At 42.3% G+C, this 144,179-nt stretch overlaps 4 protein-coding genes across 11 annotated transcripts in view; 2 read left to right on the plus strand and 2 right to left on the minus strand.

Moving 5' to 3' along the window:
• Positions 1-19,999: 19,999 nt before the first annotated feature.
• ABRACL (ABRA C-terminal like) lies at positions 20,000-32,459 on the minus strand. 2 transcript variants are annotated; one of them, XM_074988732.1, is made up of 3 exons: positions 32,335-32,459; positions 23,300-23,366; positions 20,000-20,518 (listed from the first exon to the last, which is right to left on the minus strand). In XM_074988732.1, the coding sequence occupies exons 2-3, from the start codon at positions 23,358-23,360 to the stop codon at positions 20,334-20,336; spliced, it is 246 nt and encodes an 81-aa protein (XP_074844833.1). In that variant the 5' UTR covers positions 23,361-23,366; positions 32,335-32,459; the 3' UTR covers positions 20,000-20,333. The 2 variants fall into 2 exon arrangements, with proteins under 2 accessions (XP_074844833.1, XP_074844832.1); XM_074988731.1 differs by lacking the exon at positions 32,335-32,459 and adding an exon at positions 31,594-31,675.
• A 6,265-nt stretch (positions 32,460-38,724) lies between these two features.
• REPS1 (RALBP1 associated Eps domain containing 1) lies at positions 38,725-117,978 on the plus strand. Of its 7 annotated transcripts, none has more exons than XM_074990470.1 (20): positions 38,725-38,984; positions 54,404-54,527; positions 60,775-60,971; positions 64,068-64,221; positions 66,706-66,770; positions 67,361-67,523; positions 67,846-67,909; positions 68,752-68,906; positions 77,680-77,819; positions 86,078-86,158; positions 89,620-89,707; positions 91,653-91,751; positions 95,591-95,663; positions 100,970-101,088; positions 102,943-103,004; positions 111,886-112,071; positions 112,768-112,863; positions 113,288-113,436; positions 114,152-114,257; positions 116,219-117,978. In XM_074990470.1, the coding sequence occupies exons 1-20, from the start codon at positions 38,832-38,834 to the stop codon at positions 116,285-116,287; spliced, it is 2,343 nt and encodes a 780-aa protein (XP_074846571.1). In that variant the 5' UTR covers positions 38,725-38,831; the 3' UTR covers positions 116,288-117,978. The 7 variants fall into 7 exon arrangements, with proteins under 7 accessions (XP_074846571.1, XP_074846570.1, XP_074846568.1 ...); XM_074990469.1 differs by having other exon boundaries at positions 66,706-66,833; positions 77,698-77,819; positions 95,594-95,663; positions 116,219-117,977; XM_074990467.1 differs by having other exon boundaries at positions 66,706-66,833; positions 95,594-95,663; positions 116,219-117,976.
• LOC142010114 (uncharacterized) lies at positions 95,777-100,344 on the plus strand. The gene is made up of 3 exons (XM_074988379.1): positions 95,777-95,801; positions 96,467-96,700; positions 96,838-100,344. The coding sequence occupies exons 1-3, from the start codon at positions 95,777-95,779 to the stop codon at positions 97,545-97,547; spliced, it is 969 nt and encodes a 322-aa protein (XP_074844480.1). The 3' UTR covers positions 97,548-100,344.
• A 2,777-nt stretch (positions 117,979-120,755) lies between the features above and the next one.
• Positions 120,756-144,179, minus strand: part of ECT2L (epithelial cell transforming 2 like) — a 42,858-nt gene continuing 19,434 nt past the window's right edge. The window contains exons 13-23 of the mRNA XM_074990473.1: positions 143,842-144,024; positions 142,496-142,599; positions 140,640-140,732; positions 138,168-138,382; positions 135,429-135,576; positions 134,146-134,219; positions 133,287-133,443; positions 132,373-132,438; positions 126,439-126,527; positions 124,915-125,087; positions 120,756-122,426 (exon numbers count right to left, since the gene is read on the minus strand). Coding sequence (XP_074846574.1) covers positions 122,296-122,426; positions 124,915-125,087; positions 126,439-126,527; positions 132,373-132,438; positions 133,287-133,443; positions 134,146-134,219; positions 135,429-135,576; positions 138,168-138,382; positions 140,640-140,732; positions 142,496-142,599; positions 143,842-144,024 — 1,433 coding nt within the window. The 3' untranslated portion in view covers positions 120,756-122,295. The remainder of the gene's footprint in view (positions 122,427-124,914; positions 125,088-126,438; positions 126,528-132,372; positions 132,439-133,286; positions 133,444-134,145; positions 134,220-135,428; positions 135,577-138,167; positions 138,383-140,639; positions 140,733-142,495; positions 142,600-143,841; positions 144,025-144,179) is intronic.

Raw genomic sequence — 144,179 nt, forward strand, 5'->3', positions numbered from 1 at the left:
GACACCCAAGGGATAGGATTAGTTGTTACATTTCTCATTGAATATACAGTAAAAGAGGGCATGACTCACAGGGCATTCGTAGGAACTTGCAAGTTTCCATTTCAAAAGGCTTGCACACTTGTGCAATCCCACATGTCTTCAAAACTCTTGGCAGTTTTCTTTACATGCAAAATGTTAAAACAAGGGCATGGTTCCTTCTAAAATAACATTTTCTTAATTCTAACTAATGACTAATTCATATTAAATTATTTCTAAAGTTGGTTTAAAGAGGCCAAAAAAAGTACTTTTTTTTTTTTTACTGTACATAAATTTACCCACCCCCCAGCAAACTCATTCTTGAAGATTACAGTCATCACACATCCATATGTGCAGGACAGGTAGGAGCACTCTACTCTTACATGAGCTATTTAAAAGCTCCTTATTTAAAATAAAAAGTTAAAGTATCTGCAAAAATTTTGAAGTCAGTTGAAAGCCCGTCTGCCACAAGATTCTGCCCATTTCTGCATACTTTCGATGACACAATTTTTAATAAAAAATGGACATGTTTACATTATTGATTTCCTGCTTTGATACTTCAAAGGGGAAGAGGTTAGTAAAACAGTTGATCACGTGCAGCCAGATTTACTTATTCCCCTGCTGCAAATGCTGATCAATCCTATCAATATTGTCTACAACTTGGATTTTACTGCACCTGATATAGAATTTATTTTTGTTCGCATTTTATTTTTGCCCAAACAATTCATTCCTACTCTGAATCTTTGCAAGTTTTAGCCTGAAATGTGAAGTGGATGTTTTAGAAAACCATTAACTGATAGCTGTATTGACCTAAAATATTGGTATGTGTACGTGCTTGAAAGAGTCAGTAGACCTAGAGAAGATCTTCTAACATGGGTTTTTAAAGAGAAGAAAGAGTCACATAAGAAATGTAGTCTGTATTTAAACATATTGGCTCAAATTCATCCAGCTTGTTACATTATGTAATTTATTTAAATAAACTTCAAAACAAACAGTGTAATGTCTCACTAACAAGCAGTCAGATGGGATAGGAATTTGGGATACACAGTGCTAGCTTACTATACGGAGACCAGAAAACCAATGCAGAGAGGATGTTCTGAAAAGTTCTCTGTCTTTAATAAATTTTATTTAGAACTCACGAGCACAGAAAGAAAGGTGTATCCTACCCTCAAAGCAATATTGCTTGCTACAGGAAGTAAGGAAATGCCAAGGAGAGAGCTTGTAAAGTATTTTAGGATCTTCCTGGTTGAAAGACTTTCTATGAATATAAGGTATTATAATTACTCAATTGAGGTACTTTTCTAGCCTTCTCTATCATACCTGAGGACCGTGCTGGCTGGCAGTGGGTTTTCAGTAGCACTTCTTCAGTGGGACAAAAACGGGAGGAGGAGAGAATTCAGGATTACAATAAAGTGTGAAGTACAACCTAAAATGAAAAATTCCCCAAACCCTACAGTTTTACTGGACCTGTTGAAAGGCCAACTTCAATTAATTAAATAAATGTATCTATATATAACAAGTAAAATAAATTATTTTTCTTCAATTTAATTTGAAAATTCTGTTTACTTTAATTAAGTTTGCTTCGCAAGCCGCACAGCTAAACACAGGGAAGAGTGTAAAATGACATCTTGTTCTATAAATGTCAAATATATGCATCTAAGGCATTAGACTAAATTAGTACTGAACTCTAGTAACTATTTCTATTTTTATATACTCTTCTCTATATGGTATCATGTAAGTGCCGTGAGGGGTCCCCAGAATCAAGCCTTCAGCCCAAGTACAAGCATCCCCCCTGTAATTAAACAATGCTTGAGCCCCACTAGGCTTCATCACTAGAACCCTGTGTGGATACCATCCATGGATGCAGATATTTGTGGCTATAAAGCAAATATCAGTGGATTCACAGGGCTTTACTAGGCTGCTGAAAGCCATGTTGTTTAACTGTAGTGTAGACATGCTGCTAGTAAACAATTCCATTGCTCATGCACACAATGGCTACGTCTACACATGCACACTACATCAAAATAGCTTATTTCAATGTAGCGACATCAAAATAGTCTATTTCGATGAATAACGTCTACACGTCCTTCAGGGCTGGCAACATCGACGTTCAACTTCGACGTTGGGCAGCACCACATCAAAATAGGCGCTGCGAGGGAACGTCTACACGCCAAAGTAGCACACATCGAAATAAGGGTGCCCGGAACAGCTGCAGACAGGGTCACAGGGCAGACTCAACAGCAAGCTGCTCCCTTAAAGGTCCCCTCCCAGACACAGTTGCACTAAACAACACGAGATCCACAGAGTCGACAACTGGTTGAAGACCCTGTGCATGCAGCATGGATCCCCAGCTGCAGCAGCAGCAGCCAGAAGCCCTGGGCTAAGGGCTGCTGCACACGGTGACCATAGAGCCCCGCAGGGGCTGGAGAGAGAGCGTCTCTCAACCCCTCAGCTGATGGCCGCCATGGCAGACCCCGCTATTTCGATGTTGCGGGATGCGGATCGTCTACACGTGCCCTACTTCAACATTCAACTTCGAAGTAGGGCGCTATTCCCATCCCCTCATGGGGTTAGCGACTTCGACGTCTTGCCGCCTAACGTCGATTTCAACTTCGAAATAGTGCCCAACACGTGTAGCCGTGACGGGCGCTATTTCGAAGTTGGCGCCGCTACTTCAAAGTAGCGTGCACGTGTAGATGCGGCCAATGGGTTAGAATAGACTCTGTAGCTCATTCCCTCTTAACTGTGCTGGTTCTGCAGGGCTGACACAATCACTTCTAAAAGTATTTTTATATCATTTCCTTCCAAAAGTCAAGAAAATAAAATGTTTCCTACAGTATCCTTAACTGTCCCATCTGTATGTCTTTTGCAATAGGATGTTTTGTTTCATGATACCACAAAACATGGACCACAGTGTAGCCTGTCATTCTTGTCTACAGGAGATGGGGGGATATAAGGCAATGCCTTAATTCCTGACATTTGCTAGCTATACTTTGGGCAGCACATGCTGAAGGGTGAGTAGCTTCCATGGGTTTGCTAAATGCCTCACTGTTCATGTGGATAGGCAAGGGCAGGAAATGAGTCAAACCTCTGTCCCATGTCAGGAAATGTATAGAATATTGTGCCAGATATAGGGATAGCAAAGGGTACATCATTGTCTGCTGCCTCCTACCAAACCCCACCCCTTCAGACTGGGGTAGGAACCAGAGCATAGATTACAAATACGAGTAACAATCTGCTTTCTGCTCTACTTCCAGAGCAGCACAGCTATATACAGGGTAGACTGCAAAATGGCAATCTTGCTCTCAATGTGCAAAATATGTGTATTCTAAGGTGTTAAATTAATTAAATTGGGCGTTATGTTTTCTGAGGCCCAGGACTGAATCCTGCCCCCATCGCCCAGGAACGAAGTCTGAGCACAAGGGTTTCAGCCCTGAGTGTCAGGGCTCAGGATACAGTGCTCCCCTCCACTCCCCTCGGAGCTGAAATTCTTGGACTCTCCTCATCCTCTGCCAGGCCACAGGGCTGGGCAATTTGAAAGGGCCCAGGATTCCTGGCTGATACTAACTGCAGCAGTGGCAGCAGCTGGAGCCCCAGGCCCTTTGAATTGCTGCTGGAGAGCCAGACAGTGTGCTCCGGGCAGCTCTTTGGACTGGCTGGGGCGGGGTAGGACGGGCCATGCTCTGGGAAGCATGGAGGACTAGCTTCCCCCAGGCCTTTCCCTGTTCCATCTGAGACCTCGCCACTTCTGAGAGTGCAGAGCCAGCCCCCCAGGTGGCCTACAGGCCCAACAAGTCTGTCAGCACCCCGGGCCTCCCACCTTACCTGTCTTGGGCCTTGTAGCTCGGGGAGACTTGGCCTTTGATACTGCCTCCTGGGATCCTGTAGTATTTTTTTTTAACCAAGGGGAGCCGTAGGGCAGTAAAGTTTGGGACTCTCAGCTCTAGATAATCTTCCCATTTTGTGCTTTCTCTCTACACACATTTTCTCAATACATTTCCTTTCGATAAAACTGCTTTCCATGCAAGTATCTGGCAATAATTAATGCAATGGTTTATTTCTATTAGTAAGGCCTATCAGATCAGTTCACTCTATTTGCTTGTGTTATGCGTAGAGTTTGAGATAATTCCACCTGTATTTTTATGACATTCAAATTACTTCTGGCAGTTTTGGACAATATTATTGTCTGTGTAGATACCATGCACCGTAAAAAAATTAACACTGGTTAACGAAGTTCAAAATGAAGATGTAGAGAGGGATACCTTTGCATTAAACAAGAAGTAGTTAGCAATTCTATTGTGTTGTCTAAAAAATAAGAAAAAAGAAACTTGTTAATCCATCAGTTACCACTAATCCTTGAGTCCTTTTTTTTTTATAAACAATTACAGAATTTTCAATTAATTATATTTTTACAAAAGCCCAAACAGCTATCTTAACAACTCTGCTCACAGCCGGTAAGGTCTTTTCTTTCTTTATGTTCCCACATCCTTAGGCGTACAGGGTGTCTACCAGTTTCCACCTTTTATTTCAGTCTTGCGCTGTTCTGTTCAGGCTTCTGAGTGGCATATTGCTGCACTAGCTTCCGCCTCTATATTTTTTGCATAATAGTTCTCTAGGTCAGGGTGCAGAGCTCTAGCATGCTGGCTGTATGTGGCTTGTTAGGGTTACCCACCGTTGGGCTTCCAGGTAGTTTGGTTACCTGAACATCCACAGGCACAACTTCCCCACAGCTGGTCTGCCATTCCTGGCCCATGGGAGCTGTGGGAAGCAGTATTGGCTGGGCCACCACTTCTTACAACTCCCATTGGCCAGAAACAGCAAACTGTGGCCAGTGGGAGCAGCAGGGTTTCATGCCTGTGGACACTCAGGTAAGCAAACCATCTAGCACCCCACCAGTGGCTAACTCTGATGAACCATATCTGGCCCATGGGCTAGAGGTTCCCCACACCTGCTCTACGTCACTCTCCTTTTCTCTTTCCAGGTGGTATCCAAACTGTGACTTGTCATGGTAGTTGTTTTGATGGGCCGTTTCTACACATGCCACTGTCTCCAAAAGTGACATGCTAATATACGGCCAGAAAAATTAAAAATGAGGCATGGATGTAAATTCCTGGTGCCTCATCAGCATATGGTCACATGATTTGGAGTCTAGAAGAAGCTCTTCCAGACTCCAAAACGGCGTGTAGAGGTGCGGCCCCTGCAGGATCTCCCAGAAGGAAAGGAAAGGAAAACTTTCAGGAAGACGGGACTTCCAAAAGGAGGATTTCCTTCCGGGAGATTCTCTCAGGGACTGCGCCACTACATGCTGTTTTGGAGTCCAGAGGAGCTTCTTCTCGACTCCAAATCATGTGACCGTATGCTAATGAGATGCCGGGAATTTATATCCATGCCTCATTAGCATTTTTCCAGCCGTTTATTAGTATGCCACTTTTGGAGAAAGTGGCATGTGTTGAAATGTCCATGGTGTCCTTAAAGCATGTCCTAAATACATCCATCATCCTCTCACTTTATTTGCTGCTTTAGATTGGTTTGCTCTACTTAGAAAATCTGATTTTGGAAGAAACTCTTTTCAACAGACTCAAAATTTTATACAGGCATTTACTTAGCAATTGAGTGATCTGTGGATGTACAATCATTGTTGCACAGAAAGCAATGACCTGGCCTTCCGATTACGTTTGGTGAGTTCACTTTTTTTAAAACTGGATTTAATTTTAAAAGTTCCATTGAAAAAGAACACTCTGCACTGAAATCCACTTCCTTCTGCTAGGTGATTTGTGTTCAGAGAATTATTCTGCTGTTATAAATAACTATTTGTAAACCTCTGATTTGATATATGTTTGTTCAATCTTTCATTTTCTTTTAACTGAGTTCTTTGGAGATGCAGAGGTTTTGCTATAGCCAATAGCTATTACTTAGGTCAAGAGTATTATCAGTTTACACTTCCCTTGCATTGGCTCCTTGTATCTTGAATAGCAGCTTTTACGGTGGTAAAAGGCCATTTAACAGTTTTGTTAACAAGAAAAAAACAGTCCAGCAAAACAGTTGTACATTATTAATGGTGCCCAGATGAGCTTGAGAAATGATGAGTATATGTGTATAATCATTCCAATTCACTAAATTATGGCTTAAATTTCAGCATGTGTTTAAGAGTTTCCTGAGTCAGGGCCTGTTTCCCCCCTTACCTGCCCCACCCCCCGCCCATTGTTAATAAGCTGTCTACAAATCCAGTAGCTTGAAGGTATCTATGATAAGCAAAATTTATTTTGCATAAGGTACAAGCTGCCATATTACAGTAAACTCTTTCATATCCAGCAGCTCTGGGACCAGGAGGTTGCAGGATACTCATATAATCTGGATAACAGAGAGGTATAACACTAAAGAAAAACAAGATTAGATGTTAAGAACAAATGAAAATGTATGCAGAGTCCTTTATTTACTGACAACAGTAGTGTTGTACAGTGTAAACTTATATTGTATTTGCTATATTTATTTGTATTTACTTTCACTATACTGTACTTATGGAAAACATAACTAAAATTTACTTATGGTTAGAATGCCAATTATTTGAGAGTTCTGGATAATAGAATGTGGGATATGAAAGAGTTTACTGCATGTAGTAAGGATAGCTTCACTCTCTGTCATCATTTGCTGTTCTTCAACCATCCATTCTTTTACATATAGATGGGCCTGGTGTGCAAATTAGGTTTCTGTTGCTTTTGTAGCTAGCAAAAGCGACCATCAAAATCACTGCTGCTGCAGTAACTACATGGATTAATGAGGATTAATGTCCATTGTGCTGGAATATTGATTTGCATTCTGTCATCAACTGTCCCCCACTTTTTGATTTATAAAAGCATCTTTTTTCATATCTTACCATAAGACAAGAGGACTAAAAAGTTCTTTGTTAATTGAAAAATTTGTCAGCTCAGATTATATTCTTTATTAATCCTTTATATTTATTTATTATACATTTTTACTACAATTTATGCCTTTTCAGAAAAAAATTGCCAGTCTTTGCTTGCCCTTTTTATAGTCAGACTGTGAGACCGCTGGCCAGGTGCAAGGACAATGGCTGTCTATTAATTTCTCTGCACCAGCTGTTACTCTCAGCATGCACAATGTCTGAGTCCTGCTGGTGAGAGCCCTGTGATGGCCGCTGCCATGTTGTGAATTTTATTTTAAGAGCTAATCCAGGCTGTTCATTCTGATTGTGAAGTGTGTATCAGAATGTATTATAAAAAACAAACAAACATAGACCAGGCTTTAAAAAAATCTGTCACAGAGTAGCTCATAAGTTTATTACTGCAACAGAAACAGGTCCATATAAAAACCCTAATACTTGGTAGTCCCCACTTTTTCTGCATAGGCAGACCCTCTGCCTGTGTGGAGCTCCATTTTGTTGGAGCTGCACAGGAGCACAGAGCTGCGTATAGGCCATAACTTGTCACGATTGACTGACTATCTGGGATCCAGACTGGAAGAGGGCAGAGTCTGTTAAGCCTCCTGTCTTAATCTTACACGTAGTCAGGTTCTTCCTCTGCCCCCACCACTGCATGTCTATCATTGGGAGTTTGTACCCTTAGCAAAAGCACATATAGATGAACAAGATGACCAGATTAACGGTTCTTACCAAGAAGTAAAATGGTAGAATAAACCAGACCTCCAACTAAACTAGGTAAAAAACCCAACACAAATAACATAAATGTCCAGATATGAAGATGTGGGTCTTACGCACAAAAGCTCCTTACCTAATGAATTAGCTTGTTAGTCTTTAAGGTGCTATAGGACTGCTTGTTTTGTGTGAACACAAATGACAGGTGAACACTTTGGCTGCTAATGTCCCTCAGGGGCCTGACACCCAGACACCAAGATGGCAAGGCAGGTATAATAGAGATGTTAAAGTCACAGTGGTACCATTCCTGCCAGCAGGTATGAAGCACCTCTCAGTCTCGGCCAGAAACGGACAAAATATGGCAGGTGAAGGGCTGCATCCTGGACTGAGGCCCTCTCAGGTTAGCTGTTCTGTGCCTTCTTCTCCTTCCCTGAATCATCCTGGCTGTGCATCTGAACGAGGAAGGATAGTCGCTGGTCTGCTATCCTATGACTGTGTGTGAGAAACCCCACCTTAACAGAGTACAAAACAGTAGGCTGGAGTGGCCAAAGCGCTGGCCACCCCTGCATAGGCAATGGAGAGATCAATAGTGCTCTTCTCGCTGTTGTCTCCAGGTACACACAGCTCCTCCTGCCTCCAGGAGAACCCTGAGTGACAAGAGAGGAGGCCTTAAATAGCTTCTCTGTTAGTGGGCAGATGAGATAGTCACATGGCCAAATCTGTTCCTATCACACGCGGACACCATTTCGGGAGGGGGCAGGACAGCAGCCATGCATACGCGGACACTGTTTGCTCTTCTTCCTGTTCCCCAGAGTATGAGGGAGGGGAAAGTACAAAGGGAGGGGAAAGTACAAAGATTGCATGAATTACTCCTCCGCCCTCTCTCCTTGCTGGCCAGGAGTGAAAGACGTTCACACAAACTGTGTGTTGTCCCCTGACTCCCTGATAGTCAGGGGACTGGGAAGAAGAGCAAGTCGTGTTCTGGTATGTACACTTGCTGCTCCCACTTCAGACTGTCCTACGTGACATAGCCCCACTTCACCAGTCAGTAAAGACGCAGGGGGTAGGGAGCACTCAGGGACGTGCCTGGTTGATCATTACTTTTCAGTCCACTCTAGTATAGCTGGACCGTTTTCTACCTTTTTATCAGCGATGCTGTCTGCTGGTTTGGCCCTTCTGTACAGTGTATGGAAGAAGACAGAGGAAGAGGGAAGAAAGGGTAGTGAAGACTGTATGGGAGGGCATGAAGTAATGGATATTTTGTCTCATTTTTAGCAAAATAAATGAATAAAATCTGCTAGTGTAAACAAGCAAAACCTATAACTGAACTGTACACTCACTGATTCCATTACTTCTTTCATTCTATGACAGTGAAACCAGTGAGAATACAGGAGAACCTCAGAGTTATGAACACCAGCATTATAAACTGACCAGTCAACCGCTCACCTCGTTTGGAACTAGAAATACATCAGTAAGCAACAGCACACACACACACACACCCTAAAAAGGGGGAAATGGCATTTTTTTAACTAAAAAAAAAAAAAGGAAAGCAGTATTTTTCTTCATCATAAAATTTGAAAGCTGCATTAAGTCAATGTTAGGCTATAAACTTTTGAATGAACAAGTATAACATTTTTCAGAAATACAGACAACCTCCATTCCTGAGGTGTTTGTAACTCAGAGTTTCAACTGTACCTTTGAATCTGAGTATACAAAATAAGATCAAACTGGATTTTGCATCTTCTGGATCTGCATGTGAATCTGTGTCAAACAGAGGAGTTTAATAGTAACAAAGAGGAAGCCGTGCTAGTCTATACACTATCAAAACAAAAAGCAGTCAAGTAGCACTTTAAAGACTAGCAAAATGGTTTAGTAGGTGAGCTTTTGTGGGTCTGTCCCATGAAAGCTCACCTAATAAACCATTTTGCTAGTCTTTAAAGTGCTACTTGACCGCTTTTTGTTTTGATAGAGGAGTTTAAGAGTGCTAATAGCCTGGCTCATTTTACACAAGGTAGAGTGATTTGACGTCATCAAGGAGCAATCATGTTTTTCAGAGGAGAGTTCTAGGTTGAGGCTGCAGTTTGGAGGGCTGCTAAAAAGATAGACCACTTCTACTAGAGCAGAAAGTAGCAATTTGAAAATGTCAAAGTTCGGAATGAATAAAACACATTTGAAAAATCTCAACCCACATGACTATATTTGGCCCACTGAGGCAACGCCCCTGTTGACTGTATTCAACAAACATTGATGGCAGTTTTGCCCAAGTACAGAGTGCAGGTTCGAGCCCTTTGTACTGGAAATCTTCCAGGAAAACTAATCCTCTTTGCATCTGCATATATTTGGAAACACTGAGCCAGACTCTCCACTGGGTTGTACCTCATGTGACTTGCACCTTTGCAATAAATCAGTGGTACAGTCTCTCTGTTTAGATCATGAGTTCACTGATAGCTGCTGAATCCAGTGTGCAGGTGACAAGCCCATCCCCAGTAGATTCTTTCCTCCTCTGACGCCTCACTCCATCTACAAGCTGACTCCGCCAACCAGAGCAGCATTCTGTACTCCTTTCACGGTCATCCACAGAGAGTCCAAAGGACACTAAGTCACCTTTGCAAGCATCCTGAAATCTGTGCAAAGGTCTGCCTCTCCTTTTAGACCCTCTCCAAGCTTCAAAGTACGGCATACTCTTCGCTGTGCACCTCTGCAAAGTGTGTATAAAACACTCCTGTTAGCATTTTACATCTATTTTGCAAAGGTCTTAGTGACATCCATTTTGTGTAGGAGAGAAGCAGTGGAGAGTCAGTACAGTTGTCTGCAGGGGAAGAGGAGTCTGAAGAGCAATTCACGTGTCCTTGAGCTTGCCACCCAGTTAGATATCAGATGCACACAGGTGGCAAACTGGTTGATTCCCACAAAGCACCGGACTTGGGACCAACTGGAAGTGAGAAAGGAGCCAGTACAGTTGCAGAAGAGTGGGGTGTGTGGAGGTGTCCTTTTTAAAGAAAACACCTAGGCTCTAGAGAAAGCCAACCTTTCTGGTAAAAAAGGCAGTTTAGCCCTTAAATATCACCAAAAAAAGGGCAATAAACAAAGCACCAACTATGAACGATCAAAAAATGAAACCTCACTCTGAGGCTGAGTCAACACTGATTTTTTCTTACCATATCTCACCCCTGCACTAAATTCATGAAGCTCCACCAATGGTGGCAACAGTGAAGACTTAGGGCAGACACAACATTGACAAGAGAAGACTTAGAGGGGACATTATAGAGGTTTTTGAGTACCTAAAAGAGGGTTACGAGAAGGGGGAAAAATTGTTCTCATTGGCCTCTGAGGATAGGACAAGGAGCAATGGGCTTAGACTGGAGCAAGGGAGGTTTAGGTTTGGCATTAGGAAAATGTTCCTAACTGTCAGGGTGGTTAAAAGCTGGACTAAATTGCCTAGGGAGACTGTGGAATCTCCGTCTCTGGAGATATGTAAGAGCAGGTTAGATGGTCTAGAGTCCTGCCGGTAGATCAGGGGACTGGACTTGATGACCTCTCGAGGGCCCTTCTGGGTCTAGTATTCTGTGATTCTATGATCTGTACTGATCCTGCTCAGAGTCTGTCTAGACAAGATGCTGCATGCACTTTAGCTTTGCTGTAGCTACCAATGGTAGTAAGTTACTGGCAGCAAATATTAAGAAAAAGCTTTCTGTAGAGACCAGGAGTTACCTTCCTCTGTCCCAAAAAATTCTACCCAGGTTTGGATGAAATATACATTTTTGAAAATTTCCCTTTGAAGCTCTGAATCTTCAGCACTGCTGTTGCTCAACTTCTGGACTAACTATATTATTTGGCAGTGCTGAAGATTCAGGGCTTCAAACCCTACTGATGATGCAACACGAAGGGTGAGGGGAGGTGGAAGTTCCATATAGTTTGTGAGATATCTGAGTCTTCTGAGAAAGTAGTTATCTCAATTTCTGTACTTAAAAAGAGAAAGGTATTTACCCAGGTTTTTCTTTCCATTGTGGAGGCAAATAATATTACCTCAATTTGGAGATGAGTCAAGCAATAGTAGCTTAGCTGTTGATTATCCAAAACAACATGAACACTTGCAATCATCTTTAATACAGGATTGCTATTATTATTTTTAAATGTACTGAAGTATTTGAAGGGAAAAGTTTCAAAAGAAAAATGGATTTGGAAAGCTACACAATTAGAACTTCTGCTTCTCTATCGATGTATATTTTAAAGTCTGTCAATGCTCCATTTGCTCAAGAATTCCTCTTAAGCTGTAAGAGCTCTGACCACAAAATTTGGTAGGCACCTTCCTCACACCCTAACTTAAACCAAAGTCGGGTTTGGATGTGGCTGGAAAGTGGGAAGTGCCTGAAACCCCCCGTTTTCCAGCACATGGAAAGGGAGGGGCATCAAAAGGAGGCATGACATACTTCAGACTCACTCCTCAGGTCAGCAAGTGCAGGGAGCAGCGATACTGCAGAGTGACCAACAGGGATAGCCACAGCAAGAAAAGTGGCCATGTGGGGACAGGGCTCTCCACCCTGCCTGCCTCTGGACAGGACAGTGCCCCCTGCTCCAAACCCCTGCTCCCCTCAGCTCAGGGCACAGCATTGCACAAGGCAAGCCCTTGCTCCACCTCCCCCTGTAATGACTCCCCCTGCAATTAGCCACTCCCGGACACTCCCCGCCCCCCAGCTCATGCTAGATCTGGAGAGAACAGCCTGGCTTCAGTCCCACCCCCGCAGCTCTTGTTGAGGCCATGGACAAGCAACAAATCCCTGGCCCCAGCTCTGCAGCTGTCCCAGCCCCCAACATACCATCTCTCACCAGAGCCAGGGAAAACTACCCAGGTCCTGGCTCCCAATTGCTGCTCTCTTTGGGACTGGCAAAAAGCACCACAGCTCCAGCCCCAGCCCACCTCCCCCACACCTCTTGGTAGGGCTGGGGAAAAACGACAAGGCCTCAGCCTCTGTACTTCTTCCTGGGACTTGGGAAAACCCCTGCAGCCCCAGCCCCTGGAGTTCTCACTGGATCCAGGAAAAAGTGCCACGGCACCCTGTCACACACTCATGCCCACCACTCTTGCTGGAGCTGGGAAAAACTGCTGCTGTTCTCTTTGGGGCAAAGCACCACCACCCCTGCAGCTGGGGCAAAGCCAGAGAAAGGTGCCTCCCCTGAGCAAGGAGCCTAGCCCCAGCTTCCCACTTACTTTATTTACCTACCCAAGCAAAGCTGGGTAAATTTGCTAGTTACTTAATATTTGTACTTACTACAAATGTGTTATCCTGAGTCACTGATCCTGGTTGGGGCACTGTGGAAGTAGGTGCGGCATACAAAAACCCTGGTTTTACTTACTTTTTAAAAATGCATATTGGGTGAAATCTTGGCTGCACTGAAGTCATTGGTATTGACATCCTTGTTAACAATTCTCTTTCTTAACTTACATATCACTACAACTTTAAAACTAAATTTAAGCAATGGTCTCAATAAAATCATACACAGATGTCTACTGACTATTGGCTAAACAAAGGTAAAAGGATTCTACTAGGGCACATGTCTGTTAAAGGGGGTCATAATAACTGTTTAAAAACTCTTTCATGATGATGCAGTGTATCCCCACAGTGTTTTACCAATACCCAAATGTTGTTTGCTGTTAAATGTATTTTGTATCTATAACAAAATATTTCTGAGAAGCCCACTGAGCGCCATTTCTGATTGTTTATCTAATTAGTACTGTGCAATTCTAAACAAGTGTTGCTTGCAGTTTTTGAAATGGGAGGTAGGGGCTATCAATAAAGAGCAGGGCACTGGGTAGTGGAACTCTGGGGTCCCATTCCCAGCTCTACCATATACAGGTTGTGCAAACTATTTAACATGTGTCTCGAGTTTCCCCTCTCTAATACAGGAATACTTACTCACCTACCACATGGAGGAGAAGAAGAGATATATTTGTTTCCATAGTGCTTTCTGTCAGTCTAATCATCTCTCTTAAGAACATCAAGTCCCGTAGTAGCTAGGCACTTTGGGTGGGATGAATGAAGGAACTGAAACAGCTAAGCCTGTCAGGCTGCAGAAGATAGGCTTCCACTCATGCAACTCCAAACAGAGATAGACACCTCCATACACCCTGGACTTAGGTGCCTACCTCTGTGAAAGGGATAGAGCTAACTGGACAGTCTCTACGTAAAAGAATAAATGCACACAAATCAGATATCAGAAATGGCAATATACAAAAACCCGTAAGAGAGCACTTCAATCTCCCAGGCCACACAGTAGCAGACTTAAAAGTAGTTATCCTACAGCAAAGAAATTTCAAGACCAGACTCCAAAGAGAAATTGCTGAGCTACAATTCATCTGCAAATTCGACACCCTCAGCTCAGGCTTAAACAAAGACTGCGACTGGCTGGCTAAATACAAAAGCAGCTTCCCCTCCCTTGGTGTTCACACCTCCAGATCAACTGCTGGTAGTAAGCCTCATCCTTCCTGACCGAGCTAACCTTGTTATCCCCAGCCTTGCTCTGGCTTATTTGTACCTGGCCCTGGAGATTTCCAAGACCAGCATCTGATGAAGTGAGTCTGTGCTCACGAAAGCTCATGCTCCAAACTTTTCTGTTAGTCTATAAGGTGCCACAGGACCCTTCGTTGCTGTTACAAATCCCTCTTGTCAACCTCACACATTGACTGGTTTAGGTGGCTTCCTGCCTACCCTGCGCAGTTTTGTGGATCAGATCCTTAGTGCCTATCACTCCCCATTCATTGTATAGGTTCCCTAGGCAGCTAAGTCAGGCTTTGAAGATTTCTGGGATATTCCTGTGCATTTTTAGGCACAGTACCTAAAAGTTAGGTTCTGTGAAACACTGAATTGCAACACTTAAGTCCCTTTGTGAATCCCAGCCATTGGTGGCGAACTCCTAAGAGATACTGAGTGCCCTCATCTCTCATTACCTTCAAAACACTGTCTTTTTCTGGACAAACCTACTTTCCAAGATAAGCTGATAGTGGGATCTAAAATAAAGATATCACATAAGAGTTAGTGCTGTGCCTCTCAGGAGGTGCCCCACAGAGGGAATAAAGAAGGCATGGGAGGGCAAATTTGGCTTTAATATTCCAAAATCTGGGCAGCTCTGGGTGCTAATGCACTCCCTTGAGTACAAGAGAACAATGCCAAATGGAGGAAGGTTAGGAACATGAGATGACTATATCGTGAAGATTCTATACTTGGAAGCATTTAAGTCTAATTTTAAGCCTTTCCCTGAAAGGAAGTTTGATCCAGATTTGATCTGACAAGATTTTAAGTGTGGGCTTATAGATTGAGCTCTCCCCTCTCCCCGGGTATAAGCCAGATATTTAAGCTCTCAGACTATCTCAGGTGCTTTAGTGGAGATAAGTACAATCTGTGATGACATCTAGGGTACGCTGTGAGAGAATACTCTCTGAGGAAGTATGCAAGCAAGTACCTGCCAGAAGACAAGATTCCAAGCCTTAAATATGCATTTACACTGTGGTAGGTGACTAAAATGATTTTCAAAGTGGGGAAACCAAACAGAACTCCCATCCTTGGGAATTTGTTAGAACAATTTTCTAAAGTCACTTTTAAATAACCAGATCTTAAAACTCACTGGATTAGTGCAAATGCTGTCTTCACAATTATTCAAGGCCAAATCATAGCTAGTTTTTAAACTAATTTTAGTAATAAAACAAAACAGCAGAAATGTAGCACTTTAAAGACTAACAAAACGATTTATTTGGTGATGAGCTTTTGTGGGACAGACCCACTTCATCAGATCAATCTCATTTCCAATACAGACTGACATTTATAAATACAGAGGGCCAAAAAACTGTAAAATAAAAGCTGACAAATCAAACACATAGGAGGGGGGTGAAGGGGGGGGGGGGGATGTTAATTGTCCTACCTGAGATAATTGCAAGCATCAAAGGAAGGGAAGCAGGCCTTGTAATGCATGAGGTAATTGATGTCTCTGTTCATACCACATGTTAATGTGTTGAATTTGAATATGAATTCCAACTCACAAATTTCTCACTCAAATCTATTTTTAAATTCTTTTTGCTCCAGGACACACATTCTCTGGTTTTTAACAGAATGGCCCACTCCATTGAAGTGTTCACTGACTGGCTTTATGTGTATTGAGTTTCTTGATGTCTGCTCTGTGTCCACTATTACTTGGCGAAGGTTTTGCCCAGTCTGTCCGATGTACATAGTGGCCATTGTTGGCACCTAATGACATATATAATGTTGCTGAAAATACATGAGAATCTGCCTTTGATCTTGTAACTAACATGGTTAGGTCCAGTGATGATATCCCCCAAATAAATATATGGACACTGGAGGCAGCAGGGTTTGTTATTTTGTTTTAGAAATATTCACTATAAAGATCCTTCAAAATCGCTACTGTAATGGTGCTGCTTTATAATTTGCCTTTATTTTGATTTTAAGGACATACTTAAATAAAATTTCTGGAGACCTCTAAAACAACCTTTAATAGGTCTAACCTTGAGGGCAGGGACATGGTTAGGTCTTGACAGAACTGGAATTGTAGTGCTTTCAAAATTATCTTTGTTAGCAGCAAGTTTGACCTCTGTGGTGGTGGCCCTTCTCATTAGTTGTTTTATCTACCTCCTTGATGCTAGATGTGATGTCTCTGAACAAACACCCAAAGGGACAGTGCACCATATGTTTAATGGACACATTTCTGATGGCAATGTTAGGCAGCAGGGAACCCAAGAGTTCCCTTGTCAGCCAGTGCCTCGCCTCAGCTGTTGACATTTAGCATCACAGTTTTGTGGGACACATGGGATGCAAGATACTTCCCTGGAACAAAAATGCCTTCACTACAGATTTCAAATGTATTCAGAGCTTAGAAGCACTTTGTCAGGATCATCAAATTCACATCCTTTGCCCCAGGCCATCCACCTACAAGTGTATTGCAAATGGCTGACAGAGTTCTGACAATAAGTTTTCCATTTCTAGATTGTCTTGTTTCAACATTATTTACATCTTGTGCAAAACCACCATGCTCCATATTTGCCTTTCACAAAAGGACATGGTGCACTATTCTGGACAAGGAAATGCACAGCTTATTTGTAATGTTTCTTATAGTGTCATTTTCAGCCACGAAGTTTTCACTTAGATCATACCTACACTGTAATCCAAGGTAACAGAGAGGAAGCTGTGCTAGTCTATACACTATCAAAACAAAAAGCAGTCAAGTAGCACTTTAAAGACTAGCAAAATGGTTTATTAGGTGAGCTTTCGTGGGACAGACCCACTGTCTGTCTGAAGAAGTGGGTCTGTCCCACAAAAGTTCACCTAATAAACCATTTTGCTAGTCTTTAAAGTGCTACTTGACTGCTTTTTGTAATCCAAGGTGAGATTGCAGTAGGAGTACACATACCCATGCTAACTTTATCCACACTAGCTGTTTCTCTGGCTTGTTTTCCTTCACTGCACCTGACACGGCTATAGCCAAATTGACTACCCAGGGCATTCATTCACAGCTCTGACGATAGTTTCTTGTAGTAAGATCCACAGAATCTGCTCTGACTTGTAAAATATTCTGCCAATATTTGAACCTTCATTCCATGGACATGGAAGAAAGATTGCTACAGTGGATTCAACATGGACTCTTCACAAACATTGACAGCAGAAATATTCAGGTATGTTCTGTGTTTTGCACTTAAAAGCAACATTTTTGGTTATATGGTGTTGTCATACCAAATATTCTAAGTTTTCAGGAACAGAGAAGTATATCTACTTAGGGGGGAAGCAAGGATTCATTATATTATATGCTTATAACACTGTCTCAACTGGTTGTTATAGATGTGGTTTTGATTTCTAGGGTGATATTTCTCGGTGTCCTAGGGTTAAGTGGACATTTCAAGCTTACTTCTCTGCCATACTACCACGTTGTCTTTTGTATGCTGAAATTGAGGCATCCCTGGATAAATATCACTTGAACTTTCTAGAATCCCCCTGAGATTTACTGGAATATGTTTTCCTTTTGTAACCACCTGGTACATACTATCAAAAGACTTGGATACTCTCATCAGTATTTGATAATGATTAATTCCATAATATGTTAAAATTAAAACAGCATACAAGGTATGTGCAATCTTGAAACCACTGCTTTAATTGTGAAAACCTGAGTGAACTTCATATTGCCCTGCGCAGGAAAGTATGCTACAAATCTCTAGGAAGAGAAGGCATCTGAGGAACACATCAGAAAATTTTCAGCATGTTCTAACTCTTTTAACACAAAAAATTGTTTTGGTGTCACACAGAACACAGCCATGGACATTTGCATCTATTAAGTAATCAGCAATGGAAGTTATGCTCATTTGAAGCTTTATAAAGATTTCCTAATGCCTTGTGAATTTTCTGTGCCTAAAACAAAGTAGCATTCTACTCTTCTGGCACTTTGCACATGTAACCTGGCTCAGTTTTACTTGTATCTTTTAGAATTTTCTGAAGATCTGTCTGCTGACAAGGTGTAGAGTAGTAGAATGCTTTCCAGACTGCCTGTTGCCTGTCACCCACCACCATCACTCCTAGGTATATTAATATCTTTAAGAATTATTTGTAAGATGGCTGTCTACCTAATAGACGCTCTCTATTTTTCTTTCCTGCTTGGTCTATAGTTATTGATTTGGGATAAGACAAAGGAATAGGGAGAAGCTAGTGACTTCGGTGTAAAAGTGTTAGTTTCAGCACAGTCTTGGAGTCCTTCCTTTGTCAGATACTGTAATTTTGAAAGAAGGTGTTTGGGGGGTTCAAAAAGATATTCCCTTTTAAATCTAAAAGTTAAATACACATTGCACAGATGGGGGTGGAAAAAGTGAACCTAACAGAACTAGAAGCTTTCTGTAAGGAATACATTCATTGAACAAACTATAGTTTTTAAAACTTTTCAGACATACTTGTAAACAGATATAAAATGTCTCTTCTCTTGAATCCCATCAGAGAAATCCAGACAAAAGTGCAAGTTACCACTAAAGCCAAAACCTGGGAAGAGAGTTTGGATAGTACCTCTAGGCCTGTGGGCCAGATTCATGCCTTTACCAGCACTAATGCTTGCCCAGGGATCTAGGGGAGGCTGTTCACAATTCCCCTATTTTACTGCTGAGAACCATGATGCAGGCTGTTAAAGGAAGATGGGGCTACCTTAAATTGTGCTCCCCACTGACAGAACACTTAGGGTGCGTCTACACTTGCATTCCTCTTTCGAAAGATGTATGCAAATGAGGTAAATCAAAAATGCAGATGAGGTAAAATGTGTATATTTGGCACCTCATTTGCATATTCTAATTTCGAAAGCACTTCTTTCGAAAGAAGAAAGCCAGTGTAGACGCTGCTCTTTCGAAAGTAAACCCTATCTTCGAAAGAATCCTTCTACCCATTAAACAAAGGGAAGAAGGATTCTTTCGAAGATGGGTTTACTTTCGAAAGAGCAACGTCTACACTGGGTTTCTTCTTTTGAAATTAGAATATGCAAATGAGGCAGCAAATACGCAAATTTATACCTCATTTGCATTTTCAATTTGCCTCATTTACATAACTATTTCGAAAGAGGAATGCAAGTGTAGACGCACCCTTAGGGAGCTAGAAGGTGGGCTGTAGGTCCACTTCAGTCATCTCTCTACCTACCCAGAGGAAGGTGGTAGGCTACAAAATGGCATAGTTTGGGGAGGGGTAGATCTGAGCTACTGGAAATCAGTATCTGGGGAGAGTTGAAATATTGTTGCTGCAACACAGGAGTGAATTATTCCCATCATGTGCTTTGCTGTTAATAGAGTAAGGACCCAATCCATTTACACGAACCTGTGCTGAAGCCTGCCTTCATACACCTCAGAATCTTTAGAACACTCTGCCCACCAAAAAAAAGTTTCTTTGCTGTATTTTTGCCAGTTCACGTTATTTTTACCTTTCACGCTTTTCAACATTTCCTGTTAAATTCATGGGCTATGTCTACACTAGCCAAAATCTTCGAAATGGCCATGCAAATGGCCATTTCGAAGTTTACTAATGAAACGCTGAAATACATATTCAGCACTGCATGAACAGTGCATGAAATTTATAGAAGAGGAAGATGAACAGGCTGCATTTCTCTAACACTCTATGCTGTTTATCTTTATGACCAGTAAAATCAAGCCCATTTCCTGATTTAAACAAAATCTGCCATTTGCCTCTCCTGCTCTCTTCTCCTCCCCAGGGAATTTTGAACTGAAAGGTATCATTATATTGCAAAACTATTTCCATTCACTTTCAAAGCAATCATTAGCCTCATTACTTAAAAAAATTATATTTGCTTTTTACAGATGAAAGTAAACAACAATAGTCTTATAAGTTTAGGCATATTTTATTTTATTCCTTCACAGCAGATTTTGGTTTGTAAACACAGATAAGTTACCAGTTCTGTCTCTTCTTTCATGGTGACAACTGAGAGATACATTTAAAAAATGCATTACCTGAGTTAAAAAGAGATTTTGCCATTTTTACCTTATAATCATTTACAGTAATGTTCACAGAAGGAATACAAAAGGGAATATTTTCCAAAATAAGAGAGTCTCCTTTTTACTATAAAGTTATAGAAAAATGCATGAAAACACGAGGATGATTTGCCTTGATCTCAAATATCTGCATATTGTTTACCTGAAACGAATTAATGTACAGAAGAAACACAAACTGCATTAGTCCTGCAGTAACAAAATATCAACATTGTCATGAACACCTTGTAAAAGTAGCTCCCCTGAGTATGCCACAATCTTCCTTCTTTTTGCAGCCTTAAGAGTGCCCACGAGTGCTTCAAAGAGGTTGGCACATTTCTCATCAGCAAAGAGAACACCAAACTTCACACTCAGCTTTCCATCAGCATCTAAATCAAAGATACAGTGTTACAACACATGATGATTGTCCTTCAGTTGGACGAACATCTGGAGAGAGATATTAAATACAGTCAAAACACTACAGGTGACCTAGGCTGTATTCCCAGCTCAATCTGTGATCGTTTGTGTGACTCTGCTCAAGCCAGTTCATGACTATAATATTTACAATTCATTGTAAAGTGGAGATCTCTGGATAAAAAGCACTACAAGAAGTTATTAAAGGAATGTAGATATTGATTTGTTTTAAAATAGTTTCTTGTGCTGGTTAACAGAAAGTCTACATTGAAAAGCTAATATCATTACCTCACAAAAAGAGCTCTCTTGGAGATATGCTGTGAAAATTAATTTCAAAACAATCAATCTGTAATCTCTCTAGCAAGCATATAAAGTTACATAATAACCAAAATTTAATTAACAGGGTTTCTTATTAAAATCAATTGAAATAAATAGTTACATTTTAATAAAACTGGAATAACAAATTAGAGAACCAGATCCCAGTTGCATGCATTTCTTATTTTATCATCATAGAGACTTTTCAAAACATTTAGGCCGTGTCTACACGTGCCCCAAACTTCGAAATGGCCATGCAAATGGCCATTTCGAAGTTTACTAATGAAGCGCTGAAATGCATATTCAGCGCTTCATTAGCATGCGGGCGGCAGCAGCGCTTTGAAATTGACGCGCCTTGCAGCCGCGCGGCGTGTCCAGATGGGGCTCCTTTTCGAAAGGGCCCCGCCTATTTCGAAGTCCCCTTATTCCCATGAGCTCATGGGAATAAGGGGACTTCGAAGTAGGTGGCTTCCTTTTGAAAAGGAGCCCCGTCTGGACGCGCCGCGTGGCTGCAAGGCGCGTCAATTTCGAAGAGCTGCTGCCGCCCGCATGCTAATGAAGCGCTGAATATGCATTTCAGCGCTTCATTAGTAAACTTCGAAATGGCCATTTGCATGGCCATTTCGAAGTTTGGGGCACGTGTAGATGTAGCCTTAGAGTTCTAAGAATGCTGAATGTGATATAGTACCATGAAAAGAAGAATCTTTGTTCTAAGCAAATTCATGGACTTTGCAACTAAGTTTCAATGTTGAACAATCACCTATAATAGCACTCATCCCTTGTACCACAGAATCATAGGACTTGAAGGGACCTCGAGATACCTAGTCCAATCCCCTGCTTTCGTAGCAGGACTAAGTATTACCTAGACCATCCTTGACAGATGTTTGTCTAACTTGCTCTTTAAAATCTCAAATGATGATGATTCCACAACCTCCCTAGGCAATTTATTCCAGTACTTAACCACTCTGACAGGAAGTGTTTCCTAGGCCATGTCTACACTTGCATGATCTGTCGACAGCAGTTACTGTCAGAAGATATCTTCCAAAAAATTTCTGTCAACAGATTGTGGCCAGACTGCCCTGCCACTCTATTGGCAAAATGGTCAACTGGAAGCACAGCAGACAGGGCTGCCCAGTGTCCCAGTAGCCCTGTCTGTTGACAGAGGGCCCCCTGGAATGTTCAGACCAGCTTTCTGTTGACAGATCTCCGTTGACAGAGGCATTCTGCCTCATGGTAGAGCGCCAGAACACCGTGGTTAAAAGTGCCACATTCTGTCATTTACTGTTGACAGAACACCTTGGGAATGTGGACACTCTGCAGTTTTTGTGAACAAAATACTAGTTTTGTCGACAAAACCCTCTTGTGTAGACATAGTCCTAATGTTCAACCTAAACTGCCCTTGCTGCAACTTAAGCCCACTGCTTCTTTTCCTATCATCAGAAGTTAACAAGAACAATTTTTCTCCGTCCTCCTTGTGACCTTTTCTGTATTGAAATCTGTTACGTCCCTCTCAGTCTTCTCTTTTCCAGACTAAATAAACCCATATTTTAAAAAAAATCTTCCACCATAAGTTATGTTTTCTAAACCTTTAATCATTTTATTGCTCTCCTCTGAACTTTCTGCAACATCTCCACATCTTTCCTGAAATATAGTACCTATAACTGGACATAATATTCCACCTGAGACATCATTAGGCCAGAGTATTGGGAAGAATTTCTTCTTATCTTGATTACAATAGTCCTGTTAATATATGCCGGAATGATGTCTGGGTTTTTTGCAATGGTGCCACACTGACTCATATTTAGCTTGGGATCCACCAAGATCTCCAAAGCCCTTTCGGTAGTACTTCTCCCTAAGCAGTCATTTCCCATTTTATATGCATACAACTGACGGTTCCTTCTTAAGTGGAGTAGCTTGTATTTGCCCTTATTGAATTTCATCCTATTTATGAAAAAACATTTCCCCAGTTTGTTCAGATCATTTTGAATTTTAATCCTGTCCATCGAAGCACTTGCAACTGCTCCCATCTTGGTATTGTCTACAAATGTTATGTGTACTCTCTATGCCATTATCATGCTGGATCACTATTTCAGTATTGATTTTAAAGGGAAGAGTGTTGCTTCCTATAAAATCTGGGTTGACGCTGGAAGACTTCCATACAGCGTATGACCCAGGGTAAAATCCCAGCCTCACTGAAGTCAAAGGGGGTTTTGCCATTGATTGTAATGGAACCATGATTTCATCCCAAGGTCTTCAACCTGCATTAACTTACGCATGCAGTCTACATATGCAATGTTGATAGTGCCACTGAAGTCAAAACTGAACATATATGTCAGCTTTTGCAGAACTGGGGCTCAAACCTGCTTGACTGAGTGGTATCAAGTTCACAAGCTGACACAGTAAGGCTAGACCTGTGTGATCAATGAGATTGCAATACTTACTTTTGGTTCCCAGCCGGCGAATCTCCTCAACCAAGAGGTTAATTTCATGTTCAACATTCATTGTTATCTACAAATAGAGTAAATGTGCATTTAGACTGATACAAGTTAAGACCAACCCCTGTAAGTTCTCTTAACTCATCTGATTATGATCCTTGTTTATATTTCTTTAGTGGTGTCAACTCTCATACATTTACCGTGAGTCTCACAATATTTGATTTTTCTCTCAAAGCCTCAGATCTTGGAGACAAGACACTGTGACAATCAGGTTTCAGTATTAAAAAGTGTAGGTTTCTAGACCCATGGTTTCAGAGGAAACCTTGAAAATGTGACACAGATGCACTCCAGGTTCAAAACTTAGAATACAATAAAAAAAGAACCCAGGGTATATTTTTTAAAAAAAAATCATTATTTTAAGAAAGTGACTTATGATTCTGGAGCATCTTGGCCTGAAAATATATTATGTCTTTGTAAGCTGGTGACTATTTCATCAGTCCGGGAAATAGCCAGTGTCACACAAGTCCAATTCAGGCCCTTGCCTCCACACACAATTCATTATTCAAACAGCAACCACAAACCAAAAAACCAAAGCAATTCATATGACCAGCTTCAGTCACCTCGAAGCTTTCCTTTGCCTCTCTCGGCCAGCTGCCCTTGAAAGAGAACACATCCTTTCCTTAAATCCCTGTTAGACAATGTGCCAAGAAGGTAGCCCTTAAAACTTTCCTGACTGTTGTACATGTTCAGTCTTCTCTGCATCCTGCCAACCTCTCAATTTTCTGTTTGCAATATGGCACGAGTGGCTGCAGTGAGCCTCAGCACCTTGCTTTGGGCCTACAGTCATGGATTTTGTAGCCTCTATGGTATTAGCATGATATTCTAATATGAAATGCATGGCAAAGCCGTAAGCCGTAACAGCTGTGGCTCACATGAGATGGGGTTTCCCCCCCATAATTTCCCATGTTTACTATATCTAGTGAAGTTTCACCAGCGAGAGCAACCTTGAGAACACTTTAGAAAAGACTGCAGGTAGCCATTGGTTCCTCAAGTGTTATAAATTCATGTTGTTCTATGAAGCCAGTGGAAGCCAATTTACTTGAGTTGAAGATGTGGCCTACACTGAACGAATCTTACTCGGAGCAGGTTTACAGAACACTGGGAGGCATGGGGGTTGAAAAGACAGTGATCACTGGTACTTCATCTACAAGGGTACTCCCCACAGTACTATTGCCAGTGAACTAAACTGGCTTTAACACCATTGGGAAATTTTTAACAAATGCCCTATTGTAGACAATGCCGCTATCTACTTTCATTCACAGTGATTCCCAAAGATATAAAAAGACAAAATTTGCCCCATGTATATATTGTAAGACTCTCTTAGGCTTCTGAAATGCAATTTCCATTACCACAAAATATGGCCATAATCAATGCTATACAATACTTGAAGGCAGGAAGTGAAGAATAACTGATTTGATAAAAAGACTGTAATTATCCTAATGGATATTTGGCTAAAATACCAGTGTTAATAACCCCGTGTTTTTGAAAAATGTCATGGGATATATAATGTTCACAAGTTTTCAGGGTCTCTTGACCTCATTGAAGAGGCAGTGGTAGTACCTCCCTGCCCTATGCTCATGCATTATTTGATGCTGATGGAGAGGGCAGAAGACCACCCACTAAACTGACATTTCTTGGGGCACCTCACGTTTTCTAGGCAGTCATCGCAGACAAATTGAGCAGGCCTAACCATGTTTAGTTTGTAAAATGTGAAAAGATCAAAATGCAGTGTATTTAGATGTACATCAACAAGCAAGTACAAAAGAAACATGAATGGGCAAGTGCAATAAGAGTTATTTTGAGTTGCAAACTGCACATATCATTAGAATTTGACCCCTTGACTGAGTCCAGTGGACAAGAACAGTTCCTGGAAGATGGATGGGGACCATTGCCTCTCTGCCAGTAATGGAACAGAAGTACTTTATATTCTAAAACCCCTGAATTTTTATGGGAAATACGTAGTCTCTGACTGAATCTTATCAAAACAGAGGACAGTGATGGTCAGAAGAGCTCCTTCTATTATCATTATTATTATTAATGATGATAAACAGATTTGTTCGTTGTGGCTATTAAGTGTGAGAAAAGCCCTCTTTTCACACGGCAACAGTAAGTTTGTACTACTTTTAAATGCCTATTAACCCAACAAAACAAATTCTACTATGGAAGCCTGGGCTCAGTTCTTCTCTCTCTCGTGCACCAAAACAATCTTTAGCTTGATCTCACCATTAGATCCTCTATTGCACATGCAAGGCAAAGCACAAAATTTAACTTTCAGATCCCAGCTTCAGTTTGCAAACTTGGCATCTAGGAAAAAATAATTTTTGTCCATGTAAAGGCTGCAAATGTGGCATGGAATCATTGAGTCAATAAATATGGGAGGCACCCCATTATGCTAGTTTTTCATTGTTTTCTAACTTCTTTCTCCTATGTTAGTTTATTTAAAAAGCCAGCTCCATCACCTTTTTGACGTTGTTGAAGGATTGGCTGCTCTTGTGTGCATGGGCTAAAGGGATTTGGCATACACAACCTCATCCAACCTACATTTCCTCCCTAAAGCACAATAATATGATTGATCATGAATATGCAAGTAGATATTAGCAAGTTATTCCAACAGCAAATGCTGCAGTTCTGCCACCTCTTCAAAACGTGTTTAAAATTAAATGGCAACATGATATCAAAGTTCTAATTATATTAGCCCTTGGAGCAAATGAATTCTTCAAACGTGATGTTCCATTTTTTTTTAATTTAAAAGAATGACGAAGTCCTTTGCATTATACAAGACGCTGAAGACAGCATGTTCCAAAGTTGCAAGGCGCTTACAGTCTAAGAGCTGATCCTTCAAACACAATCAAGTATAGTGCTTGCTACTGTGAGTAGTATCATTAACTTTTAATTGAAATTTTCTGTTGTAAAATTGATTTAGGATTCCCCCCTGCTGTCAGTTTAGAGAGAACACTGTGGAGCCTGAAGTAGTCCTTTATGAAAAACTACCGTTGAAAGTCAAAGGAGATTGTATATGATGTACACAACTGAAAAACCGGACACAAAGTTATTGCAAGCAGTACTTAGCTATTATTCACTTTGCACTGAAATAAATCCTCCCTGCCAAATATCAACTCTAACATTACTTATACTAGTGCTGTTTGTGGCCTCCAATGTGATTTTCACCAGGTATTAGAAAATGAGTATTTTACTTTGCATCTAGGAAATGTGTATAGCACAAAAGTGTAGCATTATTTTGCCTGCAAACCTGGAACTATGTTGTCATTGTCTTTCTGTGCCTCAGTTTACCCATCTGTAAAATAGGGATAATGACATTTCCTTTGAGATGTACTGATGAAAAATACTGTAGAAGAACTAGGTTTTATTACTGTAAATGATTTTCTCAAACAAGCCAAAGCTTGTCTTTCACCCATCCTCATTTTCCGGGCCTTCTAGAGCCACTGTACCACTCCCTGTGCCTATCCCATCATCCACTCTTCACTCAGCTTCCCTCGTCCGCACAAAAAAAAAATACTTCTGGTTCTGGCTTTTCCCAACTGATATAATAAAAAGTCTGGTTATGCTGGCCACTGCCTGGTTTGCTATGTTCACAGTAAACCTCCACATAAAATAAGATGACGTTATGGCTACATCTGCACAAGAAGCATCTGTCAACAGAAGTGACTGTCAGAAGAGACTTCCCAGCAAAACTTCAGTCAACAGATTACATCTACACTTAAAGGCAGATTGAAAGAGAAATCCACTCTGTCAAAAGAGAGCAGCCAGACTGCCTGTCCCTCCCTAGACAGAACGGCTGACCAGAAGTTCTACAAACAGGGCTGCTCAGTGAACTGGAAGCCCTGTCTGTCGACAAAAGGTCCCCAGAGCATCTACACGATTGTTTTGTTGACAGAAAACTGTCGAGAAAGGCATTATACCTGAATGCAAAGAGGTGTAACGCTGCTGGGTGGATGTACCAAGTTTTGTCGACAGATCGTCAACAAAGCACATTTTACATGTCAACACTCCATGAGTTTTTCTGACAAAAGCCCTGTTTGGCTGGAAAAACCCACTCATGTAGACATAGCCTATAAGACAGCTTGTAACAGGCAACATGAAGTATTAAATCCAACAGTATAGCTGAAATATTAAAATAAAGAGGAATACACACATATAAACAGGGCTTTTTTTCTGACGGAATGCTGCAGAACGGTGTTTTGACGCCTTTTTTGCTGGCACCAGTGCCAGCGCTGCCATTTTTAAACTGCTCACAGGGCCGGGACAAGGATGAGGCAACTGAGGCAGTCGCCTCAAGTACCACACCTCAAGGGCCACAGTTAGCCAGCTGAGCAGCTCCAAAAGAGCCACAGATGGCTCTTTAAGAGCCATTTGCAGCTTGTTAAGCTCCTTGATGACTCCTTCACTCTCTCTCTGCCTTGCTGGGCTGCTAACTAAATGAACTCAATTTAATTGGTAACAGAGAGAAAGCCGTGCTAGTCGATATAGTATCAAAACAAAAAAAGCAGTAACGTAGTACCTTAAAGACTAACAAAACAATTTATTAGGTGAGCTTTCGTGGTACAGACCCACTTCTTCAGACCATAGCCATACCAGAACAGACTCAATATTTAAGGCACAGAGAACCAAAAATATTAATCAAGATTGACAAATCAAAAAAAAAAAAATGATCAAGGTGAGCAAATCAGAGAGCAGAGGGGCGGGGGGCGGGCAGGGAGTCAAGAATTAGATTAAGCCAAGTTTGCAGAAGAGCCCCTATGATGATCTGGAAATTCGACACATTAATGTGTGGTTTGAACAGGGATGCAAATTTTCTGGATCATTATAGGGGTTCTTTTGCAAACTTGGCTTAATCTAATTCTTGACTCCCCCTCCCCCTGCCTCTCTACTCTCTGATTTGCTCACCTTGATAATTTTTTTTCTGATTTGTCAACCTTGATTACTATTTTTGGTTCACTGTGCATTAAATATTGAGTCTGTTCTGGTATGGCTCTGGTCTGAAGAAGTGGGTCTGTACCACGAAAGCTCACCTAATAAATTATTTTGTTAAGTCTTTAAAGTGCTACATTACTGCTTTTTTGTTTCAATTTAATTGGCTTAACTGCCAGCCGTTAAGCTAATTAAATTGAGTTAAATTAGTTAGCAGCACAGCAAGAGAGGGACTGTTTGTGTTGCAGGTGGGGGCTGGAAAGCCACATGGAGAAGGAAGCGGTGGCCTGGAGATTCAAGGAGCGGTGGCACTGGAGCTGTCCTGTGAGGTAGGGTAGACCAGGGAGGCTCTGTGGGGGGGAGGTGTAGGGGTTTGGGTTAGAGATGGGGCTGGAGGAGAGCTGGGTTCCAGGGTTGGAGAGGGGGCTGGGGTTAGAGTGGGGGGTGGGGGTGCCTGGCTCTGGTGGAGGGCATTGATTCAGAGCTCGAAGGGGGCTGGGGTTAGAGATGGGGTTGGGGGTGCCTGGTTCTGGGACAGGGCATTGATTTAAAACTGGGAGGGGGCCTGGAGGTACCTGGTTCTGGTGAAGGGCATTCATTTACAGCAGGGAGGGCTGGGTCTACAGGGAGGGGTGAAGCCTAGGGGCTATTTGGGGCTGTGGAAGGGTTAAGCCACGTGGGGGCAAGAGGAGGTGTGGACTGGGGCTGGGGAGGGCAGTTTGGGACTTGAGTACAAGCTAGGGGGAACTTGGAGCTTGAGTTCCGCCACCTTTTTTCCTAGAAAAAAAGTACAGCGTATAAAGGGTCAGACACTGCCTTGGGTAAAACTTGACAGGCTGAAATCCTTTTGACTTGCATCACACCAATAATTTGATCTGTAGCTCTGAGCAAAAACAAAAACAAAAAACAGCCATCTAGAAACTTTTTTTGAAAAATGGCTATTTTTTCCAGGTTTATATCTGTGCAACCAATAGCTCAAATGATTCTAAATTTTGGTCATACACTGTACCCTGCACAGGCATCACATTTCAAAAAAAAAAACAAACCAACTAAAATGGTCAGCTTTTAGAAAGGTCACTTGTTAAACTGAAGTCATGATGCAACCTCAATTATAGAGGGACTACTAGGGCACTATAACAACAGTGAAGTCACTGATCCACTCAACTTATAGTCAGTTGAACTGGTGGATATGTGAAGCGTTTGCACGTGTTGAAGTGTGCTGGTTGAACTGTGGGGTATAGGAGGATGGCATACATTGACAGAATTGCGGGGTGCAGGTTTGGTGTGCACTGTCATGCTGTGGGTACAGGGGCATTGGCAAAGGTGCAGGGAAGGGGTGTACAGGAAGAGCTCGGGGTGCCAAGATTCTATCACTTCTCTTCCCTCCCTTATCACAACATCCTCTTAAGCCCACTCCTTTTGCTGCAGCCCCAACCCCCCCTCCATAATTCTCCAGTCCTTCACTCCTAATTCCACTGCCCTCCTCATTTTCCTTCAAAATACAGAACTCTGATTTTACACACACACACACACACACCCCAAAGTTGCTACCCATGGCTGACAAATGTAGCAGCCACTCAGTGCAAAAATCCTTTTGCCTTATGTGGGGCTTGTCATTAATGTATGCTTAGTTATATTAATTGAAGAGTGAATTATTCACCACCATCAATCTCAATGAGGTGTATGATTCATCCAGTTGTTTGTAGCTCTGAGTTGAACAGTACAAGGCAGCAGAGGGAAACTGGGTTTTTGAGGGGGTGTGTAGGAAACTGTAACTAAGAAACCTCTCAATCAAATGAGTCTAAATTTGCATTGCTATTACCACCCAGCACCCCCTGAGGCACACCACGTTTCCAAGCAAACTGCTTAGCCAGTTGGATTTTAGAGCACTTTTAAGTGTTGAGCTTTAAAGCATATAAAACAGGGGGTATGGAAACTGGTCTTTCATTTTTTCTTATTGGTGCAGGCCTATTGTAAAAAGATACATGAAATAATATTCTCAGTTTAGATTTAAATCGAACGATTTACTGAGGCCACATTGACCCACATCACCTGTTTGTTCTCTAGTACTGTGCAAAACAAACAATCAAACCAAACTAAACTGAAAACACACACACCAGAAACTTTTTGAAACATTGTTATTTATTTCAACCTTTATTCCTCTGGGACCCCTGGCTCAAATGACCCCAAATTTGAATAATCAATCCCTGCCCTGCACCTTCTTGAGGTACAACAAAATTAAAAAGGAATCTGACAACATTTCAGTTATAGAGTACTTAGAAAGGTAGATTGTTAAACTGAAACAATTGTGCAATATTAACTATAGTGAACTGCTGCACCATGATAATGCCAGTTGTCCCAGTGCTGCATGAACATCTTCTAGCATTACCTGCACTTACCGCATTCTGCTGAAGTCAACAGAACTCTACATGTCTGCAAGGGACCTTGCTAGAAGAGTATGTTACAGGACCAGAGTATGAGATGTCCATCTCAAGTGACTATCCTTTTGAGCAAAATTATTAAACACGACAATTAAAAAAGTATATGGAGTGAGAATGCAGTAAAACTGTGTATTTCTGACCCACTTTTTTGCTGACTGTTAAACTCCAGACTGCCAAGATCTGACAACTCCCATGGAGCAGAGATATGTTTTGAGTGACGTTGTAAAGGGTGACTAGTCAAAGAAAGGTAGCTGTGTTAGTCTGTATTCTAACAAAACAAAACAAGCAGTCATGTAGCACTTTAAAGACTAACAAAATGATTTATTAGGTGATGAGCTTTCTGGGACAGACACTTTCACCACAATTTTCCAGACCTGAAGAAGTGGGTCTGCCCCCCACGAAAGCTCATCCCTAATAAATCATTTTGTTAGTCTTTAAAGGGCTACAGGACTGCTATTTTGTTAGTCACAGAGAGGTAGCCCTCTTCGTCTGTTTCTCCACAAAACAAAAACACAGTCCTGTAGCCCTTTAAAGACTGAAGTGGGTCTGCCCCACCAAAGCTCGTCACCTAATAAATTATTCTTTTAGTCTTTAAAGTGGTACAGCACTGTTGGTTTGTGTTGTAAATGGCAGAAAAGCGCTTCCTCAAACGAGATGCTTGTAAAACTGCTGAAGATCTCTCTCCAAAAGAGCGAGATTTGGCAGGTCAGAGAAAGGGAACTCTCCCAGGGTCCTGCAAATCTATCTAGTCCGCTTTACACAAACTTCCCTTGGTCTGGACTGAAGGGCCCTAAGCACATTCCTTTGCATTAGCTTAGTAAAGAATAGGTCTGCATGGGGGGAATGACTAACTTCCTTCCTGATACGTACACGCCCTATTTGTTCATGGTGTCTCCCGGAGTAGCACAGGGCACGTCGAGTTTTCATAGGCTCTAGCCGGCATTCACCCGCGCGTCTCGCCCTCCTGCTGACTCCCTCCGCGTCCAGGAGCCCAACCGGGCTCATCTTCCGCCTCGCAAAGCAGCCGAGGAGCCTGCACCAGGTCCGGGGGGGGTGGCGCGGGAACCGGTGAGGGCGAGGGCAGCCCCCTACGGCTGCAGAGCCCTCGCAGCACACACGGGGGGAGGAGCTCCTCACCCGGCGCACGCGGAACAGTCCTGGGCGCGCTTTGCGGCCTCGCTGGCCGGCCTGGGGCTGCCCGGAGCTCCGCGCGCTGCCCCCGCCCCCGAACAGCCACTGCGCGAGGTTGGCACCGAGCGGGCGGGCGGCGCTTTCCAGCGCGGCGCCCCCCCCACCCCACTCCCACTTCGCCCGCCGACCCCCCTACTGCAGGGCGGCGTCACGTGGGTCCCGGCGCGGGGGCGCTGCCCGCAGGGTGCAGCCGGTGCCTTCCTGAGGCGCGCGGGTCCAGCCCCGGGGGAGGGGGCAGAGACAACAGCGCGCGGTGCTCCAGCCACACGGAGCCCGGCCCGCCTCGCTCAGCCCCTGCTCTGCCCCGCCAGCGGCTGCCCGGCTCCCTCGCTGCGGCTCTACCTGCGGTCCTGCCGCGGCCGCCTGCCCCCCGCCAGGGCTGGGGGCCTCCGAGGCTTGGTGAGCCGGGCAAGTACTCACCGCCTCCGGCGGCTGCTCTCGGCGGGATCAGCAGGAACCGGGCTGAGAGCCGTGCAGGAGGAAGTGGGGGCCGGCGGCGAAGGCGCTGCAACAAGTACATTGCACGTGCGGGGGGGAAAGGGCCGCCCACGGCAAGGGGGGAGAAGCCTATGAGAATGGCGCGCGGGAGGGGAAGCGGTGGTGGCGCGGGGTGGAAATCAACAGGAGCTGCACAGCACAACCGGAGGACATGCAGGGGCTACTGCAGCCTCTCCCTCATCTGTTTGTGGTCTGCCGCAGAAATGTGCCCCCCCCGCCCCGAAAAAGGGTAACTCCTAGGACAGGGGCGAGCAAACTTTTTACATCAGGCCCCACTTTGCCTTCCTGCAGTTAGCAACCCCGTCCCCGCCATCTGTCCAGTGTAATTCAAACCGTGGGAAATAGCCGTTCTGTTCATATGGAAAAGAAACCTTTCACCATGTGTAAGAAGATAGGTCTGTAGGATGTAAGATCTTTATTAATCGGTGTGTAAATGTGAATACACATACAGAAAATCAGTAACAGACTTCAGCATTCTTAAGGAGATGTCTGAGCCTGAGATGCAGCCTCCAATCGTGGGGCTGTGTCCCTCCCCCTTTATGCTATCTCTAACCCACCCCACTTTGCACACCCCTGTTCTAGGAGGTTTAAGCACGGTGCTGCGCAGAGACCAAGGGAGGGACTCAGAACAAATTAAACCATCCATCCCCATGCCTGTTTAACATCAGACTTTCAAGGCTTGCTCTAGGTACGAATTCAAGTGGAAGGAGAGGTCAGGATACAACACACAAAAGGGATAGGATGACTTAAATTACTTTCATTTTCTTTTTGGAGGTCCATTCGGTAATATATTTATCTATGCCCTCTTGGTTCAAGATTTCATTTATTTCACCATTATACTTGCACCCTCTGGCTCCTAAATTGCGGGGCTGGGGGTTGTGAGGGAGTTTCCAGGCTGGTGTGAGGCCATGGGAAAAAAATCAATTTATTTAGCTGCATTTAATCATCTCTTCTGTAAACACCATCATAACTGTTAATCCATTCCAAATATTAAAAAATTAGTGTCTAGCTTTCAACATTTGTCAACATTATTCATCCCCAAATAGAGAGCACTGTGCAGCATCCCTGCATGTCCCTAAAACAAGCAGCTTAGTTTGTGTTTTTGTTTATTTGATAGGTAATCTTTGATCTGTTTGCAATACTTCATTATCAGTTAAAACCTAACTTTCATCATTCCTAAACTTAAATGTATGCTTATTTAAAATTCATAACCCAGAGAGAGAACTGTTTTGCATATTCCTCTCCACATTGAACGGGAGGGGGGCAAAATGAATGCGCTTACTCTGTAGTCCCTTATGCAGTACAAGACAGTATAATTTTGTGTTTAACTCCAAATGGAGGGGTTGTGCCTTAGGTATTGGGAGGCATCTTAGATGGGAACGTCCCATGCAGAGGCTGATTAAAGTGTCTGCTTGCAATTAGTGCAGCTGGGTGTGTGTCTTCCAACGTATGTGTGCTGGTGAAAGTGCAGGCTGGATGGGCTCAGCAGCTTCTCACAGCAGTATAATGTGCCCAGGCTGGTGGGTCAGGAGGCTCAGTGGTACCCCACTTCCAGGTGGCAAGCTGATGGGGGAGGAGCCCATCACATTGTTTTTGGGGAATTCGTCCTCCCTTCTCCCTACATTTAGCATTATATTTCTTTCACAGATGGATGAGAAAAGGTGAAGGAGTCTTCCATAGGGCCCATTAATATTTGAGTTGTAGATTACCAAAGCAGCTTGGCTTTAGTCTAACCTGGTGGCTCCCAGCCTGGGGTCTGTCGATCCCTGGAGGTCCATGGGGGTATTGTAAATTGTCCATGGAAAAAAAGATAAAAATGATCATAGAAAATAATTTTTAAATAAATTGTAAAATTACAAATCAATTATTTTTAAATTAATTGTCATCCAATAATGATGTTAATTGCTGTCTGAAAAATCTACATTGTGGTTTTCTTTTTCATTTAATGAAGTGTACCATAGCGGCTATAATAATCTCTGATGGGAGTCCTTGAACAGTTTGGGAGGGGTGATTGGGGGTCTTTAGTAGAGAAAACGTTGGGACCACTGGTATAACCCAAGTATAAATCTCTCTCAGGAATAAAGGAAGTGTTCCACCTGAGTACAAACTGCAAGACTTGCCCATATGTTTAGTAATACAGTAGAGAGCTAAAAGAGCTTCAGGATAACCCTGTAGGGATACTTGGTGGACATCACCTGAAATGTATAAAACTGAAGATGATGCCAGTCTAATTGTGCATGAAGACAGCATGCTAGGGGATGCCTTTTATTTGTAGTAGGGTATGGTGTCCATGTGTTGTTCAAGATATGTCGGTATTATGGGTGCAGCCTGAGGTATAATGTTTGGGCACAAGTGTGTACAAAGGAAGGGAGTGGCAAGACGATGTTCCAATTACTGTCTATTTCTAAGTGTACGCATAGCGTCTCACATGCCTTTATGTTATGCATCCTCACATCACATCTATGGGATAGAAAAGTGCGATCATCTCTATTTATAGATGGGACCTGAGGCACAGAGAGACCCAGCTGGCTCCCTCAATATCATATCACAAGTCTGCAGTTGATCAGGGAAGTGAAGCGTACTCTCTTGAATCGCCAGCTAGTACCATAACCGCTGCCTGAGAGTTTTTCTCTACCTCATGAACACAGCCCTCTGTGTTAAGAAGTGCCTCCTCCGCCCTAGATATCACTTGTACTTTTTCAGAAAATTGGCAAGCTGGATCCACATTCAGTTGTCAAGTAATGGTAATAGTGATGACAGTTCCTTTACTATTATTATTTCACTTCAAATTCTGCTCTGAATTTAATATTTGTATTTATTATTTTGACATAAAATTGCTTTCTTAGTGCTCAAGCACTAATTATGACTCATGACAAAAATGCTTCAAATCTCTGTCTGAAGAAATGTTAATGAAGTACAACAGAACTATATCTGGGTGTTTGTCAGGACTGATTTGACAGGTGAACCTCGTTATGGCAAAAATTGTTACATTCTGTTGTGGTCACAAAATGTCAAGCCCAGCTACTCTGCATAGAAGCATGTTTCACATTCCTCCGGCAGACCTATGAGTGGAAGGTGACATAAGTCGATTTCTGTCACTGGATTTATTGAAGTTTGTTGCCATCAGGCACTGATTTTGAGAAGTGCTAAAGTCTCACAACTCCCGCTGAAGTTTTGATACTGAGCACCTCCAGAACTGAGCCTTAATTCAACAAATGTGTTTATAACTGCTGTCTTAACATTCACACCACTGCATCATCTCAATCAAACATATCTCTGTGATTCTCTGTGTCCGATGTCAAAGGAAGGAGGTAATTTTTTCAATTCCAATTCTAGGGAAATATGTTTAGGGTCAACTTTTATCTACTGGACTTTGTGTATCAGGAATTCTCTTCTTGTGCTAAGTCAAAATGTAGTGTCAATTTTGAAATCTAAACTAGAACTAAAATGTCTTGAGGTCATAACTTTTGTCAATGTCACTGGAGTTACAGTAGCTCAGTATTGGTCCCAGTTTGTATGGCTTTATATTGTTTGATAAAATGCAATGGTCAGAACCAGATATAACATCCCACAGAGCTCTCCTAGTGCTCAACAGTATTGACCTAGTAGTCTAGCAGATACCTCTAATGAAGACCCAAAAGCCCAAACTTGGAGGTTGATGGAGAAAGAGTGAATACTAGAAAATATCTACTGTGGAGCATGAAGAACACCGAATTAATTTTCACTTGTGACCAAATAAATTATTTAAACCTAAGTGAAAAGCCAATTAATTTGTCACCTTTCTCAAGTTGCATATTTTTTCATCTTTAAAATTATTGGATATTGGGTATCTGTAGTGAGGGAGAGTGGCCTCCTTCCAAACTGGAGAGTGAGGGACCACTACACTCCCCCTCCTAGGTGGAGCAGAATTTTCCTTGCTCCCCAACTCCACCACCAGAATTCCTGGGACAGAATAGGAAGTACAAAAGGAGAGCCATGGAGCTCAGTTGGGCCTGATCTACCAGAGGGAGCAGGCATCTCTTCCAGGGTGTGAAGAGTCTTGCAGGATCCCACACTAGTCCCATGTGGGACTGTGCCTTGCAGTCAGAGGAGATGGATGAGTATCCTGAGAAGCTGCCAGGACCACCATCAGATTAATGCCCTGAGGAATGGGGACTGCCAGTTTATTCTGCACATAGATGGGAAAAAATCCACACATGGATGGAAGAGAGGGAACATTGCTCCTCTTTTGCTCCCATTTTGTTTCACAGACTGGCAGCCACAGCAATCAAGTGGGAAAGACATATCTGGATTTCAGTTGAAAAGATAAGCAGAACTAGGGGCATCAGGTTTGCAAAAAAATGTGGTGGTGACCAGAATGCTCAGAGCTCTTCCCCACCCAAGTTGCCCCTGCCCACACACACACTTAAGGCTCTGCAAGGGGAATTTGTGTGGGTGAGTGGTGTTGGCTCTTGGATGGAGTTTGGGTGTTGGTGCAGGCTCCGGACTGGAGCAGAGGATTGAGGTGCAGGAGAGGGTGGCAGGCTGTGGGAGGGAGTTTGGGTGCAGGGGGAGGGGGTCGCAGGATAGAATTTCAGGGTGAAAACTGGAGAAAGTGAGCGTTCAGGCTCTGAAAAAGAGCTCTGAAAAAGAGGGGTGTGTGGGAAGAAGTGTGGGGGAAAATGGTGGTTGGTCAGGACTTAGGTGGAACACCCCCTCTAGCAGTGGCTCCTAGGTAGGGGAGGGCAGGGGGTGTCTGCTAATTTTTTACAGGGTTCCCTGTAATTTTTCCATTCATGGGTGGAATAAATTTTGTAACGTGCACCAAGGCATGTGTGGCTGTTCACCACCAATAGAAACACATGCTGCCTATTGTAGGTGCTGTGGGCCCTCTGCAGATCAGCTGAGTGGCACCTGAATCTCTCGTGGGTGGCCACCCAAGCTCTCATTTTACAGGAAACACTGGTCTCTGCTTATGCTGCCTGCAGGCACTGCCCCTGCAGCTCCTATTGGCTGCAGGGGTGCTCAGGATGGGGACAGCACACAGAGATACATGCCCTCCTCCCTGCAGCCACAGAGATGCAAACTTCTGCAAAGTGACAGGATTTTACCTGACACTTTTATTTTACACAAATGCATTTGACAAGAGTGCAGATTATTTGAAAATGAGGAAAAGGTTCCTTTGATCCAGAAAACTTGAGAGCTTGATCACAATGCTTTTGCATCTGTGAGTAAACTTTTCCACCATCTACAGTTTCTTCTTTTTGGAAGCATCAGTAGTAGCAAAAGTTCAGCTCTTCAGGATTACTGATATTTTTCTAACTCTTACCTGCTCATCTCTATGAAAGTCCACAACAAACGACATTTTTGTAGCCCTGATGAGTTACAAGAGACAGGTGCAGTTGGCAGAGTTTGTAAAATCTGTTTCACGGCTTTATATATGCAAAAGGAATTTAGCAAATTAATTATAAATAACTTTTTAGTATATGGTATGCCAAATATATATTTTAGAAGTAAGCCTCAGCATATACAATTGGCTATTTGAAACCTCTTCACAGCTCTGGCAACCAACTTGAGACTGTACAAAGTTTAGTCAACCTTTTTAAATGAATAAAACATTACAACATACTTGTTCTATTTGGCATCAGTGGACAAATGCATTTCCCATTAAGTTGCTCAGTCCACCTTTCCCAAGGAAAATGTTTTATAGATGAATCATTTGTCTATAGGTTAAATCAAAGAGGAATAATGTGTATCGTGGGTGTGCTGTGAGCCATTCAACCAAACTGTAAAACTCCATGCTGTATAATGGGAACCACCGCAAGCCAGGGGGAGCTCCAGCCCCCACGATCGACCTTGCTTAGGGCTGTTGTGCAAAGGCTGGAATCAGCCGCCTACGCCCTTGGTTTGGGGTACAAGTCACTGGAATAAATATCGGAGCCAGGGTCCAGGGATCGGACCTTAAATTCGCGAGCGGCCGGGAGGGCTTCTGCAGCGCGGGTGCCCAAACTTGGGCGCCACCCCGCACGGCGCAGCCCGAGCCACCGCTGCACACTGGAGGGGCCGGACCTGGAGACAAAACAGACAGGAGAACACCTGTACCGCTCGCCCGGCCGCCGCAGCGGCAGGGGGCGCTGCCGGTGCTTCTGTGCGGCCGCCTCCGGCACGCGACCGGCGCAGGGCGAGCTTCACATCCGGGTCCGGAGGGGGCGGGGCACGTTTCGCTCGTCGGCTCCCTCCCCTCCGGAGCCCAGCAAATGGCGGCGGCTTCGCTGGGGAGAGAGAGGCGGGGCCGAGGCCGAGAAACTTTGTAGCTCCGCCCACCGCGCGGGCCCCGCGCTTCCGGTGCGGCGGCCCCACAGCGCGAGCGCAGCGGCCGGGCCTCGCAGGGACAGCGGCGCGCGCGCGGGACCCTCCCCCCGGCCGGGCGGCGCGGCGCCATGGAGGGCCTGACGCTGAGCGAGGCGGAGCAGCGCTATTACTGCGACCTCTTCGCCTACTGCGACACCGAGAGCACCAAGAAGGTGGCGCCCAACGGGCGGGTGCTGGAGCTGTTCCGCGCCGCGCAGCTGCCTAGCGAGGTGGTCCTGCAGGTACCGGCCGCGCTCTGCCCCGCCGCGCTCCGGGCGTGGCACCGCCGCTCTCTGCCCCCTCTGCTGGGGGAGGGTATCTTCCCTGCCCCCTCCCGCCTCCATGTGCCGAGCAGCCCCTGGGTGCAGCTGGGATTCCCGCCCCCTTCCCCGCACCGCCTTGTCATTCCTCCTGGGGCAGCCTGGTCCCGGCCCGTGGTTGCCACAGGTGCTGGGACAAGAGGTGCGGAGTGGGGTTATCGTGGCACCCCATGGCTTGAAGTGGTTTCCATTATAGGTCGGGTTTGCACTTTGTTTTCGTGGCTCTCGGCACCCCCCGGTACACATTCTTCCGGCGGCCTGGTCATTGCTGCTGTGTGTGTACTGGGGTGTCTTCACTCGGGGGTTGTCTCTGGCTCCGCTGCCAGGCTGCCCCAAGCCTGTTCCACTCCTGCAGCTGAGCCTTTGCTGAGGGCACGTACTGGGCTTACCAGTTAGGGGTTGTGGCTGTGACCTGCCTGGAGGAGTACTACCAGCTCCTGTTGTGCTTGGTTTGTGTACCAGCTCTGCTGGGAATCTGGTAGTTTTTATGCTTGTTCAACTCAGAGTGGGGTGGAGGTCCAGCGTATGTTGTTGTTGTTAGGATTTTGCTAATGTTTCAGAGGTCTTAAATTACTGGGTTGGGGAGGTGATCTAGATGAGCTCCTGCAGTAACACTAGTCATCACTGTCAGAGAAGTATGTCACTTGCAAAAGCTACAGCAGAGTCCATCCAAAACATGGGAAGTTGAGCACTGCTGGGAAGTACTGATAGTATAATACAGGAAATCTGTATTTTTGTTCCTGATGGTGTTACTGGCTCAGTGACCTTGTTCAAACCAGTAAATAAATCTATACTCGTTTCCTAACTTTCAAAAGTAAAGTACTGCAGAGCCTGTAAATTGGCTTGGTATCTAACAGTGAAAAATGCAATTTTAAAACTAGATAATACAAGCTAGGTTGTGCTGAGGCAGTAGATTCCTACTAGTAATATCTGGAAGATAAGTTCCACCACTACTTCTGTCACCAGTAGGAACTGAGACTCTACCTGAGAGCTACTGGCTATGTGAGAGAGATGTTACACAGTTACAAATAGTGCTGGTGTAGCATAGTTTGCCTAGTATAGCTCCTAGAAAGGTATCTACAGGGGAATGGTAGTGGCAGTAGCTGTGTGTCATGACTTTTTGCTACAGTGCCTCCACCATAATATGTTCATTTCCTTAATGTTTGTGAAGCTGAGTTTCCTGAAAAATGCTGTAAGCAGAGTAAATTATTTTCAAAAAGCCATCCAAAACCATCAAGGATATGCATGTCAACTTTCTGCAATTCAGAAGTGGGTTTAATTTCAGGAGCTTCTGCACACATAATCAGGAAGCATTGGTGTTGCTATTCAGTCATTTAAAAGCCCGTGATTAGATTAAGTGAAAGGAGTTTAAAGTGATCAAATGTTCACCTAGAACAGAGTGGCAAATTGTGGGTGGTGTAAAAATGTGGCAAGGACTAAATGCCAAAATTAACTTACTAGGAAATCTGTGTATCTGATTGTTTGATGTCCTTATTATTCATTCATGATCTACACAACATATGGCCCACAGTCTGGCTTCACCTTGGGGCTTCCCTCCTCACCCCCTGCAGGGCAAGATGGCACTGCAGCACCAGTTCTGGTGGGAAGCCTCGTGTCTGATCAAGGCAAGCCAGGTCTGGATCTGGCCCATTGTCTCTACCTGGCCTGGAGTGGCAGGAGGTGGGGCAGGGGCAGAAGGTGGTGCATGCAGAGAGGGCCTCCTTGCAGCTCATAGGGCTGCATGGAGACACCTGTGTAGCCACCATCCTCCCTCCCCACCTGCCAGAACTGCGCCAGCTATATGCCCCAATCCCCTGACACCCTCCCATACCATGATGCCCCTCAGCTCAGTCTTGCACCCTGCCCAGACTCCACACCCCCATTCCTAATGCATTCTTGCACTCACCCTTCCTGCAGCCCCAGACTATTCATGTACCCTACCACCTGCCCAGATCCTGCACACGGATCCTCAGCCTGCTCCCTGACAGCTCCCTCCCTCAAACTGAAACCCTTGTTTTTGGGCCCACCCAAGATTTTAGTGCCCTCCCCAATCTGTTGCTATGGCCCTTAATCCAGCCCTGGGGGTAAACCTTTGAGCCTCTGTATCCTGTTCCCCACCATACAGACACATCTCATGGGGTAGGATTTTTTTTCCCTCTGCTTCCCAGTGGGTTTTTTTCATCTCACTTGTGGTCCAGGTCAATGAGGCTTTGGTTTGGTTTTGTTTGGTCGTCTTTTGCTTCTCACATGTGTGCCCCCACATTTTTCTGTGAGGTGGGGAGTCTTCCAATCTACTGTTTAAATCTCTAAGCTAAAGGAAGGCATTTGTCAATATTTTATGAATGAGATCTCCAGGTTCTCCCAGGGTGTTTGTGTTCTGCATTACTTAATTTTATCACATCAATACAATTAGGTATGTTTTAGTTTTAGTGTTCCAAGTACAACTGGAAGTGTTTTAAGTATAGTACAGTGTTGACAGTCTTTACTTGATGCAGTAGCTTAGTGGAGTAGTGTGATCTTGTCCTTTGTATTTAACTGATCACAAGTTCCAAGCCTACTGTCTGTCTTAAGGGAGGTGAATATTCTCTTTGAGTGATCATCTCTTGCAGAGTAATGTATATTTGGAGGGAAAAATGTACACGATGTTATTGAAAGTGAATAAGCTCAGTCAAAAAAGGGAAGCTGAGTTTTTTGTTGTAGACTGCTCAATGAAGATATCTTGTCAATTGGCCTCTGGAGTTAAAAACCAAAAGATGTTAGGGTGTGTAAGAAAAATTATGACGACTAATACAAAGGATATAAAGTACACTTATAAGTCAGTGTGTCTTCATCTAGAATGCCATGTGCAGTGCTGGTCATCATGTTACAAAAGTGTTGAAGAACTAGAGGAAGTTCAAAAAAGAGCAATGAATAGTCATGGGTAAAACTCTCATATCAACATTGAAAAGACCAAGGTGTAGTTTAGAAAAGTATATAAAATAAGTAGCGGGAATGTCTAGCCTTATTTCATAATCCAAGAAGAGACCATTCAAGACCAAAAGTAAATTTGTTCACACTGCTTTTAACTTTTAGCTTTTAACTAAATACCATAGGAACTCATTGAGGTAATGAACTTAATGAGATTTGTGTGGCTACCAAGAATAACCAGAGTTAACAATTTAACAGTGTATAAATTATTCTGTAACCATTGGCAATCAGGGTGAGGCCAAATGCCCATGGTGGATTGTCCCATATATGTCTGCTGTAGGGGTTCTTTTCTCTGAGACACTTGGTGGTAGATACAGAGGAAGGAAACAATATAATAGAGTAGGTGGATTTGTGGCCTGACTTAGTAGGGCAATTCCCATCTTCCTATAGAATATAACGTTTACTACTCTGCGACTAAAATGAGAGTACATTTTGTAGGTTTCCAGTGTGTTTAGCCTAGTCAGATAGTCCCAGCATTCTTTAATTGGGGCAATGTATTTATATGGATTTCCCTGATAACCTCTTCACTTCCCAGGTCCTTAATGAAGGGCACTAGAAATCTTAAGGCATCTTTTCTTGAAGTCAGCATAGGCTTGATCAAAAATCAGTCTGATTTTGTGGGAATTTTTGCATCTGTCCCCTTCCTCAGACCTACACGTTGTGCATTGTGCCACAAGCTGAATGAGTGGGAGCAAGACTAACAATCTTCTTGGAGGAGCTACCCATTTCTGTTAGATTTTATTCTACAGCAGAGAAGGCTAAAGCAAAGTTACTAATGCACCACTAGGGAAAAAAAATCTCATGTCTACTTCTGTGCTTCACTTCTCAATTAAGTATTAAACCAAGGAAATCAATATGCAAAGATCTTTTTAGTGAAGCAGTTAGAGGTGCTATATGTGCGTGCAAGGAAATGAAAAATAAGCCACCCTAAGGTGTAACCCTCTACTCCCGCACCCACACATACTTGCAGCTTATCATTACCACGACTGAGAGACCATGCACCACAACCTTACCTCTGCCAATGGCAGCCTTTCATTACTCTGCTTATGTGGTGTTCATGTAGGCCTCTACCAAATTAGCTTTAATACAAAGTAATCTGGTAAAAGGCTGAGCACAGCAAGGGAAAAGGTGTGATAGCATCAGTTGCGTCATAATGAACTCTTGTGTGTTTTTTAAATTAGGACTCAGAGTCAAGCAGTTGAGATGAATTGAGTAGTTGATACTTTTCCAGACCTAAGTGCATGTAAACACTATTCAGAATGCAGCAGCTCATGGTCTGGGGCACTTTGTGCAGAAGCTGCACGTGCTTTCCTTGTGCACAGTCAGTGTACTGTGAAGCACTAATCTTGTAACCAAAGATTGGTTTGAGGACAAACTAAACCTTAAAAGGAGGGCACAGAATGGATAACTACTTGAGCTGGGAAGCCTAAAGCCAGTCTGCCATTACTAGTGCACTGTAGTGACTACCAATTAGAGACTTATACCCCTTTTTTTTTTAAAGTGAACTCCTTGACTTTGTGGATGAAGACTGCCACCTCTATATCAATCTGCAATGTAAAACAATGCCATATTTGCTTGCATTTGCAAATCTACGATGGAAGCCATAAGAAGTAGAAATAATGTTCGAAATTGACAATTTAAACTTTGTATATGTTGAATGCCAAAAATTTATGGAGATTTTCTGCATCCACTGACTGTGCAGAAATGCTATAGATATCTAGTTTCCTTACTACTCAAACTTTCTCAATCACTACTGCCTTTTAAGAAACACTTTTTTTGGGGGGGGTGGGGCCAGATTAAGGGTTTCAATCTAACAAAACAGCAAAAAATCAAATGTGGAAGGAGAACCTATCCATTAGAATAAATATTTGCAGTTTCACTTAATTTGAGTAAATAAAGCTGTCTTTTAAAATCCTGTTAGGGCAGCTTTTCCTGAACTAATGTGGCCACGGAACACTTTTGGGTTTGGACTATGTTGATGGAACACATACATACTGGTCCGGGGACAGGGAGGGTTTCGTACCGAAAAATTGCTGCACATAATACTCAAAAGTTGATTTAAGAATTTTTTTAGATGTCTTTTATTTTGTAAAGAACAAAACAGAAGGAAATCATCTGAATGAGCCTTGAAACAACCTTGAAAGCATAAAAATTAAGTACAACCCCAAAATAAAACATCACGATAACAGCCAAAAGAAGGATGGTTAGTGTCATTCTTTTGTACAAAAATAGAAAGGACAATATTAAAAAAAAACAACAAAGGACTTTTGTTCCTTAAAGTTTAAAGTGGTGAATCTCATTAGTATTGAAATTATTCAGTAGATTAAGAGTCCGTGATTTTCTGTTTTCCTCTGCTTTCAGTCTTATCCATTACTATTGCATTGATTTTAGGGTTTATATTTGAGGGCAAATATATTTTTCAGGCAAAGTATCTCACGGACATGGAAGTAAATGTTTTGAAGACATTCGTAATGGATTTCTATAACTCTTGCTAAACTTGCATAGTCACAGAATGGTGTTAGCAGCAACGAAGGGTCCTCTGGCACCTTATAGACAAACAGAAAAGTTTTGAGCATGAGCTTTCGTGAGCACAGACTCACTTCATCAGATGCTATGCTCTTGTGCTCTATTTTGTTCTTTCTTGTATGAGCCCAAAATTTTTTTGTAACAACTTACTTAACTGCTCTGTGAAATTTTTTCTGTGCTAGACGTTCTCCTGAAATTACTATGCCATGAAGGCAGGATCCTGTGTTGCGAAATTATCTTTGGATGAGGGGAGAGAGAGAACAGGTCGCATTTTCCTTGCTTACTGCCCTCTCCAGAACACTTGTCATTTAGTAAAAGTCTGGTGTTCCCGACTGAATGAAATTAAGTGGCTTTTACTTTGACATTACAGGAGTTCTGAAAAATGAGAACATTATACAAATATTGGAGGTTCTGCTTCTGACAAATACAGTTGCACTGGAAAACCTTTAAGCAAGTTATTAAAATTCTATCTTATCTTCTTTTGTTAAGGCTGTCTCTTGGTGCCCAGTAGGGGGAACCTTTTTATTTGTCCAGAGAGTCTCATTTTGATGTTTTATCTTGATATAAGTGATGGTACTCTTAGTCTTTTATTCAACTAATATTGTTAGAAGTGTTTCCAGTCTATTAAACTAAGCATCTCTAGTCTTTTCATGTTCAAAAATGTGGTCTGCCTCTTTGTTTTCTATACTTATTTGCTGTTGACCATTGTATTTATGGAACAGTTTTCGTGATTAAATTACCTTGAAATTAATAAATTGGGGGGTTACCGTGCTCCATATGCAAAACGCTTCCATTGAATTTCCATAGCACTAAATCAATTTAAAGATGCAAATCAGTTTCAGAGTATAGATTGGATATGAGAGGCTGGAGAAAGAGTGAAAGGTGGAGGAGGTAACAACAGAGAGGAGGAGTGAGTAGATGAATAATAGATAAGTAGCATTAGACTGAACAAGGTTTGAATTGGACAGAATTGGGCGGGCTGTTGGCAGCGTGGCTTGTGGTACCTTATTTTCAAGCTGCCATGCTGAGCTGCTGAAGCTAAGCCAAGCTTTCTTACTTTTTTTTTCCCTTTAATTATAAAAGGATCTAGCATTTATGATCCTAAGGACAACCTTCAAAATATGACTAAATCAGTGAAGGGGTAATCTTTTCCCTCTCCTAAAATAGCAATTGACTTCCTGCATCCTATTATAGCTGCTCCTCCTTATCCCTCACAGAATGTAGATAGGTTTTGAACTGTTCTTCACATATACTCACAACAGATAAAACTACCCTCTGTTACTTGCCTGTTGAGTGATATGATGAGCCAGTAGAGATTTGTCAGATTGGGATTTAGCAGGTGAGGATGTTATCTGAACAGCCAGACTAGGAGCTTTGCTCTTGCGACATCTTGAGGCACAAATTTCTCTTCTCCCTACCATCAGCCAACATTGCCGTGATGGGAGAAGGGTACTTGTCTCTGAAGCTGTCTGACATTGTATCTACACTGCAGTTAGACTCCCATGGATGACTTGTGCTGTGCTTGAGCTAACTGGCTGCTCACCTGCAGTTTAGACATTTGGGCTTGGACTGCGGCCTGAGCTTTGAGAACATCTCACCTACTGCACCCCCCACCACAGTCCTAAAGTTCTAAGCCTGAATGTCTGCTACACAGTTAAACAGATCTCTAGCCCAAGTCCCACAATCCTATCATCTGGCACAGACCAACTGTGTGTTTTTTAGTTGCAGTGAAGACATAAGCTGAGGTGCCAGACTCCCACACTGGCTTCTCAGTAGCTCCACCTGCCAGTTTGGTCTGGCAAGTTCTATTCTAATGAAGTAAGGCAGTTTTCAAACCAGCAGAGCTGGTTGTCCTAACATGCCTTAATCATCTAAGACGTGACATTAATATCCCTGCTGCACATTAAAATTTAAAACCTCTGACCCTGAAACTGGTATCTGAGGAGCTGTTGTAAGTAAAAATGAAGTTATCAACAAGTCAGTTAAGCTGTTAACAGATTTTTTTGTTACTCTTAACAAAATTCCAATAGAGAACAGATGCAAAGACTTTCAAGTCTTCAAAATATTTGACAGAAGAAGAAAAGAAATACACAGCCAGGTCAGTGACATCATTTAATTAATCTTCATTTTGAGACTGAGAGGAAAATAAGTTAGGTCACCACCTCAGAGCACCAGATTTAGGGTTTTCACCCATGCCTTTGTCATCTGCTTTCATATCTGGTGTTCAGACTGGTCACAATTTTTGGACTAAGCAGTAGCCACACTTCTTATAAATGCAGCCAGTGTGCTGTCTCTAATTTTTTCACCTCTTGTTTTCCCACTTACTTCATTACTTCCTTCTGTAATTTCTGTAAGGTAGTATTACATTATTTCTTAGCTGCTGTCTGGACTTGTTATACAAAAATGAATTGGTCAAACAGGAAACAAAATGTTGTAGTTTAAAAAAAAATGACAGTCTCATGGCTTTCAGTTAGTTGTATTTGTATATAAATATGTCCCAATACATATTTTAAAGTCGGGGGGCAGGAACTAATCATGCAAGCACTGGACATTTATGCTGCTTTATGGCCATAGACTTCCTGGAATGTAATCCACCAAATTTTGGCTCTACTGCTAATAAGTAGATAGTACAAGGATAAAACTTAAGAAGAAAGTCAGTTCCTATTGCAATCAACAGAGAGAACCCTGAATTTTGAACAGATATTTTTAAACAAGATTCATTTTTTGGTTTGACTTATTTCTTCAGGTTGGAAGGCCCAGCACTTCAAAATTAGGAAAAGCCAAATGTACAACCTTGTACATCCAGCATGTGCACTGAACAATATAAGAAGCCTGCAGAGGAGAGTGGTTAGTAGGTGATCTTGTAATTGGACTGTCATGCGTATGCACTGGAGGGCATGTGCATGGGGAATGGGATGATGGAACAACATGTACCATCCAGCTGAGGCTGGGGAGCCAAACCTCCCCTTTCCCACTGCCTCTCTGTCAACCTAAGTGCTTCAGTAGCTCCCAGAGACTTCCTGTGCAGTGTTTGTTGCTGCTGCCTTAGCAGCAATGCAATCATAAATCTTTAGAATGTTCATGCTGAGTTATTTTGACAGGCTGATATAATTTTTCAGAGCAGTTGAGAGAAAGGATATGTTTATTTTTAATAGTTTGCAACTCTGCTCAGCAAATTGAATTTCATGGGGCAAAGCCTCAAGGCTATGGAAGTGTATTTTCCCTCTTAAACTCTGTGGCTACAGTTGCGTTATAGCCCTCTGTCAACAGAATTCACTATCGGGAGAGATTTCTTGACAAACCTTCCGTTGACAGAGTGCAGCCACATGCTAAAAGTGGATCAAAAGAGTGCTCCAATCTGTCGACAGAGTGGCCAGACTGCCCCATCCGTGCTCTCGACAAAACAGGCACATGGAAGCACAACAGACAGGGCTGCCCTTTGTTCTGGATTCCCTGTTTGTCGAGAGAAGGCCCCCCAGGGCGTTGATAGCAGTGTTATGCCTTTTGGCTGAGAGGCAGAACACTGCCAGCAAAAGTGCTGAGTTCTATTGACAAAGCATATTTTGTGTGGACATGCCACGAGTTTTCTCGACAGAACTGGGTTTTTTGGCAAACTCACTAGTATAACCATAGCCTAAAGGTTTGATGTAAATAATGGAAGTGTTAAAGCCTCTCAGAAAGATGCAAAGAATCTTTTAATATGGGAAATTATTAAGCAACTAACTTAGGGATCACTACAGTGTTCCCTGTAAGCTGAGTGTTTGGGTAGCCACTCAGCAGAGCATCAGATGTTGCCCCACTGATTAGTGGAGTGCCCACAGGCATTGGCATGCATTTCAAGGGGTGGTGTGCATCTACACATGCCTCAGTGAATGTAAGAAAACTTATGCTGCCCGCACATGGAAAAATGAGAGGGAGCATATTGAGCACTGCCAGCTCCCTCTGTAATTGTTTGATAGGGCCAAAGAATGTCTGTTGCAGATGACTAGCCCTGCTCCAGCATCTCAGCCCTTAACTCTCAGCATTACCCTCCATCCAACCACTGGAGTGGCATGATCCTAGGGTACTGATGGCTTTTGATGAGTGAGTTTTAATCTTTAATTCCTAAAGAAAAAGAAAGCTGTTGGTGTCACCATTGTAGGAGTGCATCCATGTATGCATTCTGAGCATGAGTAGGTAGGGAACACTTTGGAAAGCAGTGCCTTAGGGCTGCCTGCGCATGCCCCTTTGAACTGAATTTTCAGGCTTGGGGTTGCATAGAGCCATAGTCCTGATCTGGTTCCAGTTTTATTGACGTTTGTGCAGAAAGAACTTTGAGCTTCAAATCTTCCTTTCCACGAGGCTGCTTTCTGCCTTTCAAGCATTAGTGGTATGTGTAGTTAGCTTTTTGTCTGTCTGTCCAGTTACGAGAGAATTTATTTGAAGAAATTTAGCTGCCAGTAATTTATAAGAGCTGAGCTTTTAAACAGAATAGGTGTGTTATTGAAACTTTCATGACCATTTGCCATACAAAACTGATCAATTTTGGCTATGAAAAATCATCAGGACAACTTTCAAGCCCTATGACCAGACGTCCGGGAATCATCTCTGATCTTTCATCTTCTTGGCAAGGGCAATTTGTGGATTTGTAAGTCAGATACATGTAATTAATAAAGCTGGGTCATGATCAGATTAATTTGCTGACTTTTTATCCCTGTCCCCAGCCTTTGTCTCTGTCTAGTTCTTTTTTTGAACCCTGGTAATGGTTTTAGCCTTCACAAGTTCCACATGTGGGCAAAGAGTTCCAAAGGTTGGCGCTGCATTTTGTGAAGAAATATTCCTTTTGTTTTAAACCTGCTGCCTATTAGTTTCTGGCAGGGCTCTGCCCTCACTCTAGCGGCCTGCAAAAAATTAAAAACACCTTGCCTACGAAAGTTTTACTTTAAGAACTCCCCAAGGTCACAGATTCCCTGGACTCTGGAGGGTGGGGCTGCCACCACCCAGGTAAAACAAAAACCCCTTAGTCCAGGAAAATACACCTTGGAATATTTCCCTGTGGGAGTACCCCAAGTTCTTAACCCTCCCTCAGGAGAGCTTAGAACAAAGAACTGTAATTTACTAGTTGACCTTTTAGTCTAAGGCGGGAACATACACAGACTCTTCTCAGGACAGAGGTATCATATCAATTGCTTAAAACAGTAATTTGTTCACAAAACAAGAGAAGATAAATCATGTCAATTATAGCACAGAAAATATTTCCCTGGGATTCTGCTTAAAAGTTATAGGGGGGGAAAATCAAGTCATTAATCAAAGCAACAAAAAACCAGATAGCCGCGGTCACACCAAATTCAAAATAACCATAACTTGACTGCATCTAAATATACATTTCCCTTCTATTTACACCACTATGGCTGATTTTGAGATGGTCAGGATATTTATGGGATTCATTTCAATTTCTTGGGAGATATCCTTCTATGTCTTTTCTCTGCCTCCCCAGCAGACAAAAAGCCCCTTAAACTGCAATTATTTTCAGCTCAAAAGAGTCTCTTTGCTCCCATTGGCTCACCTGGGCTTAAGTTACCTCAGGAAGAGATTAAGCCCTTCCCTGCACTCATTCATGACGGTGTCATTTGGTGGCTTTTAGTCCTTGTTATGAGAAGTAAATAACACTTCGTTTTTTTCTCCAAACCAGTCGTGATTTTGTAGACCTCAGTCATATCTTCCTAAACTGTCTCTTTTCCAAGATGAAAAGTCTCAGTTTTACTAATCTCTCATATGGAAGCTGTTCCATACCCCAATCATTTTTGTTCTTTTATGAGCTTTTTTCAATTCCAATATATCTTTTTCTGATGAGGCAACCACATCTGCATGAAATATTCAAGATGTGAGTATACCACGGATTTGTATAGAGGCGATATATTTTGTCTTATATTTTTCTGTCTTAATGAATTGAAACATTGTTAGCTTTTTTTGACTGCTGCTGCACATTGAGTGGATGTTTTCAGAGAGTGGTCCACAGTGATGCCAAAATCCTTCTTGAGCAGTCAAGGCTAGTTTAGCCCCCATCATTTTATGTGTAGTTGGGATTATGATTTCCAGTATGCATTACTTTGCATTTATCAGCAATGAATTTAATCTGTCGCTTTGTTACCCTCTGTTCTTCATGGTTTCCTTGTGCCTTAACTATCTTGAGTAGTTTTGTATTGTCTGCTGATTTTGCCGCCTCACTGCTTATTCCTTTCTCCAGATCACTTATTATGTTGACTAGTACTGAGTGCAGCACAAACTCCTGGGGGACACCACTGTTTGTTTCTCCAGTCTGAAAACTATTATTCCTACCCCTTGTTTCCTATTTTTTTAAACAGTTACCAATCCATGAGAGGACCTTTCCTCTTATCTCATGACACCTTATTTTGCTGAGGAGCCTTTGATGAGGGTTCTTCTCACAGACTTCCTAAAAATCTGAGTACAGTACATCCACTGTAAGTTTGTCCAGGTCTGTGCAGGATTTCTCCAAATAATTTAATTGTACAAGACAAAGTAGCAACCTAGAGTAACTTGTAAATTTAAGATTCCATCATGGGGCTTTTAAGTAAGTCATGGACTCACTGCAGGCAATAGACAGAAAAAAAATCATGGGAACCTGCAACTTGTCCTGACTTCTACCAGAAATACTTGGGGGCGGTGGAAGGGATGTGTGAGGAGACTAGGAGCTGGAGTGCAGCCAGAGGCTGACCCTAGCATGTGCTCTTCTACTGCACTAAGCATTTAATTCATTGACAAATTTCTTAATGCTTCTTTCACGATTACTTGGAGTACAGTTATCCAGTCTGTGGCTCTTGAGGGAGATGATTAAGAAGAAGATATATATTTCATTATAAACTGAACATCTGTTTCCTGAATCACAGCTTGTAACTTTGTTGGAACCACACTTTTCTATGGGGAGATACTTTGGGCATTACCTCCCAAACCTTCTGTTAAAGCTTTGTGAACAGTACTGACTTGATCTAGAAGTGCTGTTCCTGCTTTCCTAAAGGTGCTCCCCTGAAATGTAGCAGTCCAGTCCAGTTCTAACTGTCTGAGCTGCAGGAAGAACAGGATGGCAATTTAACAGACCTTTCCCAAACTTAGAGAGCCTAACAAAGGATGGTCCCCCGCACTCTCTCACCAGTCTAGAGAAGCAAGTAGGGGTAGGTGGGATGACAGAAGCTGAAAACTAACAGTGCGTTACAACTTTCTGATTCTCCACCTCTGCCCCAGAGTAGGCCACAGTAGTTAATATAGCTGGAGCTGTGCATATTCTTCCTCAATAATATCTTGGGATGCTCTTTTCCAACATGTACTCATAGAAATTTCATTACCTATGTTTTGACTGGACACGTATTGGTAGCTTAAATGGGAGATCAGAAATGTGCATTTGCTGTGTTTAACAATTTATAAGGGGATCCGACAGCGATCGTCTGTTAAGGTTGTCTAACACTTTCTTTTACAAAATACTTGTCTTTTTTAAAAGCTCTTACCTGGGGTAGGCAATAATTGTTGATGCGGGGAGAGGTGGGCACTCCAAGACTTTTCTAAGTGGTCAAGGTCTGTACTTTTCTATAGAGAGGCTGTGGGGTCTGGGATGGAGGCTGGGTGCAGAAGGGAGTGCATGGTAAGGGACGGGGGCGTGTTAGGAGAGGTTGGATTTGAGGGAGCTTGGGTGGAGGGGGGAATTGTGACATTCGGGCAGGGGACTGGGGTTGCAGGGTCCTGGAGGGGGTATGGGTATAGGATAGCACTCTGGACTGTGGGGAGGGATGGAAGAGGGGTACAGGGTCTGGGCAGGAGTTGGGGTGAAGGAGGAGGACTAAGTAACTCCTATCCATCAGCACCCTCAGGCAGGCTTGCCCTTCTGCCGGCAGCTGCAGACCACCTGGCATTCTGTGCTATGGAAGAGGCTTCTGGTGTTGCCCCACCTCCAGAAAAATTTCTCCCCTTCTATTGGCCAGTGTCCAGCCAGTGGGAGCTGTGCAACATTGCTGCAGTACCCCATCACACACTCCACAGACTATCTCAGCTCTCATTGACTGGTTTCTGGCTAATGGGACCAGGGAGATTTTGCTGGTTGTGGGAGCTATGCACAAAGCTTTCCCCCACTTGGGGGTCAGATTAAAAGTCTTGGCAGGCTGGATCTGACCCCCAGGCTGTCTTGCCTGCCCCTGCTCTAACCTCTCACTTGAAATTTGAGAGAACAGCCAGAGATGTGATTCAAGATTGTCCCATGGAATTTTGTTTCAACTTGGCCGAGTTACTAGGTTTTGAAAAGCATAATTTTTCCATTTCTGGTTTTTATTCTGCAAAACTGGGAGGATTTGATCATCCTGGAACTATTTTATGGCTGGGGTCCTAGCTGTTACTCCTGGAGGTATGCTGTTGAGGTATACTGCTCAGCTGGTGATGGAAGAGCTGTAGCAGGTGGCTGAACGGCTCTGTGATTATTCCCTGGATCCAGAATACGTTCTTAACTGCCAGACTCACTCTGGAGGTACCACGTGCAATAGGATGGGAACTCCTGAAGAAAATTCAAACACAGATTATGAATGGGAATCAGGAATACCTGAGTTTCAGGGTGCTTCTTCCACTGGCTAATAACAATTCTATACCCTTCACAACTCTTCTTATGAAACAGTGCCAGGGTATTTTTTGGATTTTTCAAAGCTGAAATTTCTGAAATATACAGATGTTATGAAAAATACACTTGTAGAGGTAAGCAGTATGTAATTTTTTTACAGCATAAAAATGTTGGGCATTGAGAACTAGAGCCAGGCCAGCTGTGAGCTAGGGTGGGAGAGGGTAGGAGGCAGCTCTGCACATGGGAGAGGCGCTGTGGACACTGCCAATACCAGGTGTATGCGCCATCATCTGCAACATGGTGATGGAGCCAATGCCCTGCTCTTCTAGTGGACACTCCTTGGTGACTGCGTGAGGGAGAAATTAGCAGCAAGTCTCAACATCAGCCAATGCAGTAATAGCAACAATTTCCAGAAAACAACAGCCCTGCTCCTGACTGTGCACTACCAAATTCATGGTCCATTGTGGTCAATTTCACAGTAATAGGATTTCAAAAATTGAAAACTTCATCATTTTAGCTAAATAAATCTCCAGCTACACAGTGTAGTAAATACAGGGGTCCTGGCCCAAAAAGGAGTACTTTTGAGGGGGGAGAGGCGATCACAAGGTTATTGGGAGAGAGGAAGCAATTGTGATATTGCTACCCTTAGTTTGTGCTGCTGCTAGTGACACTGTCTTCGGAACTGGGCAGCTAGAGATTGGTGACCACTGGCAGGGGGGTCCCAAATCTAAAGGCAGAGCCATTTTAGCGCCAGCAGCGTAGACGTATAATATGATACAGTATAGCCACCTTTACCATCTGCATTTGTTCCAGCAAAGCTGAGCGCTCAGCAGCTTCCATTCTCTGGCTGTCCAGCTCCAAAGACCATGGAAAAATGAGGATGGCAATATCCTAACCCTCCTTAAACACTGCAGCTCCTCTCTACATTTTCCATTTGGGTTGGGACCCCAATTCAATAAACGCTGGCCTCCCCATGAAATCTTTGTAGAGCATAAATGCACACAAAAGACCAGATATTGTGATACATGACACACATTTCATAGCAGTGATATTGTTAGGGCCCTGCTCATGACCCTCCTAATTGCCAAAGAAAACATACAAAAAATTAAAACAAGATTAGTTCATGCCAACTATTGCCATTGACAAATGTACCAACTTAAGACTGCTGTTACGTCTGTGCTTAAAGATGGCTGCCACTTCTTGTGGAATAGCTGACGTTTTGATCGCCTCATAAATACTGTTTTTTCTCCTGCAGATTATGGAACTTTGTGGTGCAACAAGACTTGGATATTTTGGAAGAAGTCAGTTCTATATTGCTTTGAAACTTGTTGCTGTGGCCCAGTCTGGTCTCCCTCTAAGAGTGGAAAGCTTAAATACAGGTAAATCTGGAAATAAATGCTTAAACACTACTAAGCAGGTTAGTGAAATGATTGCAGTTGGCTCACAGATTGTAATAAATTAATTTTCTGGATTATTGTGGTATGGTCTCACTTTCTCTGTCATATTGCTCAATTATACATACTGAATAAAATGCAGGGGAGTTTGGGCCAAACCAAAATTTAAAGTGCCTATATGTAGGTACAATCGTATCTTGATTAGTAAAGGGATAAAGTTAATCTTGGAATATAAAGTCCTCAAAACAGTTCAATGTTAAAGTATTAAACTAACTTAGTGTTGTTGCAAGTCTGGAGAGTGAAAGGAAACCTATTTGTAAATGCCAGTTCCCATGCTGGTCGAGGAGATCTAGCTTGCTCAGTTTTTGAGGGGTAAGTGGTGAAAGTAGCAGATGATAATGTAGTGAAATTGAAGTTAAATTTATTAGCATTGACACAGCCAACTATCTGTAGTGGCACTTACTGGGGATAGCACCTTCAACTTCCTACTCCAAGTAGGTAGCTACAGAATTCATTTCCATCAGGTCTCCAGACTCTTCATCTGAATTTAGAAACCATCCAGCAAGAATTCAGCAACTACCCCCAAAGGAATCAGTCTTGGATATTTCATAAAGTAAAACCACAGCATGATTCTTCAGGATTCATCTCCACTTGCAGAAGGAGAGATTCTTTGAAAGCAGAGAGAACATCTCCCTTCCTGATACATGAGAGACTGGACAGAAACAAAGACTCTGAATTGATAGTCGCATCCAGTTCCTGGTGCTGTCTCTAAATAAAATGAAACATGACTGACTAGATGAAACAGCAGTTTGAATCAAGTAGGTGAGAGTGCCAATTTAATTAATCTGCAGAACAAAATCAAGCATTGAGGACCAGGAGCAAGATGTAATCCTAAAAATGGCTATGGAGCCTTAAAAAGAAGGAGCCTTAAGAATGGAGTCCATGAGAGCTTGAAGAAAGGTAATCTTGTAGAATATCACTTAGATTATTTTTTTCTAGGGCTGTTTCCCCCGCCCACCCCCAAATTTAAAGTAAGTCTCCATTTTTGAACAACTTTTGGGACAATGCCATATTCCATAGCCACAGAATCATTGAATTCCTGGAGCCCTGATTGAGAGGAATGAGAGATGTCATCTACTTCAGACCCATTGCATGCTCAGCTGGTGTCCATCAGTTATATTTGACTCATGTTTGAGGGTTTTCTCAACCAGGGGGACTGGAGCAGACTTTCTTACGATGTCTTAAGATAAGATTCTGTGGTGAAAATCTGAAGGGATAAAAAGGAAGAAGTGGTGTAAAATGGCTCCACAAAGTGCTGTTTGTAGCCAGCCTGGACTTTGTATCATCAGGCATTGTAATTGATGGTCGTCAGGCTGCCTTCTGAGTATCCTTGGAAACCCTAATGTAGGTAATGGGCTGTGAAAAGCCTGTTAGGGGTGGGGCAGAGGCAATACTAGTCCAATATGGGTCAGCCTGGCATACTGGCAAGAAGCAGCCCACAATACTACTCCCTATATGGCTACTATTAAAGCCCTGCCATGGAATGACTTCTTTCACCATCCACCAGTCCTTTTCTGATTTTTGTCTGCTGGCGAGTCTCTCCTCTGGGAGCTCTGGTTGCCTCTGTCCCTGTCTGTCCACTCTCATATGGAGCTATCAAGCAATTAAAAACCAAACAATAATGGAATATAATTTATTTAAGTACTTCATTTTCTACGTTTTCAAATATATTGATTTCTGTTACAATGCAGAATCCAAAATATGTACTTCAGATTTTTATTACAAATATTTACACAGCAAAAACCAAAACAAATAGTATTTGGCAGTTCTGCATTACAAGCACTGCAGGGCAATCTCATATAGAACTATGTAGAAAAGATAGTTGCATTCAAAAATAAAACACGGTAGAACTTCAGTACCTACAAGTACTTTTAGTCCTACTTCTTGTTCAGCCAATCTCAGACAAACAAATTTGTTTACATTTGGAGGAGATAATGCTTCCTGCTTCTTGTTCACATATCATCTGAAAATGAGAGAGGGTCTTTGCATGACATTGCACAACATAGCAGATGCACCAAAGATTCATGTGTCTCTTCATGCACCCTTCCAGAGGGGACGTGTTGATGATGTTGACGGGCAGGGCCAGATTAACTCTTCTGGGGGCCTGCGGCTACCAGATTTTTGTGGGGCCAAAAAGTAAGAGATTGGGGTATGGGAGGGAGCCACAGGTTAAGGCAGGAGTGGGTGATGGTTCTGAATGAGGGTGCGGGTTCTTGGGTGGAGCTGAGGATGAGGTGTTTGTGCTGCAGGGTGCTTCAGGCGGCAGTTAAGAGGTTTGGAGTGTGGGGGAGAGGTCTGGGCAGGAGTTTGGGTGAGTGGGGGCTCCGGGTTGGGGTATGGGATATGGGGTCTGGGAGGGAGTTGGGAAAGGGATCCTTACCTTGGGTAACTCCTGTTTAGTGGTTGGGGGGGGGGGTGTGAACAGGTGGCCTATGCTCGCTCTCAGGCCTCAAACTCACAGCTCCCGTTGGCCAAGAATGCTGTATTTGGCAGCATGTGGGTAAAGCAGAGCAAGAAGCATATAGTTCTCCCCCAGGAAGTTCAATAACAAATTTAATGTTGTTTTTTTAACAAGTGTCATCAGCATGGAAGCGTGTCAACTTGGTTAGTGGCTAATGCTTGAAGGATGTAAGAATGTTTAACACATCTGGCATGTAAATCCTTGCAATGCTTGCTACAGAAGTACTGGGTGAATGCCTGTTCTCACATTTTGGTGACACTATAAACAGAAGCAAAGTTATCTCATACATATGTAAACTGGTTTATTTGAGCTATTGGCTGATCGAGGAGTGATTGGACTTGTAGGTTCTTAAATTTTACTGTTTGAGTGCAGTTATGTAACCAAAAAAAATCTACATTTTTAAATTTCACTTTCATGATAGCGTGTTTGCATACTGTTGCTTTTTAACTGTGCAAATATTTATAATAAAAGCATAAAATGAGCACTGTGTGCTGTATAGTGTTTTGTAATTGAAGTCAATGTATGAGAAAAGTAAAATGAGCAGATATGAATTCACAGTGACTGTCACTTGTTTGTTGTGCTATCTTGTGGGAAGCTGTCTCCTGTACAAATAAAGGCTAGTACTACTCTCACCTGTAGTACCAGCAGCTTGATGCAAAGGAGCAGTCTCAAATGAAAACGGCCACTTGTTTGCGTATTTGAGTGGCTAATTTGCATATTCTCAGCAGAAAACAGTGTAGATGGGGGTCTGCCTGCAAAAACCCCCTCTGTCCGCAGCCTCTTTTGCCTGGAAAAACAGGGATAAAGGGCTGCTGACAATGGTTTTATTTGCCGGCAGAGCATGAACTACACCGTTTTTATAACCTGAATATGCTAATTGGCCACTCAAATATGCAAATAAGTGGCCATTTTGCATTTTTGAGACTGCTCATTTGCATCAAGCTGCCAGCACTGTGGGTGAGTGTAGCACTACCCAGAAACTGAGTAGTCAGGGAGTGACAGGAAAAAAAAGTTGTAGGTATTATAAGGTTTCTGAATGAGCATGCTAACACTAGGTGTTCCAGTATCAAAGTGTGGTGGGTGCAGTCACAGAAGATCCCTTGGGTTACTCTCCTGTATGATGATCAGGCTACTGACATTTGCCGCCTTGTTGTCTGGGGCTGCCCACCACCCTGTCCTGCTGACTCGGCTCCTCCGGTCTCCCCCAGCCAAGGCACAGAGGTTACTGTCCCTCTGCATAGCAGTGCAGATGCTGATTAAGCACAGCTTTGAACAGGTGCATTTCTACAGCACATGGGAAATCAACCCGGGAAGGGATCATAACCTCAGATAAATCAGTCTCTTTGCAAAAAATTAGCATGTGGATGGCTCGTTAGGTAAGCCCTATTTATCAATGAAGTGGACGTATGTGTGGTAGTTACCCTCCTCAAGTAGTAATTTACACTGGGTTTGATTAGAAACAAAGTTTTTTATTAAGCGAAACAATAAAATGTAAGTGGTTATAAGAAAGCAAGCAGATCAGAGTTACTAATCAAACAAAAGATAAAGTTCGTAGCTAATTTTATTCTTGTGAGTTCTTACCCTGAACAGCTGCCTTTGTATCAGGTGAAAGCTTCAAGTCAGGAATGATCATACCCTGACTTGGGTCTCCAGTAAACTGCAAAGTGCTTTGGTTTCTCCCTCAAGTGTTACAGGCAATTTGCAAGGCAGGGTAAAGATAAAAGATGGACAAACTCCAGGGCCCTCTTAATATCTTCCCCGGAGGAGGGAATTCCACTCTTCTCTTTGTGTAATAGTATACTCCAAGATGGAGACTGTCACATGAGTGAAATTATCTGTCCCTGTCCTTTTTAGGCAATCAGCCATTGCCTACTTACTGGTTTTAATGTAAGCAACAAAGTTCTTTAGATGTGAATTGACACGTAAGACCTTTTGTCAGCTAAGTATTGCTAGCCTCTGACAAGCCATACTCTCACAATGGCATCTCCAGTTGAGGTCTTCACGGAGACACATTTGGAACACAAATAGGTAAACAGTGTTTATAACTTCAACTACAAAAATGATACATGCATAAAAATATCATTTACAGATCTAGCAGGTTATACCATTAAAAACAATGAGTTACAAGATGCATTTTGACCAAAGCATCTATGAGTTACGCATATTTATATTCATAGCATTCTCCATAAAACATGGGGGGGGGGGCACTTTCACAAAGAACAAAGTCATCTTACACTGAATTTTCTTTACTCTTGTGAATGAAGGCAAAGCAGGGTGGGTGCAAACATGAAAAGGATTTAACACTTAAAATATATTTCAGTTTTGGGCACGCCCTGCGTTAACACTGTGATTAGCATGCAGTGGGTCTTGCCCACAAAAGCTTATTAACAAATTTATTTATTGGTAGCCTTTAAGATGCTACAGGACTGCTTTTTGGGGGTTTTTTTGGTATGCTGAGGCCATGCTTAGGGGAAAATGTGAAAGGTCTTGCTTGAACTCTGTCTGTTACTTTATTATGCTACTTACTAAACAGTTGAGTTAATCCTAGGTTATATTTTAATTAAATTATGTATTCAAAGGGGATATTCAAATATAGTTTACTCGAATCCTTAATGTTCAAAATTTAGGAAAACAAATTAATCTATGTAACAATTTAATTGTACAAAGAATTTCACTACACCATCAATAGGACGTGTATATTTAATTTTTATGTAATAAAAACAAGAACCAAAACTAATCCCCACAAAATTACCTCATAAATGAGCTGTGATTAGAAGTGTTTGTTCTTAAATATTTTATAAGTAATTTAGACAGCACATTGCACTTCAGTCAGTGCACTAGGTGTGCCATTGCATGTCAGGATTCAGAGGGAGGGGAGCACTATTTGAGAAAAAAGATTTTTTTACATGCTGGCTAGTTTTAAAAAATTTTTAACAGGGAGACACAGGAAAGCACTGTGTACTACTTCGCTTGGTAAGTCTTCATGTGTAAACTTAAAGGGTTTATAATGAAATTACTGCCAAGTCTGACTGTAACTAAACATCCCTTGATAGTATCCTAGTACAGTACCTTATTAGCTGTTTATGTAGAAAAGATGAAGCAAGATTAAAGTGGATGAGTAATAAATGGGTTTAAGCAGTACTTAAGTTTTGAGAAATGTAGAATTATGGTCTCTGTTGTGAAGATAAAAAGAAACCACTTCAGTTAAAGTATGCATTATTATATCTAACTGCTTTAGTGAAGTTTTTAACATCTAAATCCCTAGCTGAAGCACTGTACGTGCAAGGACTTCTAAAGTATTCCTGGAATTTCTGGTGGATCAAATTTATAGACTAAGCAAAATTGTGTAACAAAATATAATTAAGTATATATAACTGTGCAAGAATGAGCTGAATTCCTTCTTGAAGATCAGTAGAATATGTCACCATTGAAGAACCAAACTGTCATTTTGCAAACATGAAACTCTGTAGAAAATTGTGTGGTTATACTGGTTTAAGAAACAGAGTTTTACAGTGGTGTTTGAAAGAGTCAGAAGAAAAAAAATCTCTGGATGCATTTGCTTGTAATTTGCACCAATATGGAGACAAAACAGATAAGATATTCCATAGAATGTCTTAGAATAGAACTGCATTTTAAACTAGTCAATGTTAGCATTATACTCTTGTATAATAAAAAAAATTCTTTATTAAGATTTATTGTTGTTTTTAACAGTAAAGGACCTTCCTCTACCCAGATTTGTTGGTCCAAAGAATGAACAGGAATTAAGACACACAGCCTTGTATTCTTCAGATGCTGATAACTCAACTTCATATTCAAGTGTAATTCCTCCCCCTCCTGGACGGGTTCAAGTAAAAAAAGGCTCTGTGAGCCACGATGCAGTCCAGCAACGTACATCAACAGATCAACAGGTAACTAAAATTTAAGTGTGACTTTTATTTGAAGTAAGGTGCCATGATAGTGCTGTGAGTCCCACTAGTGTTGCTACATTCTGTTCTAACTGCAGTAAACTTTGATATCCAACATTCACAGAGACCTTGGAGGTTGCCGGATGATTGAATATTCTGCATAATAGAGAGTACTCACGCTGGGTGGGAGAGCATAGGAGCCTGCTGGCTGCACTCGCATGCAGCATGGAGGGATGCAGGGTAGCAGAGGAAATCAGTGCTGAGTGCTGGCCTGTGTCTTTCTGAGCTGCGTGAGTGCAGCCAGCAGGCTCCTCTGCTCTGTCTGCGCTCCTGCCTGGTGTCCACTGACTGGAGCTACCTACCTGTGAGTTATGCTGGTTATTCAAGTGTTCCAGTTAATCAAATAATGGTGCAGGAAGCATCAGGACTGTTTTTTTAGAACAGAATGGAAACTGAATGCCTGATTGAGGCAAAGAGGAAAGCCTTTAGGGCCTGGCAAAGCAGCATAAACTGCACAATGAAGGGTAAGTCTATACCAGGGAAATAAGTCGATTTCAGATGTCAATTTTAACTAGGCAAATGCCGTAGTTAAAATTATGTATCAGAATAGACTTATTTCCCTAGTGAAGTTCGAGCCTCTATAGTCTTGCATTGACGTCCCTTACCAAACACAATAGCTTGGAGTACAGGGGTTGGTGGCCAAATGCAAAGGGTTTGATTTTTGCCATGTCTTCACCAGACTCTCTGGATGTTTGACCACCAGCATGTTGATCTGCTGGTAAGTATAGACAAGCACAAAGAAAGAAGTACATGCCAAGGCAGAAGGCCATTTTAAAACAAGTACTTGGAAAAACCAACAGTGGACTGTGAAGGCACAAGAACTGTGGAATCTCTCAGACACTAACAATATAAAAAGTTTCTTCAATGCCACCAAAGCTGTTTATGGACTGAGAAAGCAGGGAATCAATCCCCTGAGATCAAAGGATGGTACCCAGCTTTTAAAAGACTATGAAGACACTGCTTCTCACTGGAGGGAGCACTATAACAAGCTCTTGAACCACCCATCCACTGTGGACCTAGTATCCCTGGACCAAATCCCTCAGCAGCTGTCTAGGGACAATCTTGTAACACTTCCTACCCGAAGTGAGGTCCAAGCTGCCGTCAAAGCAATGCAGTGCAGCAAGGCAACCAAACTAGATGGAATCCATGCTGAAGTCGTCAAAGAAGGCTGGTCAGACTGCCCCAGAAAAATCCACCTCCTGATTCTCAAGATTTGGGATAGGTAGAAGATGCTGCAAGAGTTCAGAGAGAACTTGATCATCAGTATCTTTTAAGAAGGATGACATGTCAGACTGTGGAAACGATCATGGCATCTATTTCCTGGCAATGTCAAGGAAAATCTTGTTTCCTTGCAAGCTGACTCCTTCCACTCTCAGAAGAAATTCTCCCAGAATCCTAGTGTTGCTTCTGACCATTCCAAGGAACAGTGGACATAATCTACACTTCCTGGCAACTGCAAGAAAAATATCATAAACAATATCAAGCCTTTTATATGAGTTTATCAGCCTGACCAAAGCATTCAACCTAGTACCCTGAGTAGTACCCTTTGGATCCACCCTCTCAAAAATTGGCTGCCCCACAAAGTTCATTAGCATCTTGAGGCCGCTTCACAACAACATGACTGCAACAGTATTGAGCAACAGCAAATCCAAAAGCAACCCTTTTGAGCCCAAAATGGGAATCAAACAAGGCTGCATCATTGACCCATCACTGTTCTGCATTTTCATCGCTGTGACCCTTACCTCTTTGATGGCAAGCTTCCAGATGGCATGAAGATTATCTGTAGAATGAACAGGAAGCTTTTCAATCTCAGGAGACTGAGGGCTAAAAGCAAGACCTCCTTGACCTCAATCATGGTGCTCCAGTATGTAGATGACAATGTGGCTGCTGCTCTTTCTCCCACAGCCCTTCAGACCATCTAAAGTGCCTTTGCCAAAACATGCAGGAATCTGGGCCTCATGCAGAACATCAAAAAAACAGGGTGCTCCACCAGTCCTCGCTGATGGGTCAATCTCTTAAACCTTCTATTGAAGTCAACAGAGAATTGTTGGAAAATGTGGAATGTTTCCCATACTTTAGAAGTCGTTTTTCCGCTGAAGTTGACATTGATGCAGGCACATGAACACTAGCTCCTGGGAGAGTCTAACATGACCATAATTGAAGCCATTATCATTCGCTAACAACTTCATTGAACTGGTCATGTGGTCCAGAAGTCTGATTTGGCACCTCCTAAAACAGATACTGTTTTCAGAGTTGAAGGAAGGAAGGAGGAGCAGTGGAGGGCAGCGGAAGCTATTTAAGTACATGCTGAAGGCACATGTGAAAAAGTGCAGCATTGGTGTCAATGCTGGGAGGACCTTGTCCAAAACCATGCCCAGTGGAAAGCAGTAATCTGTGAGGGGATGGCGTAATTTGAGAGGTCCCACTGCGGTGCTGATGGGGAGAGGCAGAGAAGGAGAAAAGAACAGCAAAAACTGTCCCATACGCCTCTAACAGCTACCAACACCTGCCTTTTCTGCGGCTCAAGAAACGAGCTTGTTGGCCATCAGTGGACACACACGTTGGAGGGTGACATGAAGACGTCCTCTTATCGAGTGACTGCCAAGAAGAGAGAGGGGAGGAGGCGGTTGATTTCTTCTTTTCTTGAATGGCAGCTGCTGAAAATGCTTCTCCTAATGCACTCCAATATGCCTTCAGCCTTCTTGGTTGTAAGGGTACACTGTTGACTGACTTATATTCAGCCTCTCATCCACTGTAATCTCCAGGTCCTTTTCTGCTGCACTGCACAGACTGAGCCTACAGATCTACACATTCTTGCTTGTTCAGCCAATCGCTAGGTCAAACGATTGTTTACTTTTATCGAAGGTAATGCTGCCCACATTCTTTATGGCACCAGAAGGTGAGAACGGGTATGTTCGCACATGACTTGTGTAGTAAGCGTTGCAACTTATCTATGTGCCTGATAAAGCAAACTTTTTAGATACATTTTTATGATTTTTAGTGAAGCAAGAATTTTAAAAAGTTCCTTTGTTTTATTAGGAATCCACATCTCCAGTTGTTTCACCACAGCAATCCCCACCAACCTCTCCACATACATGGAGGAAGCACAATCGCCATCCTAGCGGAGGGAATAATGAACGACCTCTAGCTGGACCTGGGCCTTTTTGGGCTCCGTTTAGTGAAGCACAACCAGGTATAACTGTCTTGTGTTCTACTTAGTGTTGCCTGATGTGGAATTGAAAAATAAAATAAATTTAAAAAAGCTTTAAGTTTAGGTCAGCTTAGATTTACGTTTTCAGTATGGACAGAATACATTGCCAAAAAAGATGCTCAGTATTTGTTTACACACTTTTATTGAGGGCAGTTCAGTTGCAGTTCATACTGTTAAATTGTTGCCTGTCAGAACTGTACAATCTGCAACGTGGCGGTGGCAGACATATCACATAAATGTAATGTAGAAAATGCCAAAAATGTGGTGGGAAGCAGAGGATGGACGGTATACACATGTCCCTGAAGGAAATGTATGGCGATATAAAACTGACTTGCTCTTACTCCTGGGGAAATTCTTGTTTTGTGCACCTCTCAGAAGCAGTGCAAAGGCTTGTGGAGAGTCAGGTAATGCAGGAGAGGGAAGAGGCGGGAAGTGAACTTGGAGAATTGTTGGATGAGGGAGGGAGAAGTATGAAACAAGGAGTATGGTTAAGAAGTTCAGGAGCCTTTCCAGTGCAGACTCTGGCTGGCTCTGGAATCTCCCGTTCAGTCAGGCACATCCAATCCTCATGTGACCGTGCCCCACATGCTAGTCACACTATGTCCCTGCAGCCCCTTTTGCATTCAGCCTATATCCGTGCAGTTACTGAGTCCACACCCCATCTGTCCTCTCCAGCCCTTCTGAATCCCTTCTCTCCCCAGCACACTCATGTGACCACCTCTGTCCCAGGCCTCTTCAACCTAGTGCCCTTTGTGAGGGACACAGCCTCTTATCTTCCCCCTCATTCAGCTGGTTGTCCTCACTTCCGGTGCCACAGCCACTCCAACAGAACTATTTTCTGCAGAGGGGAAAAAAATCTGGGAATGAAGGCATGGATTCTGCATGTTTGCTGTGGCACAGAATTCCCCCTGGGTAATGTTGCTGAAACTAGCTGTAATCTTCCCTATTACTGTGTAGAAGTGCAGCTTGTGGGTAAAGAGACTACCGTAATGTAGGTTTGAACTTCATTTTTCTTAGACTAGGTTAAATTAACTCAGCATTTTTTTCCAGAACTGAGGCGCTTTTTAATACTTGGAATTTGTACTTTCTCTCGCACTTACAGTTGATAGTTAATTCACATTCTTAGGGTCTAGTGGCTTTAGTTATTTTGACTCTTGGTTTGTTACTTCTAGTTTTGTGTGTCTACACTACGGAATTAGGTCGAATTGGAGGTCTGCTTTTATCATTCAATTTTATAAAGTCAAAGGTGCATGTCCTCACTAAGCATGTGGTCAGTGGAGTGTGTCCCCACTACCACAGCCAATATAGATTCAATAGCAGTGCACTGTGGGTAGCCATCCCACAGCTCCTGCTACTCATTTGAATTTTGGGCAAGGGTCCCAATGCCATATGCGAAGGTTCTAAGTACATGTCATTAGTCTCCATGATGAGCCTATCTCTTCCCTCCCTCTCTACTTGAAAGCAATGCGAAACGATTGTTTTGCACCCTTTTTTCCCCAGTTAGCTGTGCAGATACTATAGCACAGCAAGCATGGACCCTGCTCAGCTGCAAACTGCTGTGGCATGCACCGCAAACACCTTGTGCGTTATCCTGGTTATCCTATTCTGTCCAAAGTCTTTCTCAATTTTTTTCATCTAATCACAACTTTTGGAGGCACTTCAGACTTTTGTAACACAGGCACTGGGTGACTCAAATGAAAAGGAAAAAGAAAATTGCCATAAATATTTAAAAAATACGTTAAAGCACTGAACATTCAAAACAGCATAATCAAAATAAGTTCACTGAAGAGAACACATTTATGAGAAACAAATGTGTAAGGGTTTTGGTAAGCCTCCCTGTTACATAATCTTATCCACTTGAGATTTAAGTATTTTTGAGTAAGTGCCACGCTGCCTTAGCAAAGATGAAAAATTATTGAACTATAGATGCCAAGAACACTGATGCACTCAAACTGAGCAGTTGGTGAAATTGCATATCAAAACATTACAGAAAAAGAGAGAGAGCAGAGTATCTGAATTGCAGGAATGTCATGTGACAATTTGAAATAACTGAATTAATTTCTTGGCTTTCCATACAATGTTTGGTTTCTTTTCACAGTTCTTTGAAAAGAAAAATATGCATAAGTTGCATTTTAATTATTTTTGTTATAGCACACATTCACAACCCAGGTCTTTTTTTAATACTTATATCAGTGACAGTAAGCAATCCCTTACTTTTTCACATTTTCTTAAAGGAGTATTGTTCAGTACAGAATACTACTACTATAGTAACATATTGAAGAATAACTTGGATGTTTTTAACCCTACTACTTTCTGCTTTGTGATTATTTTTCAGTAATCACAGAGTGCTTCTCCATGAAGCACATTTGTTTCACAATTTTCCGTGGACTTTGTCCAACTAAAGTTTTTCTTTAATTTTTCTCAGGTGGTTATATTTTGAAAGGGAACTGTTTCTTCTGCTTTCAGGCTCATCTACTACTGGTGATCCCATATGGTCTGGCCATTCCCCACCACCACATCAAGAAAATTGGGTCAGTTTTGCAGATACCCCACCAACCAGTACTCTTTTAGCCATGCATCCTGCTTCTGTCCAGGTGTGACATTTTATTGGTATTCATTTGATTTGCTTCATTCAGGTTAATGTTGCAATCATCTTTTTCATGCCTTTGCTTCAAATTCATACTGTGGACTCCAGTTTACTGTGTTGTGGAGGTCAGAAATCTGTTTATGCTTAGTTACCCTACAGATACTTTTATATAATTTGAGTTGTTAAATGTGACAGCTTTTTACCAAGGAAAGCTTTTCAAAATTGAAACTATGCTTAATTTTGAAGACACATTTAAACATAACTCAGAATATTTGTATTTGGCTTTCTCTGCATAGACTTCATGCCTTTTTGTTGCTTGCATAATTGCAGTCACTTCTACTCCATTTATTTTAACGTGCAGAAATATTTCCTGTAGCTTGGTAGTCCAAAATATGCAATCTGCTGACAGCTTCCTGCAACTCTTAAACTTCTACAAGAAATAACTAAGCATTCAAGGCAAGTAGTCTAGAAGCGTGGCAGTCTATATGATTGTTTTAGATAGATAATACTGAGGAAAAAAATGTTTCATTACAGGACCAGACAACAGTACGAACTGTTGCATCAGCTACAACTGCAAATGAAATTCGTAGGCAATCAAGTAGTTACGATGATCCCTGGAAAATAACTGATGAACAAAGGCAGTATTATGTAAATCAGTTTAAAACCATTCAACCTGATCTAAATGGATTTATTCCAGGTGAGTTCTTTAAACACTGAAGTTACTGTATGTAGAGCAATTTTATATTCCCAGAGGCCAAGCGCTGGTGAACATGGATTTTTATATCATATTTTAAGAAGTCCTACATTTACTAAATTATGATACAGTACAGTGCCAATGTGATTAAAAAGAAACTAAAGCTTTGAAACTAATTTGTCTATCAGCTTTGTCAGTTTTATGCTTCTAATTAGCATCATTCTCTTAGACCTGTTTCTAAATTGTTTAGTTTTTATGAGAAGCTAAGAGATTTAGGTTGGTAGTCTTGCGATAAGTATTAAGCATTATTGTTTTAATATTTCAGGGTCTGCAGCTAAAGAATTTTTTACCAAATCAAAACTACCTATTCTTGAGCTTTCTCACATTTGGTAAGTGTGAAGTGTCAAAATTTGGGCTAGCTGTTTCGTATTAGAGCTGTTTGACAATCAGTCAGCGCTTTTCATCTTCCTTCCTTGAAAATATCACCTGCACAAAATGCCAGTACCATTCTAATGTTAATCCTTTCCCATTTAAGCCAGTATTACATTTTCCTCTGACTTGAGTGGGATCAGGACTTGGCCCCTATTTGTCAGGGAACTAGAGTCCACACAGCAATGTCAGGTACTTCACATGACCAAAACGTGTTGAAATTGCGTGGAATAAGATACATTCATGTCATGCATGTTTCATTTAGTCACATGTGCTTTGGGGTAAATTTATTAAGACCCACAATGACTTATGCACAAAGCTCACTCCTAATTTCATTGTAGAATGAGTGCCGCAATGTCAGAATTTCTTGTTGAACAACTTGTCCACAAAACATTTGGCCTGCTTCATAGCTGTTCAGATGGCTTACATTTTCAATTCTAATTTAAAACTTCCTAACTCTCTGGTTAGTTAAGCACTGGAATAAATTACCTGGGAAAGTTGTGGAATGTCCAGCATTGGAGATTTTTAAGAGTAGGCTATACACGCACACCTGTCAGGAATGGCCTAATAGTATTTAGTCCTGTCATGAGTACTGAGGACTCAGCTAGGTGACACTCAGGGGTCCTTTCCAGTCCTATGATTCTCTTGTTAATTTTAGGATTAGTCGTTAGAGGTTTCTTCTCTGTCAAAGAACATTCAAAACGCATAGCACTGTAGGGCCTAATTACTAGCACGGAGAATGGAATTATATAAAATACACATCTAACAATCTGATTTTATTTACAGTAAGTTTTTCTTTTAGGGAGTTGTCTGATTTTGATAAAGATGGCGCTTTGACACTAGATGAATTCTGTGCTGCTTTTCATCTGGTAGTTGCTAGGAAGAATGGCTATGACTTACCTGAAAAACTACCTGAAAGTTTAATGCCAAAACTGATAGATTTGGAAGACACAACAGGTAAGATGTGTATTACTAAAGAACCTTCATTGTGTGTCCAAATGAAAATCCAATTAGGGTTACAATTAAATAGCTGGTATTTGCAGAATTGCAAATAAACTTAGAAGTTTAAATTTATTTTGTGATAAGGTATTAAACAATCCACTCTCTTGAGTCTAACACCTGAGGGTAAAACTTGCAAAAGTGCCTGCTTGACTTGAAACTTTTAATACTTAGTGTTTAAATACCAAAGTCACTTCTAAAAATGGGACAAAAACTCCTAAGTCAAAGAACGGGAGATCTGAATGCTATTCCTGGCTCTGCCACAGGTTTCAGTGCCTTTGCATAAGCCATTTTATCTTTTCTGTGCTTGTTTCCTTACCTGTAGAATGGACTGCTTACCTGACAAGGATGTAATGAGTCCTGGTCATTAATATTTGTAAACTACTTAGATTTTCTTGAACCAAAAAAATGCCAATGGCTACTTTCCGTAAATGGGATGTATAAAATTACTTTGTGCTCCCCTTTTATTTCCTTATCATGCATAAAGAAGTCCTGAATTTAATTTTAAAGTTTTACTTCTGAAATATCAGACTTGCTGTGAACCTTAAAGCTTTTCTCTCTTTGCTGGAGGACTTGGTTCGATGCTGGGTATTGTAACACAACACACGGAATGCCTATTTAAAATAAAAATGACATTTTATCTCTCAGTGCTTACCAGGGTGGAAAAATATTAGTTTCATTTTACTGATGAGGAAACGGATGTCTGCCTTCCATAGGCTTGCCAGAGAATGGAAACCAGGTCCACTGTCACACACTACATGACTTCTCCATTGGACCGTACTGTTTCCTACTGAAGAGAGGCCAGGAAAACTTAACTTAAAATGGGAACCTTTTAGTCCTTTATGTGACGATACTCAGTAACTGAAGGCTTAACAACTATTGCCTTACAGCTATCATAGCTATGACCAAAAAGTGAGTTATATTTTGAGGAAATGTGGTTTTTTTTTAGATGTTGCTTTCTTGCAACTTTTATCAGCCTAGTTTACCACTCATTCAGTCTTCTAGGAAAACAAAATTAGACAAGATTTAGAAATCAGGAAAAACCTGCTGGGCGATGACACAAGTCCTAGAGGTGGTGAAAGGACACATACATGATCTTATTTCCATTTTCTTTCACTTTCAAGGACCGTTGCAAATTACATTCTGACCACCTTTACTTTCCTATGTTTTAGTTAAATAAACAACTTCTTACAAAGTAGATGAAATATCTGTACTTCATATACCAAAGAAATTTTCTCCTCTTTTTGGAGCTTCATTATGTCACTTTGTTTTGTAATGAAAAATATTTACCAACACTTAAAATGGATGCTGTGACTAATATCAGCTTTAACAATTAGTTTTACATGGTAGTTTGGCCAAAAAACAAACTCACTCCTAGCCATTGTGTGTGTGACATTTGTAAATCAGGAGTACAGCATTTTTTCCTTCTGCTGTGGATATGCATGGTACTGTGGCAACTGCATAGATATATCTTATCTATTTTTAGTTGTCATTTTTCAGTGTTTTCCCCTCAGGAGCTGAATATTTTTTAAGTCTATGTTAAAATGACTTACATGTTTATTATAGATATCTAAATGTCATTCAGTCACCCTTCTTCCCTCTGTTTCCAAGGAAAATTTCTCTTCTAGCCTTCAGTTATGGGCCAAGTTTCTGCTTAAGTACATTAAAAGTATTTCCTTTTTACATAACTTCAGAATATTTAGAGGCATTCTTCCAAGCCTTAATTTATTGATGGCCATTTCTAAAGACAAAAGCTGTATTTGAGACTTCAAGTTTTAATTTTAAACTTGTTTAATTTTTTTCACACATGTAACAATTTAAAAGCATTGAACATTTATTTGTGTTGCCTAAACTAGACAGTTGTACTGCTTTAAGTGGAGCAGCTACCTAAGTGTGGACTCTGTATAAAGGTGCTTTTTATTGGTGTGACTGTTTTCATATGGGAAGAATGTACACCATCTTTATATGGGTGTAACTTCATGTGTACAAGGGCTTCAGTATGTATTGCTGTTTTAAGAATAATCAATTCTAACCAAAATGGTTACACTTTGAAGTGTAGACTAGGCCTTGAACCAGGAAACGTTGTAGCTGGCTGTATCTGCATCTAAAATATGAAAATTTCCTAGTCAAAAATGCTATAATGAACTCTGTGAGATTTGAAGCAGCCTTTCAACTCGGGGGAAAGCTTTTCCAATATAAAAATCGTGATGGCACCAATCTGTTAGGTAAAATTGTCTCCTGTGTTTTAAATACAGGTTTAACCTTTCATGTCTGGCAACATCTGTAATCTGGTATGATTTTAGTTAGACAACTGCTTATCATGGGTGGGACCGGGTTTTCTGCAGTCCCATGTTTGTTTCTAGCCACCAGTCCTGGCTCTCCGTGTTCTGTGTTATTTAGCTGCAATTTACCTCTAAATGTCTTCTAAGAGCTCAGTAAGCAGTGGAAATGTTAATAATGCTGCTAGACAATATTGACACCTCCCCCCCGCCCCCGCCATGGTCCAGCAAATTCTCTTTTTCAGCACTGGTCAGGTCCTGCGGGTGCTGGACTTAAAGAGGTTCAACCTGTTCAACACTCCTGTTAATGCACCCTGGAATAACAACTTTTTTCATAACTCCATCACATTTACTAACATTTGGTTGTTTTGAATTCTAATTCCTACCTTCTTCAGAGTGTTTGTGACTCCCCTTCCCTGGCATCAGCTCTGAAAACTTAGCATCATCCACAGATTTTTCTAAGGATACAGTCCACTACGTTGTCTAAGACATGGGTGTCCAACCTTTTGGCTTGCCTGGGCCGCATTGAGTGAAGATAGTCTTGGGTCGCGTACAAAATATATAATATAGTTAATGTATATAAATCACATAATAATGTTAAAAGTTTACGATCTTGTGGGGCCGCATTACTAGCTGTCCAGGGCCGCAGGTTGGACACACCTGGTCTAAGACCTGGAACTGATGTCCCCCCCCCACTCCCAGGTGTCCCTCTTTGACAGTTGTTGATAATGACTCTGATTATGATCATTCAACCAGTTGTAAGAGATCAATACAAATAGGAATCATGTGTTTGCACAGTAAGGAAGACTGAGAGGTTGGCCCCCAGGCCGAGGCAGGAGTTTCACCAGGGGCCAACTGTATGGGTCATGGTGATCAAAAGATAAGGAATGTGGTGAGCCTGGGGTACATAGCGACAGAAGGGAGCTTAGGGCAATTGGGAGGCAGTGAATGGGGGGGCCATAGGGATCTGTGCAGAGAGATTGTGAGGGCAGGGGCCAGAGGAGATGAGCGGGAGTCCAGAAGGGGCAGCAAGGGCTCCAAAATAAAATTGCACATTATTTAGTGAGTCTGAAAAATACTAATTAAAACATTTGGACACATGCATATTTATTTGTTTTCCTTGACTTAATTAAGTATTTTAGGAAAACTTGTCAGAATGGCCACCAAAGCAATTATTGTGTGAACCCCTGAATTCTGTCACTGACTTGTCAGGTATTAGAAGTTGGAGCTTTTAGCCATATCTTCTTCAGGACGTCGTAAATTATTCTGTCTTTCAGTGGCTATCTGGTTGTATTAAAATCTACTTGTAAAGAATAATCGTTTAGCATTCGTAACCCCCACCCTTTTGGAGTTGCAAAGTTACTTATAGTTGAAATCAAGTATTGTATTTACTTTGCCCCGATAATAACTTTTGTATATAAAACTTCTGAACACAAACCTTGTAATCATTTTTTCCATGAAATACTCTCTCAGGATAACATGTTGATGTTTCAGATTTCTGTATAGAAATCTTCAAGCAAAGTGGGGGAGGAAAAAAAAAATTGGTAATTCCTGTGAGTTTGTCTTGCTATAAATCTTGTGATGTTTAGAGTTTCTAAAGCGATAGCTCCTAGAATTGTGTGATTATATTTTAAATGAAAGCAGAGATTTGTGTATTTAGCCCACGTGAATCATATTATGAAGAAGGTACTCCTCTGATGTCTGTTAATTGGTTGGAGAATCACTCAGAAGGACAGTTGTGGGACTGGAAACGGTGGGGATCTTTATTTTCTGATTTTCAAGTGTGTATTGTGAGAGTGTACATGGCACTGCCAGTTAAACATCTCTGTTAAAGTTTTGGGTGGTGAATTTCCCTAATGATTTTGTGGAATTGGTCTTAGTGAAGCAGGGGGACAGTTTTGGTTGGGCAGCCTGTTAAGGACATGGAGAAACCTCAAAATACCCAGGGCTGTTCAGATACCAGTTTTGCCTTCCTCCTGCCCCTTCCACACCCACAACAGTGCTGCAGGGACTGGAAAGATGGTGGTAGGTGTTTACTGATGGTGTATAAAGAGTATATCAGCTGGATGATGTTAGCAAGGGAAATCAGAGGGACCTCCAGGACTGCATTCCACTTCAGAGGGTAATGAAGACAGCTGGGGCTTCACTCAGCTCTGAAGCATGGAATAATTTTGTGTCAGGCTGTGTCTACACTGGCAATTGAATGATACAACTTTTCATTCAGGGGTTTTTAAATGGTACCCCACGAAAGACAGAAGTTTCGCCGCCATCAAGTGCTAGTGTGAACAGCGTTTTGTTGTCAGGGATACTCAGCTGCTGATCAAACTAATGTTGCTCGTTGACAGTGGAAGTATTTTGTCAGCAAAGTAGCCAGTAGAGCAGCTGCAATGCCTGACTTTTAGCAACATGGCTGGGTTGCTAAAAGCTGCATAGTGTGGATAGAGCCTAAGCATGTACATGACAGTGTTCCTCCTATTGAGATACAGTGCTAAGGTTGATGTGGTTATGTCAGTTGATGCGTCCGTGTAGACACTGTGTTGCTTCTGTTGCCAGTTGTGAAAGCTGGAGTTACATCAGCACAGGGATTACAGCACAAACTGTCAATGCCCCACTTAAGTCACTCAAAGCACACTTGGTGAAGATGTACACTGCCAACAGAGTAACAGAGTGTAAACTCAGGCTGTTTAATTACTGCAGTAGCTGTAAAGCATCCTACTTCAAGTTGACTTAATTTTCTAGTGTAGATATGTCCTGAAATTACATTAGCCTGTTGTTGCCTTTTACTAGACTCTTATCTTCCCTTTTCAGTGCTAATTTTGTTGGCAGTACCACTGATCTGGATGTGTGTGCAGATTTTAGAGCACTTCAGAGTCTTGGCCTTTAAACCAAAGGGTTTGCTATCGGGGGATTTGAAATTTGTCTCAATGGTGTAATGTGTGTCCTCTTAACTATCAGATTGCTCATTAAGTTATACCACCAGGAACTCACTTTCCAGATCATCACCTTGTTGTGGTAAGTGAGCTTGTGTGTTCCAGTGAAGTTCGACTGAGTGACGCGGTAGAGTCTCATACTCCCTGTAGGACCACCCATGGCAGCACATTCAGGCAAGAGGGTCCAGATGAAGAAGGATCCTAAAAGTCCTAAACAGCAGAACAGGAGGAAGATAGCAAGGGTAATGCTATAATGGCAGTAAAGGCGAATGAAGGCTGCAGCCAACATGAGATTCCTAACACTTCCTACTCTGAATGAGATCCAAGTTGCCATCAAAGCAATGAAGTGTAACAAGGCAACAGACTAGATGGAATCCCCACTGAAATCTTCAGAGAAGATGGGCCAGAGCGCCACAAACATCTTCACCTCCTGATTCTCAAGATCTGGGACACGTAACAGATGCTGCAAGATTTCAGAGATACACGGATCATCAGTCTCTTCAAGAAGGGTGACAGGTCAGACTGTGGAAACTATTGTGGTATCATCTTCCTGGCAACGGCAGGGAAAATCGTATCTCAAATCCTTTCATGCTGATCCTGCCATATTCTGAAGAAATTCTCCAGAATCCCAGTGTGAAGAACAGCGAACATGATCTACGCTGCCCAGAAACTGCAAGAAAAATGTTGTGAACAAAACCAAGCCTTATACGTGAGTTTCATCGACCTGACCAAAGCAGTTGACTCAGTCAATCATAGCACCTTGTGGACCATCCTTTCAGAGATTGACTACCCCAAAAAATTCATTAGCATCTTGAGGCTGCTTCATGACAACATGACTGCCACAGTATTGAGCAACAACAGATCCCAAAGCAGCCACTTTGAAGTCAAAACGGGACTCAAACAAGACTGCATCATTGCCCCAGCACTGTTCTGCATCTTCATAGCTATGACCCTTTCCTCATAGATGACAATCTTCACGCCATTCTGGAAGCTTGCCTGTGGAATGAATAGGAAGCTTTTCAATCACAGAAGACTGAGAGCTAAAAGCAAGACCTCCACAGCCTCGATCATGGAACTCCAGTATGTGGATGACAGCATGGTTGCTGGTCTTTCTCTCGCAGCCCTTCAGACCATTTTAAGCACCTTCGTTGAAGCATATGAGACTCTCGGCCTCACAGTGAGCATCTAAAAACCCAAGGTGCTCCTCCAACCCTCGCAGTGAGACAATCTCATGCACCTTCTACTGAAGTTGGTGGAGAATTGCTGGAAAACATGAAGCAGAAAGATGACTACCAAGGCATGGGAAACACTCAAGTCAACATTAATGCAGAAATACAGCATTGTGTGAGCCGTGCCAGTGCTGCTTTCGCCCACTTGAGACAACAGGTCTTTGAGAACCGAGACATCTAAGCCAAAATGAAGCTTCTTGTATACTTTGCAGTGGTTGTTCCAATGCTACTGTGCACATGTGAAATTTGAACAGCATACAGGAGTCGTTTGAAGGCATTTGAACAATATCAGTGCTGCCCGAGGAGAATTCTAGATGTTGGGAGGATAGGCACATGAACACTAGCATCCTGGAAGAGTCCAACATGACCAGCATTGAAGCCATCATCATTCACCAGAAACTTTGTAGGACTGGTCATGTGGTCCAGATGTCTGATCAGTGCCTCCCAAAACAGATTCTGTTTTCAGAGTTGAAGGAAGGATGGAGGAGCATTGGGGGCTAGAGGAAGCGATTTTTTGGAACATGCTGAAGGTGCACATGGAAAAAGTGCAACATTAGAGTCAACACTTGGGAGAACTTTGCCCAACATTGTTCACAGTGGAGAAGGGTAATCTGTGAGTGAGTGGCACAATTTGAGAGGTCCCACTGTAGTGCAGATGAGGAGAGATGGAGGAGAAGAAAAGAGCAGCAAAAGCTGCCTCCATATCCATCCAACAGCTACCAACACCTGCTCCTTCTGTGATAAGACCTGTGGCTCCAGAATCAGGCTGATCAGCCATCGACATAATCACAGCTAGGAGGGTTAATATGAAGACGTCCCACTTGTTATGGAGTGACCACCACCAGGAAACAGAAATCCCTACTGACAAACTTCTGCCATCACTGTGTTAACATACTACCCAGAAATCCTGGCTCTGGAGACTAAATTTAAAGAGCTGACACCTGAAAGCTTAGAAAATGTTATGATGTTTTTAATTTACCAGAATTGTCCTTACTGTTCGGATTACTAGCAAGGGAATATGTAGAGCTTCTCCACTGGAGAGGCTGTTTCCTGACCCCACCTCGTCTGGCAGATGTCTTGCCTCTTCCCACCCAGGTCTGTCCCTGCTTTCTGCTCTTGGAGCCTCTATGGCCCCAGCCAGAGCAGGGGCATACTGAGAGCTCAGCCTCTCCCACCATGGAATCAGCTGTGATGGGGTCTGAGAATTCAGTTAGGCCTGTACAGTGTTGCTGAGTGCTTGACCCTGCCAGAATTAGGCACTCGTTCCTGGCTGGAACCACTGTGGAGCTCTGAGCCCTGGCCAGAGCTGTGAGCCTGACACCCTTACCCCATCCCCCCCATGGCCCTATCCTATTTAACCCCTTCCCTTGCAGCTACACCACCACTCGGTCTCTTCTGCTATGAAACTCTCCCCCTCTTGCTCCCTTCCCCTGCACCCACTGTAGCCCTGAGACTGTTGGGGGACAAGAGCTTCTCCAGCCCTTTTGTTTCCAACCTATTTTGGACAGAGGCCATTTCTGCACTTCGACCCCTCCCCCAGTGGTGCAACATTTGGGAAGGTTTAGCCTCAGTTATGTATCACTCATGGATAGTCCGCAGTAAGATGCTGAATAATGCTTTAAGTTCTACTTTTTCAGGAGGATCCTGGGAGAGGCAATATTACCTGATAGTTGGTGCATGGGAATTCAGAGTGGAAGCTGCCTGTCAGCAGTTGCTTGGGCAAATCACTTATTTGTAAAATGGGAGTATTACTTTACTTCCTCACGAATGTTGACATAGTACATGTCGAGCATTTTTAATATGTGTATCAAAGACAGCACTATTTTTAAAAGAACCAACTGAAAGTGCGGATGGAGATGGTTTCATCTAGGTGCCTAAAAGACACACACACAAAAAAAAAAGAAGAAGAAAAAAGACTGACGGCTGCAGAATGAAAGATAACTGAGGCGTCGTCTGCACTTGTACTTTTGTTGGCAAAACTTATGTCAGTCGGAAGTGTGACAAACACAGCCCTGACTGACATTAGTTTCACTGTCAGAAGCACCAGTGTGGACAGCACTATGCCTGGGGAGATGCTTTTTCACCAACAATGGTACCTCTTATTGGGTGTGGTTTAATTGTGTGTGCAGAATCACTCTCCCCAGTTGGTGTAGGGCAGTTACACAGGAGACGTATCGTGGTACAGCTGTGGTGTTTATGAGGTCTGCGGTGTAGGCATAGTCTACATTTTCCATGAAGTACTGGAAGTTTTTCAACAAATAGAGATTGATAAAACGTTTGTTTTGATTTATAGTGGTTCCTGTCGTTTCAGAAGTTGGGGATCAGTCTGGTGAGGTAGGTTATTCCAGCTCTCCAGCAGAAGCACCGCCAAGCAAATCTCCATCAATGCCATCACTAAACCAGACCTGGCCAGAACTGAATCAGAGCAGTGAGGTTAGTAAAAGACTAATTTACTTTTTAAAAGCATAAATTTCATTATTTCAGCTATTTAAATTGCAAATTTCAGTGTTTTCATAGTAGGGATCCTGACTCAAAAAGGAGACATGGGGAATTGTCCTAAAGTTCTTGTGAGGGGTTGGAGTACTGCCGCTATTTAATTATGCACTCTTGCTGGTGGCAGTGCTGCCTTTGGAGCTGGGCAGCTGGAGAGTTGTGGCTGATGTTTGAGAGTTGAGCTCTGAAGTCAAAGCTGCTGTCCACAGCAGCTCAGAAATAATGATGGTATTGCCACTCTTACTTCTGTGTGTCTGCCTGCATAGTTGGGGCCCTCAGGCAGTAGACACTACTCTTCGGCCACTTGACCCTGAGGGCAGAAGCACAGAAGTAAGGATGACATGCTGCTGCTGGCTCCTGGCCAACAGTGGGCACTTTCAGGTTGCCCACCTCTGAAGGCAGTGCAGGAGAAAGAGGGTCAATACCATGACACCCCTCAAATAACTATGTGCCCTCCGCATTGTCTTTTGGGTCATGCCCCTTTCCCCCCCCCCCCCCCCTCACCAATTGAGATACACTGTTTCTCTCCTCCCCACCCCCCCTGTGATAAGGATGATAAAAGACCAGATTTCACAATCATGGCCATGATTTGATAGGGCCATACTCATTAATGGTGGACTTAAGTTAAAACTTTAATTTAAGATTCTTAACAGCTGAATAAAGATCCATATTCATCCCCATATGTGGTGGGGGGTAGTAGTTCAGGATCACAAATTATATTTGAAATTAGAGCTACTGCTGCTAATGTTTGAGGTGTTTTTCCCTTTCTGAGTTCCATTTTTCTATTATGTACCCCTAGTACTTAACAGGATAACAAAGCAGCATCAAGAGAATTTCTGGTTAAGCCATGTGAGACAAGTCTTGCACAACTCTTTTGATTTCAGTTTTTGGTACGTCACCAGTGATAGCAATTTACCCTGTTCATGCGCTTCAGTATCGTCTTCATAATCTTTTATCAAGATGGGCTTGAAGAGTCAGCCTGCTTCTGCAGATCTGACAATCTGACCTAAGAGACAGGGTATAAAGCAACTAATTCTTAGAGCCATTTAATATTTTATACTACATCATAAATTCTTTGGTGCGAGGAAAGTTACTGGTTCAGCAGTGCCTCCCAGTGAGGTCCATACAATCCAAGACTGGTGTTCCTAGGTGATTTAGCAATAACAAAAAAATGATGTAGGCTTTTTTATATTCCTTCTGTATAGAAACACTAGAAAAAGTGTTGGCAATACTGATTATCACAGAAGAGTACAAAAATAATGGGACCTATAGTCTAATGCCGTGTTTCCCAAAGTGTGGTCCACGACTCAGTACCAGTCCTTGGCGGCGGGGGGGGGAGGGGAGAGAGTTACCGGTTCTTAGAAAATATACAGATTATTGCTATGTACTATTATTATTGTGAATAAATAATAAACAGTGAAAATGTATGTATTCTTCTTTCTTTTTTAATATATGTTTATATTTTTGGGCTGCAGAAAGGTACTGAAAAAAACTGGGTCCCTACTACATAAAGTTTGGGAAACCCTGGTCTAACATATAAAGAGATACTGAGGAATAGTACACTTGCAGTAGAGCCACAAAGCATTTCATTTGTCTCTTGTAGAGTAAGCTTTTCATCGGTGTTCCTTTCACTGTTCTTGAAAGTTGGATAAAAAAAGGAGAGGTAAAAGTTAAGGTCTACTGGAAGTTCCCTTCTCCTTTTGTCTTCCAGGATTAGAGGTATTAAGATAAAGGAGAAAAGCTGCCTTGCCTCCACTCATTGAAAGGAAGTTGAGTTTATAGTGGTTCATCAGTATGAAACCAACTGAAATGACGAAAAGCTGGGTTTTGGGTTGTTTGTGGGTGTTGGGTATGTTTTTGTTTTTGTTTTTGTTTTGTTTTGTTTTGTTTTAAAGCTGCTCCATTTGATAGTGTCTCTAGCTGTTAACAGATGAGATTCTGGGAATGAGGTTGGTGCTCAATTGTATATTCTGAAAGGGGAAGACGTTAGGAGCTAGAGATACAGTAAAGAGAAATAAACAGATATGCAGATGAATCAAGCTCATTCAGCTGGCCACATATTTTACTGAATGTAAGTTATTTGTCAGGGAGCTCTCCAGGATTGCTTCTATATATGCCCAAGGTTCTTGGGTGCTTAATTATCTGATTCTCTGCCCAAGATCTTCTATTTGCAGTGTCCATAAGGTGCCAACTGCAGGAAAACTGATTTCAGTAGGCAATAGTTTTTGCAAACAGAACAGGAAGAAGAGCGAGAGTTCAGTGTGAGTAGTACATTTTGAGACCAGAATTTGTTTATTGCCTTCACTTTCAAAATGTGAAGTATCACAAAGTTTGAGAGAGGTACCTTTAGTAAATTAGTTGTATAATGAACTGCAGACTATTCTATAGCAGAATTATTGTACCTGACACTTGAGAAATCATAAATATAGAGCCATTTTTAGTGCAGATATTTTATAATTCTGAAATGAGTAGCCAACCCAGAAAGATGTAATTCCCAAAAACATATGGTAGCACTAGTGAAAGACATTGCCTGAAAACTTTGCAAGACAATTCAAAGCAGTTATACATTAGGCAGTTGATTTCAATCAAGTGCACTAAAAATAACCAGTGTAAAATATTTATATGCATCAGGCTTTAACAGGGCATATGTTCTAACTGTTTGTATTTCAGCAACCCAAGTTCTTAAAAGTTTGCTTTCTGTGCAAACATTCCATCAGGTAAAAGAGTAGGATTTTATGTACGTTTCACTGTATCATTTTAGTTTGATTTTCTTTAAAAAATGAAGTTGCTCTTTAAAGTTATTTTCCATACTCCAATTTAGGCACCTAGTAAGTGGCTTGAATTTTTGTGAAGCTCCCATCTATTCCCCCACTCCCAATGACTTCAGCGATGTTCAACAGGAGGTCTATTTCTCTGGAATATTTCAGAAGTTCTGCAATGGGTGCTCAGTTCTTCTGAAAACTGTTGAAGTGGATATAAAAGTGAAGTTAGGAGCCTAACTTTAGGGTATGATTTCTTGCTAATAAGAATATTCTTGTTCCATGATTGTGCCCACAAGGGAAAATCATTACAAGGAAAGCTGCAAGAGCATCACTTTCTCTATCATATATCATATCAAACAAGAATATCTTAATTTAAATATAATCTTTTCCTATTTCAGACCAAGTAATGTTTGAACTCAGTGTTCCACATATGTGAAATTTTGGCTGAAGAAAACAAATGTTTTGTAGTGCCCTGAAATGTCAGCTTTTGGGACCCAGGGGGATGCTTAGGTTCATCTGAAAGAGGAAAAAATCAACTCCTACTTTGTAAATATATATTACTGGAAATAACGTTCACAAATAACGTTTCACTGTAAGGTAAATGTACCTGCATCTACATACAGTGCATCCAAAAGAGAGAATTCATGATTAAATGCTCTCTGGATTTCCTACCCTGTGTCCAGCAAATGCTAACTTATGCCTCTGTAGTGTAACTTGGTTTTTTGAAAGTTAATGGGCACAGGTGAATTATTTTGTTAGAATTAGGAAGGTCATAAGACTATGCCATTGTGTGTTGTAATGCTATATTCCCAAGATACAGTACCTGTAGTTACAATTTAAAAAAATGGTGTAATAGACTTCATGGCAATTTGGCAATCCAACAACTAGTTCAGGGAATTGGTATGTTATGATGTGGAGAACAAACAAGAAGAAATAACCTGTAACGGTTTCGTATACGCAACCTCGCAACTAATACAGTTGTTCCACAATCCAAAATTACTTCTGTTTTAGATAATAATTTTGTTCACCTGAAGTGGCCTGTGGATGGATCTCCCTACTGATGCAATGAAAATCTCAATTTACCACCTTACTAGGGTTTGGGAAAATACTCAGGTTAAAGGGTACAAGTAATTATACTAAACTTTCAGTTCCTTATTTCTTAGGCTGCATAGATAAAATAAATGAGATAATATCAATTAATTTTAAATATTTAACATCAAGGTAATTATACTTCTCGAAAGATACCATCTGCAAAATTTTCACTCCTAAATATTTCTTCTGTAGGAATTTGTGGTGAACTCCCAAGTCCTTTTAAAGTGTTTAGAATTGTAAAATATTTCCCTATTTCTTAAACCTTAACTCTAACTGTTGCTTCTTTGAAACTTTTTAGTTGGCTTTTCTTTGATCGTGCAGAAGGCAGGTCCCCCATTTCAGCTGCTGTTCCCAGTCTTCATTGCATTCAGCTGCCAACAGTATTTGTGTCCTTCAGGCTACATCTATCCTGAGATAAATTCAAATTTATTAAAATTGATTTCATAATGCTGGGTTTTATAAACTCAGATTTGAATATCCTCACCTTACCCCAGTCTCTCCACAAATTTGACCTACTGCTGCCACACTCAATCGCCGAACATCAAATGTTGCAATAGTGCATTGTGGAAACCTATCCCACGGTTCCCTCAGCCCCATGCATTCTGGGTATTTTTGCTGGTGCAGCATGGGGGGAAAAAGACCATTAGGGGTCTGGGGCAGCTAGATTTAAAAAAAAAAAAAATCAGGTCTTGCTGACAGGGCAGGGGACTGGACTCTCAAGGTCCCATCCAGTTCTTTGAGATACGTATTTATATAACAGGAGATATTTTCTAAAGCTGAGATCAAAGATGTTTGGGGACCTGTTAATATGTGGTTCTAGTTTAAACAATTGAATGCACAATTGTAGAAAGGCCATACTGGGTCACACTAGTGTTTCCTCTTGATCAGTATCCTTTTGTTCTGATAGTAACTGATGCTGGATGCTTCAGAGGCAATTAACAAACAGACCAATTTATCAGGTGTTTCATCTACTGTCTTCTAGTCCCATTTTTCTCCTCAAGATGTGTAGAGAAAATACTAGGTCATATTTTCTGGACCACTAAGGTGTGGATATGAGTGAGTTCTTCATAAGACATTCTGCATTGCCATGTAGCAAAGGAATGCTCTTATGGACTGATGGCAATCCTGGTAAATCCTCATTGAGTGGGTTCTGGATCAGGAAGTGGTACATCAGACTTTCTTTTAATGGAAAACACAGAAGGTTAAGTTCTTCCTTTCACATAAATAGGAAATTATTAAATTTCTTCTGTTTAGACTAGAAGAAATTTAATTACTAGACTAGACTAGCAGGTAATATATAAATATAAATATTTGGTTGGGGGTGATGGGAAGGTTCCTATATGCTCTTCAGTTAGTGCCTATGGAAGCAAGTGGCCTGGCAGAGTCAGAGTTCAGGATGTACAAAACTTTTATCTGAATAGCCCCGGACTGATGAGACAAGTGTGCTTCTTAACTCAACTGCATGGAGCCAAAGCCAGTTCTGTAAGACTGACGTTCTGCCAGCAGTTACCTCTCTAAGCTAGAATACCTCATCCTATACCACCATAGGCGCTCTTTCTTGGACAGGCTGGCCCCTGCCCAGTTTAGAGTTCATAGGTATGGTGTCTTAAAAGTAAAATCTAAAGGCCTTTCATGGTTTCAGAACCCATCTGCAGCAAGGAACAGTAGTAATGAGTGGGAAAATATTTTCAGTGTGATGCAAAAGGATTTGTCTGCACAGGGACACACTCTTAAAGGTTATTGAAAGTTACACAAAGGTGTGCATTAGTTAAACTGCATTAAACTCATGTGAGAAATCTTTCAGAATTAGTGGCCTTGATATGGTTTGGCTTTATTCAGAAACTGAACCAACCCAAATTAAGGCTACCTTGAATCTGAGTTTTAAAAAGAGTTTGAGGTTTAATCCACTTTAGATTCCCACCATTATTTAATTTGGATTAACTTTCTTGAGTGTCCCAATGTAGATAAGGCCTTAGTGTTCTAGCTACATTAATTTGGCTGCCCTTTTCAGTCTGTTTATAAATAAGTCTTAAATAGATCATTTAAAGATCTCTTTTGCAGTGTTTTGAGAAGCTGCTAGAATCAGGATCTTCATGTATCAGCTTTGTTATGAATATAAATTCTGTTTTTGAGCCACTTGGTACATGTGAACTCAGGTATTATATAAAGATGCATATTTTTGGTGATAGTGACTCTGACTTTCAGGTATTGGTAGCCTGCCTTCTACATGTTTCATAAGGTTGTGGACTCTTCCATCATCAAAACTTGGAGAGGGCTTTCCACCTTATTGTGTCTATTGTACTGCGAGTGTTTTTCCCATTACTACTGCATTCCCCTCCTTTTGAGGTCTTTTTCTGTACTCTAGATGAAAAGGTTCTTAGAGGTTCTATTTGGAATGCGTGCAATTTGAAATATCCAAAAGCTCTATATAGTGGTGGTGTTGCACATGGAATTTGTGCTTTGAACAAGTTGTATTAACTGAGCGTATTTCCACTTCTCATTGGAATAGGCATATTTTTCTCTTCTTAGGTATTAAAAATAAATTAATATCTTAAGGAGTTTCTGCCTGCCTGACATGCAGGAGCTGAGATCCAAGAATGTCATACGGTGTGTTTTTTCTAGAAGTATAATAAGATAAGCACTCTAACATATGACTTTTGTGATTCATCTTGCCAAATATTAGTGCTAATACAATACTTGCTTTGTACCTTAAGTGATGAAGAAGCAGCACTGCTTTAGGTTGTAACACACATTTTGAGTATTAGCTGCTTGTAAAATACTAGCTAACTGTCTCAAATGGATCATTCCTATAAATTGAAAGCTTGAAGTTTGGCATATAAGAGTCTATATGTGAAGTTATTCAGGAATGTCTGTTTAAAAAGAGCCATTTCTGAATCTATTAATGTTTATACATTTATTTCAGAATAAGGCTGGCTTGTTCCTGTTTTACTTGATGCACTTTTAAAGTGGGTTGTCTTACACAGGAACTTGGCACTCATATGCCACTGTAAATATTGTCCACGCTTCAAGTTGCAAGTAGCTCAGTGTGAAAATGCCTAGAATATGGCTTAGTGTTGGGCAATGCATGAGTAGGGATGGCTCAACTCCTTAAATATTATTTTCTTTTCTGTATGTTCTGTTAATGTTCCATTAGGAATTGGAAGGAATTTTGTAGGAATTGGAGAGTGGACTATGATTTCAGTACTGATAGTGAAACACAATTTTGTAAGAGAAATTTTTACTTTTTACTTTTATCCCCAAAAGCTTCTGATTCAATGTTTGTTTGACATTGTTTGACTAATATTTATTCACCATTCTACTAATTACAAGACTTGTAACACATTCAGAAATCTTGCAAAGAATAGTTCGACTTTGCTCTGATTGCAGCTGTATTTTTTTTTCCAAGCATGAGGACCTTGTTTGGCATTTATCTTTTGTAATTTAGCATGGCCCATCTCTTGTAGAGCTGATCAGAGGTTGACTTGATGTTGGTTAATAAGCCCAAGTGTGTTTTTAACCAGAGTTCCCTCTATTTTTTCCATCCGTGGGCAGAATGCATTTTATTATATGCGCCAAGGCATATGGGGATGTGCACACCAGTAGAAACATAGGCTCCTGGCTGTGGGTGTTCTGCTAATCAGCTGGGAGGCACCTGAATCTCTCCTGGGCAGCCACCCAAGTGCTTATCTTACAGGGAACACTGGTTTTAACTCAGTAATCCCTTGCATTGTTTCAGTTATAAGACTTACATACCTATGGGGGAAAAAAGGGGTCTCATTCAGAATAGAATCATTTCTCAAAACTTTCACTGGCAAGCCAAGCTGTATTGTTTTAATTACACTATTCCCATGCTCAGTGTAGAGTTTTATCTGACTTTTTTGTGAGTACCGTAAAAAGTAAAAGTTGTAAACATCGGCTTGACTTTGCCACTGTGTAAATAGGAGAAACCTCAGCATAGTATTTATACTTATGAATATGTACAAGATGTGGCACCACTTCTGTTTTTACAGAATCTGATTCTTAACCATTTCTCTGTTTTATGTATATCAACAGTGTCGATGTTTTTTACGTAAAACTTTAATATTGTGTGCATATCTACATTTTCAGTGCGGTGCACACAGTTCTGATCAGAACTTGAGAGAAGAAATATTTTCGGTTGCATAGTAATGCCATATTGAAGCTGTGAAATATTCTTACTGTATATTGTTTGTTCTACGTTAAGCCAGTATGATCCACAAAACGCCCTCCAGTGCAACCTCTGAACTACTGTGCTAAATTTCTTCTCTAGTGATCTTTTACTCATCTTTCTGATCATGCTGACTTGTCTCTCCTCTGTCTGTTTAGCAGTGGGAGACATTTAGTGAACGCTCTTCAAGCTCACAAACTCTGACCCAATTTGATTCTAACATTGCACCAGCTGATCCTGTAAGTCAATCACTTAGCTTGCTTGTTTGAAATTAATTTTATTAACACTGAATTTCCATATGTTGTGTTTTTTAGCTATGATGCATGATTCTCGCTTGGTTGGGACTTGGTGGCAGGTTCATTTAATTTTGTCTGCTTATGATGGGACAAGGAATTTCCCTTTTCCATTCACTCTTAAAATAACTGCGTACTGGGAATGTTTTCTTGATTTTGATGTAATACAAGTACTATCAAATCTGTGTAAGGAAAGTATTTGTGACACATTGATAGATGTGTACCTTTTAATTACACTTCATTTAAAACTTTTTGAGTGTATAGAAAATATAATACATAGAGCCGCAGTAAAGCAATAGTTTTAATAAATCCTTCAACTGTCACCCAGACTTTGGCTTCACCATTGATCACTTCTGTTAATGCTTCATTGGTTTTGTGCACATGAAGACTCATAACTAACTTATCTAAGTTTATCTGAACATCCATATCAAACTTCATGTTCTTGTTACATTCCAAAGTTGGTGATGTGCTTCATAGTTACACATAACGTCTAGGCATCTATCAAGGATGGTCTGGATGGATCTTAGTCCTGCCATGAGGGCAGGGAGCTGGACTTGATGACCTCTCAAGGTCCCTTCCAGTTCTAGTGTTCTATGATTCAATGATAATACTGCTCTCAGGTTACTCTAGCAGTAGTACAACTGCACTAATTACAGTATTAGAAACTGCAGAAATGCTGTGACTAGTGATTTGTAGCCACACCTCACTTAGGGGCCTATCATTAAATTTGTATAATTTCATACAATCTGAGAGAACCATACAACCGACAGTCAACGTGTGGAATTCTTTGCTAAAGGGATGTTTTGAAGGCCCTGAGTGTAAGAGGGTTCAAAAAAGAAGTTCTGGAAGGCAGCTCCCTTGGAGGGATATTAGCCAGGATAGGCAGGGATGCAAACCATACTCTGAAGTGTCCCTTGCCTCTGTTTGCCAGAAGCTGAGAATGGGTGACAGAGGATGGATTATTTGATTATCTGTTCTGTTCGTTCCCTCTGAAGCATCTGACATTGGCCACTTGGGAGGCAGGACGCTGGGCTAGATGGACCATTGTTCTGTCTAGTATGACCATCCTTATCTGTGTTCTTCAGTGCAATTATACATAAAGCTAATTACTCTTTCACAGAAGAATATAAAATCACTTTACAGCTATTAATAGGAAATGTTTGGCTAATCATGAACTGTAGCTATTGTATTACTTTTGTACAACTTGCACAGTCAGTAATTTTAGTTTAGCAGTAATTAGCAGAAAGGTCAAGGAATCAACGAAGATGAGAAATACTTTTTTTCTGTCCTGTGGAGGAGTTTAAGAACTGTTTTTCTAGAGCCAATATTTAATATACACAGTAAAGATTTTCTTAGTCTTGACATGTGCTTGACTTGAAAGATAACAATCAGTAACTCTGCTTGCAAAATGAGATTTGTTACAGATTATTAGGCAGCTGCCATGTTTGCTTTTATTGCTAATGTAACTACTTGACTCTTTAGACAAGATGAAACCGATTTAATCTTGATTTGTCATTATCTAGTTTTCTCATAGCAGAATATATGAAGAAAACTAGTGGCGGTGGGGTTTTCCACCTCTGATCTTGGGCAGTGAAACCTAGCACAGAGTTAAAAATGCTAAAACTTCACGTGGTTTGCTCCTGCCTTTTAGACCTAGGGAGTCAGTTATCTGGAACACCTTCTTAATGACTTACTGAAGAGAAATCAGAAATTAACTGGCTTTTCCCGTGTAGCTGTAGGAGAAAAGAGTTTGCTGGGGGGAGTGGAGAAAGCAAGTCAGGTAGGTTAGATGTGGAGAATAGTGAAGGAGTAATACTAAATTTATTATTTGGATTTTGGAAAGCTGAAATTCCATTTTCAAATGCACCAGTAAAAAAAAACAAAACTTGCCTTTTTGTCACTGACTTTCCCTTAATTATGTTGGGCAGCATTCTATCTAGCTATTCTAAACTTAAATTGCACACAATTTTTTTTAATATCCACACTTCAGAATACATATGGAACATTCAGAAGCAAAGGACCGTCAATAGCTACAATAAAAGATTGATTTCTGTATTAAAGCTTATGTAGAAAACATAATATCCTTTTAAAATGTTCATGCCTTGAGATTTTTAAATGTTCATGTCGATGTTTGAACTGTAGTAAAGAAATGCTGTGTTCATTTGCAGTGTACATTTAACTTTTTATCTTCCCAGTACAGCGTGGGTCATTTTTAATAGTGAAGAAATTACTCATGTATCTGACAGTGAACTCACAAAAATGTTTTTTCCCAAATAAATTTGTTAGTGTTTAGGTACCACAGGACTCCTCATTGGTTTTGCTGAAACAGATTAGCGCAGCTTCCCCTCCGAAGTTTAAAACACGTTGGCTACATCTACACTAAAGAGTTTTGTTGATATAACCCCAGCTTTGTCAACAAAACTTACAGAACATCCCCACAAAAATATGTTCTGTCGACATATTGTCATCAGAACTCAGCATTTTGTCAACAGCCTTTTCCCTCTCCCCGATGAGGCAGAATGCCTTTCCTAACAGAATCTGTCAACAAAAAGCGCTGTGGGGACACTCCAGGGGGCCCTCTGACAGACAAGGCTTCCAAGTTACTGCGCAGCCCTCTCTTCTGCGCTTCCTGTTGGCCGTTCTGTTGGGAGAGTGGCTGGACAGTTTGGCGCTGTCTGTCAATCCACTTTCATGTGTGGCCACAATCTGTTGACAGAAGTTTTGTCAGAAGATAACTTCTGGCAGTAAATTGTGCTGACATCTAGAGACATTGTTTTGTCAGGTATTTGCATTTAGCTGGCATGTTAGACGTTTCTCGAAGGTTATCTTAAAAGCTTCTATGGTGCTCTCATAAGACGTTAATGGGTTCCTTAAAATTTCCCATGGAATTCTAACTTTAAATTTTCAAAGCATCAAAAGTACATGGAGCATTCCGAAACATCTACATCTAGAGATCCTGATCTTAAGAGTAAAAAAGAAATTGAGTATTTCATAGTGGATATTGCGTATGATGTTTCATGGATATACAGCAAACCTGTTGCAGCCACACCTTTTGGTTAATGGAAGGTATTTAAGGTATTAGCTATCTTTTGATGTAGCTTAACAGCTACAAAGATAGCACAATGTGACTGGCAGACTTCCACAAACCAGGGACCCAAGTTTGGAGACCACTGTAGAGAAGTCTAAATACCTTTACATTTGTACTGAGTTTAAGAATATTTTTGTTACGGATGGCACTCTGTCTCAGGGTTTTATACGGCCACCAATCACCATAGTATTGAGTTCATAGGAACTCAGTAAAAGTGCTTGTTTATGATTATAAGCTTGGGAACTGCCATTAAATACAGATAAGAGCGTCTCTTAATGGAATAATTTAAAATAAAAAGTTTTTTCTCCCTTCTCTGCAGGATACTGCTATTGTTCACCCAGTTCCCATTCGAATGACTCCAAGCAAAATCCACATGCAGGAAATGGAACTTAAAAGAACTGGAAGTGGTAAGCTATTTTCTTGTTCTAATTATGAAAGCAGGTGCTGTGTTCAAATAACATTTTATTGAATGGTTTCTTATGACTTTTAGAGTTCAGTTTTCTTGTATAACAATTCTGCCTTGTGTCCTTGCATTAGTATCAGAGGATGCAACCAGTGTAACTACTTCACATGATGGAGGACCTCATGAGTTAAAGGAACATTCTGACACAATGATTTAGATCAGTGTTTCCCAAAGTGTGGTACATGTGCCACCAGTGGTATGCAGCAGCAAACAAATTATTAAAAATCAGGAGATCACCACAGGGAGAGGGGGTACATCAATAAGGCTGAAGTCCTGAAAGGGGTATGCAAATGTTTCACATTTGGGAAACGCTGATTTAGAGGGTTGGCTCTTGCTGTGAGGATTTCTCTACTTCTCAGATAAGACTGCTTGGAATAGATTGGAAGCATCAAGCTACAGCTCGAGGTCAGGAGTGGAAGAACTTTCCCAGCTTTACATGCTCAAGTTCTTGAGGTGCTTGGGAAAGCTTTGCACTACAACCTACTATTTAGGCTGCTCACTTCTGTTTGGTAGACTCTAAAGCGTGAGATTTAGTCTGCTACTGCTGGATACTTCATCTCCTCCACTTGAAATCTGCTAGCCTTCCACAAACAATTTCTAGACCCATTTGCCAATGTCTCTTGAGTCTCTCAATCTTGTACATTATTGCTCAGTGTCTGTCTTTTTTGTATTATTTGCTGCAGGGCTAGTATCTGCAGTAGCTGAGAGCATATTCCATTTGCATCTGTCAATGGAAATAAGTATGCAGGTTTTGACACCAGTACTCATACCTATTCATGCTGCAGTAAAATAATGTAGAAGCACTCTACACAGGGCTTCATTTGCATACCACTTGGAAAGTTCATTTAGTAGAGATAGCAGTTGCCGGATAGTTTACCAGTACTCTTCATTTGCAGTGCACTTCACCAGTGAATCATAAACAAATTGTCTCATTTGTTTCCAAATGCAATTCAGGTTATTAGGTTGTAATTGTAAAACCTTATTATTTTGGTCTTGTGCCAAAATCACTGCTTGTTGCTGTACTCTGGGGTTTGTGATCATGTGAGGTATTTGACATATTTGAGGATCCTTTTATTCTGGAATTTACGTGTCCTTTGGGTCCAACAGATGATGAATTTATTGACTTCCAGAGCATGTTGCAAAGCTGACAGTCTTATGATTTTAAGGGGAAGTAAAGTTAAGTTTATTTTTATATGCATCAAAACTTAGCATTATATAAACTGAAAATTGTTTAGAGAAAAACATTTTTGTTTGATGTCACGTCTTATACCAGTGCACATTATTATGGCAGTACCTAGAGAATATGGCCCTATTTTGCTAAGCACTGTACAGATACATAACAAATGACCCCTGCCTGGAAGAGTTTACAATCAAGGTAGGCGCTCTGTTTCAGGGTCTTGCTTATGTCATGTATGTATAGTGCCTAACACAATAGGACTTACATTTTTATTAATATATCCTAAAACTGAAGTATTTTATAAACTTGAGTATAATTTTGCCATATTATATAGAAGAACAAAACGAATGTCTTAAGACATACAAAGATGCGTGTATGTCAGGTATTTTGCCGTTAACACAAGAAATGTGTTTTGTAAGAGTGTATATTTGGATAAAGTGTTGTATATTATAATTGCACTGATTAATGCATATTAACCAGTGCAATTATACACCAATATTAAAATTATAAAGTTTCAAGGTTAACTTCTATGTATGAATTGAATGTTTTTTGTGTTATAATGGTGTAAATAGTACCATTTGAATCCTAGATAGGTAAACAGTAATCAAGAGCAAAATGTTGGTTTAGGGCTGAATCTTCTTTAATGAGTACTTGTTTTGTGTATCACTTACTGCTACTCTCTTTAGGTAATATTAATCTGTTTTTCACCTAGACCATACTAATCCCACTAGCCCTCTACTTGTGAAACCACCTGACCTTGCAGAAGAAACTAAAATTAATACATCAAAATTTGTAGCTGGAAATACAGTTGGTAAGTATCAAAGCATTTTTTAACCCAACCTACAGCCCATGGATTGTACAAGGCCCATGACCTACTTCAACACATTATACTAAAGGCTGATGCATTAGTGATTTGTCATTATGTTTCATGATTTTCACTTATTCAAGGAAGTATGTCAATCTTTTTGGCCCCAACAAGGTTGTGTTAGCCCTCCTGTCCAGTTAGGGTGGGCACCACTGTTTTAATCCCTTTACTACACTTTAAAGGAATGCCAGTCTAATTATTGCTCTAGGTGTCTCCATGCTAATGAGAGCACAAACTGCTCCTGAAAAGCAAGAAAATTCTTAAAACACATGTCTAACATATTTTAACGTCAGAAAAATTTTCCCATCTTTATAAAAAAGATTAAGGGCCAGATAATAGCAGATGAATATATATGAGCTTTTCTTACTTTACTGAAGCTATGCCAGTTATGCCATTTCAGGATCTCACCCTAAATCTATAAGATGTTAACTGTCATATTTTAAGGATAAAACTATTTTCTTGTTCTAAGCCATAATCCCATAAATCTAAATTGATTGCACCATTCTTTTTCTCCAGCAGAAATAGCTTTAAATAGTATACGATCCCACTCTTGTCTCAAATGAATAGCAATAGATATTTCAAAAATTAGAAAACTGTATGACAAAGTGAGAGATCTGTTGTCACAGTTTTTCTTTGAAAAACTGTGGAAGTACCACAATTCTTTGTGATTGACTTCTGAGATTTTTCTATATAAAGTTAACTTGTCAACTTTTTACCTTGGCTGCATTAATTTGATTTGTAGTAGTCTGTACACCAAATGTGTATACATATTGTCCTATACAGATTTAATTGACCCTTTTCCTAGTGTAATCACACAAACTAGTTGCAAATCACATCCGTCTGAATATCTCATCTCTTGTGGTTTTTTATTCCATTCACTTTGTTCATAATGTGTAATATCATTCAGTAGAAGTCAGTTTCTGACATTAGTCCTCTTGGATACTTTGTCATGAAGAATTTGGGTAGGAACAGAAACACTGCTCTAGAACACTGCTGTTTTTCCTTTCTCAGTAGGCTGTTGCCTACCTTAAAGGGGCGTTCTCCCTCTCCAGTTACACTCTTGCAGTACTTACCTTTTAGAAAATTTTACTTAGGCTAGTAGAAAACTGGCATTAATCTTAAGGGTATCTAAGAATTGACTTTTGCAGGGTTATGTTTCCCCATCCTTAGAGTTGCTCATGCTCCTCCAGTATCATCAAGGGAAGGGAAATATTGTTGCAGTTAATTTCATGATGCTGCAAATGCTGTGTCCAAACCTAGGCTATGTCTACACTAGAGCATAAAGGCGATTTTTTTTTAAGGCACTTACAGTGTGACTATCTTCACTGCAAATAACATTAGGTCAAATTTTCTTGCCCCTCTTCTCTAATGCGTTGTAATGCGAAGTTCAAATTTAAAGTGTCCAATTAGTGCTAGTATGCAAACAGCATTACTTTATATTCATTTTTACCAGCCCCCATAGATATCCCACAATGCTCTGAATGTGTCTGGCTGGCTGCTTTCACCTCTGCTGCTCTCCAGATGTGCAGGAAGTAAGAAACACGGAACCCAGCAATTTGAATTCATTTTCTTTCTGGCCAGCGTGGCGATTGCATCTTGCCATGGTTTCTCTGGGTCACAAAAGAGCCCCATCAGGAAAGCCAAAGCCAAGGTCCCATTTGGCTGGCAGGCTAGCCTGCACCCCACCACACCACATGGTAGCTGGGCTGTGGGAACTATGCTTGCAGACATGCTTGCATGCTTCTCTTCACATGGTGAAGGCTTCTTCCCTGCACAGGATTTAGCAGGAGAGGCCAAGAAACTTCTTTTCTGCACTTCACATTTTGTATGGGGCATTCCTTGCCTCCGTGTCACTGGTGGGCTAGCCCTAACACACCACGTGGCAGTTGTGCAGTGTGGACCATGCTTCCAGAGAGCAGCATGTCTTGCTCTGTGTGGGATGAAGACTTCTTCCCTGAGAGAAACTTACTTTCTCTGCTTCACACTTTTGGGGCTCATTCTTGAAAGCTTCAAACTCTGTCATTTACATCATGCATCATGCTGGCCCCTAACACAGAAATTTAGTGGGGCTGCCCACCCCACCCCTGGCACACAACTGATTGAGCCATGTCAAGAGATTGCTGAACAGTCTCTGGGGCTGTCACCCCCAGCCACTACCCCAAGACACCCCACACCAGGAGGCTCGCCCTGGGCTGCAGAAATTTTAGAGGGCTCCCCCTCTCCATATGCTAGTACTTTCCCTACCTGAATCTGTGGCTCTGGGGAAGGTTTCCTATGGCTGAATGGAGCTTGTGGGCACTCTCTCTTCACTAAAAGAGTCAAGGGAATCATTTGGTTCTTTCCTCAACTTTTTTATCTTCTAATGCTTCCCTAACTTTCCTTCTTTTCTCAAGCCACTACTACTTCTGACAAGGCTTCTTTCAGCAGCTACTAGACACGAAAGCCCTCTGGACTGTTTCCTTCTCTTCTGTTTAGTCTTGGTGATTCATAATGAGTGTGGAGCAAGTACTTCTAACAGTCTCCTCATCTCCATGTTGGAGATGACAGTGCAATGGCTTCCCTAGAGCATTCTTCACTTCTGTGTAGTGAGGACTCAGATTTCTCTCTCTCTCTCTCTCAACTTCAACCCTAGCTCCTTCAGCCAGACACATTACCACTTTTTCATTGTTTCTTCTTTCCTTGAGAGTAATACAAAGTCTTTCCATAGTCGCATGGAGCATTTGTTCCACCTAGGCTGGTGTTTATTCACTGGGATAAAACTAGTTGAGCAACCTGTTGACATGGTACAGTCAGCTGAGTGCTCCAAGACATTTGTTAAGGTAACTTTTTCTGTTTCTGGAACTGAAACTAAGCAACAGTGATGCCTGTGGCTGCCCCCTTACTCTGTGATAAGGGAGTCTAGTCCAACTGCATAGGGTCCAGGGACCTGTAATCTTTTTAAAAGAAAAGGGTGCGGGCAGGCAGGTGAGAACGTTCCTCAGTGTAAGGATACCATCTCTGTAGGATTCTCACCTCTGGGTCTCAGCGCACGAGTGAGACAGAAGGAAGTGCAAATTCAATTTTTGGGTCTTTAAGAGCATAAAGAGTAAATTAGAGTACAGATCTCATGCCCCATCCACTGCTCATGCACCTTCGCGAACTTTTGCCAGCCTTCAGTCTCCACTTGGGTGCTCACTTGACCTCAGTCACTGAAGGAGCTGCACCTACAACTTTTCATTCCACGCTGTGGAAGGTGATCCTTTTTTTCTTAGTTCTTTCAGCTCTGAAGTTCTCTCATGAGGCATCACTGCTTGATGGTTGAAAAAGGAACATTGCTTAATGGCTTCAAAAGAGCTGCATTCCTTCTGTGCTCTGCTTTGTAGACCATAGTCCTGCAGAAACTGCTCACAAAATAGAGGATCCTATCCTCATTTGTTGCTTCATTTTTGGTCTTCTGGTGTTAAAAATGTTCAAAAGTAATAAAAATGATGTTTAGGCCTTACTCTTCATCTTTTAAAAATAAACTTCACTAATTAATGTAGTAGCATGGTATTAGTTTATTCTGCCAGTGATTTTTTTTTTGTTTTATTGATACTTTCTTTGGTAACTGTCAGTTACTTAACTCAAGGGTTTAAAATCCTGTGCAGATGGTACATTACAGGAAAGTACAACAGTAAGATATGTATTTTTGAACGTATGTATGCAGTATAAAAGGTAATTTTTCCTGTTGCTAGTTTTAGCCTAGTTCAATTGTGATATTTTTTTTCATTTTTGCAGTATTAATTTTTGTACTTTCATTCTCCTAGCAGATGGTTACAGCAGTTCAGACTCCTATACTTCAGATCCAGAGCAAATTGGAAGTACTGTAACCCGGCAACGGTCAGTAGGGTAATAACAGAAGTATTATCAAAGGTGGTAAAATATCATACCTCTCCCCATTCCAGTGATCTTTTTGGCTGTTTAATAACTGGCATTAGAAAGGCTAAAGTTTTATGGTGACTGTTTTAACAAGCAAAAGTTGTGTAGGCAACCTGTTTCCTATTGTTATGTAGCAAATGTGCCAGTTTGCCCATAATAGCTACGTCTACACGTGAAGCCTACTTCCAAGTAGCCTATTTCGATGTGGCGACATCAAAATAGGCTATTTCGATGAATAACGTCTAAACATCCTCCACGGCTGGCAACGTTGACGTTCAACATCGACGTTGCGCAGCACCACATCGAAATAGGCGCCGCGAGGGAACGTCTACATGCCAGAGTAGCACACATTGAAATAGGGATGCCAGGCACAGCTGCAGACAGGGTCACAGGGTGGACTAGCACTTCCGGGGCAACAGCTAGCCGCTTCCTTAAAGGGCCCCTCCCAGACACACTCAGCCCACACAGCACACCGTCTGAAGAGCCATAGGCTTGCAGACCTCGGGCGACGCAGTCATGGACATGCAGCAGCAGCAGCCAGAGGTCCACCCAGTCCTCTCGGCAGGAGCAGGGCTCGCCCTGATCCATGCCATGCGGGAGGCAGCTGAGCACCTCCTTGCCACACCGGAGGAGGAGCGGCCCCCAGGGGAGCAAGGCTCAACCCCCAACCCTGCAGCACCCCGACCCGCTCCCCCGCCTCACGCCACTGCCTGTGGAGCTACCCCACCAGCACCGACTGGTGGGAGCGGCTGGTGCTTGAGGAGTGGGACAACGACCGCTGGCTCAGGAACTTCAGGATGAGCCGGCAGACATTTATGGAGCTGTGCCAGTGGCTCACCCCCGCACTCAGGCATCAGGACACTGCCATGCGGTGTGTCCTCCCAGTAGAGAAACGGGTCGGCATCGCTGTCTGGAAGCTGGCCACTCCAGACAGCTACCGATCCATGGGACAGCAGTTTGGCGTCGGCAAGGCCACCGTCGGGGCTGTCCTTATGGAGGTAAGAGAACCCACGGTGGGGGGAAGGGCAGGTGGGCCCTGGCAGGGCAGGGGAGGGGTGGGGAGGGCAGGGCAGGGCTGGGCCATGCACACCCTGCTCACCCCTCTTTGGTGCTCTCCCATGTGCTTTCCCTGCAGGTCGTGCATGCCATCAATGCCATGCTCCTCCACAGGCTCGTGAGGCTGGGGGACCCAGATGCCACCATCGCGGGCTTTGCTATGCTGGGCTTCCTCAATTGCTTCAGGGCTCTGGATGGGACTCACATCCCCATCCGCACACTGCAACACCGTGGAGGACGGTACATCAACCGCAAGGGCTACCACTCAGTGGTTCTCCAGGCCTTGGTGGACAGCCGGGGCCGTTTCCAGGACATTTATGTGGGCTGGCCTGGCAGCTCGAGGCGGGGACCTACATCCCCCAGCGGGAGATCCTTGTGGGGGACACCACCATGCCCCTCTGTGTCATCGCAGATGCGGCATACCCCCTCCGGCCCTGGCTCACGCACCCGTACACGGGCCATCTCTCTGCCAGCCAGGAGCGCTTCAACCAGCGCCTGAACCACGCGCGCCAGGTGGTGGAGCGCTCATTTGGCCGCCTCAAAGGGCGCTGGAGATGTCTCCTCACTTGCCTAGATGCGGGCCCCACCAACATCCCCCAGATTGTGGGTGCCTGCTGCGCCCTGCAGAATTTGGTGGAGAGCAAGGGGGAGGCCTTTTTTCAGGGCTGGGCTGTGGAAGCCGGCAGGGGCGACGTGCAGCCACCCACTGCACCCAGTCGCCAGGTGGACCCCGAAGGGACCTGGGTCCGGGAGGCCCTGTGGGCCCACTTCGAGGAGGCCGCGGGGTAAACTCTGCCAGGCCCCCCACTGCGCCCCCCCCCCCCCTTCCTCCACAACACTCTCTGCCCCTACGCCCACACCACGGAGCTCCCAACAGCACACACCCCCCCACGCTTCTCCTGGACAAATAAAAGCACGCACTCGTTGGTAAAATGAAACTGGTTTTGTTTTTTTAACTGGTTTTTGAACTAATAACGACAAAACTATGTACAAGACCTACTAACTAAACCATAACATGAGTGAATAATAAAAAAGTTTCCATATATTTACATGTAACAAAAAAGAGAAAACCAGGGATTGCAAGGATGGGGAGAACTATTTACATGGGGGGGACTGGGCAAACGGGGGGGCACAAATACATAAGTCCAACTATATACAAGGGGGAGGGCGGGGGCCATGTCCTGGGCCCCACGCCCCTATAGTCCGGCACTGGGGGTGGGCGGCCGGGAGCCCCGCCTCGGCCGCAGCCCTGTCCGGGGCTGGCTGGGGGCTGGGTGGACCGGAAGATATGTCCGGCAAGTCTCAGCTGGCCCCAGGTGTCCCTCGGTGGTCCAGCCCTCAGTGGCAGGTGGTGGGGCGACGGCGGACAGCGTGGCGACGAGCGGAGCAGCGGGTGGAGAGGGCAGGGCGGGCATTCCGGCGGCCGGCATGGCACGGGGGGCCAGGTAGTCCATGAGACAGTTGAATGTCTCCATGTAGGCCCCCCATGCCTCTTGGCGCCAGGCCAGCGCCCGCTCCTGCAGGTGGAGGCGGTGTTGCTCCACCCCAGATGCTGCTCCACGACCTCCAGCTGCCGGCGATAGATGGCGAGCAGCTGGGGGTCCGTTGCTGCCGTGTGGTGTTGCAGGGTCCGCTGTCTTGCCCACTGTGGGGCCGGTCGGTCCTCCACCGAGGGGCTGGCCTGGAGCGATGGCCCTGGAGGGGATTCCGGGACCACTGAAGCCTCGCCGGTGCTCTCCGGTCCTTCCGATGGTGCAGCTGCGGAACACAGGAGGTGGGGAAGAAGAATGGAGACAGGTGTTAGTGTGGGCCCCGAGCCGTGGCCCTTGTCCCCCTACCCCTGTGCTGCAGGTTCCCCATCCCCGTCCCCAGGAGATGCTGCTGTGATGGGGTTCAGGGGTCCCCCTGCGCTGCACCCCATCCCCTGGCGGGAGTGACTCTCACTTCACTCAGCAGGGCCTGACAGGAGAGGTTTCTTAGGCCACAGATGCCCAGTTTCTCCCAGGATTGACAGTACAGCAGTCAGAGACAGTCCTTCCAACCCGTCCTGGGGAGAAGACCCCAAGGGGGTGCCCCTCTGGGGTGTAGCTTTCTCCCTCCTCAGGCTGGCTGCCTTCTAGCTCTCCCTTCCCCTAGCCTCTACCTGCGGCCCCCGCCCCGATTCAAAGCCAGCTCGGCTCCTCCCTCTTTGTTCAGGGCAGAGGTGTCACCTGCTAGTTGTAGCCCCGTGATCATCCTTTGCCCCTGGGAGCTATTCAGCTTGTTGCTCATATCTAGCCTGAGTCTCCCTTTTGCACTCCCCCCACTCCATCACATGCTGCTGCTGTGGGGTGTCCCACCCCCTTCTCCCGGGGGACCCTAGAGGTTCCGCTCCCCCCTGCCCTGGGGATGGGGAATGGCACTGTCGTGCTCGGGGGGCGGGCAGGGGCTGATGCACTCCTGTGAGGGACATGGCCCTGCTGTCCTTGGGGCCATGGGCATGTGGGGGGCCCTGGGCACATATCTATTACCCCTGCCCCTCAACCCCGGGGGTGTACACCAGAGGGGGGTACATACCTGTTGGTCCACTCCCACGGTCCAAAGATCCCCGGGGGTCAGACGCCCGGCTGCTGCTCCAGGAGGGCCAGGAGCAGGATCTGCAGCCCGGACTCTGCAGAGGAGGAGCCCCCCTCCTCCTCCTCCTGCCATGATGGCCCGGGGGTGGGCTCCAGGGGGGGTCCCCGGGGTACAGGGCTTACCTCCGGGGCGGACTCCGTCTGCAGGGCCTGCTGGGGCTCGTCAGCCGAGGTATCAAGGGTGGCCGGAGGGGAGGAGGTGTGCTGGGGGCCCAGGATGTCCCTGAGCTCCCTGTAAAAGGGGCAAGTGACGGGGGCAGCCCCAGATCAGCTGGCTGCATCCCGGGCCCAGGCGTAACCCTGCCGCAGCTCCTTAACCTTACTCCTAACGTGGTCAGGAGTGCGGGCAGGGTGACCCTGGGCGGCCAGGCCCTCGGCCAGCCGAGCAAACGCATCCGCGTTCCGCCTCTTGCTCCCCATTACCTGGAGCACCTCCTCCTCGCTCCAGAGCCCCAGCAGGTCCCGCAGCTCGGCCTCCTTCCAGGAGGGGCCCCACTGCCGCTTCCCAGTCTGGCTGCCCGCCTGGCTGCTCTGGCTCCCCTTGGGGGGGGTCCCCTGGGGGGGCTGCTGGGCAGCCATGGCAGGTGCTGGCCCTGTTCTGGGTGGCTGAGGGATGTGTAGGCTGGCCGCGTGTCTGGGCTGCCGCCTGCATGTTCCCTCAGCTTCCTGCACAGGAAGGGAGGGGGAGAGGACCTTTAAGGGGCCGCTCCATGCAGCCACCATTGAGCTGAGGGGCTGGAGAGAGCGTCTCTCAACCCCTCAGCTGATGGCTGCCATGGAGGACCCTGCAATTTCGATGTTGCGGGACACGCAACGACTACACGGTCCCTACTTCGACGTTGAACGTCGAAGTAGGGCGCTATTCCCATCCCTTCATGGGGTTAGCGGCTTCGACGTCTCGCCGCCTAACGTCGATGTTAACTTCGAAATAGCGCCCGACACGTGTAGCCGTGACGGGTGCTATTTCGAAGTTAGTGCCGCTACTTCGAAGTAGCGTGCACGTGTAGACACGGCTAATGTGTGTTAAGTTAAAATTTCTGGTTCAGCAGAGCAGCACTGTTTGATTAAAGTGACAAGCCACGAATTACCTAGTCAGCTCTTAAACTCTTTTCAGTCATGGGAAACTTCTACTTGATATATCAAGTTCCCTTTAAAAACAAGAAAATTTTAACAAAACACTCAAAAATAAGGGCAGCATTTTTCAAGACCCAAATCATGTGAGCTAGATAACAAAAATTTCAGATGGAAAAGCTGAATTAATATTTGCAAAACTGCACTGAGACGTCTTTTCCTTGATTATGCTCATGGTGGACTTGCATATGAGTGCAGCAGAGCTACCAGAAATTCACTGTCTTTGACACCATCCCATTTAGGAGTAAGAAAACAATTCCTAGCCAAGCTGTTGACAGAAAGTTTTGTGGTTTTTTTGAAAAAGTTCCGATCATAGTGACTACCCATCTAGGCTGGATATTGGGGAAAAATGAGTTGGTGGTGGCTGATTTTGAAACAAGATTTCTTCCTTTGGGTTGCACTTTGCAATTGAATTTCTACTGTTCTGGCTATCTGAACCTCTACAGAGGTTTACTTGTTTTGCAGGTCACATTCAGGAACATCTCCAGACAACACTGCACCACCTCCACCCCCTCCTAGGCCTCATCCTTCACATTCTCGATCATCATCTTTAGATATGAATAGATCCTTTACAGTAACTCCAGGTAGGTACATTATACATCCACATACTCGCTGTTTTGTTTGGTATCCACTTATAGTCTGGAGAAAGTGTTGACTATTTTTAAATAGATGGTATTAGGCTTGAAGTGAAAGTGTTAAACCTACTAATTACTTTTATTAAACTGTAGATCCCTTTTTAAAGGAAAATAGAGGCTTAATCAACTTTATTTAAACAGTAAGTTTCTATCTAGAAAATGCTGGTACATGTGGGGCAATGTAGTAAAGTAGAAAAACATGAGCATGTAAGCCATAGGAGGTTTGCACATTCCAGTATCTCCAAATTAAAGCAGTACAAGTTCTTGACAAATGCAGATTAAGGAAATGGTGGTGTTCATAGATGTGTAGTCCTAGGGTATGTCTGTACTTGTGGGGAGGGTTGGCGTGCCGCGATCAATCTTCTGGGGATTGATTTTTGACACACGTGAAGATAAGCAAAATTGATCTTGGACATTGACCCTGGTACTCCCCGCTGATGCGTAGAGTAAGGGACATCAGTGCAAGCCCAAAGATCCCTGATCTGCACCAGGGAAGAAAGTCGATCCTGATATGTCAATTCTACCTATGCAAATAGCATGGCTATAATTGTGTATCTGGTATTGACTTTGATCCCTAATGTAGACCAGGCCTCAGAATTATTACAAGTACCTTTGGTTTGTTGCCAGAAGCTCTTTATTTCATCTTATGATCTTAAACCACTATGAAAAGTTGTTGTTTTTTTTTTCCCTGATGGGGGAAAAAAGCTGATTTGTAGAAAAGCTTTCTCAAAATATGAGGAGCAGGACCCAGGTTTGAGTCTCAATCTCTTGCTCTGTTCTTTTGACTATTATGTTTGACCAGAGCAGCAACAGTGCTGTGGATATGGGTTGCTTTAAACAGTTACCCACCCCAAGCTGTGGACTTACACCTACTTTAATCTGTGAGAGTCAGACCCACAAAATTAACTATAGCAGAGATGTTATCAACAGAAAGTATACCCTGAGGTATATAACAGAGACTATATCATTCTCTTTCTATAATCATTTCTTGTAATAGCTAGCCATACAGTACATCCTGCCATCTAGTAAAGGAGAGATACCAATTCAGAATGCATAATATTTGGTTTACTCTCACATCGTGCCATGGTGAAAAATCCCAAGTGTTAATCACCACCACCACAATTAGTCGTGGTCATAGTGATATATCCTTCCCTACCCCCTGCAAGGGCATAGCCTAGGATACAGCTCTTGTGATCTGTTACAGGGTTACGTGTATAGTTAGGGACAGGTTTTTTTTAACCCCTTGTTTAAATTTACACTCCCCAGTGCTTTTGGGGCCCTTTGTTTTGCACAGGCTAACTCATTTGTTCTGGTACTTACTATGGTGATAAGTAAAAAATGTTAACAGTGATGTTAAGGAAGCTTCCAACACTTCACCCTGCTATCAACAGTTATCTTGTGGTGTCAGAGTATTATCCAAACTCAGCAATTATTTTCAAGACATGATATCATCTCAGACACAGATTTGGCAGCCTTAACTTATTTATACTACCTCATCTTCATAATGTAGCTAACCTATCCTAAGGCTGATTTGGCTAAGCTGAGACCTGTAGGCCCTGCTTTATAACATTAATTCTTACAGTTTACCTAAATCTTAACTATAGCTAACACATTTTATCCTTGGCTACAGTACAATTCTGGCATGTCCGAGCTATGACAGCTTGTGCATGGATAATGCAGCTGATTTTCATGTTGGCAGAGTGGAAGGCTAAACATATGTTCATCATATTTACAATGAACTTGTCCTAGTGTATGGGAATAGCCCTGTCATCCAACTGTCATTCAGTAACTGTCTTTTCACAGGACAGCAACAAACTGGAGCTGCCTACCCCCCTGCAGTGCCTCCAAGACCACAGCCTTCACAGGTGAAGTTGTCTTACTCTGTTGTACTATCAATTTAATTTTATAGTTCTTTGCTCTTGTGCAGTCTTTGTGAGCTCAATTTTTAAATCTACTCTAAAATGTGGGTGGTGGGTCAGCACATCAGGCTAGTCTTTTGCAACATTGGAGGCATGAATGTGTACTAGTGCTTTCAAGCCTAAGCTTCTGCCAGCTTGCAGGCCTTTCACAAATATATTGCTCAGGGAAGTGAGTAACCCATATGTAAGTTGTACTAACTTAAGAACTGGCACAGACGTTCCTATATTGGTGGGTGAGCTTCTCCCAACATCATAGCTGCTGCTGCCTCTCATGGAGACAGGAGTTTAGCTCTGCCATGGAGTTTAGCTAAGGGATAGGGAATCTTTTTTTGAGTGGGGGGGGGGGCCACTGGCCCACAGAAAAATCAGCTGGCAGGCCACACACAAGTGAGAAGTAAAAACAAACAAACAAACAAAAAAACCCTCACTGACAAGGGGGCTGGGGGGGAAAAAGCTCCCAGACATGACCCCCAACGTAGATACAGAAAATAAAATGAGAGCAACACTTGCCTTCCTCCCATCTTACTCCATCCCCATGAGGAAAGTGCCAAGACCCAGGGCTTCCCCCAGTGACAAATTAACTTTTCTGAGGGCCAGGAGCTAGTATATTTTGTGAGGCCCTCTAGGGTGGGGCCAAAAATGAGGGTTCACTTTATGGGCAGGAGCTGCTGGGGAATGAGCTGAGGGTGAGGGGCTAGGTGGGAGGTAGGGTGCCAGAGTGGGGTTAGCCTTATGGGGTTGGGAGGCAGGAGATTGGGGCATCTACTTGTCACAGCTCTAAGGGCTAGTTGTGTCAGGGAGCTATCACCCAGTTACTGTAAGAATACTCCTCATTAGAGGCCAGGGTAACAAGGTGACTCATAATTCTGGGTGTCCTAAGAACAGTTATAGGTGACATGTAGTTTTAAGTGCCGTGAAATCTTTGCTCACATTCATGTTTCTAATACCTTCTTTGGGGAAATTACTAACCTTCCTCTTCCTGTTCAGGGAGTGCATGCATGTGTTTCTGCATCAATGCATGAGCCAGATGATAGTCCAGGTGTGAGGCTGTGTTGTGAAAAGCTCTGTCTATCAAGGAATCTTTTTTTGGATTATTTGTGCATTTCACAACATTGTGGAAAGTCACTTTCAGTTCCTGTTTAGTCATTCTCCTTTAGTAGCTTTGTGAGTACTTCACAAATTAATGGAGAGAAGAAAAACCATCAGCAAACCCATCAAAATGGCAAGTAGGGGAAGAGGAGATGGCACAATAGCTGATATTACCATTGATGTACTAAATTTCTGGTGAAGATGTCCCTTTTAATATTGCAAAGCTCCTCTGTTAACTTTTAACAATGAGCAACTGAAGTTAGATTAAAGGAATATAATTTTCCTCTTAATTAGAAAAAAAGTTTTAAATATTTGAAAACTTCTAAATTGCTAGACTTTGATCAGTTACTAGTCAGCTGATGAAACAAATTGAACAAGATATGAACTGCTCTTTCACTTTGAATTCAGGTTTGCCTGTGTGCGTGTTTACCTCATAAGATTGTGTAGCTTCATATTTGTCCCAAATAATCATTCATTATCTTTTAGTTTTTTTCTGATAGGAATTGAGTTGATATTGGCTGTTACAAAGTAATCCTAAAAGAATGCTTAACTTCTCAGAGCAAGTCCGCACTGCAGGAGAAGGTCAAATTAAGGTACGCAATTTCAGCTATGTTAATTACGTAGCTAAAGTTGATGTACCTTAATTCAGGCTTCTGTGCTGTTTCCACCAAGGGAGGTCAACGGGAGCTGGCACTCCTGCCAAGTTCCCTTATTCCTAACAGGGGGCAGGAACTGTGGTTGATGGGGGCTCCCTGTAAATTCAGTTTAGCACCTGCCTATTAAATTGAACTCTGAAAGATTGACTGCAGCAGGGTCCATCTTTCCTGTAATATAAATGCACCCTTAAAGATGACATAGAAAAGGGATCAAAAACACTTAGCACTTAGATGAGTTTTTGATAAATCTGTATAATCAAAATAATGAAAAATATAAAGATTGTATTTATATTTTTTCAGGGAAGAATGTCATATAATCCCCGAACTATTTAAAAACAAAAAGTTAAAATTTAATAAACTGAGCTATAAAGCTGCAAGCTACATTCATGGGCGCTGCATGTGATTGGTGTGCTATTTTGCACTTGAAGGCACGGCTTCCATTGTTCTCAATTCCCACAGTACTCCCAAGCATTGAATCAGCATTTTGCTCAGCTGCACCCTGATTTTGCTGCATGATTTCTCTTCGCACTTTTCATGTTTGGCTGCACAGCCTGTAGGCTCCAACAAGCCACCTGCCTTTTTCAACTGATTTCCGTAAGAGAAGTTTGCAGGGCGGTTAGGTTTTATCCATTCCAAGAGATGTACACTTGCAAAAATGGAAAATAAAACCATGCAGGTGAAAGGAAAAGTTTAACTTTACCACTGATTATTTTTGTACCATTGATAATGGGCTACCAAAGTGTTCTACCTGTTTGTTGCATATGTTAAGCATTTTGTACGTATATGGTGAGAAACACGTTTGTTCTAATGACAGGGTAGAAACTTCCAAGCAATAGTACAAGTCTAAACAAAGGCAATACTTTCTGCAGTAATACATGAAATAGTTGTCCTTGGTTAGCGTTCTTGCAGAAGCTCTTTAGGTCAGTTATTCTTCTTCGAGTGTCCCCGTGGGTGCTCCACAATAGGTGACGGGCTTGCCCAGCGCCGCAGATCGGATCTTCCAAGCAGTTTCTGCCAGGCAGCGCATGCGCCGGCGCGCACCGCTCCCTTGCGCGCTCCTGGCCATGTGCGCGATCCGGTCCCCGCCAGTTCCTCTTAACCGCCGTCGGCTGCAGACGGAATCTGACTAGGCTAAGGCCAAATAGCGTATTCAACGACTTTATCTGTTTTTCTTTCAAAGTTTTTCAGATACTTAGGCTACTACGAGTTAGCCGGTTGTTATTTTGCAAAAAAAAAAAAAAAGAACAAACAACAGCAAACAAACTACGAGCGGGACAGCTTCAGCCAGTCCCAGTAACAAGCGCCGGAGGCCAGGAGCTACAGCCATCAGCCCTCCTGCTGAGGCAGGCCATGGGACGGGGAAGACAGCACAAAGAAGGTGCTAAGTACCCACTTAACAAAACTCAAAGACTCACCAACAATGTCCTCTTCAGGCTTTAAAAAATGTGACTCCTGCCGAGAGGCGATGCCAGTGTCCGATGGGCACAGTCTATGCATAAGGTGCCTGGGGGAGTCCCATGTGGCACAAAAATGCACCTTCTGTGCTAAATTAACTACCAGAGCACAGAGAGACAGGGAGATGCGCATTAAAATGCTGCTTCTTGATAAGGCCCTCCAGCCAGACGTGCCGGAGCAGCCGCAGCAGGAGGGACCCTCCGGGGCCCTTAAAAGGAAAGCTGCCTCCCTCACTCCATCAGCGCAGAAACGGAGGAAGGTCTCTCCAGCCCGATCCCTGCTGGCAGCAACAGTGAGCGGGACGGGAGGAGCACGCAGCCCCCAGCCGCAGCAACAGCTGATCGGTGGCGGCACAGAGAGCCACGTGGAAACGGCTCAGCCTCGGATGATCAGCCAGCCACCCCGCACCGCAGGCAGGGCGGCGGCTAAACAAGCGCCGGTACCGGCGGCACCGCAGGCAGCGGCACCAACCTCGATGGAACCGGCGGTGCAGAGCGCGTAGGCACGTAGCCTGCAGGCGCAAAAGGACACCGCACGTGCGGCACCGCCTTCGAGCATGCGTAGCACGGTGCCGATGGGGCCGGGATCCCCTGCGCGTCAGGGGGCGGAGTCACCTCCTCCAGGGAGGGGGAAGGCTGCACACAAGAGGAGGCATTGAAGCCCCTCTCCGGACAGGGCTGTGGAGCTGTTTTCTCACAGCCCTCCGCTTACGTTGCAGACTCCAACCAGAAGGCAGGGGTCCCCCCTAGCCTACCCGGAGCCCCCTTCTCCATTTTTACAACCAGCCTCGCCATGGCGGGCACCACCTTCACCCTTCCTGGGGTTTGAACCACTGGACTATTATGCGAAGTCGCTCTCTCCAGTGTCTCGACGATCTCCCTGCCCCAGACGCAGAGGGTACACACCAAGGGAGTGGTCTAGGTCACCCTCCCAAGAACAGTGCCTGTACTGCCATGGTCGCCCCTACCACGCGGGGCATACACACCATCGGCAATCTACTAGGGACAGATCCCCACAAACTATCTCGTACCCCCGAGGGCAATCGCGACCGGGGACAGAGACTCAAGCATCTCAAGGGGGACTGGTCATGGAACCCCGAGATTTTCCCTCGCAAACCTCTAGCGAGAGGGTGTACCATCACCAGCAGGAACCGGAAGGGTCCAGAGAGATGTACCCCAGCGGTTCCTCACTCTCTTCCCCGGACGAGGCTACGGCCCTGGGGGACGTCCATCCTACAGACGATCTCAAACAGTTTCAGGAGCTGTTTAAGAGGGTGGCCTTCACGCAAGGCATCCAGACAGCAGAGGTGCAAGAGAAACACCATAAGCTCCTCAAAAATTTGAGACCTCCGGCCTCTTCCAGAGTAGCAATACCGCTTGATGAAGCGATCTTAGAGTCCGCCACTACGATATGGCAGACCCCTGCAACTATTCCGCCTGTCCAAAAGAGAGCGGATAAGAAATACTTCGTGCCGGCGAAGGGCATGGAGTTCCTGTTTAGCCACCCACAGCCAAACTCCCTGGTGGTGGAGTCCTCGCAACAAAGATCAAAAACATCTCAATTTAAAACAGGGGGAACGGACAAAGATGCCAAGAAGCTAGAGCTGTTCAGCAGAAAGGTCTACTCCTCCTCCACTTTAACGTTGCGAATGGCAAATTACGCAGCGCACTTGGCGAACCATAATTTTGACAACTATTCCAGGTTAACTTCCCTCATGGACTCGCTTCCAGAGGACAAAAAGCCGGTCCTCAAGGCCATAGTGCAAGAAGGCTACGCGGCTGCGAGGATGGGAGTTCAGATTGCTTTGGACGTTGCGGACACGGCAGCACGTTCCACAGCAACCGCAGTGGTGATGCGAAGGGAGTCCTGGCTCCAGACCTCGGGTATACCGAGGGATCTGCAGGCGAAGATAGTTGACCTTCCCTTCGACTCGCAGAAGCTGTTTGCTGAATCAACTGACTCGGTCCTTCATTCCAGTAAAGATTCAAGAGCCACACTCAGGACCCTGGGGATTTACACCCCTCCATACACTAAGAAAAGGTACTACCCTCAGCAAAGGCGGTACCAGTACCAGCAACAGCGCCCCCAGTATCACAGGGGTTACGAGCAAGGGCGACATCAACAGCACCAGCAGTACAGAACTCCCAGGCGATGCTCACAACAGAGCCGGGCGTCCTCGGGGCGGGGCCAAAGGCCACAAGTTTGACATACAGATCCAGGGCTGCGCCATCACTACCATCGCACAAGGTCATCCGAAGCAGCTGTTTCACCATCGCCTCCGACCATTCTACGACCAGTGGCAAAGGATCACCACAGACAAATGGGTGCTGGAGATCATAGCCACAGGGTACGTCATCCCCTTCCAGTCGCTCCCACCGTCACGACCTCCACCCAAGCCCCACCTCCAGGAGGCCTCCCAGGTAGCGAGGCTCAGGCAGGAGGTGGACCATCTCATGCTCATAGGGGCGGTGGAAAGAGTGCCGGAGCAACTGCACGGGAAAGGGTTCTACTCCAGGTATTTCCTCACGGAGAAAAAGACAGGAGGCTGGAGGCCCATCTTAGACCTTCGCGGCCTCAACAGGTACCTGCGCAAGCAACGTTTTCGGACGACCACGATCGCCTCCATCCTTACCGCTCTGGACGATGGAGACTGGTTCGCAGCCCTCGATTTACAAGACGCGTACTTCCACATAACCAGCCATCCGGCTCACCGGCGATTCCTCCGGTTCATGGTAGGCAACGAACACTTCCAATACAAGGTCCTACCGTTTGGCCTCTCCTCGGCCCCCAGAGTCTTCACCAAGACCTTGGCAGTGGTGTCAGCCTACCTGCACAGACAGGGGGTATTTATTTTCCCGTATCTGGACGACTGCCTGCTCAAAGAGGCCTCGAAAGGAGAGGTTCTGCGCATGATACGCGTCACAGCAAACATGTTCTCCTCACTTGGCCTGGTTATCAATCTGGCAAAATCACAAATAGACCCCACACAGGACATAGAGTTCATAGGGGCTCGCATAAACTCGGTTGCAGCGAGAGTATACCTACCAGAGGCTCGCTTTCGAGCCATCGGTTCCCTCGTGCAAGTCATCACCTTCAGCCCTACGGTGCCGGTCTTGACGTGCCTGCAGCTGCTGGGCCACATGGCAGCGGCGACGTTTGTAGTGCAGAACGCCAGGTTACACATGCGCAGCATGCAGCACTGGCTGGCGAGTGTATACAAACCGGCAGTACACACCATTCACAGGGTGGTGTCGCCCACAGCCGGGGTGCGCAAATCCCTGCAATGGTGGGTAAACCCCAGGAACTTACTAACAGGGGTACCCTTCCACCAGCCGCAAATATCCGTTTTTCTCACTACAGATGCCTCCCTCATAGGGTGGGGAGCGCACATGGGCGAAGAGGTGACTCAAGGACTGTGGTCACCCACGGAACAGTCACTACACATCAATGTACTGGAGCTCAGAGCAGTGTTCAACGCCTGCAAACACTTTCGAGACCATATACAAGGCAAAGTCGTCGGGATCAGTACAGACAATACCTCCACCATGTTTTATATAAACAGGCAAGGAGGAGCTCGATCCCGTGCCTTATGCGCGGAAGCAATCCGCTTATGGAACTGGTGCATCGCCCACGATATAATCTTGAAAGCCTCATACTTGCCGGGTGCGCACAACATGAAGGCAGACCAGCTGAGCAGGCATTTTGCGCTCACACACGAGTGGCAGATCCGTCCCGATCTGCTACGGTCGATTTTCCACGCATGGGGTTTTCCCCAAATCGATCTGTTTGCCACTCAGCACAACAAGCAGTGCCCACGATTCTGCTCCAGGGCAGGACTGGGATGGGGGTCCCTGGGGGACGCGTTCGCGATCCCGTGGGGGGGCCCCCTGCTTTATGCGTTTCCTCCCACAGTGCTGATCCACAAAGTTTTGCAAAAAGCCAGGAGGGAAAGAGCCCGGATGATCCTGATAGTCCCAACGTGGGATCGCCAACAATGGTTCCCCCTACTCCTGCGCATGTCGGACCGTCCACCGATGCCTCTTCCGGTGGCGCCGTTTCTGCTCACGCAAGCCCAGGGGTCCATAGTGCATCCGCACCCCCACAGCCTGCGACTGCAAGCGTGGTTAATCCATGGCTCAGCTCCCTAGAGAGCACATGCACAGTGGCAGTTCAACATGTCCTAGAAAGTAGCAGGAGGACTTCCACTAGGAAGACCTACAAACAAAAATGGACTCACTTCACGGCTTGATGTTCTACCAAGCAGCTGGCCCCCCTTTCGGTGCCTATACCTACAATTCTAGAGTATTTACTGGACCTCAAGAGAGGAGGACTCTCGCTATCCTCGTTAAAGGTCCACCTTGCCGCCATCTCGGCGTTCAGACATGAGGAGGAAGGGCACACGGTGTTCGCCCACCCTATGGTTACCAGGTTCCTCAAAGGGTTGATAAATCTCTACCCCCCTCGGAAACCGATTCCACCTTCGTGGAACTTGGACCTGGTGCTTACCACACTGATGGGACCACCGTTCGAGCCCTTGGCCATGGTTCCCCTCCGCCTCCTTACAATTAAGACGACCTTTCTTCTCGCAATTACGTCAGCTCGTAGGGTGAGCGAGCTCGCGGCAGTCATGGCAACGCCACCCTGCACTGTTTTTTCCAAGGAGGCGGTAACCATACGGCTGCATCCAGCCTTTGTCCCCAAAGTTTCTTCCGAGTTTCACATCAACGAACCTATTGTTCTACCCTCGTTTTATCCAAAACCTCATAACTCCAACGAAGAGGCGCGCCTACACCTCCTGGACGTGAGGAGGGCGCTAGCCTTCTACGTAGACAGGACCAAGTCCTTCCGGAAAACGGATAGACTCCTAGTCTCCCTCGCTCCCAAATCGAAAGGAGAGGGTCTCTCCTCGCAGAGAATCTCAAAGCACATTGTATCCTGCATAAAAATGTGCCACGAGCTCAGAAAGACTCCTTTATCGGCCACTCCCAGGGCTCATTCCACCAGGGCGGTGGCGGCAACAACAGCCTTTTTCAAGGGCGTTGTGTTAAAAGACATTTGCAGAGCGGCGACCTGGTCATCCTACAACACCTTCGCCAAACATTACGCCCTTCACAGGGTATTCCAAGAGGATACCCGTCTCTCTGCAGCGGTCCTCTCGGGGACAAGCTGCACATAATCCGATTACCCACCTCCTATCTTGGGTTACTGCTGGGTAGTCACCTATTGTGGAGCACCCACAGGGACACTCGAAGAAGAAAGAAGTTATTCACCGTAGTAACGGTGGTTCTTCGAGATGTGTCCCCGTGGGTGCTCCACTACCCGGCCATCCTCCCCGCTTCGGATCTCTGTTAGTGTTTTGCAGGGGCACCCGAGGCGGTTGGTTGAGGAACTGGCGGGGACCGGATCGCGCACATGGCCAGGAGCGCGCAAGGGAGCGGCGCGCGCCGGCGCGTGCGCGGCCCGGCAGAAACTGCTTGGAAGATCCGATCTGCGGCACCGGGCAAGCCCGTCACCTATTGTGGAGCACCCACGGGGACACATCTCGAAGAACCACCGTTACTACGGTGAGTAACTTCTCTTTTCAAATACAGTATATAAGTAATTACTGTCATCTTGTTTTGCTGCAGGGTGCAGGATCTCATGTGCATCGCCCAGTGGATGCTGAAGGCCTAATAGCTCATACCAGTACCTCACCTCAACAAATACCAGAACAGCCAAATTTTGCAGACTTCAGCCAGTTTGAAGCATTCGCTGCATCAGGTGTAAATGAAGAGGAGGAGGGGGAAATTGAAACACACTCAGAAGTCTTGCAGGTCAGCATAAAGGGATATGTTGTAGATCACTTAGTGCTGCCCAGAGGTATATCCTATTTGCTATATCCAGCAGATCCTACATAAAGCAGCTCATGCCTGCCCTGTCAACTGTTAGCCTGTTTGGATTGTAAACTCTTTCGGCATGTACAGTCTTACCATGTGTGTTTTGTGTTGTTGTGCTTAGCATAGTGGGGCACTAATTTTTGTTTCATGGCTTTGAGTTACTATAGTATCCAAATCAAATGTTACATGTGATTCATAAGGAGAGTTTCAAATAAGTATTATTTGTGCATCTCTGTATGCTAAGGTTAGCGCCTATAACAAAAGGTTCGTTCTAATTTAGGGGTGAATAATGCTGTCCTGTTGCTGCCTTTCATGAAACCAACTTCCCAACATATCTCTTGGGATGGGATCTTGTTTCAGATCAGAAATTGAGAGTAGTAGGGCAAAGGGATTGACTACGTGATGTGGGTAATTGGCTACAGTTCTCTCTCTCTCTTCCCCGCCCCACCCCGCATCTTAATTAGGCCTTGGGCTCACATAAGAGACTTGACATGTAACAAGCAGTCCTTAGAGTGTAAAACTCCTGTATAATCAAAGAACATACCAGTATGGTGATCTTGACTATCACCCTAATTATTACAGGATTAAATATTTGAACAGTGCAATGTTTCTAAACGGTCTAATTCTCTGCAGGTTGAAAAACCCTCTGATTCTGCAGCCTCTCTTAGAGTTGCTAAAACAGAGGGAAGGATTGAAGAAAAGGCAGCTGCTAGTGCCCCTGCTAATGCGGTATGTAAAATGAACTCCAAGGGAAAAGTGTAGGTTTTAACACTTGGAACAGTGTGTATTAGAACGGTTGCCAGTTAGTGACTGGTATGCCTATGTTCGCAAAAGTTTCCATCTGAACCCAGTTTCCGAGGGCTCAGAATTTTTTTAAATATCTACTTTTTTGGCTAAAATACTACGCTTGCTGAGCTGGTTCCATCTAATATTACCACAGTAGAAGTTCACTTTAATGGAGGTAGATTTTAAGAATTCTGAGAACATTGACTCCTATCACCTGAAAAACTAAAGTAGATCTGGTATGATTTAGTATTCTCAGAACTCATAAAATATATAAATTAGTTTCACAGAAGATTCTGCACAGCTAGTTGATTTGAATGGAATGCAGTTCATTGTCATGTTTGCTTAAGGGCTGCCTTTTAATTCCCAGGGAAAAGGCACCACACCTCTTGCTCCACCACCAAAGCCTATTCGCAGAAGGTTAAAATCAGAAGATGAGTTGAGACCTGAAGCTGAGGACCATACACAGAAATCAGGTGTCATAGCTGCTGTTCTTGCTTCACAGCCATCTATCCCTAGGTAACCCAAGATGAGTATGAATGTCTGTCTGATATTGGGAAACTCACATTTAAACAGCAAATAGAACATTTAAACAGCAAATACAAATAATACAGAAGTGGTACAAGCAATTTTACACTGTTGATTAATTATTAGTCGCTATAAATCAGATACATAAAATTACTAAGGGAGTCAGCATAAATGTTAAAGGCTTTTTTAAATAGATTATCCAAAATCTGGTAGTGTTAAGATATAATTAATAAGGCACTATTTTTGATGAAAAACTTACTAATATTTTGCAAAATACATTCACTGTCAAGAGTGTTGTGAATGTTAGTAAGGAATTAGTTTTAAATAAAGCTAGTTAGTATACATGGTTTTGAATGCAAATATGCAATTTTCATATTCTCCTTTATTCTCAAATCTATGCTAAACGCAAACAAATTCAAGTCAATCTGATATTGTGTTGGTGGTCTGAAAGGTGTAAATTTATTGTAGCAATTTAAGAATGCAATGTATTGTCTTCTGTAGGAAACAGATCTGTGACGCTTCTGTGCAAGCAAGGCCTACTGTATTATGTGTTCTAGTATGTAGAAAGGATAGCAAACCATGTAAAAAAGCCCTTTAGACAGCTCATGCTGGGAGTTTTAAATAGTCTAAGGCATTGTTACCAAAGTTATTTCTTGAACTGCTTGGCAGTCAAAAGATTTATAAAAAATACTTAATACACCCTCAGGTCCGTGGGGAAAGACAAGAAGGTGATTCAGGCATCGATTAGACGCAATAAGGAAACCAACACTGTTTTGGCCAGATTGAATAGTGAATTACAGCAACAGTTAAAGGTAATAGTATCATTCTTTGTATGTCTGTTTGTGAGAAATAAGTGTCTACATGTGTGTAGGCTGAGACAGCAGTGACAGGACCATTTAAGTAATAGTAAATTAACACACAAATATTGTATGAGAGAAGGCATAGGAGGTAATCTGTTCTAAAATGTTGAGCTGTTTTTTATATATGTGTTAACTGGTTAGGCACTAGTACTACTGAGCAGGGCAGTGTCTGAGTACTGGCTCCTTTTTTTTTTAACAAACCAAAAAAAAGCACTATTTATATAAAACATGGAAGTTAATTGTCTCATTCCACTTGACACTGATAAGGCCTCAGCTGGAGTACTGTGCCCATTTTTGGGCACCACATTTAAAGAAAGATGTGGCTAAGTGAGAGAGAGTCCAGAGGAGAACAACAAAAATTACAAGTGTAGAAAAGCTGACAAATGATGAAACTTTTAAATATGCTTTGTTTAATCTTGAGAAAGAAATATCGGGTGGGGAGATCTGATAAGTCATCAAATATGCTATGGGGTGTTACTAAGAGAGAGCTGATTATTTGTTCTCCATGTCCACTGAAGGAAGGATAAGAAATAATTAGCTTCATTTTCAGCAAGAGAGATTTGGATTCAGTATTAGCAAAAAATTTTAAGGATACAGCCATGAGAGGTTTTGGAATCCCTGTCACTGGAGGTTTTTAAGAACAGGTTGGACAAACACCTGACATGGAAGGTTTAAGTTTACTTGAGCCTAAACATGAAGGCTAGAATGGATGACCTCTCAAGATCCCTTTCACCCCTACATTTCTATTATTCTGTAAGTACTGGCAGTTGCTATTTGCAATTTGTTCTTATGAAACTCTGAAAATGGGACAAGGAAAGTAGTTTGTACTGAAATGTTTCCACAAGATACACACATCTCCAAGAACTGGAAGGGACTTCAGGAGAACATCTAGTCCAGTCCCCTGCCCTCATGGCAGGACCAAGTACCGTCCCTGACATCTGTCTGCCCTAATCCCTAAATGGCCTGCTCAGGGATTGAGCTCACAATCCTGGGTTTTTAGCAGGCCAATGCTCAAACCACTGACCTATGCCATCTCGTCTCTAATTACTTTCATATTTCTGGTTAATTTGCTGTCAAGTAGAGGGGAGAAAAAAGACCAGAAGAATTATTGACTTATACATACCACTATTCTGAGATGAAGGCATTTGGAAAACTGGCAAAAGCAATTAGAAGTGCATTTATGGTGGTTTTTCCTCTGAGGGAATCAGATCCTGAAACATTGATTCATTTCATGAGCACATTATTTAAAAAAAAGTACAAATGTCTCAAATGGAATGATTGCAGTTCAGCAAAAACCATAAACAAACAGTGATTGATCTAACCTAAATAGTTAGATTGCTGACTGTTTTGTGCTTTCTTTTGAATTTCTTTGGATGCCACTATTCTTTTTACCTAATTATTTTTTTCAGCACATGTTAAGTATACACTTCATATCAAATTCAAATATGCTAAATTGATGCTATGCTGCGTAGATATATTTAAAAAAATGAATCTGTATTACAGATCTTTTACAGACAGTTGGGATGGGTGAAATTCACTGAAAACAAATTTTAAAAGTTCACGACACTTGAATGAAGTGAGATTCCCCCTTATTCTCTTCTCCCAATTTTATCTGAAAGTGTTGTATGTATAAATTCATGCCTACTTATCCTTGCCTAGCATTTGGGTAGGACAAAAAGGGATGCAGCTTGCTTAAATGGCTTTATTTCCAAACAAAGATCACGTTCATGGTGTGCACAGTTCAATGGCTGAGGCTCTCATTCATCTGAAGGGAAGGAATGCTCATATCTTTAGTGAACAATTTTAAGTGAATGGTAAAGCTGATGCTAATATTTACCTAATTTTGATCATAATAATAATTTCACAATGTTCTTTCACTGTGGACAGTAAATGGAAAAATCTTTAATTTCTAGGATGTTCTTGAAGAGAGAATCTCCCTGGAAGTCCAACTGGAACAGCTTCGACCCTTCTCTCACCTATAAGCCAATTGCCGTTAACTGTGAATTTACTAATTTTCAAAGGGGGATTGGATTGAAAGACCTATCCATTCAGCTCAGTGCACTCAATTCAACATTAAAATTTGTGGTTCTAGTCTGTCCAGTTTGTTCATCTCGGCATTTAAGTATTTTTTAACTTCAATCCAAAAAAATCAGGATAACTTTTCTCTAATGTTGTGTATCTTGGCACTGCCTCACCTACCATTTCCTTGGGTCTGCGTGATTTTTCTGCTGGAGCTGAGTTTGCACAGTTCCGGTGGCCAAAACTTCAAACTGGAATTAACTACATAAAAGTTTTTATATTTCATGTCAAAGCAAAGGACAACTAGTCAGTTAACTTTTAACATTGAAGCACACAAATATGTCATAAATGCCTCTTACACTGCTACATTTATTTTATTGTGTAAAATGGGAAAACTAATCTGGTGTGTGAACCCAAACTGATCTCTGCAACTGCCTTTCACAATTTATCAAGTAATTCTTGTTCCAGAAAGCCTGCCTTTTTTGCAATAAAGTAGCTCCCTCAAGCTGCCATAGAGTTTCTTGCAGGCTACTTTGCCATATTGTCTAAAATTGGTTTTTTTATGTTTCATTCTTTGTGCAGTATGTGACCAGATTACCAGGTGTTCACCTTTTTCCACTCATGATCTTGATTCAGCAGCATGCATATAAATAACCTATGGTACAACTGGTACTATATGTAACAGACCACCTCGGTCATCCATTCTGTGAAAAGAATTGGGGGTAGTTCCCAATGTATTGATTGCACATTTCCTGAGCACTACCTGTAAATGCATGCTTCACACATTACCTTTTTATTAACAGATCATATCCACCAGTCTTACTGTAACAGATTGTACTGTCAAGTAATGTGTCAATACCTCTCTGAACTTCTAATTCCCAGCCAAAAAATAGTTTGTTCCTTGGGACTTCTGGGTCATCTTCTGTCATCTTGTCTCCAGGCCTTATTCTTTGGGCATATAGACAGACTTCTTTAGTAACAAAAAGTTCCCTGAGTGTATCCTGTTATTTGGGTTGATGTACTGTATTAGGATTTGTTGTATATTGTATGATACACACCTTTTGATCTCATATGTAAATTTGCATTAATTGCTGACTAACAGCAGATATTCTATTTAATGGCTTCTTCTGGCTGTGGGATCATAGATGTTCAAACCGCATGGATGTATCTCAGCAGAATCAGAACTAGCAATTGTGTGATTTTTACACCAATAAAACAGCACAATATTTTAATTTTGTTGATTCATCTTTAACTGGAATTTGTAATGCTCACAAATAAGGTTCTCTTACAGGTCTGCAGGAATGTATTTGAGCCTTTTTAGCAGCAGCCGCCACCAGGAGCAATAGAGCATTCATTCTCCTAGTTTTCAGCAGTTAATCATTTGGGGATCTGCTTGGTAAAGTGAGACTAGCCTATATGCTAATATAGTCACACATGCTGTGCCTCATTTCTAGAGTACAAGCATAAGTGTGGTGCAGTGGCTAAAGCATTGGATTGAGACTCACGTTGGGTTCTGTTCTTGGGTCTGCCACTGACCCACTGGAAGACCTTTGGGAAATGACATTACCTCTTTGTGCCTTAGCTTTCTTGTTTGTAAAATGGTGTTAATACTGACTACTTTTGTAAAGCTCTCAGATCTATTGATGAAAATTGCTAAGTAGGAGGTAGAATGGATATTACCTTACATTTATAAATAAACCTAGGTATCCTGTATTAAAAAACAGAATGCTGTTACAGTGTAACTCTGGGAGGAAGAGGGTAGGTAATAAATTGCATTAACTATAGATGTATGTGAAAGTGCCTTCTGAATGTAATCGAACTAAGTGGATTGCAGTTTACCTTCCCTAGTTCACTGTTGGTTTTAAATTAATCTCTTAACTGTATTACTAGTTGCTTTTTTTGAGGGGAAAAACATTCTAAAATCAGTTTTCCAGTGTTTGTTTTTACTTTTTGCACTTCTGTTTGGACAGTGAACATCGATTAGTATGTTTCCCTTTCTGAATACTGTACATTGACAGATACTTGCAGGTGTTATCATAAATACTGTGGTGGAATTTTACTGCTTTAAGACCCGTTCCATGTACATTTTTTGAAAATGTCATGGAAACACTTCTGTTTTCTTTTGTATATATGAAAACTACCATTCCTTAACACAGAAGCCATGAGTTTCACACTGTGAAATGAAAAACGTGAATGTTTTAATGTACGTGTAGGTGGAGAGAGAATTCTGTAACAAAATAATTTGTTTAAAAATGAACTGCCTATGTAGAAATCACACTTGCATAGTATGTTGTCAATTAATAGAATAAATTTAGTGAAACAAAGTATAAGTAAAATGGAAGAATGCAAGGCAACACAGAGAAGTTTATAATCTAAAATCACTTCACTGTAGTAGCTAATTAAAAAGTAGCCAGGTAATACTGAAGAACATATGTTGGATTTTCCAACTGAGTCCTTAGGTACAATCAAGGAACAGGATTTATTTTTAATTATATGTAATTTTCCATACACTTTTCCTTTAAAATAGTTTTATAAAAGTCATAAGTCCGCTATTCAGACTTTATTAATTAAAAGTTAAAAAAAACAACTTTCTCACCCTAAATGCAGTTATGGATCTCAATTTCTCAGTTCTTTATAACAGAATCAACAAACTTGTAAATCAGATACATCCAGGTAAGAGCTTGTTTGCAGTAATACCACTTTTATATCAGGGCAGAAGAAATAGAATAATTGTTTTAAGTTTTCTTGTGATTATTTTGCACATTTGAACTTTATACCAAATTTTTAATACAGGAAGAAAAAAATCTGTAATCTCTAAACTATTTAAGCTCTCATCTTCACTATAATTGCTGGTCTTTAAGAGCATCAGATTTTTTGATAGTCATCAAAACTTAACAGGTGTAAAAAGCTGTGGTCAAGACTTACTTTCAATAAAATAGGATTATGTTTAATTTCCAGAAGTCAAGATGGGGATGCAAAATATAAGTGTTTTAATGTTCCTTCATCTTTTCCTTCTCTCTCATTTGTTTCATCTAGCCACTTGTATCTTGTTATATAACTAGACTGATTGTGACCTCTTTAGGTAGAGTATCCTATTTTTACCTCCTGGGTGGTCACTGTATAGGATGTCTTCATGTCACCCTCATTTGTGAGTCTGTTGATGGCTGACAAGCCTGATTATGGAGCTGCAGGTCTTATCACAGAAGGGACAGGTGATAGCACGTGTTGGGAGGGGCGTGGGGCAATTTTTGCTGCTCTTTTCTTCTCCACCTCTCCTTTCCTGCACTGCAGTGGGACCTCTCAAATTGTGCCACTCCCTTACAGGTAACCGCTCTCCACTGGGGACAGTCCTGGGCAAAATTCTCCCAAGAGTTGACACCAATGCTGCACTTTTTTATGAGTGCCTTCAACATGTTCCCATATCACTTTCTCTGGCCCCCAACACCCATCCTTCCCTCAACTCCAGTCTGTTTTTGGGGGGTGCTAATTGGTCCTCCAAACCACTTGGCCTATTTGTGGATTGCTAAGAACAATGTGGTTGCAATCTGTTCTTCTGCAGTGTGAGTAGTCTGGGGAATACACAGTGTATACACCAGGTAGGATGGCTTAATTGCCAGTCCAGTTCATACACAAACATTTGCTTGCATACAGTATCTTTCTTCAAACTGTTTGGAATAACTAACCTTATCATAGGCTGCTGTAATGAGCAGCATCAGTTTATTGGCCCAATTTTTCTCCTCCCTCCTACTTTTCCCTGGTGCTGGAACTGTTGCTTTTTCTCACGTCTGGGTATCTACAAAATTAAACTGAATATATGGAAAATATTCTTTTAAAAGCAGTGTTTGTTTAAAAAGACTGTTGTAATCAGTTTTCTTTATATTCATGCTTTTTCTTGCCCAGCTCAAGGGTCCCTCCTTTTCATCCCAAAGGCACTGACTACATCTTGCACAGACTTCACTTTTTTGTCTCACTTATTACGGAAAACTGTACCTGACATCCTGAATAGAAAATTATAAAATGGAGACTAAAGAATTGAACCCACTGCACTTTTAAATTTCCTCCATGAATAATTTTTGTTGATTCTGAGTCTGCCAAACATTCTGTTCTTTATATAGGCCTTGGTAGGTTGAAGTATACTTCTCCTCCCACTTCTAATATGTGCTCAAAGTCTTATTCACAAAGATCTTGTACACTTAGCAAGTTACTGTGTGACAAGCCAGGGTGTGTGATTTGTAGTGTAGCAGCTTACCAATCAGTAAGGTCTGGTGTGAAAGTTGATGGGTCTGTAGTATTGTCCATATTGGGTGTTACCCTGAGCAGCAAGCTGGAGACCTGTAGCTTCACACCTTGGCTTGCTGTTCAAGAACTTACTGTGTCGGAGAGCCCTAAAAAATTTACCAAAATACACATACAGAAGAATTTTTCAACCTGTTCATCAACAGTAAGCCCAACATTTTATTTTACTATTCTTGAGAAGTAGCATTTAAAACATTGTACATCTTAAACTTTAATGAGCACGTTTCCATTTCATAAAATCTGTGCAAAGTGTAAGAATTCCTTGACATTAAATTCTTAAAAATGTAAGAAACCCAGATCAACTCATCTATGAGAGAGATCAGGAGCTGTTCATGCTTGTAGATTCTAATCATAGGGAAGTTATTTTTATAACCACGGTGCTTAAATATAGGCTGTCACACAATTAGAAAAAAAATCGCACATGCTTTTAAATAATTAAAATACCCTTTTAAAAAATAATTGGGTGTGTTTACACATTTCACATAAATATTTTGCAGTGCCAGCCACACTAGTGCCATGACAACGCCTGATTTCACTTTTAAGTGATGCTGCAAGCAAGAAGTAGGCAACATTATTTCCTGCAAATGTAAACAAACTTGTTAGAGCAACTGGATCAACAGAAAGCAGGACTGAAATCACATGCCAGTTATAAAGTTTTCCACTGTTTTGTGTTTGAATATAGTAATGTAACAAAATCTGTAAGTTTGATAGGATTGCACTACAGTATTGGCAGTGAATTGCAAAATACCATTTTACAGTGCAAATATTTGTGATAATATAAAGTGAGTACAATATACTGTGTATTCTGTGTAATTTAAAATCAGTATATTTGCAAATATAGAAAAAATCCAAAAATTAATTTCAGTTCTTATGCTAAGTGCCATTAAAACTGATTTGTCAATTAATTTTTGAGTTAACTGCGATTAAGCAATAGCTTTATTTAAATGCCTTCTACAATAGTCCTCAATGGGTAATTTCAGTTTCATCTGCACATTTAAGCTTCAAACAGCTATGTATCTTTTTGTAATCTTTTAACTAACTTTTATTTTCCACAGCAAATAGCCTGTATATTTTATTTGTATTGGTGTGTTAATTTTAATATAGTTTTCACTCTGAGGAATTATGTGAAAATGCAGGACTTTGGTTTTCAATAATTGTAAAAAGAAAATAGTTCTAACTCGTTAATGCCCTTTGCAACTATGATACAAGGAATTAATAAGTATATACAGAGAATATACCACTTAAAATGCCATTACCCATAACCAGAGTGTAGTGTTGTCCCCTCATGCCATTAGTGGAGAAAATCTAAAGCCCTTCCATGGCAGATCCTTGATGAATTAAGTTTTCATATTTTTCATACAAAGATGTTTATGAAGGCCATGAAGTCATATTGTGGGATTTTGGCCATTAAGTTCTTCTGAAGGTAAAACCAATTGTAATAGTATGATTTAAAAAAAATAAATCTCATTGTTTATTTGAAAGTGATTCTGCTGTTTCTTCAGTCTGATGTATGCACGTGATGGTATTGAAAGGAATGTTAACTTGACAATGATGCTGAATTTAAGTAAACTAAGAGTAGTTTACTTACTCAGAGTAGGAAACTAAACAAAACATGTCTGTGGTCACAGTTAACGCATACTATGTGAGTTAGGCATCTGCAGTACTAAGATGAATCTCAGTCATGTCCAATGATACAGTTGATTGCACTTTGCAGTGCGGACAGCCATGTAAATTTGTCATCTTCATCCTCTGTAGAACAAATCCATTGGCCTTTTGTGTCTTGAAGAATAAATGCATTCTTGATATCTGTTAAACAGTGCAAAAAAGAAGAGGGAGGGGGCTTTAGTGTATTAACTGCTTTTGGCCTGTCTGTGTGATAGACAGGGTATTTCTATAGAATCTTGCAAATAGCTTTGCTTTTCACATTGAACCAAGCGAGCATAAGATCAGAGCTGTTTCACAAGGGTACACTCTAAGTAGTCCACTGACTGTGTCAAGCCCAGGTGACTGACAGTGACCAGGGAAGGTTAATTGTGAATGGAAGGTGCTAGGCAGATGAGCAAAGGGGAAAAAGCTTTAGCCATGGATTTATTTGTGTGCATTGCGTGTTTATGTACCTCTACAACTTGGGAGCCACGATTCATAATTATGTGAAAATACTTAATTCTGTTTAGCAAAACACAAATTAATGACTAATATTGATTGCTGAACCCAGAAGATAGACCTGTACTTACTAACAGTGGTATTAAGCCTCTTGCCTCCCAGTATAGAATTAAGCCTAGGTATTAAGGTATTAATAGGCATTAAGCCTCCCAGTATAGAAGTCAAACTACGCCTACTCATTTCACCAACATAATTTAAGTGGTTTGAAGTGCACAGTAATAATGTTACATTGGTTTTGTATGATACCAGATTTATAATGGTATCTGCAGATAATTGTGACAGTGCAAGCTTGGTACTAACACTTACCTATGGGAATTCCAGCTATTTGCTTTATCAGGATTGAGGAATCCCCTGTCATTTCAAATGGACACAAGCAGGGGAGAGGTTTTCCTAATGCATGCCATGCCTTCCAGCATTCATTAGTGTTTAATGAAAAGTTGAAGCATGCATCAAGAGGATTCCCTAAATGGGACTGATTTTCCCACATGCTTGTTAATGCAGAGTTCAAAATATTTCCCCTACTTGTTTGGTAGACAACTCTTTCTTCTGTGTTTCAAGTACAGTTGTAATTAATACAGGTGTTTCAAGTAAAAGTTGCTTTTACTGAACAAAAGGTGGTAGGAGTTTATTTGATTTGATTAGGAGTTAACTCAGATATTTCATTATGGTTGATGAGGGGAAGGATAATTGTTTTTCAGCTACAAGAAAATTGAGCCAAATGTTTGGATATCAGAAATAGTTATCTAATAAGTGAAAACTTTTAGATTGTGTAATGAGAGCAAGCTGCCTACTGAGAGGAGAGCTGAAAGAGAAGCAAACAAAAAAAATTAGAATGCTTGAGTCTTTAAATTTTTAAACAAAATTAAGTACATTTTGAAAAACCTTTTGAATAAAATTAAAACTTTTTTCTGAAAATATGAGCAGAACACTTGAATTTTTCTGAATTTTTTTAGGTGTTGTTATCCTAAAACAAAGGTAAAATTGACACATTCACCAAATGTGTGTCACCAAGTCTGTATTATTTTTCCAAAAGTTTTCGAAAAACTTCACCCAGTCCAAATGGCAAATGGTGGGAGTGTTTCAATCTCAAGACTCTGGAGCCTCAAGGAGGGTGGGAGAGAAGGAAAGCACATTTGCAATGTGTTATCTGTAAACCCAGTTACCCATGTGACTTCTGCCAACTGAATTACAGAATGCCTTTAGGCAAGCTTGTGTTCTGTTCTTTGTACTGTATCTCCTTTGCATTCAGAGTCCCATGAAAAGTTACCAGTCCCTGCTGACTTCTGGAAAATGCTGGTGACAGTTATTTGGTGGTTAATATAAGTGGGCCTGGGAGTTACGCTGATTCACAGCCTTGCACTAGGACAATGGCAGAATGCCCTTCCTGTCTCCCATTGAAATATGCTGGCGCTTGCTTCCAATCTTGTGTTCTTGCACTTCCATAGGTGGATGATGATGATGATGAGAGCCGCCTCCTGGCTAGAATAACATGGTCACTGCAGCAAAAGGTTTAGTTTTTAATGGTTAAAAACACACTTGTTCACAGTATTAGCTACAGAGGGAGGAAAGAAACCATGCAAGAGGCAGCCTACACTAGAGTTATTAACTTAATTTCCAGTTAAGTGAAATTAGTATGTTTGTACAGTATACTATGGATGCGTCACAAATGTTCATTCCAGAATACATGTAGTTGGTTTTACCACGTGCTCAATTATTGAGGCTTCCCCACATCAACATCTACAATCACGTTAGTTATGTCAAATCATTTGGTAATCAAATAGAACTTTTAAAAAACTCCAGTGTAAACAGATCCAAAGCCAGAACTCTGTAATGAGCAGAACTACTTAACACTGGTGTGGATAAGGGATGGTAATTACCTGCAGGGTAGTAGTAGCTGAACTTGTCTGGTGATTCAGTCCATGGGCTTTTGGAAAACAGAGCTATAGTCCTGAGTTCCTGACAGCCTTACTTCTCTCACAGAAATACAAAAGGCCTATCTATTGTCATGTTCATATTACTACTTATTTAGGTCAAATTCAACTGCAATAAATCAAACTAACAGCAGGTTATAGCCCACAGAATGGAACAATTTAAACGAACTTATTAATTGTAGAAATGTTATCACACATACATTTTGAATGTGGAATGTCTTCTACGACAAGCCTGTGAAGAGCTACTGTTGCCAGGAAGTGGTAAGTTGTTTTTGGAGTCCATTCAAATGGCATATAGGAGATGCGACGTTGTGAAATAACAAGTGCATCGTTGAAAAGGAAAAGGCTAAGATCACTGATATGCTCATAGAGCCTGTTAAAAGGAAACACAAATATTGCTTGCATACTTAAAATTTGGAAATGTGGAAATCTAGAAGGCTTCTGAACTAGTGTAGCTACGCTGGAGTAATCCAGTACTCCTACAATATATTAATGTCAGTATAATTTCTGGTATTTTTATGTGACAATAACTTTAAAGGGGCCAATAATATAGAGAAGATTATCAGATCTTGGAAAAGGAAGTGGGGATGATGCAGTCTTTAAATTCTATATTATATAAATTTACGTTGCAAGTAACATAGATGTAGGGCTAGGGGTCCAACTGTGGGTTCTGGCAATACCTAGCATTCAAGCTTCATTCTCATAGCTGGTTATAAGAATCCCAGCAGCTCTAATAGTGTTCGGGGATACCAAATATTCTTAGACAATTTGCATAGGCTCTAAAATTTCTACAGTATTGCTTCTCTTCATTTTTGGTTTTTAATTTTTTGGTTCCTAATGACTTTCAGCTGAACTGAGCATGCACCTACTGAGTCAAATTAGAACTTCCAGCCTTTGGAAAGAGGTGGTTTCTTTTATACAAAAGCTTTCTGTCTGCTCTGTACAGTTAACTGAATTCCATCTCTTCATTGTTATCCTTTGCTCTGTTTTCAATAGAATTGTGGCTTCACTAAAACTTTCTACTTCACTACTAGCTTTCTCTTATCGACTGTTTTCTGTTCCTGACACTGCCAGCATGTTGCAAGTCTACAAAAGTAGATTTAAAAGAAGAGCTCTTATATTTATGTAACTTATAAAATTGTAGATTGAAAATACCTGTCTCTTAATTTCTGCATACATTTTTATGATACCTCAGTTGGAACAAAGCTAATTAAATTGCACTTTCCCTTCACCCTTGCCAGGTTTTTAAACTTTCTTTACATGTCTTCTGTTTACACTCTAGTCTTTAAACATTGTCATTTAAAAGAATTATGAACAGGAGAATATTCCTGTTCATAATTCTTCTGCAATTCATGCATTTTACTGCTGTAGTCTTAGTTACAATATTGTATGTTGCTGCAGGATGAAGCAGAAGGTTGTTTGTAAGGGGCAGGCTCTTAATAAAGCACAAATCTGAAATAGCAAGAAAAGATGCAGAAAATGACCAGACAAGTGAATTGCTTTTGTAGACTTTTCTCGGGTTTCTGCCATCATGAAAACATCTAAAACATGGAGTTGATTATGTAACTCTTCCATTCGATTCTTTCCACTCTAAAATTTGCTCAAGGCACATTAGCAAGGACCTGGGATAATTTCTCTTCTGCTCTAAATTAGCCACCAGTCATCTGTGAGAACTAGGTTTTTTCCTTGCTCTCCCTTTGGTATATTTTAATATATTTATTTACCTCAATGAAACACAGATTTCCTCAGAACAGGATCTAAACTGGATTACATCTTGTACGCTGATCAAGTACCTGTTGGCTTCTAATAAATTCTGTGAATTAAATATTACAGGATTAAAAATCATGGAACCCAAACTTTAGATTTAGATTTTATCCTGATAAAGATTGTTACAAAAGACTGACAATGAATTATCACGGAGTTGCCTACTTTTTATTAATTAGGCCTCCTCTGTTATCAGAAATTTTTCCCTGGGCACTGCCTCTGTAATGTAATAAAATAGTCATATCTTTTGATTATTTACCAAATACTGAAAATTTTCTGCACATTGTGACTTCTCCTGAAATGCATCTCAGCTGAAATAGATATTGACATGGCTGAGTTAGCCACCACTTGGCTTCCATTCTTTAGCAAATGTAAAGAAATTATATGTTATAGGTAGGGCTGGCTGAAAATTTTCTATCCACTATTTTTCAACTAATACAGGTTTTTTGTGATTTTTTTTTTTCCCCATGATGCCTGCTTTTCATGGTAAATCTCAATTCTTCCTGAGACACAAAAACAAATATTTTGAACCAAAAATCAATAATTTGGATATCCTGTTGTAGTCATTTGAGACTTGTATTTTGATAGTCTCATATCCGTATTTTCTTTTGTATGAGCTGTCTTCCACCACAGCCTGTATCTCCCATAGTGCGCTACAGCAAGGTACCCCTTTGATGCTACCCTCTCCTTATACCCGGAAGGGAGACTATGGTATATTATGGGAGATAATCTGGTCAATCAACTTAGCCTACAAAGAAAATTCTTACATGAAATTTTGTTCTGGAGTTCTCCATGTCGAGCACTTTACAGTAGGATATTTTCTCATCTCTGTGCCATCCTAGCACATCTTTGGTCTGAGCCTGCGCTATCACTTAGGAAGAACTCCCCAGGTTGACAGCTTCCTGAGCTGAAAAATGCTAACTCTATCAAAGTGTAAAAGTTCAATTCAGACCACTTGTAGTGGTGCTTCGACATTAAATTTAGGCGTATCCTGGAAGAAAACTCTCTTCCCTGTAAAAGTACATAACAAGCAACCAGTAGGAAGGAAAAAAAATGGACATGAGGCAGTTCTCCCAAAGGGGAATCTGGCATGAAGGGTCTGAAAATTCACAGACAAAACAGAACTGTCTGGGTCTCAGGCCACTCCATATCAGTCTTTGCAGTGGCATGCAGAAAGCAATATATCTGTTCTTGGGAAGAAGGAGGATTCAGTTTGCCAGTAGAGAATTGAAAAGGTGCTTACGGGTTACTGGAGCGCCCCATTCAGTAACACTCAACACTGCCTCAGCCTCAGTGACAAGGTTGATGCTGCAGTGCTCGATCAAGATGGAAGATCTCATACTTGAAGAGTCTCTGTTAATGTGACCTCTCTGCCCACAAAATTACAGCTCTTTTCAGAAAACACATAGTAATTAGAGGAATTGTAGGTGAAGCCTGTATGCCTCTGCCATATACATCTTTATTCCTTGGTAGATTCTGCTCACAACTAACTTACGCACTTGTCCTTCCTTAGGATGTTTGGATTCAACCAAGAGGGCAACAATACCACTCCCTGTCGTAGGAGGAAGACTGTGATGATGCTGGAGATGGAGGCTTGCTTAGTTCTTATAGCTACCATAATTGATAGAGCATGAAACTGAAGTTTTGATGTGAATATGCCAGTCTCTGAAACGCTTTTGGACAAGCAGATGGTAAGTAGGCAAGAGCCTTCCAGTGAAGAGAGAGGGGCCTGGCAACTGTGACCGATGTGTAATTTTGTTCAGACTTGTAGCACAGAGATGGAGATCCCAATTGGAATCTGCATGTTGTCAGAGTACTGTTAAGAGCAGCAGTTGTCTAGCGTAGTACGTACCAATGAGAGAGTCTCCTGTGTTTCTTACAGTGCAGTATGCATCTAGTCCCTGACATACGTTGCCAGAAAATGTGGGCCTAGTGCCCAGCATTTGATCCTTTTTGTAAAAACATTTGTGTGTACTTCACTGCAGCTAACTTTTTGCCCTAAATTGTCTTTTTATCACCAACATCTAACCCTCAGTGTCACAAAGACACTTTATGGGGTTTTTTATTTCATTATTTTAGGGTGGTGGTAATTACCATAGAATGAATGCTGGTTGCATCCAGTATTCCTTTGTAAACTGGGTGCTTGTACGGCCACTCAAATGCTGCCCCACTGATTAGCAGAATGCTCACAGCTCGGGCTTTTTTTCTTCTAGTGGTGCACATTCCCACATGCCTCAGTGCCCAAAACATTTATTATGTGCATGGATGGAGAAAAAACCCAGCAGAAATGTAGCACTTTAAAGACTAACAATATGATTTATTCGGTGATGAGCTTTCCTGGGACAGACCCACTTCTGCCGCTCAATCTCATTTCCAATGCAGACTCACATTTATCAGTACAGAGGACCAAAAAAAAATTGCAATAAAAACTGATAAATCAAATAGGACTGAAAGGGCAGGGGAGAAGGGGATGTTAATTGTCCTGTCTGAGAGAATTATGAGCATCAAAGGAAGGGAAGCAGTCCTTGTAATACATGAGGTAATTGATGTCTCTGTTCATACCAGGAGTTAGTGTCAAATTTGAATATGAATTCCAATTCACAAATTTGTCAGTCAGTGAACACTTCAGTGGAGTGGGCCATTCTGTTAGACCTCAGAATTTGTGTCCTAGAACACAGAAAATTTAAAAAACAGATCACAGCTTTTGGGATTAGATGGTTTTGCAGCAAATCCGAGCCCTGGTCTTCCAACTCTTAGGAAAGAAAGCTGTAGCCTAATCTGTAATTTTTACCCAAGAACCTGGAGAAGCAGCAGCTTCAAGGAAAACACTTGCTGGGATAAGGTAGTGTCATGGTTAGAGGTAGTTGTTCCTCTGACCGTTCTTGATGTCTTTAAATCCATTCTCTCAGATGTTAAGCCTTGGGCCGTTACTTACCCTGAAGTGGTCGTCTTCCATTCTTAGCCTGGCCCTGGCTCACTGCATGCTGTGTATCCACTCTTCTTACCCAGCAGGTTCAACACCTGCAGTTTTTCCCTGGGTCTGTCTCTGACCAGTAGGATATAGTGACCAACTCCCTGCCCCGCTAAAACCAAAGTATTGTTTGTTTGTTAGGATAGGAATCAGGGCTGCCAGTGGTGGGGCTGGGGGGTAACTGACCTGGGTTCCAGCGATTTAAAGGGCCCCAGGGCTTCCAGCCACTGCCACTGGCAGCCCTGCCATCTGCAGAGTTTCAGGCCCTTTAAATCATCTGTAGAACATTCTGTAGCACACGCCAAAGCCCTGGGCAGCGCGCTCCAGGTGGCATTGAGGGAGGTGGGGCACAACGTGAGTCTGGGTGGCACGGAGTGCTGGCCACCCCGGCCCTGCCCCTTCTGGGAGCATGGAGTCAGGCTCCTCCACCTGGCCAAAGGGTCCAGTGAGTCTGTCAGATCCCCAATAGTTTAAAAATCCCCTCTAAATATCTTGGTCCTATCTGCAGGCATGTCCCTTAACTAAAGGCTTACTTCTTCCTGAGCCTGATCGTAACCTGGGCAGGTCTAACTTCTCTAGATACCTCAGTTATGTTCCCCCAAATTCCTTCCTCACTTAAGTCTTTAATTTTAAACCTGTCACAGTTCTTTTTATCTTCTGGTGTCTAGACCCTTACCTGCCCTAGCATTGTCTCTTAAAAACTATGAACTGTTTGCTGAGAAATGACTTATCTTGAGTTGTCATTCTTCCCTTCTTACTTTTTCCCTTGCAGGCACTATTAAATTAAACACCCATTTTCATACAATAAACATTACATTAGCCAAGTCAGTATACTACATTAATAAATTATTACAGATCAGCTCCAGTTCCCTCACAAATACTGTGAATATCGAGCCTAGAACTTCCTAAATAAGAAGCTGCAGCCAGTACTCTTGAGGCTTCTGTATGAGTGATGATCTTATTCTACTGTCTGTGGGTTTGGCTGTCAGAGAAAATTCCCTTAAATGGTATGACTGTGCCTTTTACTAAGGAGGCCCAGTATGGCTGCACCTCAGGCAAAGTAATGAAGACTTCTAGGCTGCAAGTATAAGTAGGTTTTGATAAGGAGTTCCTTAACCACATGAACCAGATGAGGGAGAACTACACAGCTCTTTAAGGCTTTTTGTTTTTATGGTGGTGGTGATGTTTCATTTTCTAAAAATGTAGAGTCCTATGACATCAAACTACCCTTGTACTCAATTCTGGGAAACTTAATTGACTGAGGTTTCTTGCTTAAAGTCCCTGTTTTAGAAATTTCTTCTCTTTAAAGGATCTAGACACGAGGCTCTTTCATGGAAGGCTTTAAAAGTTTGTGCTCTTGCTTTAGAAGCTGATTGCGAGCACCATCCTTAGCAGGCTCGAATCAAACCCCTCAGAAAAGTGAGGTGGGATCTTAGCTTGTGTGCCCTTACCAGAGCCCCTCCAAAGTTTTTTCAAGGGTTTGAGTCAGGGTCTGGTTTTCAAAAAAAAAACATTTTCATGATTCCCTGGAGAGAAGAGTATCCACTTTGACCTTCTGTTGGGATCCCTGGAGGCTTGAGGGAGAGAAGGTGGTGTGCCCATTTTGCAGGGCAGGAGATCTGAATAATTTCACCCATATTCCCTGGGGTTGGGTTTGGGCCAAATGGGGACTAACTGCACTGAACAATGAGTGAGGCAGAGCTGCTGGAGACAAATGATACGTTGATATCAGGTTACAGGAGACCTTGTAGTATAATAGCTTGTGGGAAGGGAGTATGGACTTACAAATTTTGCCAGCTGAGAGCAAGAATTTGTTCCTCCAGCTTTGCTTTTTCCTGGGACTCAAGAGACTCCACTGGACATTTCCTGCCTATCCTTCAAGCTGTAGGAATAGTGCTCCCGTACCTAAGTGAGACACAGGGAGGAGGGCAGCAGTGGGAGAGGGTGGGCTTTGAAAAAGCCTAACCCCTTAGTTCTGTATCCTTTATATGGCGATCACGCCAGAATCAATAACTTCCATTCATGATGCTTGACTGCCTTGGCTTGCACATTACCCCCCTGGTCAGTTGAGAGCTGGGCTTTGCTGCAACTATTATCCTCCTTTTCTGAGGGTGGAGGAGAAAAAAAAGTGCTATCCTTGAAACCTTCCTTACAAAACATACTAGCTCTTAATCGTACAATTGTGGTGGAGGAAAACTTTAAAGCCAATGACAAAACACACACTTTGCTAGAAACCATCTACAAATCCTATGAAAGCGCCACTCAGACAGGAGACTTGAAACCTGCCAGGTACTCTTCTTGGAGAGAGAGAACTCTGGGGAATTCTTCCTGAGGGAAGGCTCCCAAGCCCAGCTCGGAGCAAGGTCTGCCATAGGCTACTTCTACCTTAATGGCAAGTTGATCTTCTGGGGCCCTAGTGGGGTTGCACTAAATCGAACTGTCATGGTGCCCCTGTTGACTCTAGTACTCCTGGCAGGTGCGAGGAGTAAGGGAAGACAGTGGGAGATTTTCTCCCATCAACCTCCCACTGTGTGGATGGTGGCAAAAATCAACTTCAGATATGTTGACTCCAGTTAAGCAATTCTCGTAGCTGAGCTTGTGTATTCAATATTGATTTTTACCTCCTAGCTTAGACCTGGCCTCAGTTTCCAACAGGAGAGGACCACGGAAAGCCTCTGGAAACGTCGTATTTGTAAAACTTGTTTGCAAATAGATTATGCATGTGGAATTGTATATACACACCTCAGATCAAATTAAAGCTCCGTTGAAGTAAATAGAACTTTGCCATTTACTTCAATGGGGCCAGAATTTGAATGCTAAAACAAGACTACAAAATCTGAATTCGGAGTGGTATAGGGGCTGCTGTAGATCAGAGCTGAAATAAAATGCATTCAAGTCTTCTAAAGGAAAACGAAGTACTTACAGGACATCCCTGGATGATTCTTTGTGCATTTAGCATTTGCTCGTCCCTGCTTATGTTCAGTTTTAGCTAGAAAACAAACTTAAGATTAGACCAAAAATAATGCATCAAAGGATGGGAATGGAGGAGATTGTGTGAGGTGTTTTTTTTTTAATATAAGAGTGTCATCCAAATTTCACAGGAGTCAATGGAAACCAATGGGCTTTGAGACCCTAAATTTGTGTCAGCAGTTTTAGGTGGTACAGGGATACTTGAATTAGACGACAACTTCATTAAACTAACTTCACCCCAGTGACTTTTGATCAAGAAAACTACTTGGGGACAATCTCCAAGGAAAAGTGAACAGTTTGACAAAATCCTCCTGTTCTGAACTCTTGCGTATTGTAGGTAGAGAGATTTTTCTGACACTTACGGCGTAAGAGCTTCTTTTCTGTAGAGGATGAGGAGGAGTAAGGCTCTTGGTGTAGTGGTTGTTAGTGAAGTAAAGCAGTGACCTTCACCAGTGAAGAACAGAACGCAAGGCCCTCTTCTCCCTGGCATGCTCCAGCAACACCTCCACATCTGAGAATACCCTTTTGCAAGTGGTATTCCATTGCGGGCTGCCAATTTCATGCTCTTTTTACACTGCTATGCAAACCTAGTCAAGGATTGGGACTCTGTAGAAGTCCAAGACATTTTCAGAGTCCCTCAGAAAGGACTGCTCTCCTCATGACCCATGGGTTTTATAAATCACACACCTGCCCTATGTCTCCTAACTTTGAAATTAGAGAAGCATGTCTTCCCAGCAAAGGTGCCTGAGACAGAAGGCAACTCATGGCTTAATTCTCTCATAAATCTGGCTCCATGTGAGTGCCTCATCAGACAAGGCAAGAATACCACACTGAAAGAACAGAACATAGATATCTGTGGAAACAGACCTGATTTACATATTCCTTGTATTGTTTCATCATCTTAACTGCACAAGTCAGATCATCTCGGTCAGCATGTTCTGGAGGCGTGTGCAGTCTCAGAGCATAGAGAAGATTAAGATACTCTTCAATTCTTTTAGAAGGACACAGCAGCAGCTCCTGTAGGCTGCATTTCAGACATATATAATGCATGCATTAACTAGGAATCGAATGTATATATTGTATGTTATACAACATGACTTCTAGAGGGGACTATTTTCACACAACTGTTACTGAGTCACAGGCAGGAAATCCCTTCTTTGGCTGACCTGCTAGAGCTGATGTTTATGTACTGTGAGAGGGTCTTGGATCAAGTATTAGCTTGAAGCCAGGTGCCAACCACGTACATACATGTGATGAATCTGTCCACTGGTCTGAGAAGTCTGCTAATCAATTAAGTCTTTTCACGTGTCTGGATCTCAACTGCAAAATTGCTAATGTTCCACTATGACACTGATTCCAAGCCAGAATCCTTTTCATTAAAAAAATTCGACCATTCTGCTCTGACGAATGTCTTCATAGTTTGATAATACCTTTATGCTTTGGTAGAGAACACACGTAGAAGGTCAGAGCAAAATACAGATACTGGAAAATGTCATGAATATTGGATCCATTTGGCCTGAGAACTACAACTGTACAGATGTTGCACTGTGGGCCAACTTCTATGACACCTTAATCTTTGCACTAAGACTTCATTTCGATACTTGTTTATGCTGTTTTTAAAATTCACTTAGAAGGGAACTGGGCTGGGATGCTCACAGTGGACCTATTCCAAAGCCCAGAATTCTGATTTTATGCTTGGTGACAGAGTGACTACCACAGGCCTTACCACATCATGTTGGTAACAGCAGTCTTGTCATGTCTTTTCAGGAAGGCACGGAATAAAGGCATGGTCTCCCTGCACTGTGAGAAGTAGAAATATCCTCGTCAATAAAATTTGATTATCCAGCCAACTGGGGATATTTTTTTTCTTCATGCTGTCATTAAAAAGACTTATAAAAGACTGTTACATTCACAACCGTAACAGAACTTGGTAGAAATGTATCCTGGAGAGGGATACATGTTCCATCAAGAGAAGTAAGTCTAAACCATGCTCACTCTCTCTCTAATTGGCACAAATCTGCCTTACACGGCAGGAGAACATGAGGATCATGAATTTGCTGAGCGTGGCTCTCCAAGCCAGTGTTTACTATTTGCAAGAATTTATCAAGTAGGCTAACAGGGCGACACATACTCTGGCATCTATGTTCAAGCAAACTTTGTTCCCTGGGTTTTATCACTCAGCCTACAGTTGCAGATCAATGGTGCAGTAGTTAATTGTTTTTGAAGGACCTTTTTAAAATTTAATGGCACCTATTAAAATCAAAAGTATATTATATTAGTTCTGCCAACATTAAGTGTCTCTCTAAACTCTACCATCGGACTTGTTGGAATTATGTAAAATTTCAAAATGTTACATTGAAGATTTACAGCAAAGTTGAACGGGAAGACTGGTAGCTATCAAGGCGCCATCTCTGTGCATGAACAATATGCTTTGAAGGCAAGCTGATTATTTTCAGTTGGGAAACATGGTGGGGGGGTGTGAAAATTATATATTGTAATGCATGCCTCCCCTTGTGCATGCCCAATTTAAGCACAAATAATCCAATGCATATGCACAATGAGGGCTTGCCCCCACACACATCTATATTTGCAAACAGACCCCTCTTTGAACATATGCATTAGTTTAGGGTATGTGTTCACAGAAATTGAGGAAATGGACATTTCTAAAACATGATCATTCATGTACATGTACTACATGTGTTAAATGGCACAATTATTCAGGCAAACTTAACCCTATAGAGAAGTAGATGCTAGTAGTCCTAAAACAATCATCATCTTGACTTTTTCATGCAGTTTCTGTAGTCTGAGAGAGGTTTTCCTGGGTTTTAGAATTTTCTATATTTTAACATACAAAGAATATCCATATTGAAATGGATTCCAAAGAAAGAAATATAATCCATTAAGCTGAATTCTTATTCTACCAAACTGTGTGAATATTAGCTTGCATTTCCAGCAGAAGAAATGAAGAGACCCACATCTGAGGTGTTTTCACAGTCATGCAGTACTTACCATATCAATGGTTTTCAGAATGACACTGTAGTTGTTGAAGAAGTTTGTGTATGTTTGAAGCTGCCGGCCAAAACGAGTGAATATTTCACCCAAGCACTGGGCTGGATTCCATTCCTGAAGTCTTTGTGTCAGCTCGTTTAAAAAATGCCTACATTTCAAGTAAATATAGGAAGATGTCTGTCTTTTTCCATAGTTTCCTGGCCAAATTATTGTCTAGATAACTACATTCTTTTGAGTTTTTTGTTTAGTTTTTTTAACTGGATGCAGTATTATCATTTTTGTTCTACACTGCTGTTTTAGAGTTAATGTAAGCTGTTAAATGACTGCCATGCTTTCATCCCAGGGCCGGCAATGAAAGAGATGTGGTGCAATTGCTGTATATTCTGCTCTGGGATCCTTCTAGATGATGGTCACTGTATTAATATAAATTCTTTATAATTTAAACCATAAAAATTTGAGTAGCTTATAAAATCAACCCTTTGTTTACTGCCTTGAAAGATGTACAATGCTCACCTCTTCTGGGCTATACAAAGTTGTGCGTAAGGAAGTGTTTGTATTTTTCACTGACAGTATCTCTCTTCTCAGCCGGTTCCAAGTAGCTACCATAGCACCAATGAATGGTAAACTGTAATATGGGCTGGAGGAGGTGGCGGGTGTTCCTATTTTTAATGGTCTGAATTGCAATTTTTTTAAACCAGAGGAATGGGGAAATATACATCTAGAACTTGGAAGGATAATAAGGACATGATTGTGTTGTTTTTTCTTTGTAAGATTAGTCATATCTAAATTCCTGGCATACACTTACGAAATCATTGTTAACATCTGTACCTCTTGCCTGAATATGAACACTTTTAATCTAAATTAATGGAACTCTCTTTGGTACTTTTCCTTTATTTCTTACTTAATATGTATGTCTTAGATGTTTGACAGATGTGTTGCAATTGGGAAGGTAGAGTATTTTAGTTCCCTTTTTACATTACATCAGCTTTGAGCTCTTACAGATCATTATTCATCCAAAGTTTAAAAATAAATTAACTATTTTTTCAGTAACCAGATCTCCATCTTACATTCTTGTGATGTCTTATTTTTATTATGTAAATGTTTGTTAAACTCCTAATTCTCCCTGATTCTATTCAAACGTATGTTGCTTATTTAATTCCGTATTTATCCTATTTTATTCCTTTCTGTTTGCAGACTTGGAATATTCATAACAAACTGATTTTTTTAAAAGATAATTTCTAGAGTTGGGCATGAAGCAAAAACGTGGATCTGATTCTGATTCTGATCTTCATATATTTCTGTTGTGGGCAGAGCAAAAAAAAGGAAAGAATTTTTGAACTTTGAGATTTAGAATTCAGATCCAAAGTGTGAAGTGTTCACCCCGACTTGGTTAGAGAGAGGTTTGCACTATGAGCTTTGATCACTAAGGTTCTGAGGTTCAGTTTGAGTCCCTCTCTCTAGACTGGGGTTGGCAACCTGTGGCTCTTTAAAGAGCCATTTGTGGCTCCAAGTGCTGCTGCTGCTGCTGACTTCTCTTGAGGCCCTAGAGGCTGCTGACGTTGAAATGGAATTTGGTTCTTTGTTTAACCAGTGGCAGCTTCCAGAGCCACAGGGAAGGGAGCTGCTCCATGTGGGTGGGGGGGAAGTCAGCCTGCAGAAGAGCTGCGGGGAGAGATGGCCAAGCCCGCCCTGCTGGAGCTGCACAGCCGTATGCAGAAGGAGGCAGTGGGGGATCAGCAGAGGGGAAGTGGGGGCCCCAGAAGAGTGGTGTCAGTGCACTGAGCTTGTCAGCTGAGGCAGGTAAATCCTAGGGCTGAAAGGGTTAAACCTTGGGTTGGGGGGCGGTTGGGGCTGAAGGGGTTAAACCTGGGGGCAGGGGCAGTTTGTGAGATGCTGAGGTAAAGCTTGGGGCTAGAGAAGTGAATCTGGGCGTTGAGGCAGGTAAAACCTGGAGATGAGGGAAACATAACTTTCTAATTGATACAAATCATTGTGTGCACTGTTTTTAAAATGGGAATTACCAAAAGTATGGTTTGATCTTATTTAATAAGAACTGTCTCATCCTTACATATATTGTGGCTCTTGAAGTATTGATTTTTGTAACTGAATTTGAAAAATGGCTCCTCTCAATATTTTGATCGCAAACTTCTGCAACCAGGGGAGGGATAGCACTGTGTTTTGAGCACTGGCCTACTAAACCCAGGGTTGAGAGTTCAATCCTTGAGGGGGCCATTTAGGGATCTGGAGGCAAATAGATTAAAAAAAGAAAAATCTAAAAAAATGGGGAGGGGCTTTATTTATCTTAGTACTATGCTGTCTGTCAGGATTGAGCGTTTTTTTTTCTTGTCTACATCCAGTCAGATACAATTTTATACTTTTGTAGCATTCAGGGTACAAAATCTACCATAATTTTACCAAAACTGAAACACAATATTAATTGTTCATAATGATGATCTGGTCATATTTTGCAAAGCCCTATCTGATGTACCACTGGTCACAGGTAAGGTCAGTGAGTAATATCCTTGCTTTCCAAAAACATCTACTTGAAAAGTCATGGAAGCAAGATTTGAGGGATGACTGTGTCTTGTGCCTCAGTCAGGAGTGTAGTATCCGATGCTGAACAATCTCCCTCGTGCTCACAGAACATTCATGGATGCCAAAAACAGCAATAACCAGTGATCTGGCTTTTGTCTAACCCAAAATATTTAAAACCTAGTAAATGCAGCTTATAGAACCTACCTATTGAGTTGTAAAGCATTCAAGATATCAGAGAAGATTATTTGAACATTAGCATGACTTAGGATGGCTCGATTTGATCCTAATGCTGCTTTTAGCGGTGTAACATAAACATCCCTCACAATTTCCAGCATGTGCACATAGTTCTTTTCACTTGTCAGGAGCTCCCAAGCAAATCTAGTTCGTTTGTCTGTAGTGTCCTTCTGAATTTTTTTATCCTGCAGTCAGAACGCGGAGAGTAAGTAAGCAGAGCTCCTGTACACATCTTTACAATAAAAAGCCAGGGGCTGGAGGAGGACCATAAAACAATGACAAATGGATGGAACGTAATGCCTGTTTGCATCATTGCAATATGACCTTGGTTTTGATATAACCCAAGGAGAAAAACCTATTGAATTTTATCAGTAATTTTTCGCTTACTTGTCCAAATACACACCTGTGAAAGTCCAACAGACGTAATAGCGTGCTCTTAAAAAGTCCCCATATCCCTGCAGAGCTGCCATCTAACTACATCCCCAAATCGTTACAATATGTGTCCATCCTCTGCCCCAGGAGAGAGGGAGGGAAACACCCTTATCAACACATTAATCTGAATCCTAAACTGCAAGAACTCCATTAATATTTTTAAGGTCTGCAGGGAGCACTGTGATCATCTGCAGAGCCCTGCGCAGATACCAATTTATATCCCTGGATGTAAAGAACTTCTGGGCTCTCCCAGGAACTGTAGCTGCAAATGGAGCAGATGGTGGGGCAGCTGCTCTCAAAAGCCAATGATCTGTGCTGGCAGCTGCTCCCCCGTGGCTGTGTTGCCTCCAGGCACAACCACTGAGGCAGGCACAACGCCCACTGGCAGCTGTCCCAGGTTGCATTATCATGGCCAAATGGCACATCTGTGCCTAGACAGGAGATGCAGACAGAGTGGCACTGACAGCCGCCATGGGCCTGGAGGCAAAGTGGAGGTGGGGGTCTGACTACCTACTCTCAGAAGGGATGGGGCTAAGGGCAGCACAGTGCTCTGCAGCATTTCAGAGGGGACCAGGGCTCCAGCCACTGCTGCTACTGTGGTAGCGACTGGAGTTCCAGGCCCCTTTGGGCTGCCAGGCCTGGAGGAAATGGCCCCTTTGCCTCCCCGCCCCTTGACAGGGCTGCAAAGACAGCTTTGTGGAGGGGATGGGATCAGAGTGGGGCTGTGGGTTCTCCAGCCATGCAGAAGGAGCTGCCCATGTGGGGAGCTGGCTCCTGTGACCAGCAGCTCCACCTTCTGCTTCTTTTGCTGATGTGGTTCCTAGGAGAGCCCTGGAGTTCTGATATAAATCAGTATCTTCTCAGGGCTGTAATAATCTAGTCTGAGCTCCTGGGTAACACAGCCAGAGAACTTCCCCAGAACAATTCCTATAGCCAAACCTTCAGACAGAAAAAAATCCAGTCCCCATTTGAAACCCTACAGACAATCCTGCCCACCCTGTGGAATGAACATGTTCTAAAATAGTAACAGAGAGAAATCTGTGCAAGTCTATATACTATCAAAACAAAAAAGCAGTAAAGTAGCACTTTAAAGACTAACAAAATAATTTCTGGTCTGGCTATGATCTGAAGAAGTGGGTCTGTCCCACGAAAGCTCGGCACCTAATTATTTTGTTAAAGTGCTACTGGACTGCTTTTTTGTTCTGATGTTTTAAAATAGTAACCCTTCAAAACTGGTTCAGGTGAAACCCTATGTGTGAACGCACAAGGCCAGGCAGCACTGCTTAAGCAAAAGGTACTTTTCTTCTCGCGCTGGCATAGTCATTCCCTTTTTATTCAAACTGAGATTAAGGGTAAAACAAAGCAGCAGTCACATAGAACTGTAAAGGCTAACAATTTATTAGGTGATGAGTATTAATGGGGCAGACCTTGCCAGTCTAAAGTGCTACAGGGTTGCTTGTTTGTTTTGTGAAGATACAGACTAACATGGCTCCCTCTCTGAGATTAAGGGTGAAATCCTGATTCTATGACATCAACAGGAGTTTTGCAACTGGCTTCCATGGAGCTAGGATTTCAGCCCAAGTTTCTGCTCTGGCAGTTCAAAGACAGATCTCACCCTTGGTGGAGCATAACACCATCTTAAGGTTCTCTCAGAAAACAATGCTTCGCGTTCACCGAGAAGTATAATTCTCTTGATTACAGAACATGAACAAGATTAAGTTTAACTCCAAAGAGAAAGATGATAAACTATGTATAAGGTACACGTATAGTCACAACAACATGAAGTGCTGCATCCCACTCTAAAGGCTGCTTGTAAACAGAATTATGATTTTTGGACCATATAAGAGATCTTTTTTAATAAAAATACTAGATACACTGTTTGTTAGTTTCTTATAGGAAAATATTGAGAAAAATGAAAAAGCAGCCTTGACAATTACTGATACTAACTATAGGTCCGATTTTTACATTACGGAAGACAGTAAGGTATTTACAAATCAATGATTTCCTTACCAGTTGAGCCACTGCCTGAATTGTTGACTCATTCACTCTGATTCTGCAGTGAGTGTTTTGGTTCAGGGTGGCAGCCTCTTTTACATCGTCCTCCTGCGAATTAAATGGAAGGGTTTTTTCATACCAATTGGTTGAAGGAGCCACAGACCTAGCAACTCCAGTTCTTCCCTATTTTGTTTCCTTCTCCACAGGTTTCCATAAAAAGATTATATAATAGCTTACTGCAGGATTAGTATTCCATAGATAATTGAAAGTCTATATAAGAAACATAACTAGCAATACCATTTACTCTATTTATTGGTGAGTGTTTATGGGTCATCATAATTGACTTTGGGATCTCAGCTGAGGAGGGGGATATAGTTTGTTTCCCAAACAAAAAGAAGCCCCATTCTTAAAAAAGCTTTTGTAAGTGTGTGTAACTTTCAGCCTGTGCGTATGCATGTTGACTTTCACAGGACTTCTTGAATGCTTTAAATTAAGCATATGTGTAAATCTATGTAGGATCAGTGCCACAGTGTGACCATTACCACAAGAGAGCGCAAAAAGCCTTTTTACAAACCCAGCCTACAAATTGATGTGCAGTCAGATCTCCTGTGCCTGGGTGGCTGCCACTGGTGTGGCTCCACAGGGCCCATAAGTCTGCTCATGTGCAGTGGATTGTAGGACTGGGCCTTAGCTTTCTATTTGTGTGTTCTGTGGAAATGGTGCGGTTTGTGTTTCTCGAATGTGTTCAAGTAGACGTAGCTATACTTCAATGGTGTCAGCAGTCGTTTTTAAAAACAGAAAATATATTGGCTTTTAAAATGTGTGATTTTTGTAAAGTAATATAAAAATGGCAGCTGTTAGCATTTGAAAAATCCAGGACAGATTTTTCATTTATGGATAAACTAACTTCATAATGGCCAATGTAATGAGCTAACAGAGCTCTGAATCTGGTGAAGCGGGTCTTACCCATGAAAGCTCACAACTTAATAAATAAAATTGTTAGTCTTTAAGGTGCCACAGGCCTGCTTGTTTTTTGTGAAGCTAAATTTGTATTTGTGATGAGTCAGTAACAGCTGATAACTCAACAGGAAATTCAGAAATCTTACTACACTAAGATTATTCCTGTCAGTAACAATCCCATGAGCTAACATATTTAAAGCTCGGCTTCTGTAACATTAACTTTTGATGTCTTGGTTTATCATAATTCTGACAGGTCATGTTAATTCTAGCTTTTGAAAATCAGATCTAGCTCCCAGTACTCAGGCTCCATTTTCTCCAAGCAGGTTCTTGAAGAACTGTATTTGTCTTACTTGGTTTATAAGAAGATTAAACACTAGTTTATTCTGAGCTGTGGATTTTTGATGCAGACTAACATCCCACAGGGACTATAATGAAGTAACCAAAGACACATTGTTTTGTGACAGCAACTGAAGCTAGACCTGAAGGATGGAAAGCTAAGTGCATTAATGTACTGCAGTTGTTAGGCCCTGGCTGGGAAGTTGCCCTGAAAGAGGTCGCTGTTCCTTACGGAAAGTACCAAGAGTTGCTTGCAAGTCTCCATCTGTTGAGATCTTTCTGCTAAGCACTCTGTTTTTTACCAGCGGGGGCGGGGGGGGATTTCTTAAATGGAAATAAAACACTATTCAAGGTAAATTGAATGGGTAAATTTCACCAATAAAATGGGTTATGAGGCTTTCAGAGCTACGTGTAATCATCTATCTATATATTTGTGGGCTGATGCAGGATGTCAATAGGTCTCAACTAAAAAAGGCTCAAATATGCATAAAGCCTAGTACAAAAGTCTTTGAAATGGATCTGCAAATAACTCTAAATACCACTTCATCCAATTATTAAAAACCTCACAAACATACACAGCTTCCTTTTGAAAGTTCAGCTAATCCATCAGTGAAAGTCTGGGCTGTTTCTCCATTAGAATATGCTTTGGCTCCACTCATGGCATCCAACATAAACTGACCTGAAAAATAGAAGACCATAAACTGTAAAATAATCCTTTAAATGGCGATAGTAAGTTGTCTTGGTATTGGTTAACAGTGGACACTGGATCTAGTCAGGGAAGCCGGCAACCACACATGCAAGCTGACTTTTTGTTGAGCATCATAAAAGGGAACTTTAAAGTCTTTGTCTACACTGTGGTTTCTAGCTATCTGTGTCCCTACAATGGTGTAGCTGCACCAATGCCACACACATTGCAAAGACAAATCCTGTGTAGACAAGGACAAAAAACACTCAAGACATGGCATTGCCAGGTTCCACAGTTGTCTCAATCCCACTATAGCAAATGTGTTCACTTTCTGGATTTAAAAATGTATTTTTTATTTGCCTCTGCCCACTATGTAAACTCAGCCTGAGATCTGAGTCAAGCAGAGTCATTTCCTTGGCATTATGGAGGTATGCAAAAATCTCAGATTTATGGCATCTTTAAACAATATTGTCTGAACACAGAGATTAGGTCAGAAAAAAACATTGTGTTATAGATTCATTTAACTTGAGGTTAAGTTCCACCACCCTCTTAGTGAGTCAGAGTTTACTGCATGATAGTCCCTGGAAGTAGAGCATGGTGAAAGCATATCTTTAGGAGAGAACTTGATTGCGCTATCAAAAATTGGAGTTCTTCCAATATAACATTTATAGATCACAGCACTTCCTTCCCCTCATGTTTTTGAGCATCCATGTTGAAAAGGTTTTTCTTGCACATAATTTTGGTGTCATAACACACATGCGTTCATTCATAAGGGGCTTGAGCTTGATAAACTGCATACAATGATTCCTGATCTGAGCCTCTTCATAAAAATGCAGAGGCCACATAGTTGAGCAATCAGTTATCATCAAATGAACTAGTTTGAAGTGTAAAATTCAATTGTCATAAAATATAAGGTTTTAGCATTCCATTTTGATTATGCAGGTAACTTATTGATTTGCTCCTTTGTGTTAACTCACACGCACATTGAAAGTATTAATTCTGCAGTAGGCTGTTTTTAATACTTGTCATGCACAATGTGCATCCCAGAGAAGACAATGTTTTCCAATAAAAATAGCCACAGGAGAAATGGGAAAGGAAGACAGAATAAAGTTCTAAAGTTGTGATGATTCCATGAAAGTTGGGGGCCAGGGATTTTGAGTGTTTTTTTCTCACCATTCTGGAGGGGGTACTTTTTTTTTTAAGTGTTTGTAAAAAGAAAAAAATGATAAATCTTACCAATAATCCTTCCACTAATGTTCTTCTGCAGCTCACTTAAATATGGTCGCATCTGCTTCCGGACAGATTTCAGTGCCTCTTCCACATGCTCCGTTAGTCTGAGCCATGTCTGTAGTTTTACTTCAGTGAAGTAGATGGGGATAGGAGGTCCATCATTCTGTTTTCCCAGCCATTCGCTAAGGACTGATGATATTTTTAAGCTGGGTTTTAGGTAAAACCTCACAAACCGGTGGATGTAACTATTGCCCTTTGTTTAGTGTAAATGTAAGAAACAATCAAGCTACTTTTTGGAACAATAAGACCCTCAATCCAAAACATACAGGCATACAGCAAAGCTT

Source organism: Carettochelys insculpta, chromosome 3 (genome assembly GCF_033958435.1).
Source record: "Carettochelys insculpta isolate YL-2023 chromosome 3, ASM3395843v1, whole genome shotgun sequence".
Taxonomy (NCBI): domain Eukaryota; kingdom Metazoa; phylum Chordata; order Testudines; family Carettochelyidae; genus Carettochelys; species Carettochelys insculpta.

Excerpts from the sequence above, each read along its gene's own strand:
- ABRACL (XM_074988731.1), bottom strand. The coding sequence starts at position 31,650 with ATGAAAACTCGACGTGCCCTGTGCTACTCCGGGAGACACCATGAACAA. Across the intron at positions 23,367-31,593 it reads ACCATGAACAAATAGGGCGT|ATAACAATGAATGTTGAACA; the intron begins GTACGTATCAGG and ends CTCTATTTGTAG. Across the intron at positions 20,519-23,299 it reads TCGCCGGCTGGGAACCAAAA|ATGCTGATGGAAAGCTGAGT; the intron begins GTAAGTATTGCA and ends TCTTTGATTTAG.
- REPS1 (XM_074990466.1), top strand. The coding sequence starts at position 38,832 with ATGGAGGGCCTGACGCTGAGCGAGGCGGAGCAGCGCTATTACTGCGAC. Across the intron at positions 60,972-64,067 it reads GTACATCAACAGATCAACAG|GAATCCACATCTCCAGTTGT; the intron begins GTAACTAAAATT and ends TTGTTTTATTAG. Across the intron at positions 101,089-102,942 it reads ATCCTTTACAGTAACTCCAG|GACAGCAACAAACTGGAGCT; the intron begins GTAGGTACATTA and ends GTCTTTTCACAG.
- LOC142010114 (XM_074988379.1), top strand. The coding sequence starts at position 95,777 with ATGGTGACTGTTTTAACAAGCAAAA. Across the intron at positions 95,802-96,466 it reads GACTGTTTTAACAAGCAAAA|TGGGACAACGACCGCTGGCT; the intron begins GTTGTGTAGGCA and ends GTGCTTGAGGAG. Across the intron at positions 96,701-96,837 it reads TCGGGGCTGTCCTTATGGAG|GTCGTGCATGCCATCAATGC; the intron begins GTAAGAGAACCC and ends CTTTCCCTGCAG.